The sequence below is a fragment of the Plectropomus leopardus genome, chromosome 12 (genome assembly GCF_008729295.1).
Source record: "Plectropomus leopardus isolate mb chromosome 12, YSFRI_Pleo_2.0, whole genome shotgun sequence".
Classification (NCBI taxonomy): domain Eukaryota; kingdom Metazoa; phylum Chordata; class Actinopteri; order Perciformes; family Serranidae; genus Plectropomus; species Plectropomus leopardus.
In genome coordinates, this window is record NC_056474.1 from 13,663,706 (window position 1) to 13,800,104 (window position 136,399).

Here is a 136,399-nt window from a genome sequence, read left to right on the forward strand (position 1 = left end):
CTTCCGTACCTCAGTCACAGCCTCGTGCACTCACATTTATGTGAAACAAATAGATACTGACAGATATATGTCTATAAAGGGATAGAATATATATAAAGGAATATATTCTGTGCCTCATTTAAACGTGTTTCAAATAATACGTTACTGTAACAAATAGCACAAAATTTTAAAAAAAAGTATGCATACTATCACTGCTCTGAAATATAACCTCTCAATGGAGTTATTTTATTCTACCTACCATTCTAACTACCACCAAGCCTGAAATAAAACTGCCCCCTCAGCATTAAAAAAAACGTCAACTTAACATGAAATAAAATCGTAAGCGATTTGACTGCCTCCAGCTAATCCCCCCTTACGCAGTCAGTGACGCAGACATCCAAATCACAGAACCAGGATTAATAATACACGATGAGATCCACACGATGAGGCATGATGAAGTGTTCCCTTGTGTGATGCCTCAAAGTAAAAGTGTGAGAGTGACGCAAATCAGCTCAGCACAGCAGTCCTAGTTGTTATCCAGGCCTATCTGAAAACAAGGGCATCCCCGCTATGAGGGGGTGGAGAGAGACAGCTACCATATATGAGCATAAGTATCACTACTAGTATTGCTCATACAACATGCTGAAGGCAACAAACAGCGAGCCAAATATGATAATCTTGCAAGTCGGTAGCAGTGAATACTGACACGATCATGCGGTTAAATAATGATACACAAAACTGATTTAAAGGTGTTCAAGTCTGGAGAACAAGGTTACACACTGACCCAGCATGGTTGGTGTCTAGAGAGACCCAGGCTCTACAGATAATGCTCTGTAGCTGAGCGTGTGGTAGGCAGTGAACCCAAGAGTCATGTGGTACTCCCAACAGTTAAGCAATTAGTACATTGGGATTAAAGGGACAGTTCGGCTCTTTTGAAGTGGGTTTGCATGAGGCACTCAGCGACAGTCAGACAGTAGTTTCCAATGGGGAACTGAAGCCGCTATGTTGCTCCCTTCAAAGCCAGACTCTATTAAGAAGAACAGTAATTTAACATCGCTAAACACAAGAGCTGCTGGTCTACTGCTGCCTTGACTTGTCAATTTGTGTTACTGTGTGAGTTTGGCATTTAAAAGAGTTAGTTCAAATTCAACAAATTCATTGATTGAGGCAGTTGTTCGCTTTTCTGTCTCAACCGCCTGTCTCTACCAATATATAATATATTGTACATCTAAACTGTTTCTGATTTTTTAGAGTGGGACTTTTTTAAGGAGTCCAAACTACGTTTTGCTGCTGCTGCCGTCCAGAGGAGTACATTGCTTAGACTCTGTGGTGGTAACTCTGCCTTCTTTTCCAAACAGTGGGCAACCTATTGGAGATAATAAACTAACTGTGAATAAGTACCTCATATTTGAATAAAAGAACAAATTACACAGGAAGCACTCAGAACCGGTCAATATACAACCAACCTGGCTGTCAGTCTTAATATTGACCTTTTGGCCTGCATGCTACTACTGTTCAAAAATGATCATAAAGTCACTTCCTTCTTGCGTCCTTGAACTAACCCTCTTGCAACTTTTACTGAAATCTTTTGATTTTAAGGTGACATTTTTGAGGTGACATTACTTTTGAAACATCCTCAATTTCCTCTTTTATCCAAAAGTTTAGACAATAGTAAGTATGTTTTTCTGAAAAGTGACACCCAGGGCCTCTGTGTGCTGAAACACAGTAAGAGGACACAAACTAAAGCATGTTTTTCTTTACATACAGAATACCACAGAACTGGCATCCCAGTTCACAACAATATAAATCATATTCTGGGCACTAACATCTTGAAAAAAAGTGATACAAAGTATATGGTTAGTGGTAGAATCCCTGTTATCATAAGTCCACCAATAACATAATACTATATTGCATATGGAGGTTGTGCGTGCTCTCCCACAGGATAAACACGACTGCAGTCTTCCTCCCACTCGCACATGAAGTGGTGCTATTTCCACAGTAACAACAGTTTGAACTACGTCACTAGTGGAGATGAAGGGACGGCTGCCAGATGATGTGGGATACTTTCACATCAGGCTACAGATATTAAGATGCATGATGAGATGGACTGCTGCCAGCTCCCACTCTTTCTATTTTGCATATCAGTGGTTCTCATTTGGGAGAAAATGCTGCGGACAGTTTTTTTTAGAAACTTTAGATGTCTCTTTGAAAACTTTGGAAAAACTGATGGATTAGGAATTGGAATCTCTTTAAAAGAGAGCTCAAGATCACGTGGCTACATTGCCTGCCTTCAGTATGTGGGTGGACAGTACGCTAACCCCTTTCCTGACAAGAAAGTTACAGTAATGTGACACATATTCCACAAGCACTTTTTGATTTCAAAGTTTTGTCAGATTGACAGATATTTTCTCTCAACTGAGCAAATTTAATCTGAGCCACATCCTGCTGTTCAGAGAAAGAAAAAGCACAGTGGTACATGACTTTGTGACTCAAACACGCCAAACTGTCTCTCCCCTTGCATCCTACAGAAAGGCACTGTGTTCATTATTAGAGTGCTAGGAGGACGTTATCCCCTCCTTTACTTTCAGTCATTAATTAGATGGAACACATAATACGCCTACAGTACATCACTTGTGGCTGTGAGAGCAGCACAGAAAGCTTTTGAATGTAATAAACTCTGCAAATTAAGCCAACAGGGAGATGAGCGGAGAGATCGAGAAAGATTCTGAAAACAGATTTTAGGACAGAAAATGTTAACTTCACTTTTCACAGCAGCATATATATTCCAGCAGCATTGATTCACATATAAACATTTAGCTCACCATTTAGTTTCCATAAGGGTCAACATTTTTATGATGAGTCATCATACCAGTACTGAGGGACTTCTATTTTTTTTCCCAAGCAACACAGACACTGGTCATTAGCGTTCTTGCTCTCTTATTTACATGTTTTCTTTGACTCATGACAGGGACAGTGTAGAGGACAATAACTTAAGTTTTATCTGTTAGTCAACTGAAAAGAGTTCTGATGCTTTAGTGATGTAAAATGTTTTATTTTGGTTTTATTTTTTATAAGGCAGATGATGCATGTTTGATGGTGTTGGCCTGAAAATCACAAAAGCACAATAAAAGCATTTTCCACCTCCTACTCTTGAATCAGAAATGGGTGAGAGCAGATTTGTATGGTTAAGAACGTTTGGTGCATCTGGAGTTAACTTCTCTTATTTTTTCCCTTCATAGAAAAATATGAGGAAGTATAAGAGAAATTTAAGGGAATGTTGCTGCATGAGGCCCATTGTCTATTTAATAAACTCCAGCAAAGTTGCTGATGTGTACTAATAGTTTCATTTGGTTAAGAATTTTCATATACACATTGGCCATTTTCTTGAAGGTAAGACATGTGCATCACTGCCCAGTTAGTGTCGAGTGGGTATTAATGCATCCCACTTTTAACAAAAAATAACTGTCAATACTGTTTTTTACTACTAAACATGAATGCCAGCCAAATACAGATCCACGGACAGTTCTTTACGCTTATTAGCAACTCTCCATCCCACAGCCAATTGGTCGGAAGTGATTCAGATCCTTCATCTCGTGGGCACCCTCAAACTGGCACCCATGGCTGTTTTGAAAAAATTGATTTTATTGTGACTGAAACGAAAATGGTGCTTTGTGTATTAAGTGTGTTGGATTGCTTTGTGGGAAACTATATTAAGTCTTTTATATTTTAGCAAGCAGGTGACTTGCATGCCTGTTAACGTGGTATCCCTTTATAGCACTTGGAACCCAGAATGCCTCTGTCTGTGAACACATTCCTTCCCACATGCAGTTTTTCAGTGATATGTAGGCGGGTGTCAGTAGTCCTATATGAAAACTCATGGAAATCTGCTGCTAACATGACTTGGCACAGATGGCGTTGTCTCATCGTCAGAAGGTACACTATAGCTGTTGCCCACCGCCACCAAACCCAACTGCCAATGATCAATAGCTGTAGCCAGGTTATTTTTCATGCCAAACTAAACCAGCTGACAGCTGATACAACGTGTCACACAAGGAGCCAGAAAATCCTGTTGAACAATTTTCCCGAATACTTACATTTTAAGCCTTAATATCTTAAAATTAGAACAGTAATTTTCAGCATCAACACTTACATACATTAGGCAGTGATAAATTAACTGCCAAGACGCTGCCATTTTATGGGAAAGTGTTCACTGACTAAATCTAATGGTGGTTTAAGAAGCTTTGTCTTAAAAATATACTTTACCTATTTTCACATTATCGTAACAATGTTGATCGCATGTGTTACTGAACTGAGGTAAATTTTCCATCTTACCAGCGCTCAGATCTCTCTGCTCATCTTTCGGCTCAAATCCATCGGATATCACATATTGCATCCTTTGTGTCATCCGGAGGATTTTTGCTGGCTGTAGCACTGTTGCTCGAACTACAGATTGTACTTTGCATTTTCGTATGCCCATCGGAAACAGTTCAAAAGAGAGAGGGGGCCACCCCTCCGACTAGCTCTATCTCAAACTCAGACCAAACTCTGATCAAATGGTAGTGCAGGTCAAATATAAACCAAGATTCTGTTAATGTATTGCCTGTTTCTCTACCTAAAATGTTTTAAGAAACAGAAAAAACACTGAGATTAAATGTTAAAACTAAGCAGCAACAAGATTCTGTTACTGCGCTGCCTATTTCTCACCTTAATTGTTTTTTAGATACATATATTAGCTCACTGTTAACTGTAATATGAGATTGTTTGTTACCAGTAGGCTGTTGTGGCTTGTGTCAAAACTGAGAAACTTGCATTACATCAACCACCATCGAGAGTGTTTATTAATCTGGAGCAACACAGTGTATTCGTATAGTTGTAAGTGTTCTACCTCTTGAGCAAAGGGGAATGCCACAGCCCTTTTGCTCTGTTTCTCCAGTCAGGTAGCACAGGATTTAAAAATTATTTGTGCCATTCTACTGCATTTGAAGGGCTAAGTACAGAAATCCTGGGGCCAAATTAAGTGATTTTATCTGCTACTTGAGGTACTCTATAATCCAAAACTCATGAGTACAAAGCAGAGTGATACTGTAATAGTAGGCTTTGGCCATGTTAGTTCCTTAGGCACAAGGATACAGAACAGCTCCAAATTTCTTGTGCAACCCCATTTCACCCACGGTTGCAAGAGGGGCAGATGACAGGATTTTTGTTTTCCTTTTTATGGCCCGATTCCTCCTATCGATCAGTGGATGTGTTTTGATAAAATGCAGAACAGAATGATTTCCATATCTAAAGTCTGAAAGGATCCCACTCCCAACATGGTAGTCGGAAATTAAAGCTATTAGTCAGCAGGCTACAAGCACCACTTCACACCTAAAACTGCACTCTTGTTCAGCTTCTCTTTCATTGATGACGATGAGGCACGTACACTGTTTCAATGCACTTTTAAAGGAAACGGGTGAATTAATGTATTCCCTCTCGTGAAACAAAAGCAAGGGTGGTTTTGAATGAAGTGCTTTTAGTCCTGAACAGTTCATTGATAAAAAAAGACATGAACAGACTATGATTTTCAAATGTATTAGTAACAGACAACAGCATCCTGTCAGAATTGTTACTTAATTTTAAACAGAAACACTTGTCGCTCTTTTCTAAAGAGGTTCTAACAAGCCCTGCATTGACAAGTACCTGACGCCTCTCTCACAGAATACAAGACTAACAGAAGGCCACTGTGATGCATTTCGTACTTCGGTAGCTCCCCCTCTCTGAGCCAATCCACCGGTAGGAAGTGATTCAGTCGCTCCATCTTTCCACTTGTTGGCTTAGGCGGAAGAGACAGATAACCCTCAAGCCAACACCAAAAACGGCTCTGACAATTTGGATGGATCTACAGGTGCACTATTGATTCTTTGTGATTTCTAAATAAAATCTGACCTTAAAAATCTACCCATGATAGAAAAGATCCAGCCTGTTACTTTGGACTTGGAGCCAAATCTTCCTCCATCAGTGAACAAACTCCCTCCCACATGCAGGTTGTCAGTGGCGTGTAGGCGGGTCTATACTTCTATGCGCGAATCACAGAATTTTCTCTAACTGAACTTGACATATGGCACAGATGGTGGCTGCTCTCCACCAGCAGGTAAAGTTTCGCCATCACCCACCACACACTTCCTATTCCAAACTGACATGCTCTGTCATTCAGGTAGTTTTCAATGAATTATAATGCCTATAATGATGAAATGTTGCTTCATTTGTCAAACCAGATTATGTGGATACCATAACTATAAGTATAAATAACAAGGCATTATTCTTGACAGGAGTGAAAGATGGAAATATTAGGGATGCAACTCAAAACATCCCGTCTATGATAATGCTTAATACCTGTTTGGAGTGGCCATGTGCACACCACAAACTGGCCTTCTCCAAATGTCCACTCAAATCTCTTAGTGTTGGACCCTTGGAAATTTGAATTTCTGTGTGCTCAGTACTAATGTCAGGGGTGCTTTGGCTAAAAATTAATTATACAGAACAGGAAAGCACTCTTTAACGGTTTTATATATGAAACATACGCTTGACACTTTTACTGAATCTTGGTCTTACCAGCAGTGGGGCTGGACATTTTATCAATGTTATATTGATATCACTAGATATCTTTTTTAATTTAGTTTTCAAGGCTAAAGAAAAGCAATGTAATATTCTGAATTTACCATACTGCTCTTGTTGTTCTATTATTTGCCTTTATCCATTTAGTAATTAAATCCAAATAACTAATGATTATTTCTAAAAAAAAAAAACTCAGTGTAAGTATCATGCAAAAACAGCCATAGTCCACTTCACAAAATCATCGCAATATCAAGGTCTAAGGTCTAACATATGGTGACATGTGTTACTCCGTACCCCATGGTCCTAACCTGCAGGTTTGCTCCACTTTTGTCTCCATGTGATATACACACCAAATTTCTGAATTAAGCATGAGAGCCAGTCAGCAACAGGTCAACCACTACCAGTCTGGTCAAAGTCACAGACAGTGAGCCTGATAGAAAACCTGTGAAACATCAGATTAGCGCCTACATGTGCTGAGAGTCAGGATTCATATTTATTAACTGGCAATGGCAGCATCACTACACTACACTAAAAGCCTGGTAAAAGCAAACTTGGTACAGCGCATCAGTAGAGCCTCAATACTGAGCCTCTATTGCCCTCTGCTGGCATTGAACAGCAAAGACACTATTACATCTTTATGGTGCTCTACAAGACCAAATTTGATGAATTGATTTTGTAAATGTTTTGTAACGTGACTAATGAAGTTATTTACTTGCATCAAATTTCTTCTCAATTGTAAATAAATTTGTCAGACAGAAATCTGAAGTAATACAATCATTCATTTAATTAATTTTTCTATTAACTTGTACAAAAATCAACAATGTTCAAGAGCCATCCCCATATGGTCACAGTATTTCATCAAAGGCATGGGCCTAATACTCTGATTTTCACAATGAGTAGACAGCGAGGGACTGTCCTCCTATCATCCCACAAAATATGCAAATTATACATCATTGTGCCAATACAGGCACATCTCCAAGTGATGACTCAATAGCCTAAAACCAACAGCCTACAATTTCCAATATCTAACAAGTAAACTTGAGTTCATCAAATCCATTTCCCCCAAGTGTTTTAATAGTATAAAGGGGAAAAAAAGAATCGTTTAACTGCTTAATGTGTGTATGACTAGTAAAAAACTGGTTTGTTGTGGTGTCAGTGCCAGGTCTGATGTTGTGGTTGACAGCTCAAATATCAGGTGAATAAACTGGTAGCAACTGCCCCATACCAATAAGACCAAATCAAGGATGCTGATGAAGCTGAAAATTTTAGAGGTCAGTAGTGACCACAGGAGTGACCCCGTGAACGAGCAATGTTGGACCCAGGTCTCGACTCAACACATCCACCTGGTGCAGATAGGCACAGTAACGGCCTGTGTCTGCCGGTGGCCGCGGCAAATACAGGAAGCGCACAGCAGGCTGTGGGGCGCCATGTCTGCGAATCAGATTGTTGACAGCACAGATATAATCATCTGTTAGATGAGCAGCATTATTGGGAAACATTTGGATACCATCTTCCTTCTCAGCTATCTCCGCCTCTAGTTTCTCCCCCCTGTCCTCATTCTGTGCAGACTCTACCAGATCTCTCTCTCTTCTGCCTCGTCTCTGCCAGTGCAGCGCCACCACCTGGTCCCAAGCCACCATCTCCACCTGAGCTGAAATCCTGAGCTCCTTTAACATCACCCGCAGCTTCTTCTCCTCCGCTTCCTTCAGAGTGCAACCAGCCTCAACACACAGGAACAGGCGAAGTCTTGCCTGGCTCCAGGCACGGGTCTCTTGAAGCACGCAGGCCAACTGCAGTAGGAACAGTGAGCAGATGTCAACGTAACCCCGGCTGTCTGGTCGAAGCAGATTTAGAGGCCACACGTCAACGAATGGCCCCATCGTGCTTCTGTGGCCCCCAATCTTTCTTCCTGAACCCAAGACCTGCTCTCGGTTAAACTGGTTGAAGTAACGAGCCAGTGTCACATTCTTCCCCATTTTTACAGCGTCAGCAATCACAGACACATATTCTTCTTCCTGAAGGTCTTTGAGTTCCTCAGCACCCCGCACATTTGGGAAGAAGGGTGACCTCTGCTCTCGGGGGTCTATGGATGGAGAACCTGCATCCATGCCAAAGCCTGTAGACAGGAGAATTTTACCTTGGAGGTCATCTTGAGGGGTGCAATCATCATAGAAACCCAAGACAAGGGTGTTTGGCCTCATTCCACCTAGATGCAAACAGATGGATCAAATGTGTGTTTGAGAGTATAACCGTGAGGTTTGTGAGTAACAAATAATCATATTTTAATCATGAGAACAACCAACATTATCATACAGCAGCAAATTAAACTGGCCTACCAAAGCCTGTGATGAAAAGAAGGTTCTGAACTCCATGTCGGACAGAGTCTGCCAGGGTCAGGTTGACAAATGCCTTGATGTTTAGATGATCCACCAGAGACAGCCATGAGTCATACCGGCTCTGCAGAGGATCAGAGGGCAACCCATCTGCAGTATCACACACAAAAACACACACAGAGTCAATGTGTTGGAAAGAGCAAGGGCAGGATGTGTTTGTTGCAAGTTATCAAAAAAAGCAGCTCCTTGTGTAAACAACAAAAGGCTGCCACGAATCAGATTGCATGGTGATGAGAGTATGACTGACTGAAAACGGCCAAATAACAACAGCAGGTGACGCACTGTGTAACTTCAGCAGGGATACATAAAGTTTTAAGTGCCTACTACTGACAAAAACACATTCCACGTGTTGATAATCTTAATTTATCATTCATGGGAGAGGACAAAAAGCAAACAGGATGGTGCTTTCTGCTGCCACCTTAAAAAAGCGCTATAAAGGTGTCCGTGCATAGCTGTCCTCCTATGAAAAGTCATTAGCACTCTGGTTGAAGCCATGCTTTGGCCAGGTGCAGCCTTGAGCAGCTTACTACTTGGATGTACCGAAGCACATTTTGCAAATTGCATTTCTGAAATTGATTGCATCAATAAATCACCCCAGCCCTAATAAAAACTTTGGGGTTTAGTATATCCATTTAAAAATATACATGTACATTGGTCTCCTACCTACACAATTCTTACCCAGTAAACCCAGCTTTACATGTCCCAGTACATAGAGGCCACTCTTCTTCAGGTCATTAATGAAAGTCATAAGACCTGTACAGCTGCGAGGGTTTGCCACCATCAGCAGCAGCTGGGGCCTCCAGAACTTCACGTGGTCCTTGCGAACATCCAATCTCAACAGGTACTTGCGCACCTGAGTGAATAAAGATGTGATGATGTAGTGATTCATGCAATCTTTCACCATATTATAGCTTCAGTGATATGGCTTGTTTGTGTGACCTGGTGGAAGATGAGAGCCTGGCTGATGTAGCCCCAGTTGCTCATGGGACTGAGGTAGTGGATAAGCATCAAGAGCAGCAGCATAAAGGCAATGCTGGCAAATGCATAAATAGCACTGATCAGGAACATCATGATCAGGCAGCCAAGCATGCCCAGAATGCAGGTATGCCATGTAAAACAGCGGAATGCGGGTCTAAAATAAAAAAAACAAAGACAATGATAGCTTAAGGAATGAAAGTGACCATTTCACCCTGATTGTGCAAATAAGATCCAAAACAGTAAGCCTGTCAATATCCTGAACTGTACCTGAAGTTTGGTGCAGAAGCCCATTCAAGAGCCAAACAGGCCAGGTTCACAGCAGCATAGACCAACAAGAAGAAAATGGTTACAATACCCGCAATGGTGTTCAATTTACCAGCAAACAGCACCACCTAGTGGAAAAATAAAGATTATCTTGTCTCACATAAATATATTTTTATCTTGTTCTGCAGAGATCTCACGTAGGTTGCAGGTACAAGTTTTAAACATTGATAATTAAAAAAAAGCAAACTTTTTAACTTAAAGTCTGGATGCTTTGGCCCACGTATTTAGTGGTACGGAGAACAATGTATGCAAACAATATAACTTCTAATATCTGGACTACCTGATTTGCCTTACACTTCTGGATGTCTCTTTAGCACATTATGAACTACCTTAATAAATAGCTTAAATTACAGTTATACTATACATGCCCATGACTTTGTAATAATAATTTAACAAACCTTGCTATCTAGCTAATAAGCTGATGCTAAGTACCATGGTAGTGAAATGAGGAGTCACTTACTAGTGCAACAGGACAGTGCCCTGCTCTGTCTCCCTGGCAAAACCTTTCAAGCCTTTCTCTTCACAAATGGACAAAAGTGAGGATAAAATGTATTGCACTGCAGAGTGGTAGGCGAAGGACGAGTAGATCAAAATGTGACAGTAGTCCATTAGATGGTCAGCTGTTAATTTAGCTGCTCTTTCCTTGCTACTACCTTCCCCTAAGATGGGCAGCACTGCATTTTTCACCAACAAATTTAAATAAACAAAAGGCAGTGGCTATACACAGTATAATGTTAATGGTGATGTAATTTCAGCAATTATTGATAATACATTAGGGAAAAAACATTCAAACTTTGTCCACTTCATCTTTCACGTTACTGGAACCCTTTTTTTTACTTACTTTTACGTTACTTTTAAACATTAGAAGCAGAAAGCAAAATGGAAACCACAGTTTAAAACAAAGATTTAGGGTACATGACTCACTCACGCACTCACGCACACAAGCGCATATTTCTTTAATAAAAGTTTATGGCCAGCTAGCCATCAGTGTAATGGTAAAAATGTATCCATTTGGAGGGTGGCTAAAAAGTCATTTCATAGGGTCAAATTGTAAAAGAGGCCACTAACCTGACATGCAATAGAGCAATATGAACAGGAAGAAGTTGAGGGCAAGATAAGTGACTTTGAGTCACCGTCACCACTCCTTGTATACGGTATACTCGCCTACCTGTACAAGCAACCAGGAGATGAGCACCGAGGCCCAGGGGTTCCCACTCTGAGAAGTTTTCCTCGCCGGAGCCAGGACACCACCTGTAGAGATTTAAAACATTAACAAAAGCAATAGTCATGCTGTTATTGCTCATGATCCTACATCAGATAAACAACTGAGTCATCTTGCTCTCGACCTTAAGCCTAACACACAATGAGAGGATTTTTTTCCCTGAGAAAGTCAACACTGCAAGCCATCTGTTGTCAAACGATGCCTTCCAAATTAACATGCCTCCACTTGGAAAACGAGACATGATGAAATTAATAACAAGTGTCAATTTCTCACATCTGAGATGGCAGGCCTCTTTCAACAGATGGCAGATTATTAAAATGTTGAGTCAGCTTTATAGAAAACCAGCTGGAGTTGGATATGCTTTAATATACTCTGGATCAACCACTTAGCCCTGATCATAACCCACACAAGCAAGATTAGTAATTAAATCCTTCTCACTACAATAAAATGGTCAGAGGTAACATCAGCTAATACCCTATTCTGCAAAAAAGAAACAATAATATGCTGCTCTTTGGTATCTAGTTCTTAATGTTGGGGACAACTGGCAACACAAATTGCAAACACTTGGCAGCAGGACACATGTTGAAGAATCTCACCAAACAGGCTGTCTTTGGAGAGGGCATACAGGACCCTGGAGGCTCCAATCAGGTTACTCATGGCAGCAGAAATGGTGGAGGAGTAAATCCCGATTGTCACCAGTGGCGGCCATACACTGATGTCTCCCAGGAAACTGTAGTCTTTTTGGAGGAGGTGACTAAGGATAATGGATAAAACTCCAAATATGAAATGAGTCAACCATTAGCAGAGTAAATGTATTAATAAAACCAAATTAATTTATATCATTTGACAAGTGCACAAACAAAACAATTCCAAGAACAATCTCAAACTATAGAAGTGATATTCCATCTTTGAAAAAGATGGCAATACACAACACACAAAAGATTTAGTGTCCCACAGACTCAACTGAACAGGTTGAGGCACTCATTTGTTTTACAGACTGTCAACCTATTAAATCAAAGTATGGCTTCTATGTAGCCTCAGGGTGCCTGGGTCAATCCCTACTAATGTGATAGGGAATGAGTAATATGATGCACTGCATCCACTTTTCGTAATGTATGATGCTATTTGTAGCATTTATTGTATGATTTTGTTGTTTGGCTTAATGTTGTTTTGTATTTATGTGTACTTATGTGACACAGTTGATGCTCTGGGCAACAAGACAGGAAAATAAAGTGAAATCAAATAAAAAAGTATGCAAAAAAGAGAGTGTTTATATGCAAAAATCTCTTTTGAAAAATCCCCTATTAAATATTTCAGCAAACATTGTGTCATGGGTAATTTAATAGTATGATATAAATATATATGGTATATATTGGTGGATTTCTGCTATTACTAACCGGTCACAGGTCCACGCAGCCAGCAGACTAAGTAGATTGTATGTGATGAAAGTTGTAACAACAGCTGCGAGCGTTCCTCTTGGGATGGAATAGCTGGGGTTTTTCAGATCACCTGGAAAACACATGACAAAAGTTTCAACAAATCTTACTTCAGTTTTGTCACAGTTTGGCTTTTCCCAAATATGTAAACATAAACTGTGTTGTATCTTAAATGAGGGCCTGGATTCACCAAAGTTTTCCTTAATTGGTTTTTAAAAAAGCTTCTCTCCAAATGTACCCCCCAACCCCTTGAAGTGACACGTTGGAAGAAACAATAAACTTTTGTTTGCCCTTAAAGAATTTATTTATTGAAGTAATTTTTCACTATCTTACCTGACATGTTGGAGCCTGCCATGATCCCAGTGCAGCCATTGAACATGACAGCAAACACTGTGGCAAAATTCATCATGGCACCAGTTGTGTAGTCTACTGTGTATCTGGCTGGAAGGAGTGACAGGAGGCTCATCATATATAAATATCAGGGACCACTACTACAGACATGGATTTCCAGCATGTTAGGTCATTTATTTTATATTTAAGCAGAGAAAACAAATCTCTGAATTAAAAAATCAGAACTCAATATTATAAAGGCTGTATTTATTCCATTTCAGTACATTGTTAAATTAGGTTTAGGATTATTATTAAAGCACAAAAATGTCCAAAGTCCAACACTTACGCAATAGGTTCCCCTCCAAGGTATGCAGCTGGAAGCCAGTATAATTGGCAGTGCTCAGATCAGTACTGTTCAGACCAGAATTATCTGGCAGAATCACCACAAATGGCCCCACAATGAAGAAATTGATGAAGATAGTAGACAAAACCACTGTGACTATGATGACAATAATAAAGGTGGCTTTGGCATAGATGTGGGCTCCCACCTGTAATGACAAGCAAACCAGTTAAATTTAGAAACTGCTGGCTTATATATCTTTATTCCCCTGGCACCACTGCAGAGTCTACTTTTCTCTTGACTTTCAATGGGGCCAAAGGCAAAGTATACTGACAACAAACAGCTATAGAGTAGATATTCACTGTCCTTAGTAGATCACTTGTTAAATGTATAATGACCTCCTTACCATTCCTTTAGCACCACCATCAGGCCTGATTTTAAACTTTTAAACAAGATAAACAATAAGTTATGGCATATAGAGTACTTTATTTATCCTAAGAGAAATTGTTGGAATAGACAGAAATAGCTACATAGGACTTTCTTCTTTTAGCACCATGTAGCAAAAAAAAGCAACTATGCACTCAAAATCTCTCTGTAACTCTGCAGATTCCCATGAAAGTTTTGAGCACAATCATAACATGAAGACAATTAACCTTTTAATTCTTAATTATTCGTGGCTTTTGCTTTAGGTTGCAGTATGGAAGAACTTCACATTTGTAGTAAGAGGTTACTTTTATTAAAATATTGTATATATTGTAGTTTTTTTATTCTGGGATGCCTGTTAACAGCAGACAAAGGGACTGTTGATGAAAACTAGTTTTTCAGCTAACTCGGATGCATTTAAATTTGTTTGTATGTGGGTAAATGCACACTATCTCTTCTCAAGTAAAACATAAATCAAATTAAATTCAACCAACAGCACAGTATTTTTTGCATTTAAGTGTTGAATTCCACATTGAATATTTTTAAATTGTAATATCCAACAACAAAGCCTTTGCAGCCTGCCAGCATGGATTTGAACTTAAGAAACTTTATTTTAAATAGTTATTTAATTAGCAAAACATAGTTCTCAGAAAAATAAATCAGAAAACTCCCTGTATTTGCATAAGCCAAAGATGAGCTGCCTGACAGTAAAAAAAAGAAGAGCAAAATGAAAGCAATAAAATCTCACCAAGCAGACAATGAAGCACAGGAAGAGCAGAACAGTACCATACAGCAAAGACCACCAGTATCCTGAGGGCAACACCTGATGGGCACCAGCAGCACCCTCTGAGGGACAGTAAAACAGGGTTAGTATATTAAAACACTCACATGTCTAGATGTCCCACAAAGTCCTAATGTACCTTACCTTCTGATATGCCAAAGGTAGACATGATGGCTTCAACCAAACCCAAAACATAGAGAGCACTGCCGCAGACATTGGCAAAGAAAAACATGATCCCAATGCTGCCCCCAAACTCTGGACCCAGGGCTCGACTTATCATGTCTGAGGATCCAAGTTGAGAGAATTCTGACTCCAGATTTACAAATGAAATAGAAGGGATTCAATATCTTACCCTTAGAAAGACAGTTATAGATCAACCACTGGTCAAGAGAGGGAACCTGTGCTATTTGTGGAAAAGGCAAATCATGGGGGGACATTAAAAGCAAGGACATTTTTTCTCAAACCATTAGTCAGGCTTAATCACTGACATCCAGGTGAGGCTTTTCGGCTCTGTCTCAGCAATAAAGGATACAGTAGGCACCTCCAGCGTCTAAAGCCCCATTGGTGGATATGGCACAGACAGAGAGCACAGTCATTGTGATGATAAAGTAGGCCACTATGAACATAGCAATGGACTGGTACAGCCCTGCTTGACCCACAACAAATCCTGCAAGAGGTAGGAAGAAATCTTATTTACAATGTAGCCTGATGTTCACCCCTTCAGCCCAGGACTGTTGCAAAGCAACATGCAGGATAATTATCCTACTTCGACTATGAGTTACAGAGATGCAACCATTAGTCAATTAACTGATCAAAAGAAAATCAGTCACCAAGAATTCTGATAACCAATTAATTATTTCAGTAATTTTTCAAGCAAAAATGTCAAACACTTGCTGTTTTTAGCTTCTAAAATGTGAAAATGTTCTGCTTTTCTTTGGTTTAGTAAATGAAGAGTATTTGGGATTTGGCCTGTCGTTTGGACAAAAAAGATGAACTGAAGATGCCACTTTATGACTTAAGGTTCTAAGAAATTGTGACAAGCTTTTTAAATTTTTTTTATTTCTTTAATTAGTCAATTTGTAGACAACTGATATACACGTTTACAGACTACAGTTAACACTCACTGTATCCCAGACATGTACTGGTTTTGACTCACAATATCCCAAACAGCAGGCCTTTCTAATGCTGTAAAAGCTATTTTAAAAGTTATTTTTGTGTATCCAATATTACTGGATATAGTTTGTTGTTTGAAAACACTTACAGGTAGTTATTCTCCATACTTGACAATAATCGGTCATCTCTGGCAGAGTAACATTACTTACACTTGTAAAGTTCATAATATCAGGTGGAATAACATGATTAAAGGCAAATCCTAAAACACTGTATGACTATTTAGGATTTTTTTTTCTCCATTTATAGAGTTTTAGCGTGATTCAAAATCACACAAAAAATAGTATTTCACCAATACAGGCTATCACTTTTCCAAAGCCTCTGGTACTGCAGGTGTACTTTGGAAACTAACACTGATTTCTCTCGAATGAATGATGCTTCTTGGGTGATCAAAAGATAAAAAGGGAGGAAAAAATGATTTGATTTGTTACCTGGAGGTATTTAATTAAATAACTTGCACCAAAAGGTCAAGTACTGAAACACTGTGTCCGAATCACAGTGAGTCTAAATTAAAATATAAACTGATTAATTGTGTAAATAATCAGTCGATTGGTCATTAATGACAGTGTTAAATGCAGAATTTATCAATTCTAATATGGATAAAACACATGGTATTAAGTGGGCTAGTGACTTTCTTTGATAATTTCACTATTTTCTCAAGAAAATCTTTAATTCGAAAATATGCTGCTTTTCTCTTATACTTAATTTAAACCTAATACCTTGGATTGTGGACAGTTTGCTTGACCAAACAAGCTAACTGAAGATGTCCCCATGGGCTCTGGGAAACTGTGATAGGCACTTAATTGGTTAGCAAAACATTTAATTGATTAATCATAAAAGATTGTCACATTAATCTCTAGGAAAATGTTAGCTAAAGCCCTGAAAAATCATGTCAGACAATAATGAGTTAATCACTGACGCATTTTCATCAAAGTTAGCTTCTTTCACTTGTTAGCCTCAACCCCTAACCGCCAAAGGGTTCAAAAGGAACCGGAAGGACCTTTTTTTTTTTTTTTAAACTTAACGTCGCTTGTGTTTAAGTTCAGTCCAAAAATATGCTGGTTTTGGGACAACATTTTTACAACATCGACGTTTTTTTGCTCTCCTTTACTGTCACTCACCAATTCGCAGGAACACGACGACGCTAAACATGGACAGTAAAGTGGGTATGACCACTCCGAACATTACTCCGAGCTTTCGGGTGGTCTTGTCCTTGGTCCGTCGACCGTCTCTGCCCTCCTTGGCCCCGACGTGTTTGGACCCATCTTTCGGCCCGGGACTGGCGCTGGCGGTGAGTCTGTAATGTAGAAGAGGAGCCTTTTCTGACATGGCGCAGATGTTAACGGTTATTAGCGGTTAACGCGGCACGGTGGCATCAACGGAAAAGCACAGTTTCAACTGCACGCGCTCTTTTAAAGCCTTCTAACGTGTTTTCCGTTACGTAGCTGCGGTGATATTTGATATATTTCGCGTTAGCGGTTAGCTAGTCCAGTGGCCGCCATTAGCCTCCGCGCCTCTCCTCCACGAGCCTGGTTCACCTTCCGCAGGTAGTGCCAGCTTGCTAATTAAAAAGTGACGTCGCCCCCTTCAATGGGCTCATCCAATAAGGTACACCTTCTCCGTGATTATTACTCTGTTTACGTAGTTTAGGCCAATAGCTTGTATTTAGCAAATAGCTAATGCCTTACCGTAAAGTCTGCCTTATCCAAGGTACCTAACTGAAGAGCCAAATACACAAATGAGTAATTAAACAAATGGCTGTATGAAATCAGGTTTATTGCTTATCATATTGCCAAGGTTTTGTATTATAAACAGCATTATATTTCAATACATAGTGTAGCAAAAATGTCCTCTTAAATGCGAACTCTGGTTATTTATTTACATGAAGAAATTCACCAATACATCTAAAGTGGATTTCCTGAAATGGAAAAACAATGCATAGACACAAGCACACATCTACAGCAAATCTTTGTAATGTACAGTGTAAACAAAGAAAATATCTAAAAGTGCATTGAGAATAAACTATATTTGGTTACTAAATTCATACCAAAATGTTTCACCATGATTTCCAGCCTACAGTATTCTTTACTAAGGGACTGCTTGTTATTTATCAGAGCGAGGGAGGTGGTACAAAATGGGCCGCGCACTTTAATTATAAGCACTGGGGAGGGAGTTGTGTTTTTTGATTTGGCTCAGAGGAGGGGAATTTGACTTTAAATGGTTGTATTATGTTTTTAATTTAAAGAACTCAGAACCTACAAATCCACACGTGGATTTTAAAAGCATGTCTCTTTTCAAAATCTTTTAAAAAAAAATCACACCATTTATTATAGCCACAAATGGTGAAATGTGGGTATTTTATGGTGGAGGGGGAGTGATATATTTTCCCCCAGACACTCAGGGAGGCTCAAGGAAAAATATTTGTAGCTCTAAGGAGGGTCATGATATACAACCCTGAAGTCACACCCCATACACCTCTGTACTCTGATAAATTAATTACAGTCCCTAAGTGTCTTTTTTAAAATTCAGCTAATGCGCAAGGACTGTATAGCAGTATTTATACAAAAACAAGAATGAAAATAAAACCGTTTTTGCACTGGGATGTAAATTCCTATCCACTTTGCAAGACCTTTGCACCACTGAGTAAGGAGCAAAAAAGTTGCATAAAAACATGAATTGTTTTTGTTGGCTTGTATTGATTCTATGGGCCTACAATGACATTTCAATTTAAGGCGATTTATGTAACATAAAACAAAAAAACTGCAATCCTGTCATACATTCATTCGTCTTTGATGCTCATCATCTTCCACATGTTGCTGTCCTTCATTTCCCTTTCCTCCTGCTGTACTTCCTCTTAATGACCAAAAGAGAAGAGTGTGTGTCTTCCTTTTACTATTAAAAAGTCACACTATACGAAAGCAAACTTTTCACAAATTTGAAACTTGAAAAGGCAACAAGGTGAGGAGAATATCCAAATCTCTCCAGCTGTTGTGCTCCAGTGGATTGTTATTCTCCATCTGAACTCATTCCTCAGTTTGTGAAGAAACTTAAGTCCACTGAAGTTGTTCTTGTGTCACTGGGAAATACATCTGTCTTCCAGGTTCACCACAAACCGCTCCAGTTTGCCTGAGATCAGCTGGTTGTAGTTCAACAGGACCATGCTCAGACTCAAGGTGCTTTGGGGAACACAAGATAGTGCTGGACTCACTGCTGGTCCCTGCTGGTCAAAACAGAGAACACAAGTGAGAGAGTTAAAAAGTGAAAACCGAAAGGACATGAACAAAATGAAAAAAGAGGCTGGAAATTTAATTTAAAAAAAAGACGAGTAACATAAACGTCAACACATATTTTTAAAATGGTACTATTTACCAATAGGAACATATAGAAAAGTGATGGTTGTCAACAGAAATCCACCAATTAAACCCAAAATTTTATTATGTAAAACAAAGATCACAGGACATCTATCTTTCACTGTGTCTCACTGGGAAAGTATGCACCGCTATCTTCTTCCTGTCCCGAGGAAGGAAGGCTTGGGGTCGCACAACATAACATCATCACAACCCAAAGCCACAGATTTATGAGAAACCAGGATATTTCCACACCAGAGGAAACTGATAATGCCTCTGAATCAGATGCAAACCAGTGAGAGAGAAGCCCATCAACACATTTTCACTCACTTTGTGTGAATGTGCATCAACACCCTGATGAATTTCACTTGGCTTTGTTTGTGTGTGAGTGACGAAGACAGACTGAGCCTGGAAAGCATTGATTTGGTGATTTACAGGTCAAAAAGGCATCCAGATGACAAAACCAAAGTGAAAGTTTGTTAGAAGCCAATGCTGTTTTGAGAGCATTTTGTTGTTTACTGTATATTGATGTGCATTTGGGAGCTTCTCAAATTTTAATATAGATATTTAAACAATTATATATATTCAAGACATCCTGAAACTTTGCAGCTAAATTTATAATTGGACCTGTACACTACTGTAGACCAACAAATAACCAAAATCATTGCTTGTTTTCATGCAGTCTGTCTCTGTGATCATGTCTTACACTTAGCTGAAGGTGTGTGAGAATGAGCAGGTAGTTGTTGATGTTGTTCTCCAATCTCTGCAGTAGCGAAGTTGCACATGCTGGCTGGCCTGGGGCCCTCACAACCTTCACACCTTCAATAAGAAGCCTCAAGGATGCAACTATGTCTCCTCTCTTCTCCTGGTGCTACGGTAATACACAAACATACAGAAAAAATGAATGCAATGGCATGTTTTTAGATGATACAATTAAAGACAAGCCAAAACCAATAGTAAAAAAGTACAGGACTGTTTGTTATTTACGAGAGGGGAGGAGGTGGTGCAAAAAGGGGGAGGCATGTCAAATAATTTTTTAAGCACTGGAGACGGAGTTACGTTTTGTTTTTCAGCTTAGGGGAGGGGTATACAAGTTTAAATGAAATAAAAATAAAATCTAGCATCAATGGAGAGATGGTCATGCATTTTTGCAAGTCACTTGAGGACGCTCAAAGAAAAATATTACTATTGTACTAGAGGATTTTGGATTCATACATGTGCCAACATACTGATTTGTTTCCCCAGGATGCTACATGAAGTTCGGTACAAGGGAGCTGAACCAGTGTGGAGAGGGTCGTCAAGCCATCACAGTCATTCTGCAAGGGAGGAGACAGATGACAGAAACGGGACAAATAGATGGACAACAGAGAGACAGACTGATGGGAGACTACAGGTAAGAACAGACAGGCAGGAGGATTAGATACATCACCAGCAGGAGGAAGACAGCCAGAGAAATGTTGGGAAAATGTATCTGTAACAGTCGTATCCTCACCAGTGCACTCTGCAGCTCTGCCACAATATTCATAGCCCTCCTGGCACTTTTATCACACACAAATTCTATGGGTTTGGTCTCAGCATCCCACAACTTAGAGGCTACCATACAGAGCAGCAGGAGTCCTGGACGAACACATGAACACACACTGAAGCCGAGGTGCCACAAGCCAGCTTGTTCAATGTACAACAAGTGCATTCAAATCCTCACAAGTTAAACTTTTAGGACTCACTGCTTAAAGCCATGCCCTGCTCGGCCGCTCCCGATGAATCCTCATTTGTTCCATTAAGAAATGTGCCAGGTGAAAATCGCCCTGCGTCCACTGTGGAGGAGCTGTGTGTCCTTTTTGTCTTCTCACCACTTGATTTCCCACCTTCTCATTCAGCAGTGGGAAGTGCGAATGTTATCTAGCCCGAGAGCAGGATGCACTCCAACTTCCCTGCCGCGCAGCTCATCAAAATGTTATAGGCTGTAAAAGGCATTTCATTGATATTAGCGGTACTATTTTGCTTCTGATTTGGCAGGAGTTCACTTTCGGTGCGTTGAGGGGACAGCATGCTTGCTGACTAAAAGGTTAATGATTTATTATTGTGAAAGACTCCATTTACACAGCTGACACCGAATCCAGGCTTGACTGCTGGAGGCTATTTACTTTTTTCTCAAGGTTTGCTCCAGCCAATAACGGTAGTAATGTGGGTTCATATAATTCACAAAATTGGTGTCAGAGGGAGGAACACAGCCCACAGACAGCACGTGGGTGTGTGTAAGCTACATGTGGGTGTGTAGCCTCTTTGTGGTGACTATATTACATACAGTATATGTCAGGTGGCATGTCCCCAGTTTGGAGAAGCAGACTAGAGTTCAACACGGAGGCTAAGCAATCTTATGCTATGGAGGGGTCAGCAACAAAATAGGTTCTACCCACCTAAAAATATCAATACCAGTTTAGTATACACTAAACTGAGTGTTTCCACTGCTTTACCTTACTGTCTGATAGTGATTTCCAACTGAAAAATGAGGCTGTTAAATCGCTCTCTTCAAAGCCAGACTCCATTGAGGAAAACGTTGATTTAACATGAGGAGCTGGGGGACTACTGCTGCCTCAAACAGTTATTTTGTTTGTGTTATAGTGGAGCTTTGGCATTTAAAAGGGTTAATTTGGATTCACCAAAGTCACACAATAAGACAAACTAACTAACTGATCAAAGCAACTCTAGACTAGCAGCTTCAGTCAGCGGGCTAAAATGACTGTTTTTGTCAATGAAGTCTGGTGTGGTGGGTTTGACGACAGCATAGATGGGGAACTGAAGCTGTTAACAGCTTTCTTTATCGAGACAAGCTGTCTAACAGAAAGGTAAAGCACTAAAAATACTGTCAATATAGTGAACACTTAAACTGATATTAATTCATTTTAATTGGGACTCTTTAGATGGTTAAAGTATGTGTTGTTGCTAACCCTCATCCACATTGCTTAAATTCTGTCTGACTCCAGCCTGCTCCTCCAAACTGAGGGCATGCTGACTGATATCTACTGTATGTAATACACTGATATTGGATAAGTACAACATGCAACCTTACCTTAAAAAATCCAAACCCTCTCTTTAACTGCAAATAACAAATGACTTGGAAAAAAGTGTTTTTTTTATTTTAGAAACTCACAGTCCCAAGTAAAAGGCTAATGTATCAGCAAGACAGACTTTTCACATTTAGGTTCACAGAAGCTTACAAAAGGTGAAAACTGCAGAGATTTTTATTTTATAACTTGTCTTGTATTATAAACACTAAGATATTGACTAAGCTGCTTCCTGTAGTCTTACAAGCCTGAGGTCCATGCAGGCAGGACAAGGTGAAATAACTACCAACGTGATTATCCCTCCAAGGATCGTTTAACAGCCTTACCAGCTGTATCTATCACCCAGGAGCTAAATTGAACAAGCGGTCTTCACCCGGACACATGCAATCGTCCATCGGGTTGTAATGCCTGGGGGGCGCAGCTGGAAGACGCGGTGACGCTCCAATTCAATTGCCATGTGGGGGGGCTTGAGGAATAGCTGTCAGAAGCACGGGTAAGAGAAAATGGGGGAATGCACCATCTATCCTCATTTCAGACCACACGTGCTCAACCCCATCACCTCAGCCTGGACATTGACTGAGCCCCTGCCCTGTTCTATTTGCGCCCAAGCTGTTTATTAAGACGCATGGATGGCGTCTAATATTAGATCCCAGGAGTGTGTGTGCACATAGGCTACAAAGGGGGGGGGGGGGAGAGCAGAGAGAGAGAGGGAGAGCATGAACACTTAACACATGCTTTCTTTTTCTCCCCTCAAGCCACTTGGTATCTCTGCAGACAATCCCGACCGCCGTTAATTAAGACGAATGTGCGCCACGGCTCCGCAGATAATGACCGGAGCGCCTGGATTTCAGCACACGAGGAGAAAACTGCGGGCCATGGCACTGACGGTACCCGCATTGCATCACGGACACGACACCCGGTACCCCGCTGTCTCCCTCCCACCTCAACTGGAGCCGATGAGGAGATTGTAGCATCTTATCACAGAGTTTCTTTGCCTCTCAATCCCATGCAGCCGCGCACTCACGCGGCCGGCTGTTTGTCGCTCCTGGTCTCCAAAGCCAGCCAACAGCTGCCTGCTCTGCTGTGCGCAAAACCGGTAATTACGCGCCGTGTTGACAACTTTGGCGCGGTGCTGTATGGATTGCGCATCAGCAACGGGCCGGTTTCTTGGATCTGCCTTGATTTCCCTCTGGTGGAGTGAAGTGTGATTCCCCGGGAGTCATCCTCTGCCCCGATCACATCATCGATTAAGCGTGCGTTGCAACCTGTAGCTGTGTGCCCCTTTATTTCAGTCATTGTTCCGCCAAGGCGTAATGGAGGGACACAGCTGACGGTTTTGAATTCGTAGCCCGAGGAGGAGAGAAGAAAACAAGAGGAGGAAAGCAGGCTCAGGGGAAACCGTAAGTATGCTGCGTCCTGACAAGATGGATTACAGTCTCTTTTTTTTCTTTAAACTGTCTTATCCATGAGAGTGTCCTGAACTTTGTCCATATCTGGCTCAAGGGCAAATGGTAATTGAAGGTCTGATTGGGTTGTGTTGTATTTGCGGGTGTTCTGGTGACCTTTTGTGGTTATTTCTGATAGTTTCGAGTATTATCTGGCAGCTGAAGCCAACGGGAATCACTGACAATTGAGAAACTTGCCATGCAAAAGGGGCACAGGTGGTTGTACATCATAATGTTGCGCACCAAGGGCTCAAGGTCCTTGTACTATGCTGTAGATGAATTGCAGTAAAGTATATGTGTGAGAAAATGTCCACATCCCTGCCACATATATAAGATTAAATTATATTTTTACTGTTATTTTCAGTCCCATGATAATAATGATGATGATGAAAGGTAAGAAATTGAGATTGTTCCTCTGAAGTCTGTAAATTTAAGACAAAGCTTTGCCTATAGTGAGGAAACATGAATTTAGAATTAGAGCAAACTAAATCAAGCCTTCACTTAATTTTAATTACAACCTTATTGTTTTAAACCAGTTTCTAATGAGGTGAGCTGTGACCATTTTCTTTTCTCATCATGTGGTCGTTGAGCTCTTGTAATACAGGGCAGCCACTGATCTTTGTTTTCACTGTCACACCGGACAGGATACATGCAACTCTTGTATTTTGGTACCAAACCTCCACACAGAGGTGGGTGGTTTACATTTCTAAAGCATCCTGCAGAGATGGAGAGATGTGGGTCAGTGTGCTGGTGCTCGGGGCTGCAGAGCACCCAGTTCCTCCGCTGCCGGGCCACAGCACCCCTGCCTGTCTGTGGCTGCCAGCTCCCTGATAAAATGAAGTCAGTGACCCTCAGCTACAACGGGAGAGAGATGATGTGAGGACAAGTTGTAGGCGCAAGGTGCGTGTAAACCTGAAGTGCATGAATAATGAGATTTGTGAATGACGTGTGTGTGTGTGTGTGTTTGGGTGAAATCCCTCCCATCACTCAGTGGTCCCATAGGCCGTGGTTCATTCTGGTGGTCCAACGCTTTGAACTGGTTGCCTTGCCAACAGCCAATCAGCTGCAGTGTTGTGCAGGACTGTTTTATGTGTCAGCCAGTCAAAGGCACTGACTCCCAGAGGAGTTAAGTCTTTTAACCTGTAAAGGATCACAGAGTCTGAAATTCAAATGCACGCTGGCCTGTGACAAGTGAAATTGTTTAAAGTAATGCCATCTATTTAGAGCTTGAATTCCTTAGGGACCTTGCTGTTTGGATGGTGGAATTTTAAAACAATGCTGGGAATGGTTGAGGAAAGCTTATTTGTTTTGGCCTGAGAAAGTTCTGAACTCCTTAAAAAGTGAACTTCCTGAATTTCCCATCCAACTAAAGGGCATGTTGGCAAGCATGACGGATGTCTGGCTGCCGACAAAGCAGCAGTGAATCTTTGGAACAGTGGTTATCTTTCAGGTGCGAGTCTCACTTGGCTCCACATCTTTCAGTGCAATAGATTGTGCTGCCAGTGAGTAGCACCTCCGAAAAGCCTTTGGTGAGAGCCCAGACCAATGAGCTCACGGCATAGTAATACATGTGTCATCTGAGGAGAGGAAGTGATCTGAGAGCGTAACAATCCTTCATGTGTGAGCGTTCAGTGTTGAATACAGTATCTCCTGAGAAGTGCTTCTGCAAGCACACACACACACACACTAACACACAAGGCAGTTTTATGGCATATGAGAATCAGCAGTGACTGTTGTGGTGCCCATGAGCACAGCACTTCACTGTTAAATGCTCCTTGTGGGGCTGTTTGGCAGCCAGTAGTCGAAGGCTGCGGTTCTCCTGTGTGAAATACATGTGGATATCAGACAATCCATTAATCCCAACATAATTTGTCTTAAGTAAGTTGTTGGATCACTATGAGAACAGCTTCAATGCTGCTTTGCATTGATTCAGGTCTCTGGACTCTGTCAGAAAACCATTTTCCTAAATGATGTTCCCTCATTTGGGTGTTTTGATGATGATGATGGTGCCGTCTGACCAAAATCTCCCATAGTTGTTCACCCTTCAAAACCTGTAGAGACATCACTTTTCTTGTGCTGCTTTCAGATGCCTGTCTCAGGTATTTAAACCTTTAAAAACCTGAACAAGCTTGTGCCATTTCTTTCACACATGGGAAAAGGCAATGAGTAACTTGATAAGAGATGTGCTACAAACTGCAAGAAATTTGTAGATTTAGAAAAATATGTTTTTAAATCTAGGAAAAAAATGTATAATTGTCATAATTACAAATTTTATTTTATTGTTGTTGTTTTTTAAGATTTTTTCTAAATTTGTGTTTTTGTTTTATTTATTTATTTATTTATTTACAAATTTTCTTAAAAGTTTCTTTTAGTTTTTACTCATTTCTTGCAAAGTTTGGGGTAATTTCTTCTTTTGTTGCTCATTGCCTTCTTCCCACATGGTTAAGTTGGTTTAAAATGTAAACTATTGCTAGCAAAGGGAAGACTTGTCTCATTTTGCTTCTAATTTTCTTGTTAAAAGTTTGATAAAAGTTTTAGTATAAAAAAGGCCAGCCCTTAAATATGCGTAACTTTGGGCCTTATTAAAATGTTAACAGGTGAGTTATTAACACGATTAAAAAGATAAAACATTCAATTAAATTATTTTAACTTGATTTTATTTTAAGATATTTATAATCCATCCTCTGCATGTGCCAGACAAAATAGACAAATTACCACCTGTATTTTGCAGGACTTTATTGGGGAGGACCCTGTGCATTGAGGGTAAAATTATTTATTCATGTGACACTTTTAGTCTTACGTTATCAGCCCGAGGGGATCAAATCCAGAAAGTGGAGGTTGTGATGCTCAAAAACATTTATCTACTTACTTTACAGATGTCTCTTTCACAATGTAAGTCTGTGGGGCCAAAGTTTTTTTGAGCCCCATGGCATCACGTGACAGAACTGGGCATTGTAATTCTACATTTGGCCACATAGTAAAATTGGCTTCAAAGCTTGGTGTTGTTCCTGGGGGCTTAAGCTTGGCCCATACCAAGGCTGTGCAAAGGAGGCTGGGACATACTCTGACCCCATGGGAGCTGTGATGTTAGAGGGTTACCATAGACATTGCTAGAAATAAAGGGACGGTGTCGGCTGAGGTGCTCTTTGGGTGCACTCAGCCTGACAGAACCTTTGGTTACACTCAAATGTATGGCTGCCAGTATACAAGCATGTTTGCATGTAGAAAACATTTTTTATGGTCTTTTATTACAGATTGTTTTAATAGTTACAGACTGGTAATTCTTTTTTTTGTGCAAAACAATTTCAATCTTGATCGCCACCTGGTGTCTCTCTGCAGAATAGGTCATATAGCCCGCTCCCGGGGCACCTGGTGGCTCAGTGGATAGAGCTGGCCCCCCATGTATAGAGGCTGTGTCCTCGCCACAGGGGGTTTGATTCCGGCCTCGGCCCTTTGCTACCTGTCACCCCCCCCACCCCCACCCCCCTTTCACCCTTTCACATTTGTGCTGTCCTATCAATTAAACACAAAAATGTCCCAAAAAATATCTTTAAAATTTGAATGAATGAAGCTGCTTGTGATTAGTTGGATGGGTGTTTTGGCAGGAACTCCTCCACTGCAGAGCTACTGCGCAGAATCAGGCTCTCAATGACAACATCGCAAGATGGCATCGCCTCTGTCTCGGATATTTTAACAGCACTTATGCGTAGCAAGGGTAAGGGGGGAGGGGCAGTGTCATCCATCTTTATGTACAGTCTGTGTTTGTACCCCAAGTGTCCTTGACCCAAACTTGGAACTCAGAAGTCCAGACTTGCTGTTATTGACTGTATCGACCATTCTTTATTTAATTTACTGTTTTTGGGACCTCAGTCTTTATGAAAGTGAGGGCCCCTTTAAGTTGATCTCAAACGGGGTTTTTGTTTTTTTTTAAACAGAGAATGTTAATGGAAAAGCATCTAAAATTTTATCTGAAATGATATCCAGAGATTCTAAACTGTACAAAATAGTCGAGCCAAACTGCTGAAACTACTTATACTACATGACAGAGAGGTACAAAGATGAGGTAAAAGGGCATGGCTACTATAATGAGTGCTAAGCCACCCTTCTTTAGTCACTTAACGAAAGGGACGGCCCATTATAAGGCTGTCGTAAAGATGTCATTCTGACATTGACAGAGCCATACATCCGCCCAACACGAGCCTCACCCTTGTGTATTACTCATCACACTTGATTAATCCAGTGATGACTCAAATCGGGAGCAAAGGACAGCGCAGAAATACCACGCACATACCATGCACATCATCATTTATCCAAACAGTCTTTTATTACACCTGCACCTGCACACGCCTCCACACAAAAGCACAAAAACATCATCAAATCCAGCAACTCCGGAGAGAGACAGTAGCACAGTGGAGTGGAGGAGGGAGGCGGTGTTTTGCAGTCAAACCGCACCAGCGCTGCTGCGAGGCGACAGCCAGCTATACTCTCATCTGGCTCACACGCGCACACACAAACACACGCGCGCATCTCGGTGGCGGCGGCGTCGGTGCTTTGCATCATGCGGGAGGGCTCATGATGAGAAACCTGTTACACGCTGCACATGTGATGGCACGCAGTCCTCCAACGCAGATTAATTAGCGCGCGGACTTGCAACTCCTGAGAGTGTCTCGGATTTGGGGGTCTTAATGAGGATATTGCGGCAATGGTGAAGGACAAGGCCGAAAACCGGACGCTTCAGTATCAGCAAACTTTGGTGAGTTTCGGATGAGGTCATAGATGATGTTTGCAATCGTGTCAGGCATGTGGGGGTGTCATGGATGCCGGTTTTGCCCGGAGGATAGAGACACAGCTGCCGGTTGCTCAACTGTGTCCTGCACGAGTATGAGAGGAGAGTGTGTGCAGCCTCTTATGGAGTATTACTGTATAAAAATATAAAATAATAGTGCTTAATAGCTGGTTTCATTGCCTTCTAGTCTGCTTTTCCTCCCTTAGTTGCTGCTTTGCTGCTTTTCATTCATGTACCTTGATCCACAGGTGTTGCATCACTCTCACTCTCAGCCTGGCCCGCCTTAATAATTCATTCTTATCAATTTAGATTTCACTAAACCATGTCAGATTAATTTGTTCAGCCCGAAGAAATGCATGTAGGGCTATCTCTGATTGCTTTATGTGTGGCCTAATGGGTCATGATTAAGATGTTAATATCCTTGAAATATAAGATTAGAGCCTCACCCTGCTTATTGAGCTCTAATGTATTTTCCTCACGTCCCTCTGTCTTCCTTATCTCTCCTCTTTTCTCCTGCAGATCTTGTCCCCCCTCGTGCCCCCTTATGTATCCCTCTGTCAGCCCTTCCTGTTTGCTAGAGCGGCCCCTTCTACTTATGAACCAAAAAGTGGAGTGTTTCTGAATATTAATTGCCTCATGCACCAGTTTTCCCCACTCATGTCATTGCAGGACTGACAGTGATGCCCTGGAGCACTCCACACAGGGATATCTATATTCAGATAAAGGGACAGACAGATAGGCTGGCAGTCAGGCAAACCAGTGGATTAAAGTGTCCTTCCATCCTAATTTGTGAGTCTGTGGCTGCAGTTATCTCCCATCTTCCCTTCCTCTCTTCTTTCTTGTGTTTTCACATGTGCACAGTGTGTCGGTCAGTCTGTCTTCGTGCAGCAGTATTGGGCCCAAGTGGTACAGAGGTGTTCTTTTCTGCTCTTTGTTGGTTTGAAGATCGATGTCGTGCTGTGTATCTCAGTGCAAAGATCAATAGTAATGTAAAATGGCAGTCGGAGTCTCTGAGGATTGGAACGTGCCGTCTGGCCCCCTCGCTCTCCTCTGACCATCACACTCAGATCAATGGCTTTATCATTCACTCCCTGCATACCAGTCCATTACCCCCAAAATGACGCATGTGTGTGATTTTGCACATGTGAGTGATTGTGCAGCTTGTGTGCCAATACTTTAAAGTGTAGAGTGGCAGCACTATTCATCATATATCTCCCCTCTGGTAAAACAAAGCACGTGTGTTTTCCCTCTTAGAAAAAGGAATGATACGCAGAGATAGATATTAAACACAAATTCAAATCAGATAAGTGATGGCTCACAGAGTTTATTGCCTGTGTTGCTGCAGCCTAAAATTGGATTCAGATGTTGACAAAAGGATCCTCTGTGTTTTATTGTTTGCCATCAGCAAGATTCAGAGGATTTTCAGTCATGCGGTTGCTTGAGTTTTTGGCAGCGCAGAAGCGCTGGTGCTGTATAGCAGGGCTGAGCGGATGACATGAAGCAGATAGAGAGCATAGAGATCTGTCTGATAAACTTCTCCACAAGGAAGCAGCACAGAAATGTCATCTCATTCACAGCTACTGTACTAAACAATTCCATTCCCCTCCAGTATTTAGACATTTCTTGCTTATAATCTTTTTTTAGAATCAGCAGCTGATTGACTGTAGCGTCTACAAAGGCACTGGAACAAAAATAGCCCTTTAATTTATGGCTCCTGTTGGTTGAGTTGAGTTTTACAATCAATGGGCATTGCTGTGACAATCCATTAAGATAAAATGTGGTGACTATCATAAACTTCCCACATAAATGAGCTGAACAGCTGAATAATGGATATAAGTACATTTAAATTGGCCATGATTACATTTCCCTGTGTGAAAAAAAACAATTATTTGATATGTTAATGATATCCATTCATATATCGTGTTCAGCAGCACCGATGCTGTGTTTTCAGCCACTGCACCAAACAGATTTCTTGGAAATTTCCTAGAAAGCATCCCCACTAACCTCTGAACTCATTATCCAGAGGGAATAGTAAAACAGAGAATAAACAGGCTATTTATAGCTGTTAAGATATTCATGAAAAAAGCTGTGTGGAGCAGCTCTTTATTTTAAGCAGCAAGCTGTTATTTTTGTGGTCCTGTGCCGAGATGCAACAGAGATCCTTTGTGCAGCGGCTGACACTTGGAAAGCGACCAGGGTCTAGTGCATGGGTCACTGGGTTCTACAACTGCCGTCAGGTGCAGTGCATGCTGGGACAGCCAGCAGTGGCTGTCTGCCGTCCCGGTGTCTCGTGGGATGGAGGGACGGAGAAGGTAAAATTGAAGAAGACGCAGGTCAGAATGAAAAGAAAAGAGACAGACAGTGTTGTGATGACTTTGTTTCGAAGTGTTGCAGCAGTCAATCTGGATTCTTCTCTTTTTACTTTTTTCAGAGGTGTGGGAGGTCTGGATGTGTCATTGGGTTCGCACGTGTGCATGTGTTTGCTCTTTTTTAGAGGCGTGGGCAAGTTTTGCTCCATAGGTTCTGCATGTGCATTTAGTTTGTGTGTGTGTGTGTGTGTGTGTGTGTGCGTGTGTGTGTGTGGAGGTGGACCTGCACTGTTTACCTGACCACACATACGTGCTTAAATGAGCGAGCGGTAAGTCTCAGTCAGAGCAGATGTTATAGACGGCATGTTCACGTCCTTCTAGCAGCAGGGGGGATTTGGCTGCTGCAAGTATCAAAGTCATGATCCACCTGAAGTGGAAAAGCCGGCACACCTCACCTCTCCCCCTGCTCCCTGCCACAGGGCACTGCAGCACCACAAAAACGATGCACAGCACACAATGCATGTGCATGTGTTTGTTTCTGAGCTTTAATGGCTGTCAAGACAAAGCTGAGAAGATCCAGTTCTCATCTTTTTCCATATGTCTGCGATTGATGAATATTTAAAGCTACTGCAACAAAGATTTATGCATACGCATATAGTGGTGCAGAAGAGGAGCACACTTCTGTCTCACTGGGACAAAGTGTTGGCAGCCAGTTGGCCCAAATGTATCTATTATTTTTTCTGCAGCTACAAAATATGGGATGGATACATTTGCATGCACAGTAAGACTCCACATACCTATATATTTGCATACTGTTCTATTGCACAGTGCAGCATGCGGACATGATTGTCTCCTGAACAGCAGTGAGCTAGCACTCTGTCCACAAAGAACTGGACTGTGAGATCTGTTGCCTCTCCTCTCTTTTGTATTGTTTGGTGTAAAGTGTCACAGACCAGTTGGGTTGGTAAATACAATCATGCTGTTTGCAGTTTACTTCCATCGCTTTTAAGGATTTCTGTGTTTTGTACAATTAAACAATGTTACTGTACATCTCATAACCATTTGGTGCAGCTAAAAGGAGAAGCTTTATGAAGAAAACGCAGATATTTTGAATTTGATTTTCTTGTCATGAACGGCTCTGTTGTATCTCAGCATCTCTCCCTCTGTCACTGTTGCACACACACACACACACACACATAAAAGCGCTGTCTCTTCAGGGGGGTCTAGTTCCTCATAGTCAGCATTCTGTACGTTCTCCCACACAGAAGCTGGCTTGAGTCCATTTCAGCTCCTGTCACTTCCGAATAGTGCTGTTACCTGCACGCCACTGAACGAGCCACTGCAGACACTGCAGACAGAACAAATCCATCTCAATTTATTTGACTGTTAAAATACACCCTGCTCATTGTACTGTTCAGGATGTACTTGCAAACCGAAAAGCAATCTGCCAAGATACAAGATACTTGTACACTCTGTCTTAAAACCCCTCAGAGAATTTAGGGCCAATAAGCATTTGTAAATTACCCAAAATGAATATGTAGTACGATGAATTATTGAGATCCTTTACTTAAAGGGAAAGTTCACCTTAAACTCAAAATACATATTTTCCTCGTACTTGTTTTCAGTCTAGATTATTTTGTGAGTTGCAGAGTGCAGGAGATATTGGACGTAGAGATATTTGCCTTCTCTTGCAGCATGATCTCAGTCCCAAGGTTGTTAAAATACACGGCTTGGGGCAGTGTTTCTTTAGTATCTGTGTGAGACACACTGGGCTTTCCACAAACTTCAATGTAAGCCCATTGTTGTTCTTGTTCGACAAAAAGCAACAGACGTAGTTTAAAGGGGGCAAAAGTTTGCTTAGTGTGAGTGGAAGGGGAGGGAGATGGGTCCAACAAGTTGTGCAGGTGTTTGACGCAGGTGAACTTTGTTCGAGACCAACGAATTACAGTATTGATTGTTGTGTTTGTGCCACTCAAAGCCAAGTGTTTTTAGTGACATCTGCAGTCTTTTCATGACAAAAAGAAAGTAGTTTTGTTACCCAGACCTTAACTTCTGATCCCTTCTGAGATACAATGCAAAAGGTTGACACCGGAGAAAATAAAAGTAATAGAGTAAAAAGTTCATAGTTTCTTCTTAAATTAGGAAAGTCTTAATATATGTGACTCAGCATGTAGAGCAGGTCCTCTATTAATCTCAGAGTTTGTGGTTCAATGTCTTCATGACCTTCAGCAATAAACTGTTGACCCAAATTCCACCTGATGGAAGATGCTGCCATCAGTGTCCGAGAGGCACTGTTAAAATAAAGCGCTGCATATTCAAATGTAATGGAGCATAGAAATAAATAGCAGTATTGAATGGAAATACTGACATACCTCCAAATTGTGCTCTAGTATTTAAGATTACAGTATTCAAAATCTAACTCCTTAAAATGTAGATTCCACCACAGGAAAGAAGGTGTGTGCATGGTTTGTGTTCACAACACCAACACCAGTCTTTGAATTACTTGCAACACTTTGTTTTTTATCTGTCCCAAAATATCTTTTTAATGCACCATTTGGTGTATTTTGCCTAATATCTAACATCCATTAGTGCCATATTGTCTTTCTTATGATAGTTCAAATATGAGTAGGAGTTCTTCATTTTATTTATACGAGTTTATTAATGAGGGCATTTTTATGTGTTAAATATCATTTGAACTAATTTTCCCTGAATAGTAATGTCCAATTAAAACCACTTCAGATTGTACATGGTCATAGTAACCAAACATGGAAACGTTTAACTATCATAGTTGGACTTACTAGATGTGCTGTGTAATAAATTGTTGCTGCAATGCGCGTCTTTCTTCACTCTTTTTATCAGTCTACGAATCTGTCCGTAACGGCAGGAATAGACGAGCTTTAAACTCCAATCAGTGGCTGGCTTGGCCAGATTTTACACAGTGCTGCTGTTGCATTGCTGTGTCCTCTTTTCATGTTGCGATCACAGATAAAATTAATTAATTATAAATTGCAAAGAAAGTGTCAGCATGGGAGGAAGTTTTACTTTGTAAAACATCAGGAATCTTATCCATTTTCCGTTTAAATTTTCACTTGACTTTATATTTCAAAAAAGTTGCTGTGAACTTGCTGTATATGATGTTTAAAGTTTCAGTTTTGATTAAATATTTGCTAAAAGCTCTTAAAGTTTTTTGTAAGAGTTTATTATATTTCAAATTGTAAATATTGAGAGATTGAAATTTTTATTGTAAATGCATATCGGTTCAAAATATCAGTTATCGGTCTCATTAACTACTAATTATCGATATCACTGTTGGTCCTGAAAAACCAATATTAGTCGACCCCTAATAAATATGTATTCACTGTGTAGAAAATAGACGTGTGGCATGAGAGTGTGTGAAAAGTGTCAGTTACATGAGCCTCACAGTCGGTGCATGACAGTTTGCAGCCGTACACAGTATAATTTCAGCACCAAGTTATGTGCACAGGTGCTTAGCTGAGAATTACGTGTGCTGCTGAAGTTGTACGTGCGCTACATTGCATATGCATGTGGTATTTTGAGCTCTGAGTAGACAGACCTTCAGTGCGTTTATGTCTCTGTTCTGACTCGCCGCAACACTCATTTTCAAAACCTGTTGCAAATGTAGTCTCTGTGGATGAGTGTCATGATGTACGCAAAGCCAACCAGACCCCCACCCCCCAAGTCTTTCTCTGACAAGATGTCACTCGCCCAGTTTGATCCTTCAGTCTCCCTGACATCACCCCCCAACCCTCCCCCATCTTTTGTGCTGCTTTCTACTAATATGATCAGAGTGTGTTGGTGTATTTTCACTTGTCTGGGTGTGCTAGGAGGGGCTGCTCAACAGCATCAAGGTTTTTCATGTTTACTTGTGTGTGTGTGTGTGTGTGTGTGTGTGTGTGTGTGTGTGTGTGTGTGTGTGTGTGTGTGTTTGTGTTTGCATGTGTGAGCTCTGACTCACAGGTAACTATTCTAAAAACAGCCTCCGCTACCTATATTAATGTAAATGTAGACTTCAGGATGAGTCAAATTTGTCACTTCCTCATCTAATTCAATTTTCACTTTCGTCCCTGGAGGCTTTGTGGCTCAGATTAGCCCGAGCGCTTTAGTCCTCCCGTTATTCCCCTGGCCTCATCAATACACACTCAGCTCGTGTTAAAGTAATCACACTGCCACGACAGTATGAAGGAGTTGAAGGGTCTGAAACATCCATCTTTCTCTCCGCAGTGATCGGTCCCGTCACTCTCACATACATTACAAAAAGAAAAGGAGATTAAAATGGTCTAATGAATATTTATTAATAAAAAGCAGCAAGGATGAGAGTTTTAGACGTTCAAGCCTTCATCATTAAAGTGTCAAATATTTGTCCTTGCTGTCTCCTCACAATGAATAAATTATCCTGCAGTGCCTTTGAAATAGCTGAATGATGAAGAACTTTTTATCTCATCTGTTGTGCTAGGCTCAAGGGTGGATTACCAAGCGGACCAAACAGGTCCAGACACAAGGGCCCAAGTACTCAAGGAACCCCTAAACCAGAGCTTCTGCTTGAAGTCGTTATCACTTTACATTAATCCCGTCATCAAAGGGCTTAATCGTTCATGTCAATAACAGAGCCCCAAAAGAACGTCTCTTTTTTTGGGGTTGAAAGAGGTGTTTTTTTGTTAATGTGCTGTTGGCTTTCACAGAGTTTTCATAAATCCTTAAAGTACTTAAAAGGCATTGAATTCATTTATATTAAAATAAGGCCTTAATTGGTATTAAAATGTTTTTAATCAATTTTTCAAAAGTCTTAAAAATGCAACATTTGAGGTAGGATTTTATGAATTCTTTTTCTGACATTTCACTGTAAAATCTCAAAATGATTGATAACATCTTTTCTTTCTTTCTTTTTTGAAAAAAAAAATCCCTCATCTTAAACTCTTAAACTCTGGTATTTAAGCAATAGAATAATCACACATACAGAGTGAGACACCAAATCAGTATTAAAAATCACCAATAAATGCTAGATATTTCCCAGTTCTAACCAGATCTAGCCTTTTCACCGGTCCAAAAATCTGGGCAAAATTTTTCTTAACTCTATGTAAAAAATGCAGGTTCATGGTTCATGTCTTCCTTTTTTAAGTTTTGGTTTTTGTAAAACTGGTCTTAGATGTCATCTCGAGTGGCATTAAAAAGTCTTAAAAAGTATAAAATTTGAATTTGCCCTAAGCTTTAGGAACCCTGTTTTCAATAAATGTACCTGTGCTGTAAATCCTTTGTCACTGAGCTACAGGTAATTTTAATTTTACTTATTGTATTGTTGGCTTTAAATGTTCCTGTGCTGTAAATCCTGTTGAGATGCAGGTAAATGTATGTCTTAGTTAAAGGGGACCAATATACAGTACCCCTTTTATAAGTTCATACTTGCATTGTGGGTTTCTACTAGAGTGATTCTGCTTTAATTTTTGAAAAGCATTTTATTTTCCACATACTGTCTGTGCTTAGCTTCGGTATTCACCCTCTCTCGCTCCATTTTAGTGCCCCGACACAAAAAAGCAGAGCATCTGATTGGCAACTTTTTGCGGCTCTTATGCATCCTGGCATCTCTGCAGCCAGGGAATGAGTGTCACAGAGTATTGTGACATTTTCTCCAATGAAGAATCACTAATTAAAGCTTCTAAACACAACTGGACTTGTTCCAGAAGGAATATAATAGAAATTGTTAAACATTTGTGTCCGGAGGACCATTGTTTCATTATCCCCCTACGGCTAGGCTTGCACATGGTCTGACTGAGAACGGTGGCAGATGAGTAATGTAGCAGTAAAGTGGGAGGTCTGATGCAGTACAAAATTGGTGGCCATGTGGGGCTCTTTATGTTATACTGACAAGTTTTCATCTAGTAGGCGAACTTGTGTATTTGGTGTAGATAGCTGGCAGTAATAAGGGTGCATTGTTCACTAGTTAAATATAATGGAAAAATTGAAAAACATTAAAGATGGAACCACACAGCCATGTGTCTGTTACTGCGAGTCAAAGGGCAGTAATCAAACACACTTTTAATGATAATTAAAATTTGAAACAATAATACAAACCATAAGGAATTTTAGAGGGATTTATTGTGGAGCCAGTAACCATTTAACTCCTAATCTACATACACACATCCTTATTTTAAATATCTCTAACACCTGTAATGTGGGGAATGTTTTTTGTGAGATATTTAAAGCGTTACTATAGACCGTATTCACAGTATCAATGCATATTTTTGACGGTCATCGCCCTGTATTCCCAGAATATCTGGACTGAACAAAAGCAGCTCCTCTGTGTGGTAAAGCTGCTGTGAAACAGTCTGAGGCTGCAGTTTCTCACCGGATGCAAAGTCAGTATATTTTTTTCCTACAAGCAGTTTTGGTCTTAATAGTTGTTTTTACCTCTCCTCATTTGTTTCTATGTAGCAACAAGAAGGATTGTTGTTTGATTAAGGAGATACCAGGGCAGAGAATTATGATGTGAGCCATGTTTGACTGGTTGATTGACAGATGTCTCAGCCTGTCACAGTCAGCCTTGATAGCTGCTGCTCCTCAACTCCACTCTAGCCTCTTCCCCTTTTTGGCTAAATTGGGATTTTTCTGGATTTTTGGTCCTTGATTGTCTGTATTAGTTGCATTGGATTAAGTTTTTACACCTATTTTTTTGTGGTGAATCGTTTTGCACCAAACTCTACTCTTGGTCAGCATTACGGTCGATAACAAACCAGTCAATAACAAGCTGTGGGAGGCAGGAGTTAAACTGGTGTAGAGTGTTGTGATGTGGGAGGTAAACTGACTAATGTAGATACAGAAGTTGGTCACGTGGGAGGTGAACTGGTTGCAGATAACAGCTCATTTAACCCACAGGGTCCCACCTGCTGCTCTCCCAGGGGGCCGTGCTCCAGATGGCCAGTGATTGCTTTCGCACAGGCCAAAGAAAGTATCACTAACAGGCCCCGTTTAAACTCCCAGTGGGTGTTTGTCTGGTGCTGGTGGTGGGTTTATGTCTATACTCTGTGTGTGGGCGCATGAAAATTTGTTCACACAAGATTCAATAAGAAAGTTGCCGTGAATAGATTTTAATTTCCCAGTATAGTGATGATAAAAATGTACACCAACCAGGAAAAGCAACAAGTATCAGTCACTTTTTCTCCATGCACTTTGTTGGTCAAGCTCTTTAGAAGTTGACAGATGTGGGTCATTTAATTTATGAAATACTAACAGCCATATGGATTCTCTTTTGATGAAGAATCAATATAGCCCTTCAAACAGTCATCATTTTAGGAGTTTTCAGATTCTGTGTGGATACTTTTTTCCACCTCGTCACCGACTGTTTTTTTTTGGTGTATCAAATATTTAAAGGGACAGTTCACCCCCAAATCAAAAATACATAGTTTTCTTCTTCCCTGTTGTGCCATTTATAAATCTAGATTGTTTTTGGTTTGAGCAAAGTGCCAAAAAAACCCAAACCAACACATATTTAAAAAACTCTACAGCAATATCTCTTTCCAGAAATCATGACCCGGTAATTCAAGATTATACATAGACCTTGTTGTGAGCAGTTTCATGTAGGAACAATTTCTTTCTACTAAACTACACCTGCCAATTATATCACTACGCAAAGGGAAACAAGCATGCATCTGCTACCTCACCTCGGACCACTGAACAATACAGCTCAGCCGAGGAGGACGCTAACAATGTTTAAATCTTACGTTGTCACAAGCCTGTCGTCCATGAGTAGATGCATACTTCCTTCTTCATGGTAATACAGTTGACAAGTGTAGTTTGGTGGGAAAGAACATAATTCCTGCATGAAACTGTTCACAACAAGGTCTCTGGTGTATGCTAATCAACTGTGTCATAATTTCTGAAAAGAGACATTGCTGTTAAGTTTTTCAAATGTATTTTTTTGCACTTTGAGCACCACAAGCCGAGTTCTATCTAGTTCCATTATATTGGAGAGAAGGCAGACATCTCTATGGCAGCTATCTCCAACACTCGGCAACTCACACCAAAACAACCTTGACTGAGGAACAGCACTAAAGGTAAGAGGAAAAATATGTATTTTTGATAATGACATGAACTGTTCCTTCTACTGCGACATCACCGCTCTGGTTCCCGCTGGGGACCTTTGTTGCTTTCTAGTAAAGGCAAAAAGCCAAAAATAATGTGAATATATAATAATCTTTAGAAATTACAAAATGATGATGTTGCACATCTGAATGCCTTTCTGAGTCTTAATTATGCTGACCATTGTGGTGTGAAGGTTGTGTTGTCTTTGCATTAAAAGCCTCGTAAAGCTGAATACTAAATACTTAATTTAATTTTTTTTTTTTTTTTTTTGTCAGTGCAGCTTTAAGAACAAACAGAATCCACTTTAATAAATAGCTCCAAAGACAGAAGACCTAAAAACAAAAATTTAAAATATAATTTTCCTATTATTTTCATTTAGGATTAAAAGTAGACGAGATCTGGAGTCTCTTACTCACAAGGGTGGTAATTTGTTCAAATACAATGAACAAAATAAAGAGCTGAAGGGTATTGGTTTCACTCTGTGACTCATTTGCTTAATTCCTCCATTATTTAGCATGCTACACGTGCATGCAAACTGCTCTGTATCCACCAGATTGCTTTAATTGACAGCATTTTTAACCAGTGCCAGTGTGTTTACATTGTGCTCAGCTGACATGTTTATGTATGTCCACACAACAGCAGTTAGTGTTTGTCAGCTGGCAGCTATTGGCAGATTCCTTTGGAATTTGCTAGCTTATACATGAGGCTGTGCAGCTGTCTGAATATGATGTATAGCTACGTTTTGCTTAAATGCTCCTCAGCAGGTTGGAGGTTAATGTGGATGGAGATGAGCATCCATGGCAGCACGGGCCTTCTCTCTGTTCGTCAGTCAGACCGAATGTATACGGCTGCTCTACTCTCCCTCTGCACCTCCTGAGCATGCGAGCAGAAAGAGCGAGTCTGGAGGAGTCGTGATGCCCATCTCAATGAGAGGAGGGGGTGGACGGGTTGGAGTGGGACAAAAAGGGAGGTGGTGCATAGAGCAGTGGAGGAGAGATGTTGCAAGTTGTAGCATACAGAGAAACCTAGAGGGACTGTTATCAAAAAATAAAGAGTGAGAGGGGGAGAACAGGAAGGAGACAAGCAGTGAGCCTGAAGGAATCGTGATGCTCATCTTAATGTGTCTGTGGCAGGCTAAAAAGCAGCCCAGTCACCAGCAAAAAAAAAAATGGCGCTGTTTTGCGATTCTGCAAACGATGTTGCATTTGTAGTTTATTTGTATGACACGAACGTTTTGTGATGTAGTTCTGACCGTCATCAGGAGGTGGGAGGGGACTTTGACTTGTACAGCACGGCTGCAAAGATGCAGATCACTTTGAGACCACCAGCTGTTTTTAGCGAGACATCGGCAGCAAAGACTGATGTTCTTAGTGTGTCTAGTTAATAGCAGTAAAACAAGTTGCAGTTAAGCATTCAAAACAAAAACAGCTTTGAGAATCTCATATTTTCTCTCTGATAGAGTGCCTGTGAGACCATTCAAGACCACTCCACCAAAACTAGATAAGCCGGGTATTTCTAGCCGTTTTCCCCCACCAGTTTTTAATTTGGCCATAGCTTTTCAGGTCACAGCAGGCCACACATTACTGCCACTTGGTGTGTTTTCAGTGTTACTCTATAAGGGTTGCAGAAAGATCAGTTTTGTGGTTCTGGTGGTATGCACAGCTAATCACTGTTTTTTTTCCCCTTGAGCAAACCTTCTGTAGGATTATAATCTCACCGTCAGCCACAATTTCATAGCTGAAACGAATTTCTCATTATTCATTTGTTAGATTTAGACTTGCAAAGTATTCAGTTGTAATGAAACCCTGTGATTTCTCAGCATAAATCAGGAGGAGGTGTTGCATTACGTGATGTGACTACACCGCTCTGCACAAAATCTACCTCAGCAGAAAAGTGTATAGTGAGTGACCTTCAAATTGCAATTCAAACAAGCCCCAGTTGCAAGCATGCGCTGTAACAAGCTTTTATTAAAAGTCATGACCAGTTCTGGCTGCCAGTGGACCATCATCTTTTCGATTTAGTGTTCGATGTTCTCTGATCAGTGAGGATCACTTCTCCACTTGAGACCAGAGCCCTCTGACTAGAGGAAACTTTCCTCACTGCAGCCAAAGCTCTTCCTGCGAAGAGAAAAGGTCAAAGTGCAGCCGTTACTTTAACATTTGTCAAGTTCAAGATGCAACTTTAACTCTCAGTATCAGTTGAGGGTGTCTGCAGATATGCAAGATTCCTCATCCTGTAATTGATTTTACAGCCCATGAAACTTTAAGGTCGGGGATTTGGTACAACAGCTTTTCAGCAGACTGCTGTGGCTTAATGAAGCTGATAGCAGAAACACTGAATTTCATGACATGGGTTAGTTATTCTGGATCGTCAGCCATTATATTAGACTGAAAACTGAAAGGATAAAAATTGTTAGTCACAACTATATTTAAAAGAGTCGAGCCACTCACGTTGCCGGTGGCATGGCTGATCACAGGAGTTTGTGCTGCTGGGATAGCACACTTCCGTAGCACAATGGATGAACACCTGAAAAAGTTTGCAAGTTGCATATTTAGTCAAGTAAAACTATGTTACATGCAGCTTAAGTTACATATATAATTGTGTCATGAATAACTGTACCGTGTCTTGCTGGGGAGAATAGGTGTTTTTATCCACAAACGTGAACATTTTAACGATGAAACGTTTGTAGTGCGTTGGGTACTGTAGCCCAGAGGAGCCATCCACAGGCGCCACTGTGGTTAGATAACGGTCATCATGGTAGGGACACCTGGAGCCAATAAGAGCTCATTTCAGAGTACAAAATTGCTTAAAGTTTAAACAGTTCTTACACAGCCATGTTACCCCCAAATCCAACAAATTCTCCTCTTACCTGTAGAGCTATTTATCAGACTGGATTGCTGCTGAGTGTTGGAGATACATCTGCCTTCTCTTAAATGTAATGGAACTAGATGGCACTCAAAGCACCAAAAGTACACATTTAAAAAAAACAACAGTGTCCGAAGAAATCATGACCCAGTTACTCAAAATAATCCACGGACATGGGAGTGAGCAGTTTTTTGTAGGAACTACAACTGCCAACAATATCACTTTGCAGTAGGAAGCACACAGCTACTACTAGCTCACCTACTACAACTGAGTTAGTGTTAAAGCCCAGCTTGAGGATGCCAGTAATGTTAACATCTGGCACTGTCACGAGCCTCTTGTCCATATGTAGTTGCACACTTCCTCTTCACTGCACAGTGATACAATAGGTTGGGGTAGCTCCATAGAAAGACAGTAGTTCCTACATGAAACTGCTCATACCAAGGTCTGGATTATCATAAGTAACCAGGTTGTGATTTCTGTAAAGAGACTTTGCTGTTGAATTTTTCAAATATAGTGTCATCTAGTTCAATTATATTGGAGAGAAGGCAGACATCTATACAGCTGTTACCTCTGACAGTCAGCAAACTAAAGCAACACCAAAAATAATTTAGACTAATTAAAAAAGCACTGCAAGTAAGAGGAAAAGTATTTTGATTTGAAGTTTTCTTTTAAAATGCTCTCTAACATACCCATCAACCAGGAGGTCCCACTGCGGCAGGCTGTCAGGATCGGGGGCAGAGGTGGCCCAGCAGTGCTCCAGGTTCAGGATGATGTTTGGGTCAGACCTCTCCAGGATGTGCACTTCAACATAGATTGGTTCCCTCAGCACTTTAGTGACGGGGTAGTCCGCTGGAGTGTAGAAGGAGCTGTACGCTACCTGCTCTGTAATGAAACAGTGTCAGTATGTGTCAAATTCTGCAGTAGCTGGCTTTGTTTTAAGGCTCTTGTGGGCCACTCACCCTCCACACATCCCTTTGAGTGACACTGCCCGTTGCCCAGTTTAAGCTCCACTCTGAGGGGTCCAGCAGCAGCCACCGGCACAGGAGGAGGAACAGCATTCACCTCCAAGACGAGAGCCTCCACAGCTGTGCCAGAATACCTGCACTGAAACAATAACCTATTGGGAGAGAGCAGATGGCTTTACATCTCAGGAAAGCTCAGCTGGGCCACAAAAACCAATAAGGGAGATCGATTTTACACAAACTCACTCAAAATGGCTGTCCCTGGTGATTGATCCTCTGGGTCCAACTCCCACTTCATATGAGGAGGACATGTGGTTCTCGTACACCACATAACCCTCTTCCTGCATGATGAACAGAGAGATTAAGAAAAATGTCTTTTCTGAAGGAAAAACAGACACTGTTTCAAGCTTAGCAAGTGTGAGCATTTGCAGATTTCTCTGGTTTACATCATTGCAACTGAATCTTTGATATTTTATAACATGGAAAATGTAGTTGCAGACTTTAACCATGTTTAACTTCTCACATTAGGGATGCATGATTTAGAATTTTGTTTTTGCCAATATCCAATATATAACAACTCTTTAACTGGTATATCCTCTTTTATCCCCACCTTATTGTAGTGACCATCAAGTCACTTCTGTTATATTATGCATACTCCTAACATGATGGTCCACCAGCAGATGGAGACATAAAATACAATGCATTTAGTGTTCATTAATTTTGCAAAATAATGCATCAATTTAGGATTGATGTTTTGTACATGTTCACTTCTGTAAAAATATCACTTTGTGATATCGGCAAAAATAAGCATGTTCCAATATTTCATTTTAAAACCAATCTCTCTTGATGCCGATGACATGCCGATATTCTCACATATCAGCTGAAGCAAAGACTGCACCGACCTCCTTGAGTGTAGTACCACATGCAGTCACAGGGAACTGAAAGATGGCAAAAGCAGAGGTGACAGCTGCAGGATCACAGGAGGGATCGTTTGTTTCCAGCAGGCTGACTGACTCCACATCGATGTTGGGCAAAGTGGTCTCTTTAGCCACAACCACCACAAACTGGCCATCCCTGGTACACTGCACAGTCACTGTGAGGAGGAGGAAAAAAAAAAAAAAAAGCATGGATGAGGCCCTCAGTTGCAGCAGATATGTTACACTCAACATGTAGCATTTGTTTGAGAGGCACTAGAAACCACTCTAGAGAGCTCAGGTACCCGCTTTCCCATAGTAGCACTGCCAGCCATCAAAGCAGCAGTTAATGTTTTCACACTGCTCAGCGGTGATATCTGCAGTCCCACACTGGATCTTGTTGCTCTGCTCCACCTGGCACTTATCAAAGGGAGCAGCAGGTGGAGAGACATGCGACTGTTGCTGAGGCTGCTGAAAAGGAGGAGACGGTTGGTGTTTCTGCAGAGGCAGCGTCCAGTGATGCTGGGCAGTAACATCACGAGCCAAAACAAAAACCACCACCACACCAAACAGATACTTAAAAAGCTCCATTATGGTATTAGTAACTGCACACTGGCCAAAATTGCAACAACCCCTATGGCTCCGACGCAGGCTTTATACATGATTGATTATGTGTCGTTCGCTGAGAACTCCACCTCTCATCGTTCGGAGTCAATTGTGTGGCAGCCCTGCAGAGTTAATCAGCTGGTAGCTGACAGGTGGAGCTTATTGTCTGCTCATCTGTCTGAAAAGAGGTCATTACTCGACTGTTGAGTCAAAGTGAAGTGGATTTTTTTTTCTGGAGAAAAGCTGTGAGCTGCAGGCGGCGAATCTTCCGACACCTGGCCCTGTTTACTCTGAGTTTGAACCTTCATGTGTTTACACAAACTGACTATCTTTACTGTGACCCAACACTATTATGACATTTCTTTCAGTGCCTCCCACACATACCACCTGTATAAAAGCTGTCTTTTTCTGTCTTTTCATGCACACAGATGTATGGGCGGTACACCCAGGAGCTGGGTGTGTATGCCAAGGAGGAAGCGGCCCGCCTACGGGATGGAGGAGTGCGGGATGGCGGAGGACTGCGGAGGAACACCAGTGTTCGCAGTCGTGCTGCAGATCTGCTGGAGTATGAGAAGGACCCCTGTGCAAAGTGCCACTGTAAGTGATGATAATGCAACAAGCCCTAAATCTTTTGCAGGGACAAAGTGTGCAGGTAGTTTAATGGTCATATCATGAAGGTCAGACCAAAGCAACGTTCAGTGCTCATAAACAAAGTGGATCTGAAGTGCGTGTGTGCGTGTGTGTGCGTGTGCGTGCGTGCGTGCGTGCGCGTGTGTGTGTGTGTGTGTGGCATGTGTGAAAGTTGTGTGAAAACACTGACGTCTTAAAGTACAGCAGAGCGGCTACCTGACACGAGGGAGCAGGGGAGGATGTGAACACGATTAAATGTGACTGATCTGAGCAATGACCTCCAGCCAACAAGAGCTGTCTCAATGTCAGACAAAGACAGCCCCCTCTGCTGGCTGCCAGTGGCCCACCATGCACACATTTGCGTGCGTGTGTTGAGAGATGTTAGCTTTCCTGTGTGTGTGTGTGTGTGTGTGTGTGTTTGTTTTTTTGTTTGTGTGAGCGTAACTCTGATCTGAACTGTCAGATTATTTTATGTCTAGTCTCCCCAGATGACTGCAGATAAGGGAGTGGCAGCAGAGAGAGCTCCTCTTCAGACTGATGTACTTCACAATAAAGGATTGATGGATCCTGACTGACTCTGTTCGGTGTGTGTGTGTGTGTGTGTGTGTGTGTGTTTATTTGTACTTTATTTAACCTTCATTTATGCAGGTTTGTAAAATTAAGAGGATTTTATTCTTTGTAAGTCAACGTAGCAGCAAAGCATTGCTTTAAGGGTCAATTCACCCAAATTGAAACATTAGAACTACTTTCTGCTGTAGAAGTGGTCCCTGTAAAAACTGTTCACACTGACATCTGGGGATAATCCACAGTAACAAGGACACTGTTCTTGAAAGACACTTATTTTCTCTGCACTGTGAGCTCCACAAATGACACTCTTCTCATCTGCATTGTATTGATGTGGTGGATGAGACTTAATTTTAATAAAACCCAAATTATCAGCCTGAAGAGATAGAAGAGAATGAGAAAATATGTTGGGTGTGTGATTTTGGTAAGAACTGAAAAGTGTTTTCAATTAGTCGATTAGTGGATAGACGCTAGTGATTTGTCTGTTATTATTTTAAAAAAGGCGTTTTTGTCTTTTTGTAGCAAAAAAGCCAAATTAAGCTTTTTGAATGTGAGAACTTTGTGGTTTTCTTCATCTTCTGTGATAGTACACTGAAGATCTTTGGGTTTAAACTGTAAAATCGCCTTAAAAGTAATTGAAAAGTGGCTCTTTATAACTCCAGAACTTGCTTGAGGATTATCACATTTTTAAGTTTTCTTCAGTATCAAAGTGAGCGAGTAATAGTTGTCTGTACATCCATTCATTCGTTGCAAAAAGAAACAGCTAATCCCATACTTTAAATTGCCAGTTAGCAAAATGAAAACAAAACAGACTCAAATGTAAGCCCAAAATCTAACTGTGAATCTCCAAATATGGGAAATGTAGTTAAAGCTGTCTCAATTCTGTTTTTTGGGATCCACAGTTTAAGACGTTAAAAACCTCTCTAATTGAGCAAATGATCAATCAATTTATTTGGCAATAAATGAATTAAATGATAATTAAAAAATGTTTAAATTATAAAATAAATATAAAATTTTAAACAAATATTTTATTATTTGTTTAAAAAAAAGTAAAAAAGCCCCTTTGTTTTCCTTCTTTTAAGGGACATAGTGAGTGTGTGTGTATATATATATATATATAGGCCTATAATGGATGGAAAGAAAGATGGATATAGCTCAGTAGAAGTGAGAAAAGGAAAGCACAGAGAACAGCAGTTTGTTTTCACACGTGTTTGCACAAGTGAGCCAACATGGCTGTTTTCTTGGCTCCATTTCTGCCTCTTTGCCCTTGTGACTAGTGATCTGATTAAAGCTTGATACATTGCACCATAGGTGAACGCTACACTATATCAGCCTTGCCTCGCTCACTCGCTGTAATAGACGCCATTTAAAACAATCACTCTCAGATCAGGAGCCAGCCTGAGTGATTTGTGTGCTCGCTGTCTGTGCGCCGTGTGCTCATAGATCAAGCTGTGTTTGTATTTTTAGACCTGTCTTTAGATAGACGCTCAGGCTGGACGTGTTCTGCTGTTGTCCCGTTAAATAATGTGTGAGGAGAGAACCTTCAGATTGGGTGAAAGTGGGAGTTTTAGTGTTTTCCGCCGCTCATGTATCTGTGTGGGAACATCATCTCTGTGGGTGATGGACTTACGAGTGTGTGTGTGCCTCGGTTGAGATCAGTAACTGGAGCCACAGCTTTTAAACAAGGCAGCCTACACATGCAGCCAAGGGCTCTGCTTGCGGTCGTGATGGCGAGCTAAAAACATGCACTGCCTCACTGCGCTTACATTGACTCATAGAGTGAATCTTTCTGGGGTGTTATAGCTGACGGTACTTAGATCTGCTCCCAGGATCAGCATCATGATATGTATTATGTCCCGTGTTATGCATTTAGTTTGAATAAACTCACTGTAGGTGAGAAATATCCCGTGTTTCTAGGTATTATTCCTGATTACAGCTTGTTGGCTTCAGGTGATGCAATGCAGAACTAGCAGAGGTGGAGAAAATGTCTGGCGTTGGGGGTGATTTTTATAACGGGATCAGGAGAAGACATCTGTGATCGCCGCTGAGCCTGCGGATGTGAGCGCGAGCCAAGTACGGAAGTATGTGCAGGTGCCAGTCGAGAAGTGTGTGAGAGACACAGGAACAAAGAAGGAGAAGCTGCAGCTTCGTTCACATGGGAATGTCCAATGAACTGTGAAATAAAAAATATAGATCCAGTGAAGAACATGGCAGTTTAATCTGAACAGATAGATTTATCTTGTATTGTTTCTCTGTGGTGTGAGTCGTCTGTGTAGTGGGTTTGCGTGTGTACGTTGTCTGTTGGCAGCTCACCATCCAGCAGGTGGCCTGGCTGCCGGGCAGCTCGTCCCGTCATGCACACACAGTTGCGCCCCACCTCCCTCGGGAGTCTCAGTATCCCCCCCGTGACCTGAATCCTGCAATAGAAAGTCTGTCGCAATGTCTGGCTTTTATTCTAGTTTATCGTTTATTATATCTGTTCAGGAGCAATGTCCTTCAAACAAGAAATGTTCGTGAACATAAAGCAGCACCTTTCTTTTTTTTAACTATAATTATAAACATTGTACAAGCAGCATAAAATTAGACTTTATTGTCCCTAAGGGGAGATTATTTTTCCAAGAACTGTACACGTACAGCAAATTCAGCAGCATACAATATCCACATGGGCGACATCATACAAACTGTAGAGTGACACACAGTAACAATATGGACAAACACAGTCGACACACAGACAGGGATGTACCCTCAGGCCTGTTCAGTGAGGCCTTTTATCAGACACACATCTGACAAATGTAAAGAAAAGTACAACTATGAGAGTTAAGTAAAGGATTAGGGGGATAACAATGTGTCTGAGTGATTTTTGTCACATGTTATATGTTTATTTGATTTTTAGAAACAATTTGGTGCCATTCATTTTAATTTTTAAAGCTTTTTTTAAACTTTTCTTGAGCAAAATGCTGAGATGCAGAAGTTTAAATTTGAAACTCATTTCAGCCTTAAAGGATAAGTTTCATCAGTATCAATATTATATTTTTTTGTGGCTGCAAAAATTAGGTTTTCCATTTGATTTTTGTGAACGTGATATCTCTGACCTGATTAGATTTTGAAGGTCAAAGGTCATTGTGATCTCGCATCCATCTCATTCTCATGAACGCGATATCTCGAGAATGTCTGGAGGGAGTTTCCTCAAAGTTGATACAAACATCAAATTGAGGTAAAAAAATGAACCGATTAGAATTTAGTAGTTGAAGGTCAAAGGTCAAGGTCATTGTGACCTCACAAAACTTTTTTTTTGCCATAAAATGTGAATTGTGAATTCATGTGCTAATTAGGAAAAATCTCTATATATCACAAGTCTCTAATGTGATATATTGATGAATAATGACATTTTATATCTGAAAGGTCAAAGGTCACCTTCACTGTGACATCATAATGTTCTGCAGAAACAACGTTTCTGGCCATTACTCATCATCATAGTTCAGGAACAGAACAAGAGACACTTGGTCAGATACTGAACTGGTGACCCTAACCTTGGGTGTCCACTTTGAATTAGCTGATTGTAAAGATCTTTGCTGCTGGATTAAAAATGTGTGTGAAGCATCTGTTTTTTACAGACATGAGTTCACCGGTGTGTGAAGACATACAACAGTGATGTGGTCTAGTTAATATTTTTGGAAGAATGATGTAATGAAGGACACAAATTAATAACCTCCAAGGTTAGGAAGACAATACTCATAGCGTCAAGTCATTGGTGTTTTTATTCTTTGTATGGACAGTAATACTGACTGATCACTGTCTTCTGTGTCTCTCTCTGTTTATTTATCTCTTTCCCCTCACCCTGTTTTACCGTCATCATCACATCTGTTGCTCTCGTTGTTTCTCCTAAAACCCGACAGTTTTCTATGTGCCAAATGTCACTATATAACTTCCAAGCAGGACAGTAAAAAAAAAAAACAATTTTTAAGAAATATAGATCTGGTAAATGTGTTAGTAGCACATTTTGTGCGTCTCTGGGGACGGGCACATCTATGAATGCTCTGGATGTTGAAGTGAATTCCAGGCTTTGGCAGTGTCCGCAGACAAGAGGGAAGAAATGAGTCCAGTGATGCTTCTTTTAGCTGACCCAGCTCGGAGTTATAGATTATAATGTAATGGCAGAATTTATAACCGTGACCCAGCTTTGTTTTGTCTGTATTCTTCATATTTGAGGCGGATGAAGATAAAGCGATGCCCTCACTCTCAGCATATTCACCACATAATAAGCTTCTTTAGTTTGTTATTATTTTGTCACTGCTCACTCTCGCCGGGTAAATAGATTATATCTGTCCGTCCACTGTACTCACTGTCTTTGTAATTCATCATTCATCTTTAGTTTTTCATTTGAAATTGGATCCTTTATTCACACAGCTTGAGAACAGTAGTTCATTTTTCTCCATTTCTTTATTTGTCAGAAGATTAATATTGATAAACCCCTGTTGACACTTGTGTTTCTACTAAATTAGACTAAAGTATTGTTTTTTCCTCAGGTATAGCCTCCCAAAATCTGTCACAATGATGTCACCAGAGTAGAACCGTAGACCGTAATTTGCTACATTTTGTCTTTAAATCTCTCAGTAGTTCAGAAACAAAATACATTTCTGACTGCATTTTACCACAAAAAAACTCTAATCTGGTTGTTGGTCTGTGAACTGAGTCCAAACTAAATGTAGCCCCAGGGTCCAATATGCAAAGGAAGGCAAGGCAAATTTATTTATATAGATTTCATACATAAAGGCAACCCAAAGTGCTTTACAGCTTACACAGGTGAGCACAAGAAACAACTGATAAAATCGATCTAAACAAGCAATCAAAGCACAGAGAATAGAAACAAAGGCAAACAGCCTAAAGCACATAGAGTAAAACAATAAAAAAAAAACAATAGAATAATCAAAATCACACAGAATGAAGAACAAGGAAACAAACAAATAAGAATTTATTTAATGCATTTAAGTACATAAAGCACTTTGAATTGCTTTTGTTGCTTTCCCTGGCCTGGATCCATCCATTCATCTCCTCTCCCGTCACGACATATTCGCTTCTTTCTTCTCACAGACACAGTTGGTTCTCTTCGGTCTCACACTAATAAAACTCTTTCTTCAGTCTCTTTTCACACCTTCAGGATTGATTTCAGAGATTTTACTTTTGCTTTTCCTCTTTGTCCTTCTGTCTCCGTTCCCTCAGTGTGTGCGTCTCGCTGCCAGAAGTTCCTGATCTCGCGGGTGGGGGAGGACTGGATCTTCCTCATTCTGCTGGGGCTGCTTATGGCTCTGGTCAGCTGGGTCATGGACTACGCCATCGCCTTCTGCCAAGAAGGTAGGAAAGAGACAGAGAGCCAGAAAGAGAGAGGGAAGAGCTAAGAAGACAGATGGATACATGGGCAATGAATGAAGGGATTTTCTTTGAAAGTATTAAATCCACAGGGAGCCAAGCTTTACAGCAAACAGCTAAAAGGCCTTGTCAGGTGTGAAGGTACATTTTAAAATATTAATACAAATTGACTGTCAATCTGCCGCAGAGTTATACATATCTGGAGATAGCTAACAAAGTGGCTTTCATTAATATTTAAAGGATCAATAAATATGATTTTTACTCGCACAAAGAATCCAATTCATCATCTTAACACTGACACTTGAATTAATTCTCCAGGCGTCCAAACTAATTTAACGACAAAGAAAATCCTGAGTTCAAAGACAAAACAGCACGCTCCTATACAGATAAGTAGTAGATTTAGTCCCTCTCTCTTGCATCAATAAAATATCTGTAAATAATGAAAATAACAACAGAGAATCATAGCTGTGTATTTTTTTTGAAGGTTGAATGTATATCCATGAGTATATGAGCAGGTATAACAGCTGACAGTTTACACTTGTACTCGAGGAAAATGTATTTTTTACACAGCTGCAGTTTTATTATATTTAGTTGGTAGAGATGACGTGGTTATTTTAGGAATATTCCCCTGATGGAGTCTAGACACTCTAGCAGTGGAGGTGGAGAGCGGCTGAAGGACGAGGATGGTGTGATGAGGAGCAGGACTGAGCATGGATGAGCTGCAGACTGGAGGTGAATGAGGAGGTCACGTCTGTTTGTCCTGCAAAGACAACTGACGGCAGCGGAGAAGAGATTGGTTGTAAAATTTGACAGCAGAGCTATGATTGGCTAAGGGAGATTGTGGCAAAATCTGGTTGGATTACTTTCGGGTCACATCTATGTCTGCCGATAGAGTGGGAGCCGGAGAGGAGCAGAGAAATTTGTGAATGAAATAAGCATAAAAAGAGTCTTGCTGACTGACCTTTCACTACGCTTCTTTTGGCAGCAACTGTTATTTTTTAAATTCTTATTCTTATTCTTATTTTTCATTTTAATATTTCTATTTATTATTTATTCATTGTACAAAAAACATTACAAGCTTATTAAAAACAATGTATTGTTACATATCAATTCATTTTAATAACAATTTGAAGTCCAAAAATAATCACACATAAAAAAAAATAACCCAAGGTTGTGTAGCAAAACTTTTTTTTTCATCTCTCCTACTCAATACATCATCTGACGACGCCTTAGATTTGTCTCATGACCCTTTGAAGAGGGGTTTTCTTTAGGTTGTGAACCACCAGCCTAAGCCAGAGGTGGAGCGAGGTGGAGCCTCTGAGGCTCCAGCCTCATATGTTTTCTCAAATCTTCTATTTACAAAAAAAAAACAAAACCTTCAACTTTGTATAATTCAGATAATAGTCAGGATAACCATTTTGTTTGACCTACTATGCTGCTTCCAATAAAAATGTAATATAATTTAGTAAATGTTCTTGATCGCCTAATAGTATTTAAGAGTAAATAAGAGTATTGAAGAACGTATTCATTGCTAGGATGTTTAAATTGCTTTTAGAGCAGCTTAATTGTTAAAACATAGATTCAATTGTTACAGATGTATCAGCTCAACATTCATTCTGTGAGATAAGATGTGCTTTATCGTCCCTGGGGGAAATTATGCTTGGGCAATAGTGCTACACCCAGCTGAAATCAGCATGAAGCAATTTATGTTGTTTTATGGTCTCAGACTAATGAATACAACTGGAAATCAATTACACACAAAACAGGATGTAAGCTCCACAGAGGCATCATGTTTTTTTCAAAATGATGTACAGATTTTTAGTTAATTTTATTTGTGTAGCACATTTCATACTTTATAGTAAAACATAGCAAATATTAAACTATGATTTAAAAAAAAACTTATGTTACTCCAAATAAATAAAATATTCTTCTCCTGGCATTCTTATCTCAAATAGCTTGTGAATAGCGTGTATACCTGCCAAAAATTGAGTGGCAGAAGCACGCCCCCGCTTTCCCACCCCTTGCAAAGTTTTGGAAAAATCACAGAATTTGTTTTGTGTTATAAAATCAATTGTTACGGTTATCTTCTGAGGATAACCTTTCATATTATGTAACTGGCATGCACAACCTGGAAAAAAAAGCAGACTCTCAAATGTGGATAAAATTTTAGGGTCTTAAATCAGGCTCAGGTCCCACAGTCAACAGTCACAGAAAAAAAAAGTCAAAAATGGTTACCAAAATAAAACAGAAAACACAGGGAGGAAAAACGAATGACTCAGGGAGCTTGACAGGTCCTAACAGTAACATTTTTTATCTAATGTCACATTTATTTTCTGTAGCAGCTGATGCAACAGGGCTCCAATATGCGCTGATGTGCAACATTTTTTTAACCATTTTGTACATTTCTTAACTTTCTCCCTGTGTTCTGTGTCTCCCTCCATGTATGCCAACAAGCTGGATTTATGTTTGAATTGAGTTTGAATCCAATGTATTCAAATAAGAGAAAAATAATGTGACAGTGTGATTTAACACGTTGGATGATGAAAGTTTTCATACCGTGCTATGCCCCATTACAACTATTTAACTGTGCTGCATTTTTGAGATGTGGGAACACTGCAAGCTGCTTTAGGTAAAGTAAAATTCATGAATGAGGCAGAGACGGGAGGTCAAAGGGCATCGAGGAGCAGAGGAATCGGATGAATAAATGCGGTTGATGAGAAACTGTTTTCTACTGCATTATACTGAGATGAAGTTGTGTGTGTGTGTGTGTGTGTGTGTGTGTGTGTGTGTGTGTGTGTGCAGCACAGAAGTGGATGTACGGTGGACTGGACAGTAACATGCTTCTGCAGTACATCGCCTGGGTCACCTACCCTGTAGTGCTCATCACTTTCTCAGCAGGATTCACACAGATACTGGCGCCTCAGGCTGTGGGTAAGACACACACACACGGTTATATGCATTTAAATAAGTCATGCATAAACATGTGTATTCGTATCTCTAAGTCTTGGACGTATTTCTGTATTTGGATAATGTTATTGGCTCTATGATGCAGCGTAAGTCTTCCAAGGACACACACTGTACTGTATGTGTCTTAGTGGTCACATCTGCAGGAGATCCGTACAGTAAACCTCTGATGAGATGTGCATACAGAAAACTATATGAATATCAATCAGCTCCCTCGCTCTTTTTTCTTCCCCTCATCCCTCTCTCTGTAATTGCTTTCTTTCAACTCATCTTTTCTCCCCACTTCATCATCCCACCTGACCTCTCTTTCGTGCCCCAGGTTCGGGTATTCCTGAGATGAAGACGATACTGAGGGGGGTGGTCCTGAAGGAGTACCTGACGTTCAAGACGTTTGTGGCCAAAGTCATCGGTCTGACCTGTGCTCTGGGAAGCGGGATGCCTCTGGGGAAGGAGGTTGAGGGTTTACTTTTTTCTTCACCTCTTCCCATTACTCTTCTCGGCTGCAGAAATTACACATGACAGATTGCTTGACAGTTTTTGAAGTTTCCTGTCGGGGAGGATATAATAATCTTGCTTCTTCTGGTCTCATTAAAGTCATGCCTGCGAAAATTAAAAAAGGGATTTACTGCTAATAATACTTGCATTCCCCATTTGGAGGGTTATAAATTTGAATCTGAGCAGGCTGTAATCGTGCGAGGTTTTTGAATATTGACCGTGAACCTGAATGCAGCATGCTCTGCTAAAATGTGCTTTCAGTCACATCCTGTCTACTAACATCCTTATCTCTCTCCATCCTCCCTTTCAGGGCCCCTTCGTTCACGTTGCCAGTCTGTGCGCTGCTCTCCTGAGCAAAGTCATGGCTACTCTATTCGGAGGGATTTACATGGTAAGGACAGTAACCATATTTAAGAAAGAAATGCAGATTTACAGGCTCACTGATGCATAAATGAGTTACTGAACCTTGAAGGACTTTTACAGATTTTATCTCTAACTGAAACATTTACCAACTAAATGTGCTCTCTTAGATATTAAAGTAAAAGAAATGTTTTTTTTTAAACAAGTATTTTTGTTTGACTTTTTACACTGCATGTAGTACAGCAAAAACAAAAACTGAAAACAAGTATGGTACAATACAGAACATTCATTGAAAGGTATCATCTTGATAAAAATGCTATGACAGAACATCACATTGAGTGATTTTAAGATCTAAAATAAATAATCAGGGTATGAAAATGCTACCTATACAATTATTGCTGGTCCAGAAGAAACAGCAAATGAAAATATATATAATTATGTTGTCATCAAAGCATTAAGACAAGTAGACTTCTGTAGCCTTCTCCCCTTCTAGTAATTTCATAAAACGCCTCCATATTTTAACTAAGGTGGAACATGTACCTTTAATTAAGTAAAAAAAAATCGTTAAATAAATAAATAGTCATTCTTAGCGTCCCGAGGCGACGTGACACTTTCTCTGTGTGTGTTGTAATCTAAGCTTCTCTGTTCTTTGTTGTGGTAGATTGTCCAGCCATGTGTCAACTAAGATTAATTTATTTCGCCTCTGCGCCAGCGATTGCCATGGCCAGAGGAATTAGGTGTTTGAAGGTCAAAAGTTAATGTCCGTGTGACCTTACAGAACATGTCTGTGGCCGTAACTCAAGAACAAATATGCTGATTATGACAAAATTTCTCACTAAGGAAGAATGGATGACATTATATATCCAACTTTACATCATAATGTACCCCAAAAACATTTTCTAGTCTTTAGTAAATGCCATAACTCAGGAACAGAAGGGGTGACATTTGGTCGCATACCGAATACCTGACACTGATCTTTGATGCCCACCTTTCTAAGATGTGTGAAGCATCCGCTATAAGAACAACTTGACTGGTGTGCGGAGGCATACAACTGTGAGGCAGAAATTCTAGTTTATACATATCAAAAGTTATTTCTGGATACCCTTCATACAGAGCAGGTATAGACCATTGTCTTTAATTTACAGAAACGCAGCTATTAACCTAATGACCAAGCACTCTGCGACAGAGACATGGAAAAACTTTCTTTTAAGAGGCAGAAACGTTGAATAGAACCATGGTCGCCCATCAAGAGCCACATGCATTTCCTACTGATTAGCTAATTCCTGCTGATAACACCGTCCCAACCCATGGTGGTTGAATGATGTCGTTGTGTAAGCATGGCGCCCTCCTTCAGGTGTACCCCCAGATAATACTGTTGACTCTGTCAGCACTGTTTGCATTGTTAGCACAGTTAACTAATAATCGGCAGCTTAGCCGCCTCCATGTTGAGAGCCGTGTGCACACAATCCCGGCTCGACCCTTAAATGATCGATATGCTTTTAACACTGATGATTTAAGTAGTTGAAAACATTTTTTTTCAGTCAGAATGATGACTTTGGAGTGGAAACATTTCAACATGACATCTCTTTTATGTAGAGCCAGTTACTGTGATTTTTAAAAACAGATTTAAAGTATTGCAGGATGGGTTCTTCCTTTAATCCTTTCACTTTTTGTAGCTAAATAGTCGCTTTGAAGAAATGAGGATGAGCAACATTTACCCACATGGGAGGATTTTTCTTGATCTTTGTGTCTTTCCCTTTGGTCTTCAATAGTTTGAAGCGGCAAGAAAAGCACACACACACACACACACACACACAGTCCTGGTTATTCTTTAAAAAGTCTTTGATGTTTCCTTGACTTTCTGCCAATCCTCAGGACATACTCTCACCTTCACTCATGTGAGGCCGCACCCTGGACTTCAGTGTGCTGTGCTCCTCCTTCATGTTCCAGCAGCACCAACATCACTCTCCATCAGTACGGAGCAAGATAGACTGCAGTGATGAGGAGGAAGAAAACCTCAAGTCAGCACAGTTAGAAAGCCTGAAATAGTCCAGGGGGTCGACTGTGCAGCCATTAAACGTAATCAGTCTGGGAAAATGTTAATTCAGTTCGCTGCTGAATCAAGACTGTGTTTGCTGAAGCTCATTCGCCGCTTGTTTGATTTTGTGTGGTTTGGATAATAAGTTGGACGTCCTCCAGGAGCAGAAATGAAAGGTAACCTCTAACACTCGCACCGATCGCTCTCACACATATTTCTGTCTTTCTTTTCCCACTTTCACTGCTAAAGGAAGAACCCTTTGAGGGGAGCAAGGTATGAAATGCACGAGCCAGATAGTTTCTTTATTGGCAATTTCATCAACATTAATAATCCATGCTGTCCATTTCAGAAGCTGAAATAGATTGATGCTTTTCCATTTGTCTGCGCTGTTTGATGCTGTTCAGTGAACCGTCGCAGCGAGGCATCGATCTGTGCCGTCTTTGCTTCTATACAAACATCTCATTCCCACGATTCCAACACTCAATCCTGGGTTTTCAATTATGGCCTCCCATTTCCCATCATCCGTTTGTGTAATCTCTTCGAATGTGAAAAGATACAGCGGCAGCTTCACAGTAAAACTGTTGCATTTGTGAACAGTTGGTGACTTTGATTTTTCACGAGAAATGCATTTGTTGTGTGTTTGTGGCACGCACGCGTACACCTGTTGGAATTTGAATGTGTGTGTGTGTATTTGCTTGAATGCATGGCTGTGTGTGTGTGTCTACCTGTGTGTATATCTGACTCTTGTCGGACAGAACGAGCTGAGGAACACGGAGATGCTGTCGGCTGCCTGTGCGGTGGGTGTGGGCTGCTGCTTCGCTGCCCCTATTGGAGGTAAGACAACATGGCTGCAGCCTCTGATTGAATGGTATCTAATTATGGTAGATAATTACAGCAGCTAATAAGATAAAGAGAATATGTGTCCCACTAGCAGGAGAGTGGTTGCCAATCTTGGTCAGTCCATACGTCTAACATGTTTTGATTCAGCGACTGTTCTCAAAGACGATGTTTCACATTGTTCTCAGGGGCTTTCCTTTAGAGTCACTGTCATGTCAAAATGTGCCCTCTGATCCAATTTTGTGTTTCAAATCAAAAACTACCGTCAGTACACAGTGTTGTGTTGTCCCAAACTGAACATGGCTTTCTTGCACTTAACAGAAATGACAATCACAACATTAGATATCTTCTTCTTGTGATTCTTGTTCTTCCTCTTTCTTGGATTTTTTTTCTTGTTCTTCTCATTCTGGTTCTCGCCCTTCTTTTCCTCCTCGTTTTTTTCATGTTCTCCTTCTTCTTTGTCTTATTTCTCTCCTTATTGTTTTTCTTCTTCCTGTTCTTCCTATTCTATTTGTTCCTCTCCTTGTCTTTCTTGTTTTTCTTCTTCTTTTTTTGTTCTCATTTTTTCTTCTTGCTCTTATTCTTGTTCTTCTTGTTCTTGGTCTTGTTCCTCTTGTTGTTGTTCTTAATAGAGTGCTTCAGTAATGAGTCCTAAAACCCCGTAATGAGTTAGCATTTTTGCTCTTTTGGTTCCCTCGTCCTGAGGTCATTGGGATTTCTGAATTAGTTTTTGGTTAGATGCCCGAAATAAGGTCTGTGGTTAACAGAGCTTGTTCTACAACAGAAAATACAGCAGTAAAAACCACAGGCTGTATAAATAATGGGCATAGCTACCATGATGTCACCCACTGTTAGGTGGACTACCATTTGAGTCTTGAGTTTGGCTTCTTGGCTGTCACTATCTTGGTTTTTTTGGAGGTGGAAGGGACATTGTTTGGATGAGAAGTTGGAGCTGTGGAAGAGCAAGGGGTGGATCTGAGCGTGTCTGAGTGCAGTGACACCTTGCTGACCTCCCCTACAGTTGTTAGTTAGCTGTAGAGACCAAACCAGGCTGTAAACATGCTTATTTCTGCTCTAAAGTTGGGCATTTTAACAAAGGGGTCTACTGGGATTTACTCTGTTTTGGATCCAGCCTCAAGTGGCCACTCAAACAACTGCAGTTTTTGGCACCAACGCATTGGCCTAATTTGTCAGCCTCGGAGGCAGCGTGTGAACACACTTATGCACTCAAAAAAGCAGGTATAAGTAAGCAACAACTGGAGTTGAGACACAGTTTCAGATCCCTGTATGTGTTATCCCGTTTTTTTAAAATGATGAATCCTAACGGATAAAAAAAACAAAAGTTGCACTCAGTAGCCATTCTGCAGCTTTCAAATTGTATCATATGATCTACATCTGCATGTTAAGTACAAAACCTTAATTTAACCAAATACAGATTAAATTTCTTTTGCAAGAGTGACCTGAGAGGGCAGCACAAACATCACAATACAAGTAGACCAATATAACTGTCTGTTACACACTACAAATGAGTGAATAAAAAATGTGCGTAATATGCAATACAAAAGGAAAAGATTGAGATGCAAACTTGTCATGGAAATGTGGATGTTCAAATTTCTATTTTGGCCATTTTCTATATTGGCTGTTTGAACCATTTTATTGAATTTTATTGAATTTTATTTTATTTTATTGAAGTGTCTGTTTATGTTTGTTTGTACATTGCAGGGGTGCTGTTCAGTATTGAGGTCACTTCAACATTTTTTGCGGTGAGGAACTACTGGAGGGGCTTCTTTGCTGCCACCTTCAGTGCCTTCATATTCAGAGTGCTGGCAGTGTGGAACCAGGAGGAAGGTAAGGGACAAACAATTTGTTTATGACCTTATTGCTCATTTTTAATAACTGTTTTTTGTATTTGTGTATCTGTTTGTCTTTGTGGTTTTGCTCTGGTGTGCGTTTTTTCCCTAGCTGTCTGTATTGAAAATAAACAATGTCTCAAAATGATCTCCTGAAAAAAGTTAGGGAATGTCATTTGAGTTATATTATGCTTTACATTACTAATCACTTTAATGGGGCAATGGTCAATATTACAGGGTTCCCGTGGATCTTTAAAAAGTCTTAAAAGGCACTGAGTCCATCAGTCTCAAATTCAAGCCTGAATTGGCATTAAAATGTCTTAAATCAATCTTTTAATTGTCCTAAAAATGCGTATACATTGGAGGTGGGATTTTTATTAACCTTTTTTTCTGATATTGTATTCAAAAAGCTCAAAATATTAGGTAACTTAAAAATAATAATTTACTGAATACCTCTTGCATTAGCATCTGTAACAAATGGACATATTGCTGTGCAGTGTACACAGAGTGACAACAATCCCTTTTCTCCCCAGAGACCATCACTGCTCTCTTTAAGACCCGTTTCCGTCTTGACTTCCCGTTTGACCTTCAGGAGCTCCCAGCGTTCGCCATCCTCGGGTGAGTGTGTTTCTCTGTACTGACGCCACATTAAACCCCTGATCCCAGAGCAGTTTGGCACCTAAGAGATCAGAGTCTCTATGTAATCTTGTCCTGGTCACATTCCTACTGAGAGTCTGAAGGTTGATTTGTATCCGAAGAATCGGGCATGAAATTAACTTTTTACTCTTTTCATTGAAAATAGAAGCTGTATCGACATGGTCACATTACAAATTTGATTTGTTTGATGCCAGATTGTTTTAATGGTGAAAAATGAAAACAGAAGTTGGTTTCTTGTCAAAGAACCCAAGAGAAGTGACCTAACCAGGCGCAGTTAAATTGTTTTTTAGCAGCAGTGAGATTGCTTTGTTTTGTCCTGAGATGTTCTACCAAACCGGTGTGTCTTTGTGTGTCCGTAGGATTGCCTGTGGTTTTGGTGGTGCTCTGTTTGTGTACCTGAACCGCCTGATTGTGGAGTGCATGAGGAAACAGAAGATGATCAACAAGTTCTTGCTGAGGAAGTGAGTATCTGATTTCTGATGTTACACAGCTTAAACACTTTTGTTGATCAAACTGAAGGAAACATTGCATCAGCACACTCAATTCAGTATAAAAATCCTATTTAATTAGCGAGCTTTCAGCCAGACCAACTTTCGGGGATCAACATTTTGAGGAAGGCCTTTATTCACTTATTTGAGGAGAGTAAAATAAGAGGATGGATATCACTTTCTGTCTGTACATTAAGTGGGAGGCCACTTCCAACAGAGTGTTAGCTTAGCTTAGCATAAAGATGAGAAATAGGGGGAGACCGCTAGCTTGGCTCAACTTGTCATTGTTACACTTTGTTTTTTGTGAAAATAGCCAGTACAAGATAAACAAATACCTTTGAGCTTTAGAGGTTCTGGTAGGTGACTTTTGTCACTTTGGGAGAGAAAATGGCTCGCTGTTATCCCCTGTATCCTGTCTTTGTGCTAAGCTAACTGGCTAACGGACAAATATGAGAGTATCAGTCTTCTTATCTAACACTTTGCTAGAAAACAAATAAACATATTTCCTAAATATTGTATTACTCCTTTAAAGGAGCTCTCTATGATGTTCAGAGCGTAGTCAGAGGTTGTCTGCGCACAGTTCTCAACATGGAGATGGCTTAACCAGCAGCAAGAATGCCATAGACTGTATAAAGTAATGGACATAATAGCAGCTATGATGTCTCCCACTGGTTTGTGGACTTGTGTTTTGAAGCCTTGAGTTCTGCATTTTGGCTGTTGACATCTTTTGTTTTTGGAGCCGGAAGTGACGATATTTGGACAAGATCTTATTTGAAGATAACCCTATGCTAACCTAATGCTAGGTGGTAGCTTGGCTAGCACCATGCATTTACTGCTATGGCTAACAGTGATGATGCTGTTAAGAAACAGGCTTAAAACTGTTAAAATGAAATGTACTTACAGACAAAACTGCTTCTGCGACACCGTCATCCCAATATTAGTTGTAATCATCGTATGAGCACAGTGCATAGCGGTGGTGGTTAGCTAGCCAGTGGCCGGAAATCTACCACAACAAAAGACAGAGAAGCTCGGATTACGGCACACACAGAAGCAGCATGACTGTATTCTTTGCTCACGAGGCGATTACGTCACCATATCTTTACATAGCGAATAGTTGTTTGCTGCTATGTTAATGCTCTGAATATCATAGAGAGCTCTTAAAATAAATATCGAGACACATCTAGAAAAGCCACTAAACTGTAAATAAATCCAAGAAGAATCAAAGTCCTGCTCACATCCCCCTAAACTTGTGTTTAAAATTGGCTTTGGAGTCTCAGGCCTCAGTGTTAATGTAATATAGGGGAATGTAGGTAAAGTCCTTGTATGAATTGGGTCAGTTTCACACATCACAGGGAGCTATTTATAGTTTCTCACCACCCAGAAATCAAGTATGCACACACAGTGTGACAAGCACACCCATTAATGACCCCGCAGTCCATCTCTTCCTGTCAGGCGCCTGGTGTATCCCGCACTTGTCACCCTGCTGGTCTCCACTCTCACGTTCCCTCCGGGCTTCGGGCAGTTCATGGCCGGACAGGTGAGAAAATACTTTCACACTCCTCTGACAGCATGAAAGCCTCGACTGTTGTTGGGTGATTGATGTTAATTTTAAATGAAGTGAGAGTTGGTGTCAGGTTGAGGGTCATTTTGTGCTCCTTTTAACATGATATCATAAAGTGTTCAATAGCTCCCATGTTTCCTGTTATAAAGACAAAGAGAAATTAAATACCTTTTTTAATAATTGCAACTGAAAATTGACACTTATTAACACAGTCTTATCATTTTCTATTCTTTTCAACTCAGTTGATGAATATTTAAAGTTGCGAAATACAAAAATTGGCTGATGCAACACTGCAGTATTTGTGCAAAAATAAAACAAAGAAAGAAGCCTCTGGTTCAGATTAGGCAGATACTCCAGACACATTGTTCTGCCACTGCAAACATTTGACAATAGACACAATAAAGTGAAATGTAGTTCAAGCTTTTTTTAGAGATGCAGAGCACATGCTTTTTGTGCTGGTGTTGCCTGTGCACCTGTCGCAATGCACAATGATCCAAGCCATTTAGATTCATTGTGTGACTTTCAGACTGTCAAAACATGTTCAAAACATCTGTCTGTCTGAGTTTAGAGAATAACTTTTATTTGCCCTGTGCAGTTTTCAGACAGTGGCGCTCATTTATTGAAAGAATACTGACACGAAACAGAATAAGACAAGCGGCTGCACTGGCATTAAGAAAGTTTCACTTGTTTCTAGACAATATTTGAAACAAGTGAAATTGTATTATAAAGCAGGTAATCTCTATCAACAGATATCTGCATATGTACGCAGAATTTTTAGGCTACAGGACAAGATTTTCTGTATCGGAAGTAGGTATGGACGATATGTCTGTAAAATAAGATCACAATATTTCAGGGTATTTTTGCGATAGATATTCTCGACGATGTGACAGAAATACTGAAATTATTTTGTTGTTAACTTTAAGACCATACAATGTATATGTATAAAACAAGTGTTATAAGTTTATATTTGTCAACATAAATAGAGTTCGCCCTCAAATATTCAGTAAAAACTGCGGAAAATAATCTCTCAGTTCATTAGTTTGTAAAAAACAACAGTTACTCATAGTGAGATTCAGATTCTGTATAAAATATAAATATTACAACAAAATAAAATCTATCAAAAATTACACATCTACTTTAACAAATACAAAACATTGTCTTATATCCATAAGTGTGTGTGTGTGTGTGTGTGTGTGTGTGTGTATAACTGAGTTGTTTTCTCTTTACCTGGGCCTGTATGCGCTGCTATTATTCCTCCAACATATTGTTGCTTTTGTCACAGTATGAATTGTTCTTATCACATTAAAAATAATACCAATATTATTGTGGATGCTATGATTTGACACGCCACTGTTTGGAAGTTTTCTGGTTTCTGTTTGTAGTCCATTTGTGATCTGAGGTTGTGATATTGTAAAGCATGAGATTCTATTAAGACTCTATTAAGGAGCAGGATACTCAGAATTATCTTACTCTTATTTTATTATTATTTTTGTCATCATTTAAAATTCAATAACTCTCAAAATGGAACTTAAAATTGAGTTTGCAGTGCGCATATTACAAAAAAAAAACTTTCATTCCATTCAGTACACTTTCAGTACACTTTATTTACCAGGATGATTGAAGTGGATCATTATTGTTATCATTAGGGGAGTCATGGGATGTTCTGAAAACAAACTATTCAACAATAAAACAATTAAAATACCAGTTGTATAAAATGCAGCAGCGATCTCCAGGTACGTACTGTATATGTCAACACGGCCTTTACTGCTAACGTCTCTGGCCTCTTACACACGTCTGTCAAGTCTGGTGGAATAACAAACAAACATTCAGCTAACCTTTCTCTCATATCACCCCGCCAGCTGACGCAGCATGAGTCTCTGGTCGCACTTTTCGACAACCGCACGTGGTGCCGCCAGGGCGTGGCGGAGGAATTTGACTACATCAGCCACCACCACGCCTGGAAACATCCACAGGTCAACGTCTTCATCACACTCATCCTCTTCATCATCATGAAGGTAGGCCTGCGACATGTGTCGAGACAAAGTTGTAAAATTTGATGACTTGACGATTCGTCTCACATTTGTCTCTCTGTCTCAGTTCTGGATGTCCGCCGTGGCCACCACCATGCCTGTTCCCTGCGGAGCCTTCATGCCAGTTTTTCTTATCGGTGAATCAAATCTTTTGTGTTTTCTGACGTTTCTGCTGCAGTGGTAATAAAGAACCTCTTTAAATAACTTCCTCTATCTGTGTGTGACGGACAGGTGCAGCATTTGGCAGACTTGTTGGAGAGATCATGGCAGCCATGTTTCCTGATGGCATACATGCTGACGGCAGCGTGTATCCCATAGTTCCCGGCGGTTATGCTGTGGTTGGTGAGTTCTGTTTTTTATACCTTTGCGCCTGTGATAGCAAGTAGGAGGCATTATGTTTTCAGGTTCTCCGTTCATCCGGTTCTTGTGAACACGAAACCTCGAAAACGCCTTGAGGGAATTTGTCCACATTTGGCTCAGACGTCCATTTGGACTTTAAGAAGTATTTCACTGATATATAGAAAGCCTGCACATAAAACTAGGCCATCTCTGCAGTAGGAAGACACAAATACTTTTGGAATTGCTACATGACGAGAGAAAACTGAAAAAAAAGGTGTATTCTTGCTCAAAAGGTAGAAAACTTACATCAGCCAGAGTGCAGCACGTCTGACGTCACGTGGAATCGTCCGTGTGAAACAATGGCGGCCGGCCAGATCACGTTACAATTAAATGGTAATATTAAACATGTTTCTGAAAACATTTGAGGCAAGAAATAAGCAATACAGTTACAGAATCTCGATGTACTGTATATATGATGAGCGCTGCCTAGTTTGGCACAAACGTTCACTTGGACTCAACGATGGATTGATTAGATTTTAGAGGTCAAAGGTCAAAGTCACTGTGACCTAGCATCTGTCTCATTTACGTTAAGTGCAGTATCTCAAGGCCTTGTGGGAGTTTCTTCAAATTTGGCACAAACGTCCAATTGGATTTAAGAACAAGAATTTGATGGTATACGGTCAAGGTCAGTGAGGTCATTGTGACCTCACAAACATGTTTTTGGTCATAAATTAATAATTTTTTTAATAATTATGAATTATAAAAATTTCACACGTGTCTAACAGGATATAATGATAAAGTGATTATATTTTATATCTAATAATATATTATATTTAAGGTCAATTTCAAAGTGACATCATAATGTTTCGCAAAAACACTTTTTTGGCTGTTACTCAACGTTATATCTCATGAACAGAAAGGGAGACATCTGGCCAGATACTGAGATCTCCTGTGTTGCTGTGGGAAAATGTGTGTGAAGCGCCCACATTTTCATACTCAGATGAAAACTAACTGCAACTTGAGTGGTTTGGGGAGGCAAAAAATTCAGAGGCGGTTATTCTCGTTTTGCACTAAATTCACCATTTTGTATCTAATCTGCCTTGATAACTAATTTCCAGGCCACTTTTCACTTTTCCTCTCTGCTTTGTTATTGAAGTCATCCCCGCTGCACAGCTGCAGCCGTTTCTGTCACTTCTTACCGGTTATAGAATATGACTGATGAAAACTGATTCCACTTAAATTGAATCACATTTTGGACCAAAGTAAAATAGAAAATCGTTCCATACAAAATTGCCGTGGTCGTGGCTCACTGGTTAGCGTGACAGGATGGAGCTAAATGTTATGAATTAGCATGACATCCTGCAGAAAATCTGATTTGGATTTGCTGTCTTGCTAGAAAATCTTCTCTGATTGATAACACACAGATAGCTCACACATTCAACATCACATCTTACACAGTCTAATGTTTAATCCTGATTAAAAAAAGAGATGCCTGATCTCCTCTATTAAATTGTATGAATGGATTTTAAAGAGACAAGACAGAAAAAGATTTTTCTTTAATTCCCTCCTACACAGGTGCTGCAGCGTTGTCTGGAGCAGTCACCCACACTGTATCCACAGCAGTCATAGTGTTTGAGCTGACTGGTCAGATCTCCCACATCCTGCCTGTGATGATCGCTGTGATCCTGGCCAATGCCGTGGCCCAGTCGCTCCAACCATCACTGTACGACTCCATCATACGCATCAAGAAACTCCCTTATCTGCCTGAGCTGGGCATGGGGCATCACGAGTGAGTCTTCAGGATGGAGCTGTCCCTTACATTTTTACTCTTTATTCCAAGTGATTCTGTGCCTTCTTTTGTTTCGTATCTCCCCTCCCCTTACCTTTCATTTCCTTCCCTTTGTTGTATCCACATCTCTCTGCTCCACCTTCTCATCACTTCCTCTGCTCTTCCATGTTTCAGGAAGTATAATATCCGTGTGGAGGACATCATGGTCAGGGACGTGCGCTTCATCACTCTTAACTCTTGCTATCGGGATCTGCAGGAGATGCTGCTGACTGGTCATCTCAAAACACTGGCCCTGGTTGAGTCCAGCGGTAAGAATTTGGAAAAAAATAAAATAAATCTTGTGTTTTCCAGCTAATAAGTCCCAGTTCTAGTCACCTGTAGCACCATTTCAAGAACATATTCAGGCAGAGACAAAAAAAGTATTGCAGTGAGTTGAAACTTAATTAGAGAAACACTATCACTGATTCTGATTCAGTTAACTTAAGCTTCGGATAGGTGTTTTAGGGGAATTTACAACCTTCATGAAGTCAGGATATATTGCTGTGCTGTTGCGTTAGACTACATAAGTTTTGTCTGAACAGCTCACTGAGGCCGTGATGGAGGGGTCGTGCAGGCATACAACAAATCCCCGTTACGTCTGTGAGCTTCGTCTGCCACATTTCAGTCTCAATGTTACAATCACAACAATTCATGCAAATTCAGCCAAACCCCATGAATTCTGCGAGACCTTGCAATTTTGTCCAATCATTGCAATTTTACCACAAATTTGAATATTTAAAACAGGTAAAATATCTCTTCAGTAGAGCTGCCTGCAGTGTATTGATCCGCTCCCCTCTCTATGTGTGTTTAAGTTTAGTTTATTTGAAAAGGGACAGTGTAAATTTATGAATACACAATTTATAGGCTATTTTTTTATCTATAGTCCCTTGGCCAAGGTTTTACGGAAGGTTTCCCAAAACACAACAAAGCAAAATAACAAAGAAAGAGGGCATACTACTACTATGAAATCAGGCATTTTATTCCACAAAAATCACAAAAGCAGCGTACAAAATTGTGGAGGGACTGACATTTATATCATTCTCCTTCTTAAAATTCCCTGTCACCTTTTTCTTCTTCGTCCTTCAGACTCCATGATCCTGCTGGGCTCCATAGAGCGCCTGCAGCTTCAGTCGCTGCTCTCCCTTCAGCTGGGCCACCAGCGGAGGCTCGAGTACCTCCGCCAGCTGGCACAGGACAACGGCACCCACGATCACCTGCCCAGCCTGACCACCGACAGCACTCCCAGCTCCCCATGCTCCCACACCCACATCAACGCCTCGACCAACACCAGCGCTCGCCAAGCGGTCCGCTTCCTGGTGAGCACCCAACAGGTGTGAGGCGTCCGGGGGCGCCAGGGCTGGGCTGGGGCCAAGTCTGGCTTGGGTTGGGTTGTAGCGGTAGAGTAAAAGTGGATCAGCATGTGTGAAGCATGTAGCAGTAGGTAAAGGCACAGATGGAGTTTGTGGACAGCTGTCGTGGTAAGTGTTTACTGTTAACTGTATGAATGTCCTTTATTTCTACATTCACATTAACATGTGTCTTCTGTGTCTCTGTCGTCTGTGCCCTTACCTGTGCCGTTTGTTTGTTTATGTGCATGTGCTCGTATATGTCTTTTCTGTGGCTGTGTGTGTGTGTGTGTGTGTGTGTGTGTGTGTGTGTGTGTGTGTGTTTGTGTGTGCGTGCATGCATGCTTGTGTCTGGCTTCCTCTGTTAATATATTTTCCATGTAGATCTCCACAGAGGAGTCTTCCTCCTTCAGCCCGGTGGTTTCCAATGTTCAACTTCCTCTGAAGTCTGCCTTGAAAACTGTGTCCGCCATCAGCGACACAGAGACGCCAAATAGTATGTACTTTACATCGCTGCAAACATACATATTAAGACACATAGGAACACTGACATGCGATACTGAGAATTGAAACTAATCAGATTGAAAATAATCATTTATCAAATTGGCATTTGGGAAAATTGGCTTGATTTCTTTGAAAAACATGGGAGGAAGACAATGATTAACAAGAAATTGCCTCAAATTAGCAAGAAATTACTTAAAAAGTTACAAGAAAATTACCTGAAAATAAGCAAAAATACAATGGTTAAATAAATAAATGAAAACAAGAAAATGACCTAAAAAGGTGCTATAAATGTTAATATAAATAATAGCAAATATATATTTATAGTTAGTTTCCTTCACATTTTTCCTTTAAAATTTTTTTTCTTATAAGGTTTTCTCTTTCTTTTACCGTTACTGTATTTTTTTATTATTTTCAGTTCATTTTCTGTCAGCTTTTCCTAATTTCTTGCAATTTGTAGGACATCTTTTATTGCTCGTTTCCTTTATGCCCACATTTTCAAGAGAAATCAAACCAGTTTGTTCAGGTTTTCAAGGTTAAAATGCTTGTGAAAACGTAGCCAAAAAAACTGATGGCAATCCAGGTTTCAAAGGGTTAAAAACAGATTATTTTTTTCCTCTCTCTGAGGCTCTCAGACCCTCTCCTGTGCCGACCAAGACCAGGAGCTGCTAGAGGTGAGAAAGAAAGACAGATACAATGTATCCGTGGGTGCAAGTGAACTGTATGAATGTGACATCGTATACGTGGGTGTGTGTGCTCTCTCTGAGTCCACGCGTATGCCGTCCTCCTCCTCCTCCTCCTCCTCCTCCTCCTCCTCCTCCTGCTGACGGGCAGGATCCACCCACAGGCAGCAGGGTTTTCCTGTGTGATCTCATGCTGTGGCGTTTTGTTTTAAAACTTCTGTGAGTCACTACACACATTCACTGCCAGTCAAACGTCTTTGAACATCCTACGTGTTAGCATCTTGGAGAAGACCGGACAGCACTCCAGTTTGACTTTTTGATGTTGCCCCACAGACGTTTCTTAACTTAAAACATCTATTACATTTTATCAAATAGTGCAGTGGCCATTAAAAATGTGCCTGTTTGCTTGGCCTTATATCTAAAAACCTCACACTTGACATTGCTCTTCCTTGAGTCATCAGCAATAATCGCCACAACATAGTTGCGTCCGTTAATAATGCTACATTGTACGTGTCATTTGCTAACAGATAGCTATTTGGCACGGCGCTGTTTTTGTGAAAAAAAACCTAAAAGTTACATTTCCGATGCTTGAAATTTTTGAGTTTACTACAATGCATCATCTTCGCTCTCTTATTCTTCGTCTGTTCTTGAAAGAACTGTAGCCATGGATGTATAAAGAAAACTGGATACAGTGTTAGAGGCCAGTCATTCCTATCAAAGTTGCTCAGTGGTGCATGAAACAAAAAAAGTTCAACTTGCAGGTAAACAATTACTGGATCTTCCATAATCTTTAACTTTCTTTAACAACTTTATCCTACCAGGGACAATTAGTTAAGAGCAGCATGTTCAAACTACAAAAAAAATACACACAAAAAACACACATAGCAGCATTCACAATACACAAGCAGGAAAAGCAAAATGACACAAAGTGCTAGAAAAAAAAATGTTAAAATGTACGCTGTTCAAATACCTTTTTTTCTGGCAGTGTATCCAATGTTGCATTAACATTGGGGTTTCATGTACAGATTTTGTGCCCTCGCCTTCATCTTTGGTGTAGTAATTATACCCTTTCAGCAACATTGTGCTCACATCTCGGGACCTCTCCCAGTAGAAGTCAGACTGGGATCCAGTGTTGCGGGTAAAACTGTCCAGTTTCGCTGATGCTGTGTTAATGTTGTGTTGATGCCTTCTCTCCCCGGCTGGAAGAGCCCGGCTGGGCCGGCTCCTCCTGAAAAAAGAAAGCCCAAGCCCAAACGAGTGAGGATCTCCATGGCGGTAAGATTGTCTGCCGCCTAGAGACTGTTGCTTAGTAACCGTTGCCTTGCGACACACACGTAGTGAGTGCTGGACCAAAATATTTATGGTGCACCAGTCAAAGCATTAGAGTGGCTTTGCAGAGAGAGCAAGAGAAAGTGTGTGTGAAAGAGATGGGGCATTTTTTTATTTTATTTATTTTAAGAAGTAACAATTTCATCATGTTTTCAACATCAGCGTTAAAATGTTTCATCAGCTCTCACTCTGTTAGTGCTCGTTCTGCGTGTGGTGTTGTCATCGTGTGTTTTGGAGGATTTGTTTTGTGTTTCATTTGTCACAGTTAATGGTGTTATTGGTGTTGTCAGTATAGTTTTTTGGGTGCTGGGTTCACTGTTTCACCCATAAACCAAATGTTTCTCTCACCTTTACCTCTGAAACTCTCCCTGTAAGTTATTATTGGGTTACACCTCTGCATTTCACACACTACACTGACACCAACAAACAAATCACCCATCAGATTGCTGTGTTACGTGTATGTGTTTGTACACTATTTAGTGTACACAACTGTGTGAATCTTACTTTGTGTGTGTACAAACAGCGACAATGTAGATCTGACTCCATTTTGACTTTTAGGACTCTACTGAAGTGGAGGACTGCATGACCCCATCAGATGTGAGACCCACACTATCAAAAAAAGCACAAAAATGAGTTTTACAGCTCAAAAGTTGAGAGGTTTCAGTGTGTTGTCACCCGTCTCGTTGCAGATAGCAGAGTGGGAGGAGCAGCAGCTCGACGAGCCGGTGGATTTCAAGAACTGCAAGATTGATCCCGCTCCCTTCCAGCTGGTGGAGCAAACATCTCTGCATAAGGTTTAAACAAAATCCCCGATATAACATCGACCTTTATACCACAGTAGCCTGTTTTCTTCATCATTTGATATGAATATTAAAAAATAAATGTCCTGAAAGCTTTTATTTCACCACTGTTTTTTTTATTTCATAAAGTGTATTTAGCAGTTACCTCATTTAGTCCTGTTACAAGTGGATCATTTAAACATTTTAATTTTTCCAACAGGCAAAACTATGTTGTCTGTTCCATATAATCATTTCTATAACCTTGATCTAAAATGCAAATGATGCCCCCCTCTGAGTCCGTATCCAGGCCATGACCCATCTCTCGTCCTCCACAGACTCACACTATCTTCTCTCTGCTGGGTCTGGATCACGCCTATGTGACCAGCATGGGACGTCTGGTTGGAGTGGTTTCTCTCAAAGAGGTGTGCATGTGTTTCCTTCAACTGTTCGTATCCTGTGTATCAGCGTTTTCCAAACCTCTCCTCAGGTCCCACTGGATCTATAAAAAGTCTTAAATGGCATTTAGGTCAGAAGTCTTCAATTTGATTCAAAAAAATAGAATTTTATCTTGTTTTTTTAATGACATTGCGTTGTTAAATCGAAATCATGTAGCAGGTTTTCAGTTTTGTTTTCAGCACTTAAAAAAAAAATCGTCCAACTTTTGAACTTAAAAAAAAAAATTATTTTGTCCAAATGTTGATCTTACAACAAGGAACAATGTTGTCAAAATGTTTATTGAATAAACATTTTGACAAAATTGTTCCTAACCCTAAGTGATTGATGTGGGTTTATGTTTTGTTTTTTTCTTAAATCTTCATTATTGTAAAATTGGTTTTAAATTTATTTGAGTGTCATTCAAAAGTCTTAAATTTAACTTGTCTTAAGCTGCAGGAACTCTGACCATTTGTGCTGCATATTTTAGATCGCTCTCTGCTGTAACAGCTGAATTCAATGATCAGCTCGTTATCAAGCAGCTGCAGGAGTTCATAACGAGCTGATCATTTGAATCAGCTGTGTTGGAGCAGGGAGACGTCTACACCATGCCGAGTGGTACTTTGTGTGGTACTTAATTTTTTTGTCATCAAATTTTTATTGTTTAACATGGAAACAACCAACAAACACACTAATACAGAAAATAGATTATTGGGGTGAAAAGTGAGACATAGAAAAAAAATTGCATTCAGTTTTATATAAAAAATATATATATTATATATATATAAAATATATATATATATATATATATATATATATATATAATAATTAAAAAAATGTATATAATATTTAGATATAATAAATAAAAAAGGGAAAAGAAAAATATCAAACTCGTGAAAAGCCAAAATAACAATAAAACATTTGAAAAATAAGATAACAACAGACGTATAAGGTCTATGACCCAGTGGTTGTGCACATAAGATCTTTCACTTTGTCAATAAGGGAGGCTCAGGCACAGATGGTTGACTGTTCAGCATTACGTATTTTTGCTGCTGACATCCTCATATATGTTTTATCCAAAAAAGACTGAAGCCAAAGATTCCGAAAGAGAGCATGAGGAGGCTGCTAACCGAGAGCTGACATTTTTGTTGCTGCTGTCAGGCCCACAGAAAGTGCACGCTTCACGTGAAATAAAAGATCTAGAGAGGAGGTATCATTCAGGACAAGTGGTACTTGAAGAGAGGTTTAGGAAACGCCTTTGTATTTGATCATTAATGCATTAATCACACAATGATTACCTTTTTTTACTTTTTACCTTCTGTTTTCTTCACCTCTTTCACTCTTGTTGTCGTGCCGGCTGTGGCTCTGTGTCTCCAGCTGCGTAAGGCCATTGAGGGCTCCGTGACAGTGACTGGAGTGAAAGTGCGCCCTCCTTTGGCCAGTTTCCGAGACAGTGGGAACAGCACAACCGTATCCGAAGTAACAGAGCTACACAAGCTGTGCATCCGCCACAGGGGGCTCTCGTTGCCACGGGAACCCAACCCTCCAGATGTGGAGGAACAGCCAGATCTCCCGTACAAAGAGATCCCCGTCAACTTCTCGGACCAAACAAATTTACAGTTTGAAACATGCCCCGGGGACGTCTCGAGTCAGTCGTCGGAGTTGGTGCTCCAGGAGAGCCCGTCGTTCACCGAGGACCAATCAGAGTTTACCTTTGACTGCAGCCCCTCCCACACTGAGGAATCAGAGCTGGCCTGTGACTATGACCCCCCCAGCCACACTCCCGAGCCGGACGCCTCGGAGCAAGAACAGGGGAGTCCGTGTCTGAACAAGGACCAATCAGAACCTGAGGGAGAGGGTGGCCCCGCCCACACTGAGGATCAATCAGAATGATCAGAGGGGATCCATACCGTCGCCTCGTGAATGTTGACGTTTCTTACATTTGTAGAGGTCACTCTCACCTCCGAGTCCAGCCTAGATACCCGTGTTTCTAACGTTGTTGTGGCGTGAGTGAGCGAGTGAGAGTGAATGAGTCGGTTCATTTTTGTGTTTCAAACTCTGTAAATGCCTGTTTTAAAAGATAAAGCTGGTTTGATTTGATATTTTGTTTTACTGTCAACAAACTCCATGAAAAGGCCAAACCAACAACGGGTTTGTGTCTTTCTTTGTTCCCGATGGTTTCACACACTGAAGTCTTTTTAAAGGGAGCATAACTACACATATATGTATATATATATATATATATATATATATATATATATATATATATATATATATATATATTATGTTAAAATGCTCAACTTTACTGCAGAAATAAACACGTTCATATGTTTAGGTTTCAGTTTCAGTTCAATATTAAATTGTAAGGTTTTGGTGAAAAGACATTTCAGTTACCATTTCAATAAATATCACGTACCCAAAGAGAAAGACTTAGTTTGGATTGTTGACAGTAAGAAAATATAGAAAATTACCAGCTGTATCTTTCAAGTTTGTGTGTGTGTGGTGTGTGTGTGTGTGTGTGTGTGTGTGTGTGTGTGTGTGTGTGTGTGTGTATTTGAGAGAGAGAGACTTTTTGAAACTTTCCTTGCTATGCTCATATCTGGTCCAGACTCTTAAACATAATTTGGGACTTTGTGCCAAAATAACATCCAGTAAACATTATTTCAGTTTCATTACAAGTAGAGAAAAAAAAAGTCACCTACAAATAACGGAGAGAGGGCAATAAAGGAGCATATGATGTCGACGAAAGCACAGAAGAACAAAGAAAATTATTCTCATGAGCACATGATGGTATGAATTCAAACTACTACCTATTATTAGCACGGGTCTAATACTTCAGAGGGCCAGAGTTAATGGCTAAAAATATTAAAGGTGTACCATGCAGGAATAGCTGGTTACTATTTGTGAATAGTATTGTCAGCAAGGGTTAGGTTTAGTGCTACAGGAGCAAATAAGTGAAGTAAATATTTAAACCTCAACAGTCACTGAATATTTAACACCGAGATGTAAACACCACTGAATTCATAGCACTGAAATGTTTTAATTTGAAAACCATGCATCTGAATTTACTTATTCTGAATCCATTCAATTCTTTGATACATTATCTGTGTCCTGTTCAGGGTCCACAGGGGACTGGAGCCCGTCCCAGCTGACTTTGGACGAGGCGGGTTACAACATGGACGCGTCGCCTATTTCAGGGCTGACACATAAGCTGTGTTCAAAACCGTTCCCTATCACGGAAATCGTGCACCATAAAGTGTTTTTGTCATTTTGTAAAAGTGTTTGGATTCTCAACAGTTTATTTCATTCACTATACAGTAAAGTGCACTGTGAAATACCCACAATGCAACAAATAGTGTTCATATGATGTACCCTACATTTTACTCCCATATACCACAATGCAACACGGTCATGTATTTCCAAATGAGTGAGTGAGCGGTTTCAAACACAGCTATAGAGCCCTCACATCCACACCTACAGGTAATTTAGAGTCGTCATTTAAACCGGCCACCGGAGAAGCCGGAGAACCTGGACAAAACCCACACTGACGCGGAGAGATCATCTAACAGTGCTGCCCACTGTGCCGCCCCTCTTTGAAATATATTTAGGTTGCTCAAAATTTGATTGGTCAGAGATTTCAAATAGTAACACGTGGGCTATCCAGGACAGGATTAGGCATTAGGACCAATCAAATGTGACTGATTTTCTGTTTGAATTTCTTTATTTCTTCAAAATTATTATTCTCATATTGGATCTCAATTCTTGAAAAATAGCAACAAAACAACAATGATAATGTTCAAATTCACATTTTGAGATTGCCATTCAAGAAATTTCACATTCAAATTTCAAAAAGGTAAATTCAGAAAAAAAAAAAATACATTTGGATACATGGTTTTCAAAATAAAATATTTTCATACTCTGAATTCAGTGGTGTTTAAATTTAAAATACATGTGTCTCTTATTTGCTTCCATCAAGTTAAGGCCAACCCCAGATTCACTACCCTTGCTGTTTCGCCTTGCTTTATTTATTTTTTACTTTTTATGTATTTTTTGTGCGGTCTCGTAATTTTCGTACCTTCCTCTTGGATGCCTGCTGCTCATAGTCTGGCGCCTGGTTGCTATCTTTTTAAAAAGTCCCAGCCAGGGCAGAGTCTCGCGCTGAGAAGGCGAAAAAATACTCTTGTAGTGGGTCATAAGTTTGAATAAGTCTTTTTTTTTTCTTTAAGGAAAGTCCTGCATAGTACACCTTTAAGATACAATGTTGTTGGGCATATGTTGGCTGATATGCAATAAATTTACAGTAATAATGGAGTAAAAGGTGGTTTAACAGCAACCGCGCCATTAGTTTGTCCAGACTTCATCGTTAACAAGGCATTATTGTTTCTTTGTTTTGTTTTTTTCTTTTTACTACCAATCATTGGTGTCCACATCAGCCCCCGAAATCTCTAAATCCTCTGAGATCTACTGTTCGAAGGCAGCTTCAGTTCCAAAGGTCCACAGAGCTTAGCACAGGGCTCCGAATAATGGTGAAGCACATTGTAATTACCATGAGTATAATTTACTGCACATGTAGCCTTGTTTGGCTTTTAAGGGGCTGATTCAATAAGGGCAACTGTCAGTCTTGAACTGCCTCGACATTCTGTGCTACGTGACTTTTATTGCGTATTTAACGTGTTTCTAGCATGATAAAGGAACAACACTTGAGCTCTGAGTGAGAGGAAGAAACCGCTGCTGTTGTACAGAGCGCACAAACACACACACACACACACACACACACATACACACACACTTATACGCACATGTGTATGCGGCCTGTAGATATTAACACCGTGATATGTTCCACGTATCTTTATGAAAGTACATTTAATCCAGCCTGGCCTCCAATGCAATGTTGAGAAATGTAACTAAGCACAGTGATAACCCACAAACTGTTGTAGAGCAAAAGTGTGTGTGTGAGTCCTTGTTACGAACATCACATGGATGTAAGTATTTTTAGCTTCATGCAGCAATTTTTGAGCCATGTTTCAATCTTATGTGACGTCATCGCAGCACACCAGCTCATTTTTTGTCTGCGTAAACATTTGTGCAACGATTTATTAACGTCTTGACTTTTAGTTTGCATATAGAATGTGAAGTAGTGCTCGCCATATAAGATAAGGAGTTTAATGTAGAGAGTGTCTAAGCTAATTTGCAGCGTATCTAGTTAAGCAATAAGTCTGTAGTATCTCCCTTTATATGGCAACTGGCCTGTATATGCTTTGTACATATGAACATACACGGAGAGATCTACGTACATGCTTTTGTACATAGGAGAATTATGCATTTGAAATCCAACAGCCATCGTTATTTTTCAGAGGACATGAAATTGTTTTTTGTACATGAGTGAATGATTAAATTATAAAACACCTTTAAAAGAGAAGTTGTGTTTCTTCCTCGTGTGTTCAGTTTGTGTTTTTTATGCCTTTTAATGTTTTCATTATGTGTTTTTTTTATGTTGTCAGTCCCATTCTTGTGAACGTGATATTTCAAGATCGCCTTAGGGAAATTTCTTCAAATTTGGTACAAACCTTCACTTGGACTCAGCGTTGAACTGATTCAGTCTTCGTCTCATTCATTTGAATGCAATATCTCAAGACCTTGAGGGAGTTTCCTTAAATCCTGGATTTACATCAGTTTTCTTGTGCTGCGTTCAGATGAATTTCACAAGCTGTTTCAGCCTCTGAAACCTGAGCAAACTGGTTTGATTTCTTTCAGAAACATGGGGGAAATGTCACACAAATTGGAAGAGATTAGTTAACAGTGACATGGAAATTCCCTAAAGTTTAGGATTGTTAGAATATCATGCAAAAATAAATTAATAGGAAAAAATTGTCCAGAAAACTATATTTGTAACTATAATAATTTAAAAACCCCCAAAAAACCTCTTTTGGAGTGGTTTTCTTGTTCGTTTTTGGGTTGTTTTTTTTTTTTTACCCCCCCCCCCTCCCCCCCCCCCCCCCCCCCCCACCCCCCCCCCCCCCCCCCCCCCCCCCCCCCCCCCCAGCCCGTCATAAGAATGAACTGATTAAGATTTGGTGATCAAAGGTCAAGGTCACTGTGACCTTGTGTCTATCTCATTTCTTGTGAATGTGATATCTAAAAAACATCTTGAGGGAAATTCAAATTTTAGCATCAGCATCCACTTAGACCGAACAATGAACTGATTAGAAATTTGGTGGTCAAAGGTCAAGGTCACTGTGACCTCACAAAACATAACTCAAGAATTCATTCACAAATTGTGACAGCATTTCACATAAATGTCATATCGAATATAATGATGAAGGTTTGACATTTTATATTCAAAAGGTCAAAGGTCAACTATACTGTGACACAACAATGTTCTAAAAAAAAAACATTTTCTGGCAATTACTCAACATTATAACTTATAAGGGAGACATTTGTTCAGACAGTGAATTGGTGACACTGATCTTGAAACTGTGCTGACTGTATAGAGGGGAAAAAAGACAAAAATCTTCTTTCAAAAAAAGTCATATTTATATATATGCAGGACATTCAGACATTCAGTATCAAACATAGCCCGACCCACATGACACTGCATGACCCAGAGAAAACAACACTACAAAATATCCATAGAAAACCAATGCAACACATGACTCTTCACAGAAATGTACAAAACTGAGTTTGAACAACAGCTTTACATTCTGGTTGAACTCTTCAATCAATATATATATATATACTGTTTACAGCAGCGATAAACGGTGGAGCGAGATCAGTACATGGAAGGCCTGGAGGATGAGAGACAGAAGGCAGCGAGTGGAGATGATCGGAGGGTGAGGTGAAGAGAGGTTAAAGGGACACTTCACCCCAAAATCAAATTGTTTTCCTCTTGCCTGTAGAGGCAAAAAAAAAATGATTTATCAATCTAGATACGATTGGTGGGCGTAGTTCGATTGAAAGAAAATAAATCCTACATGAAACTGCTAATGGCAAGCCCTGTGGGTTATCTTGAGTAAGTGAATCATGGTTTCTAGAACGAGACATTGCTGTTTAGTTTCCCCTTTTTTTTCCTTGTTCCATCATCGAGATCGCGAAATCTCCTCGGCTGATATCTCCAACACTCTTCAGCTTGCACTAAAACCATCTAGATTGATAAATAGAGCTACAGGGAAGACGAAAAATGGTTTTATTTTAAGGTGAACTGTCCCTTTAAGAGTGAAAGCAGAATAGATGATGTCATATCCAGAATCAACACGGACCCAAAGAGACATAAAGATGGACAACACATCACATCAAATACTCTTTCTTCTCCTCTACTTCATCCCTCTCCTCCTCTTCATCGAAGGACGCCACTCCAGAAGAAGCCCTGTCGGAGAAGAAGCTTCTCCGGCTGGAATGCCACATTCGAAAATCGTGAAACACGCTGCCTTCCTCCTCCTCGTCCTCCTCGTCCTCCTCTCCAGGCGACTCAGAGTGAGAGGTGGAGTAGCAGGAGTCAAACCTGCTGCTCCTGGCCCGAGGCCTCCACTCAGGCTTGTGGTGGACGCAGACCTCACTGCGCTGCTCCTGCAATAGAGGCGGCTGCTCCTCGTGACCATCCAGCCTCTCTTCTTCCTCCTCCTCCTCCTCCTCCTCCTCCTCCAGGAAGGGACTCAAGCAGTCGCTGGGTAAAGTAGGTGAATTGGTCTGGGATGAATGTGGGTCACTGTGAGATGAAGGCCTTCCACAGAGCAGGCTGCTGCTGCTGGAGCCAAGGTGACTGTCGGAGGGCGGGGCCTCGCCGGCTTCAACCTCAGGCTGGCACGGCGCTTCGGTGATAGGACTGGATGTGGCGGCGTCTGAGGGAGGAGCAAAAAATCAGAACACCTGGAGATGGATGGATAATCAGGGAGGGGGATGGGGAAGATGAGGCGCTCTGTAAGCGAGGATGCAGAAATGGAGACGATGGGTGATGAAATGGACAAAAAGGAGGCGGCGGTGGATACCTGAGCCCTGACTGGAGAAGATTTGAGTCTGTCCGTTGACGTTTGAGTCCTCATCGTTGGAGTCTTCCTCCTCATCGTCATCTATAGACGCCCAGGCACGCAGCTTAGCCTCAGCGATGGCAAACTGTTCAGCCACTCCTATAGAGAGACGAGTCCAATCAATGAATGCAGTGGTTTCACAACTTTGTGAATTTGATTGTCTTTCCAAAAGGTTTATTTTTTTCTCCTCTTAAAGGTCCCAACACAAAATCTGGCTTATTGCTCGACTGAACTTGCCAGTATCTAAAACCTTTGTGGTAGGGTAATTCATGACTTTTTCCTTTCTTCTAATTTGTTTCTACTTTTTCCATGCATTTTTCTAGATTGTATGTTTTTGTTATAAGTTTTTTTTTTAATAATTTGTGATATGAATTTGATATAACTTTTTATGTGGTGTTCAGTTTTTCCTTGTATCGTATTGCTTTTGTTGTTTATGGTTTCTGATCATGGAGACTGACAATCAAGCTGATGACGAACACCTGAGAGATGAATGTGTTTGTGTCTTTTCATTGTTCTGCTTTGCGATGATGATTTGAAAATGCCTGACGAAGATCTCTGTTAGATCAAAATGTTGTAAAGTTAGCATTTAATGGGTGAATCTTTTGTTTGATTCTTTTGTTCCAGTTAAACCAAAGAGTGATTTTTAAAAATATATACTGGTATGTACCATTTTTTCCTTCCTGATACAGATTCTGATACCTGAACTTGCATATCAATCGATATCTAGTACTGATACAATAGCATTGGGTAAATAAATAAATAAATAAATAAATAAATAAATAACAGCTGTGTACTACTAACCTATTTCAGAAACAATAAGCTAATTTAAAAAAAAAAAACAAAGATGGAGGCCATTTAAACTAGTTTCTAAACCACAGTGTGCTGGGGGTCTTTAAAGAAAATGAACAGAGTACTTTGATCTTGTATATGACATTATTGACTTTGGTGGATATTAAAGTTCATTAATAAATTATATTGTACTAATATTTGATCCAGCATTATAGGCAGGATTGGAGGTATTTTCCGATTCTAATATTGGAGCAACCCTATTGTTTTATTAGAACTTAAAGATTTAAACATTTCTAATAATAACAAAAACAAATCTACAGGAAAGAAAAAACAATAACTGCTAAATGTGTTTTTTCTTCTGCTTTGACATTTTGCTAATAATCTCCTGATAGCTTATATTTATTTGTTGTGTGACTCATTAAAGCAGAGATGAATCACTCATTTAATGTATTTGACAGAGTGAAACCAGAGAAATGTGATTGCTCAGGTGTTTTTGTCAGAACGTCAACCCTATCTTCTATCTCTCTTTTGGGAGTTCATTTGTTTCCATTAAGCCGGGTTGTGTTTGTTTTGTTTTGTTTTGTTTTGTTTTGTTTTGTTTTGTTTTGTTTTGTTTTTTTTTTGTTTTGTTTTGTTTTGTTTTGTTTTGTTTTGTTTTGTTTTGTTTTGTTTTGTTTTGTTTTGTTTTTTGTTTTTTTTTTTGTTTTCCTTTGTTTTGTTTGTTTTGTTTTGTTTTGTTTTGTTTTGTTTTTGTTCTTTTTACATTTTTGTTTGTAAAATGTGTTTTTTTATTATTTCAATCTGTTTTAGGAACAGGCTACATTCATTCCCCCAATAAAAAAAACATGTACATAGCAGGGGACCTTTTACTTTAAAATAATTTTTAAAAAATTATTTTATTTCAATCAGTTATTTATTAACTTTGGAGTACTTTTACATTTTTTTTTATTTTTATTATTTAATTTTATTTATTGATTTATTTTTACTTTGACAGATTGAGAGACATTTACACCATAAATTGATGCAAACTGAAGCATAAAAAGTCACCAGAATATTGGTAATTAAGTGTTTGGTGCTCAATATTTTGCTGGTGGAGGACCCCGAAACATGTGTCCCCACCATTATTGAAATAAAACCTGCGCCACTGATTGTCAATCAAGTATCAGAAAATTGTGGAAAAACACCTAACACAGTTTCCTGTAGCCCAATGTTACATCTTGCTCGTTTGTCTGACCACCAGTCCAAAATGCAAAAATATTCAGTTTGCAATCATAGAGAGCAAAGAAGACCCCCCCAAATAATAATATTTGATATTAGGAAAATGTTTTGCAAAAGTTACTAGAACAATAAATTGATTTTTTTCAGCTAAGTGTCAAAAAGTGTCCTTTTTTCAGAACGTTTATCAGAGCGTGCAGATAAAAAAGACTTTATGATGTACAGTCACTGTGTGCCCCCCTCTCTCTCTCGATCAAACCACGTCGATGTCACCGATGCCAGAGAGGATGAGTCACAGCTGAACAACAGGAGCTGCTGTACCATTGGTGGGCAGTGAAGTGTTGTGGGAGAGTGTCTAATAGGCCACCATCTGCTGCCAAGTCAAGCCGTCACCCAAGAGACAGCGCAGTGGGCGGAGCGGACCACTGACATACAGGAGTTTTAGGGGATTAGGTGCATGACAGAAGGTGGGAGCCTGCCAGGAGGTGACGCTGCAGTTAAACCGAGCTAAGTAAGAGGACGCACGTGCACACTCAAACAGATACCAGCTAGTTAGTCAGTAAAAGCTGGCCGCAAAACTCATCTAAAGTTCACAGATCTGAATACCTGCAGCTATAGGCATGGGGCGACATGAAAACCTCATGTCACAGTTATCCTGGCCAAAATAATAGCGATATTATCCTGCTGATCATCAATATATGTTAAAATGGCACTAAACACACTGCAATGACTTGACCCTTTTTGAAAAGATACAAATATTTTTTTAGCCTGGTGGACGTCACAAGAATCCCAGCAAGCTTTGTGCATCGAATCAGGCGTATAGTGGGCATACATCATAAGAAGTAACTCTAAACACAAAGCTTTTTACCTATGTTTATTTTGAAAAGAGACTGCATTTATTCAACAAGCTGAAACTGTACAATTCTTGTGAAAATTGCCGTAATTTTGAAAAAACACAAAGCATGTAACAATGGTAAAGTAATATGCCGTCCCTTAATGTTTGCGTTTTTTGAGGTTGGTGTGTATGGAGCCCCTTTTGGCATTTATTGTTGGTGGTCCAGCAAGAAACGATATTCACGATTATCCCGATTATCCCGATTATGGAAATTTCTGTTGTGTTTTTCAATGCAACTCATGATAAAATCATATATTGTTTATCTCTACCTGCAGCAAACCGGGCCTCCTTCTCCCCCTCCGTCAGACGGCAGTAGGAGCTGAAGTGTGCGGCTGGCGGGGGGTCTGTAGGTTTGGGCCAACCTTTCCACTCAATGAGGTGAGCGACCCGACCCTGAGCCAGGGAGGTGGGCTTCGTCACATGATCCCTCACTGCCTGAGAGATACCTGCACACAGAGAGGTCAAAGGTCAGACTCTGAAGATGTAACTCAAGACATTTAATCTTTTTCTTTAAAAAAAAATATATTTATATATATTTATTACACTTTTTTAAATATACAACACAGAACAAAACAGCTTGGATATGACATGACAAAATAAAATGAGCAGCTCATATTAAAAAAAAAAAGGGAATTATATCTACAACATAGAGGCAGCAAATAAATAAACAGATAGCAAGGTCGCATGAAAACTGATTTGCAGGACACTTACAGAGGCTGCCTAAGCTGATTTAATATGGATGAATATAAGATGACAGCGTAGTCCCAATGTTCTTTAACCCTTTGAAACCTGAGCAAATTGTCTCGATTTCTTTCAAAAACACAGAAAGAAGGCAATGAGCAAATTCACAAGAAATGGCCCAAATAATGAGCAAGAAATTAGTAAAAAATGAGAAAAATCAAAATCATCTGGAAATAAGCAAAAACAGTAATATTAAAAAAAGGACAAGGAAATTACCTTAAGAAAGTTAAAAAAAAAAAAAAAAACCCAACACACACACACACACACACACACACACACACACACACACACATTCTCTACAATAATATGAAACATATTATTATAAGAATTATAAGCATTTTTTATAAGCATTTTCTCAACATTTTTCCTCTTTCTTTTTGACATCATCATAACATAAATTCCATCCTCACAGCTAATTTTCATGTCACTTTCTTGTCACCTTTACATATATTTTTTTTCAATTTTCCTGACATTACTTGCCAAGTTGCATATTGCCTTTTTGCCGTGTTTTCAACTCAAACCATTTTGAGGTTTCAGTGCTTTTGAAAGGCGTCTTAACATAGCACAACAAAGCTGGTGTCCATCCGGATTGTAAAGGGTTAAGAAAGGGTCCGAAACTTTGTAAAAAGCATGCAGCGATATAATTATCCATGACTTTTTTGTTGGATCAGCATCCTTGATCCAAAAGAGTAAAATATTTTTTTCCTGCCAGCAAAGGTCAATAGATTGAAGGGCCTCTTGTGTTTGATGTTTAATCATTGAAAAAAAAAAGACTTTTAAAAAAAGCAAAGTTATTACCATTCAAGGAGGATCTGGCAAGCGCTGCAAACTCCTGGATGCCAACACCTTTCCTCGAGTCTGCCGGAGATTTTCCTGACTTTGGAATCATTTCACTCTCCTCGAATTTCACCTGCAAGACAGATTACATTTTTGTGTTGCACCAAATGAATGAAAGCAGCGAAAGCTCTGTTTTTTCCACATCTGTGTGTCACATCCAGCACTTGTCAGCTTATCTCCACAAAAAAGGAAATGTTTACTTTGTCAATATTTACACTGTGAAAAACATTCTAATAGCATCTCAATGAAAAGCTCAAAATCAAATATGAATCACAGGATAAACACACGGCTGCGGCTTCCTCGCCAAAATAAATGCGTCCTCCCAAACAGAGATCTAAAGTGCTTTTAAAAAAACCTACCTCTTCCTCTCTTTGTCTCTCCCTTCTCTCTCTGCTCCTGGATCTCACCCTCATCGTGAACATGCAGAGATGGTGTCACAGTGCAGAGAACCAGCACAAATAAAAGTCACAGCTTGGGTTTACTGGTTTAAACCACCGGGCAGACAAGCAAACAGCTATGCCCTACATTTACTGCACAGATGCTAAAGCCACAGTAAGCCGGTGAAACCGGTTAGAATGGTTGGGATTGAGGGAGGTGAGACAGCTGAGGGCAGCGGTGACCACGCGTCGGGGGCAAACATATGGCGTGTGACCAGCTCCAGTAAGCAGCTCCAGCCAGGCCTGCTCACCCCAAAGCTGCTGATCCCTATTAAAAGTGATATTGCTACCTAACTTTACTACACGTCTAAAACAAACACACATATGTCCAGTAGATGTAGTGGGTCACCTACATCTAGTAGGAATGTGATGTTTTTCAGGGCAGGTGAGTGTCTGAAGGAGCAGCAAACACAGCTCTGAGCACATGTGTGAGTTGACAGATATCTTTAAGCAGATTGGCTCCCAAAGCAGCTAAGAAAGAAGAAGTGGTTAGAGGCTTACGTTAAAGTCAGAAATGACAGTAAATGTGTGTCAGAGGCACAAAGACGGGCAGGGAACTGGAAGGCAGCGATATGTTGGTGCAAACAGCTCTTACAGCTCTGCAACTCTCCTCTGAGGCGAGCTTCTGCTGCAAAAAAACACACCTGAGAGCGCTGCGGACGTCATTCATGCTCAATACTGATAAACACGCCACATGTTGGACATGTGGCACTCTGCTCAGCTCCCCTCCTGAGTCTCACGCACATGGATTTCGGCACCTCTTAAATCATGTTGACAAAATAGACACACCTTATGGAAATCAGCTTTTACTCTGAGGTGCTGTGGGTTACATGGGGGTCATATGCCAGTTAGCAGCGTTTGTCATCACCTTACACACTGTATAAAAGCTTCCCTCCCCAACCTCTTACGTTCGTGTCCTCTGGGACAGTGGTTTCCAACTGGTCCAGTCACTCAGTCATTATTTCAAGGTCCACACATTCGATAAATTACCGGCTATTAAATTTTATTTTACAAGATGTAAACAACATGTCGGCTAAGAACACAAAGACATAAAAGGTTTTGCAAGAATCAACAGACACTGCACTTCAAAATAAAAGCTCTGTGATGGAAATTCACTATACTTCAAAATTAAGTTTTTTTTTTACGAACTTGACACATTCACAAGTCACTTGCAGCCCATTCAGAATGGACCTGTGACCCACTTTAGGACCCTGACCCACCAGTTGAGAACCGTTACTCTATTCACTGATGATAGAGGGGGTGAACAAAAACGGGTGAGGCATTTTTTTAAGCACTGCTGATTTTGTTTTTTATTTGGCTTATGGGAGAGACATTTATAATTTCAGAGCCCCAAAAGTGGGTTTTAAATATATGATTTCTAAAAAAAAAAAAAAAACACCTCCAAAATAACACCATTTATCATAGCCAGAAACTGTGAAATATGGTTATTTATGGTCGTGGGAGGGTCGTGCATTTTCTCCAGCCACTCATGAAGGCTCAAGGAAAAATATTTTTAGCACTGGGGAGGGTCTTGATATTAAAAAAAACCTATTGTCTTAGTCTTAAAAAAACGAAATAAAAATACAGTTCCTAAAAACAAAGTCATGTTTGATTTACTCTTAGATAAAGGTTTGGGGAAGAAACTAGGAAAAATTTGAGAAAAGTAAAAAAAATGTGTACAAAGATGTGTAATGTAACAATGTTTTCCTCTTTCCTTTCCTGGTTACCCAATGCAGAGGTCGCGAACCTCCGCTATAAAAAGTATGTAGGTCACATCCCCGTCATCTGGTTTAATGGTCTTCATTGAGCTGCTGATGCAGTAATCTGTTTTAGTCAACAGACAAACATTTAATCAACAACTATTTTAATAACTGGTTTGAGTCGTTTAAGGTCCGGTCTGTAAGATGTAGCAGGATATATTGGTAAAAAGTGAAATATAGTATAATTTCTTTAGTGTTTAATCACCTAAAAATAAGAATTGTTGTGATTTCGTTACTTTACAGTGAGACGTGTATATCTAAATAGGCGGCGGGTCCTCGTCTGCGGATATTATCATGTTGCACCGCCATCTTTCTGCAGTAGCCCAGAAAGGACAAACCAAACACTGGCTCTGGATAGGGCCATTTGCATTTTTGCATCGGCCACTGCCGTTAACAGCCCTGCTGCAACAAGCAATGACGGAAAACCAGGAGATGTTTTAGCAAAAAGTGCAATTTCTCTGTATTTGTTTATTTTTCTATATATTTTCTTTTTAATGAAGCCACATTAATGAAGTATTGATTTGTTGCTTGTCCCTCATGTTCTTGGGGTTATAGCGGAGGATGGGGTTAGATTTAAGTTGTATTTGTACACTGAATTGGTGTATTATTTCTGTTAATTAATATAAACATTTCAAGTCATACAGAAAGAAAAAGTAAAATTTCCAGTGTCACAAATATGAGAATTTTCTGGTTTCTTCATTCGTCTATGACAGTAAACCAAATATCTTTGATTTGTGGACAAAACAAGACATTTGAGAACGTCATGGTGGATTTTGGGAAACACTGATCAACATTTTTTCACAACTAAATGATTAACCCTTTGAAACCTGGCTCAACAGTTTCTTGTGCTGCATCTAGATGCCTTTAACAGGCTATTCAACCCTTTGAAACATGAGCAAATTGGTTTGGTTTCTTTCAAAAACATGGGGGAAAGGTAATGATCAATGTCCCGTAAATTGCAAGAAATTGGTGAAAGGTGATGAAGAAAATGACCTAAAAATTAGTTTAAAAAAAGGGGGGAGAATTGTGACAAAGTCATCAAAAAAACTATGGAAAGATGGCCAAAAAACTATACTTATAATCACTATAACTATTTGTTTAAAATCATGTAACAGAAAAACTGAACATATATATTTAAATTTTTAAAAACTTTTTAAGACCAATTTTTTGTTTTAATTTTTTACTATTCTTTTTTGCTTATTTTCTGGTAATTTTTAACTTTTTATTTATTTTTGTGTGTTCTTAAGTCGCTCGAGAAAAATAATTATATTATACTTACATACTCTTATTTAAGTAGCATTTCAAAATAGAGCATTTACTTGTATTAGTATATGTTAACAATGTGGTAGTAGTACTTTGACTTAAATAAAGGATACTTCACCACTGGTGCAGAGTGTAAAAAAACAGAACACTAAATATGAAACTGGTACTAAACTTGATTTTAGAGCTCCATCAGGAGACATTGTGCTGCAGCACTCAGCTTCAGGAATGCCTTCACATATCATCTGTGGTATTTTTAATTAAATAAGCTCTGTTGAGGATTATACTGTCAATTGCTGCATCCAAACTGATTAATGCACTGGTTTCAGCTGCAGAGATTTTTGTGGTATCTATCATTTTATATTGAATATTTTTGTGTTTTTCACTGTTGATTGAACAAAGACATTTGCAGACATCACAAAAAATCAGTATTTCCTAACCTTTATAGACTAAATTATTTATAGAAGAATAATTGTTTCCCTGATATTTGCCCCTTTTTCTTTTTCTTTTTTTAAACCAGTACACCTGCACATGATTTGGCCTCCCTGGAGCAGTTAATTGTATAATGTTTTGCTTTTAAAAACGTCAACATGCTGATTGCCAGCTGACAAATGCTGCTATTGGCATTCACCCTAATAACAACATGTGCAGCAGCAGCGTTTGCAAGTGTGATCGAGTTGCTTGATAAAGTCCCCTTTTTCATTAATTGTTTGGATTATTTTGTCCACCCCCTGCAGAGGCAGACAGATGTGTGCCTTTTTGACACGAACACGTCCAGCAGGATGATCGTCTGACATGCACACAGCCGCTGAGGTGACTTATAGGACCAACAAGTGGGATCGAGTTCAGCCAGTTTAACTGCAGCCAAACATCTTGGATCTGGATGGAGGGAGCTGCAGTGCTCGTGTGATGACTTGTTTTTTTCTCTAGAAATTCAAGCAACAGAAGCGACACGCTGACGGCTGAATAACACATCACCCCGCCATTGATGGGTGCAGGCCTGTAGCCTGCAATTATGGGGAAAATAACGCACGAGAGGCGCGGATGCAGCAGCGGGTCTCCTGGCAACCTCTGAAGTCTCCATCTGCATACCAATAGCTCCGTACCTGCATCGGATAAACATGCCAAGAGCTGCGTGCCCTTTCTTTGCACCTTCACGGCTCTAACGATGCTCATGCGCCTGTAATGATCCTCTCTCTCGCGGTACCTACCTGTAAGTCGGACCGCGGCGGCTCATGATAATGCGCTTAATTGTCTCCAATCCGATCAACAGATGATAGCGCGCGGTTTGTGCCCGTGCAGCAGCCTCTGCAGTGGATCATTAATGCCACTCAGCCGGCGGAAACATCTTCCTAACTCCAGCATCAGGTCTTCGGCACACACGCACCATTTGTTGCTCGGTATATGGGTTACATAGGCTGTCCAAATGTCTCCCGATGGCAAGCGTCATCAACGCAAGGCGGTGTCACATCCCATCTCCCCCTCCTCCTCCTCCTAATAAACCAAGATCAAGATACAGTAACCTGCAGCTTTGGCCCCCAAAAACACTGCAGCTCATTTTTACTTAGTTGTCTCGCATTTATTTGGTAAACAGACTCAATATGACGCATGCAGGGTGCACGTGTGGTTTATGTGTGGAAATTTACTGCAGTGTGATATCAAGAAAACACTGTAAGGATCCAAAAATAATTTAAAACAGACTGCCATCATGCTTATATGAGTCTATGTGTCCAGTTATATAGTCAGCAATAGACTTAGAGATAAAAACATGCATAAAAATAAAGTCTTGATAAACTGGGTTAAAGGGGAGACAACTCCAGAAAGACCCACACTCAGTCTGTGTTGGTTTAATTAAACACCAGTTTTGGGAGTAGGTTACAGTAATGAAATTACAAATAAATGTAATTGTTATTAGTTACAGTTACTGAGAAAAAAAAATGTAATTAAATGACACTTATGAATCTAAATGTTGGTGATTAAAATGGGTTACATATGAAAACAAATATTTTTAGTACACAGTTTATATGTTAAATAAAACATCCATTCTGTTGCTTTACATCTTTTTGTCGTACAGGAATGCCCTCCTCCTCCAAAATTAATCAAATGTAATATGTTTCATTACTTTAATGAAGTAATTAAAATAGCTATGTAACTTATTAAATTAACAGGGTAAGTAGTAATCAGTAAACTATTACATTTCAAAGACAATTAATTGTTTCAACACACAATGATGCTGTTATAGACAGAGATTAGGACATCTTATTATTGTAAAGTATTACAACTTATACTGACATATTCTAACTGATCCCAACTGTTTTGCCAGTGCCCCTAATAGGTAACACTGTTATTTTTGCTCCCAATTTTCACATTGAAAGATCTATTTTTATGCACTCACTAGATGTATTTCTCTCAATTTTTTGTCACAAATTGTTAAAATCCATTCTATTTGACAGGTTTGGCATATAAACTGCTGATTAAACAATTTCAACTAAATAGTTTGATTGGCCGAGAGGCATTCAGCGAGTGCAGATATACAATACAGCAGCACTGGGACTTTTAACTGGGCCTATGTGTGCTTTACTCCGCTCAACACTGCTACATCTTTAAGTGTAAAATCATGAGTGATGTTAAAGTTATTAAAAACATGAAAACTTAAATTAGACCAAAAATTCATTATTATTTTACACTGAAAAATAAATGGATTAAAGTTCTATCAGCCTGCCTGCAGAAGGAACAGGAGTTTTCAACCTCTGCATACCTGGAAATTTTAGAATTTACTGGATAGATTTTATTTTTATTATTTATTTTATTAGATTGTATCAATTATGTTTATGTGAGGGAAACATCTCCATTGGTTGTGAATTGTGTTTTTTATTTTTTTTAGAACTCCCATTTGGAAGTGATTAAGTGGAAAAGAACATGGCTTTTACCTTACAAATGTCATATTCCTAACAAAGTCAAAGAAGTTAATTTCAAAATTTTACACAGCTTTTTATTTTGTTTTGTTTTATTTTATTTTTGCTTCTTTATGTTTAAATTTCAAGTGTGAAATATAAATCAGTGTCCTCTGTTATTATAACACAGCTTTTTTCCCCAGCTTTATTTAACAAAAAATATGTACAAAACAAGTCAGACAATCAAGAACACAAACATACATGAGATCACTAAAAAAATAACATTCTACACAGAAGAAATAATAAATAAACATAATGTCAATACATAAACCAATACAAATATTTAAAGTATTATTTAAAAGCAAAAAAGGACATGTAACAGTAACAGGACAGGACAGTAACAACATAATACATTTTCACATTCACCAGATAAGTTTTTGTAATAATCTAAAAAAAAAAAACTGCAAAGTGTTGAATTAAATCCAATCAAGAAAAGACTGAAAGACGGGTGTAAACCTTAAATTTTTTGCTTGTGGATATATAATTTCCCCATTTAAAAAGATATATATATATTTGTTACTTGTATACTAATAATAGCCAACTATATATTTGTGGATATAATCAAAAGTGATGTTACAATTATTAAAACTATGACAGCTCATCAGTGTCAGTACGTTTCACAGCGCGTGTTTTCAGCAGGGCTCAGTGTGTGACATCAGCGCCCCCTCGTGCCTGACCGCGGTATGACGTCTCTGCTCCTGATTGGCTGAGCGGTTGTCAGGACTGTTTACAGGAAACATGGCCTCCCGGTCTGTTGGAGAGCTTCAGGAGATGGAAGGTGAGCCGAAATGCAAAGATATAGCCGTGTCATGGTTGTATAATCTTTGTGAACCGGCATTTATTTAGACAAATGTGTCAAATTTTATCGGGGAACATCCGCCGGTTTGTTTTCCTCGTTTCTAACCACACCTTCATTCTTGGCTTGCTAGCTAACGGGCTAACAACAATCCTGGTTAGCAAGCGTTATTCAGCTAACGTTAACTCACATTGTCCTGCTAGTCAGCGTCTTGTTTTAGTTTATATAGCTGCGTTGTCTACTTCAACAGCCTAAAAGTGGATTTTATGTTTAACATGTGTCCAGTTTCAGCTCGTTAGCCTGTCTGCTGTGGTTCAATCAGCTACCCGGCCAGCTAACATGGCTAGTACTGATGGCCCTAATATGAGTAAGCTAACCTTAGCATGTTAGTTGTTTCTGATCTGTTAAGACTGGAAATACAAGTGATCAAAATCACAGCAACCCAAGTTAACCGATGTATTTAAGTAGTAGGTGATTGCTACACTTGTTTATTGTATGCTGAAACATGATCTGGTTAAAAGTCATGGTTTCTGGTGGTCAAACAGAAGCTGGATGCTCCTCATGACAGTTCCTGACTCCTTCAGTGGGTGGAGGTGGAGCAGGGCCGAGCCTTTGCATCACATTACATGTGCATCAGTTAAATATGTCACTGATACACAATCAGATAACAGCTCTGTGTGGTGAAACTAAGCTGCTCCTCTTCTGCTGACTGTAGTGGACCGAAGGGGTGAGTCTGAGGAGTCTGGTGATGATGAGACCAGAAGGAGGAGTATCAATGGAGACGTGGACCCCAATCAGCCTGCTGCCACAAGTAAATCATCACATCTCCAGCACAGTCACATAGAAGGGGACATGAGTCAGGCTGTCAGCTGTAATGCAGTGTCATCATGAATAATTAAGAGTGCGACACAGAGTGATGCAGTGGCCATAGTGGTTTATCTGATTAATTCTTGCTCTTGTTAAAGGTAAAGAAGAGTCTCCTGTTGACATGGACACCATAACCTTGGATCCAGAGGAAGAGGTGAAAGGATGGTCTAAAAACACTGCTGCCGTCTGGCTGTGGCAACTGTGACAAATTTGATCTGTTAATGGTTTTTAATAAATTGTCTATCTCTAATGACAATTTTGTTGGATGATTAAAAAAACAAAGCCTTTAGCTGTCTTTGAGGAAGACACTCAGAGCATTAATGAAGTCACAAACAGCAGTTTGTTAGGTTAAGATTAGCGTTGCAGCAGTATATAATTAATGGTTATCATACTGTGGCATCTGTAGTAGTAAAAAAAAAAATGCAAGTGGATGAAAAATCTTAACTTTGTTTTAGCTGTTTTTAAAAGGGAGAATATTTACACATAACAACATTTAAAAAATGATTCCACGTTTCAGTTAAAGTGATAAAACATTTTTTCAACTAAATGAAAAACCCTGTTTTCCTTTCTCATACCGTTGCAAACCTAGTTAAGTTATAGTAGAAGAGTATGTTATATCATATTGTGTTTACTTGTGATTTAAACCTCTACCTGGGAGTGGAGACAAAGTTCTTTATTGCAACGTAATGTTATATGTGAAAAAATATGTTCTAACTATACATTTAGAAAGGATGTCTTCCTAATCTCTCTGTTGTCTTTCTAGGATGTTGATCTTGTTCATTGTCGTATTGGAAAAATTGAAGGATTGGAGGTGCTACAGAAGGCTAAAGTAAGTAACCTCAGTGTTTAGTGTCACCATCAGTGAATTGTGAAGTAATGGTAGCAGCACATTTTGCAAAATCTTGAGTAATTCCTTTATTTTTCCTTGCAAGAGAAACCAGACAGAATTTTTGTAGCAACGTTGTGTTGTTTTTTCTTTGTTAATAATTTCTAAAAGAGAAAAGAAGATGTGTTTAAAGTTTAAAATAAAAATACAGCTTTTGATTGTTTCCATTAATTGCTGTCTTTTGTGTATCTCTTTATATAGACACTCTCCTTACGACAGAATCTCATCAAAAAGATAGAAAACCTCGACAGTTTGAGCTCACTGCGGGAACTAGATCTTTATGACAATCAGATCCGCAAGCTGGAGAACCTGCACTGCCTCACAGAGATGGAGTAAGTCAAAACAAAAACGGGCAAAAGTCAAGTTATTTATGGAAAATCCAGTTTCTACACACTTGTATCAAGTGATTGTTGGGGCATTATCTCAAAAATAACTGATTACAGTGAGCATGCTTGTTTGACTGATCAACAGGCAGCTCGACGTGTCCTTCAATCTGCTGCGGAAGGTGGAGGGTTTGGAGCAGATGACTCGGCTGAAGAAACTTTTTCTGCTTCACAACAAAATTAGCAGCATTGCCAACCTGGAACACCTCACGAACCTGGACATGTTGGAGCTGGGCTCCAATCGCATCCGGGTACGACATAAAGGGTGTCTAAGGCAGCGAGAAATGATGTTCAAATTTATTTCAGTGCTACACTTAGAAAAACACAATTTATTAAAATGATGGTGTAAATGTTTTAAATTGTTGGACATTAGTGAAATATTTCTGAAATCATTGCATTGTGTTTATTTGTGTCTCATTTTGTTGTTTTCACAGGTCATGGAGAACCTGGATACACTGTCAACTTTGCAAAGTTTGTTTCTTGGCACCAATAAAATAACTAAGCTTCAGAATCTGGAGGGTTTACACAATCTGACTGTTTTAAGCATTCAGGTAATTCACAAGTCTTTGTCAACGCACTGTGTGAAGGGAGTCAAATTGAGGTGCATTTATGGAAATATTGGTAAATAATTTTGTGTACTTTTAATTGCAGAGTAACCGCATCACTAAAATTGAGGGTCTACAGAATCTTGTCAACCTGAAAGAGCTCTATCTGAGCCACAATGGCATTGAGGTCATTGAGGGCTTGGAAAACAACGTGAGTTACAGAAATTCGACAAACTTTTTCTGAAAGGGCTGAATGTGCCGAACTGTCCATCATGTATATTTGGGCAAACTAAAACCGAAGTTAGTTCAGTACATTCAAACTCTTATTTGTTTTCCCTCGCAGAAAAAGCTCACAACCCTGGACATCGCAGCCAATCGAGTAAAGAAAATTGAAAACATCAGCCATCTGACGGACCTGCAGGAGTTCTGGGTATGAATAGTTTGTGTAGTTAAACTACAATATAATTTGATGGTGTTTTTTATTTTGTATTATGCAAATTGTTTAGGGCCACTATAGCCTAACCAATACAGCAGACGTTTTAAATTGACAAAGCAGAAAAAATAATAATAACAATGAACTAAATATAACTAATAACACAAACAATGTCTCTGTTTCATGAAGTGTCAGTCATGCCAAAGTGAGCAGGAAATAGAGTCCTGGACTGTCAGCTATCATCAGTTAAATAATTAGACCTGTATGTATCCTGCTATGACATATAAAAATGCAAATAATACCTTGAGATATATATGTATGTATATATATATAAAGTGGTTACTAAAAAGTATTTAAGACTTAAAAATGGATGAACAACTACACCATAGTTCAAGTTTATTTTTAGCTTTAAAAAATCAATTGATAGATTTCTATTAGATTTTGAAAGTAACGCAAGATTGATTGAAGAACGTGTCTATATGACAGTGCAGGTCCTCAAAACAACAATTATTTAGTCTGAAAAGGGAAAATTTGCATGTTAATTCATCAGTTTCCTGTTTGCCGACTGACTCTTTTGCTGTTATACAGCACTCTACTTTCCGGTTTCAGCAAAAGTAAAGTTTTCTGACTTTTTAAAAGCTTCAAGGTTTCTTTCCCATTTGAAAAACTACGTTGTTTAGTTGAAATACAAATTCAACAGAAACACTTTACCTTGAATCCCCCTATTTGTGCTAAGAAGCGTTACCCTTCCCAGGTGTTTTATCTGTGCAGCCTTGGGATTTAAAATCTGATCGTAGATCTGTTTTTTCTTATTTTTTTTAATATCCTTGGTACTTAACATACTGTTGAATGTATTATTAATGAAGATTGTACTGTTTTAAACACGTATCAAAAATGTAATGAAGTATTGATATCTTAAACAACCTTAGCACAGTCTAAAACTACATTTTAGTGTACAAACCTTAAGTAGTTTGTAAAGTCTTGTTAATTCTTTTTTATTTGTCTCTACAATCTCCAAGTTTGTGACTGAACTATCTGAGCAAAACGAAGTCTGTCATCTTATTGGCTTATTTGTCTTTCAATCTCTCTGCAGATGAATGATAACCAGATAGATAACTGGTCAGATCTCGATGAGTTGAAGAATGCCAAGTCTCTGGAGACGGTCTACCTTGAAAGAAACCCTCTACAGAAGGATCCACAGTACCGGCGAAAGATCATGCTGGCGCTGCCCAGCGTACGCCAGATCGACGCTACCTTCATCCGCTTCTAAACTGCAGTTTAAAAATTCACCTGCCGACTTCACAGTGTTCTCCCTCACCGCCCTGCCGGCCCAACTCACAGAACAAACTTCATTTTGAAACACATTGGCGCCACTGGATCATATAGTCACTCCGTACACAGAGACACATTCCAACATAAACTCTCACCCATCTCTCACTCAACATACATGTATGCATGTATGCACTCATTCACACCTTGATCTATGCTACTGTGTGGAAGCTTATGTATTTATTAAGCTGGATATGAACTGTGAAGGATTTTAAAAAAGTACCCTGCACCCATTTCCTCATTTTTCTTCTGCACTTATTTTTCTTTTATTGTTTTGCATGTTGGATACAGAATGGAGGCTCTTTCCTCAATCATTCAGTGCCAGTCAGGAAAATAAGATATCAGTCTTATTTATCACGTTGTTGAAGTTGCACTGCTATCATATGAGTGGAGAGGGTGGCATTCTTACTATTTGAAGCATTTTTATTATTCCTTATGGTTGGATAGGATGAGACTGTTCTCACGGGGTACACAGAGGGTAAAAGAATAACCGAACATCAAATATGAAGGGAAAGTCCGTAATAAAAAACAATTTACGTATCTTAATCTTCAGAATAGCTTCTCATTTGGTTTTCCCACATTTAAAAACTGTCCTGAATAAGATGCCAAACTTAACAGCCACAGAAACGTCTTAACACGAAGATGTGCACATTGTTGCGACAGACCAATATTCTGAAGCCCTGTTGGTCCAAAAAAGGTCCCAGTTTACCAAAAGCCCATTTTTCCGACAGCCTGTTATCCCCTAAACAAACACTCATTGCTCTGGAGTCCCTCCAGGCTTCTTCAAAAATACCTTCTGCAGTGAGAAAACTCACAGCCAGAAAAAATGTTTGCATTGTACATTTCTGTAAAACCACAGATGCATTATTGTGGTGATTGTGTGGCTAGATTTAGGCACAAAAACCACTTAATTATGGTTAGGAAAAGATCATCCTTTGGTTAAACACCCACCCTTGGTGGCATAAAAGCTTGGTGAAAAACACCTGGGTTTGGGGGCTGAAACGCCACTGAGAAACCTCGCAAGGGGTCTGTCAAAACACTTGTGATCAGTGTGGCTCACATGCTGCTGGGAACTGGAACTAGCTGCAGGGAGTGTGTATTTTCAGAAAAAACAGGACTTCAGAGCGAAAGGTGTTTGTTTTTAGGATAATGGGCTGTTGGAGAAATGGGCTTTCAGTACAATGGGACATTTTTCGCACTAACGGGGCTTTGTAATTTTTGGCTGTCATAATAATGGCAGGCACCACAGTGACACCATGCAGATTACAGTCAGTTCAGTGAACCTGCTCACTTCTGTCTTTTTAAGGAAAACAGCAGAAACTGCTGAATAATTTTAATAAACTGGTATCATTACTGATGAGGGGCAAATCCTGATGTCCAGCAGCCTTGTCTATGCCTTGTCTAGATATTTTACAGCTTATTTTCTGATTAATAGGAGTGACATCTGCAGTTAAAAAAAAAAAAAGCTCACGAGAATGTGGAAATAATTTAATGTGTCCATAAAGATGGTTTTGTAATCAGTGGTACGTCACTGATTACAGCTTTAGTTCTCTTTTTACTTTGGTAAAAACTGTCGATACATCATTACATTATTTGATCTAATTACAGTTAAATGTGGATTTTTTTTAAAATGAATTTACTTAATAATGGCAGGACTGGTCTCATGTAAGTGTTGTTAACTAATGTAAGATAACGTAATTAATGCTGTTAACAATTTTTAAACATATTTTGAGGTTTAAAATTTTCAGATGTGTAAAGACACTCCAGTGACACATTCTGTAATATTTTTATTTGGCCTTCAGTGTCGCTTAAAAATAGATAATCCTGTGTATTTATGTTTGCCATAGGATTTCTTATATCAAGCACTAATATGAACAAACACCGAGGGACCGATTCTTATGCTCCTCTGTATATAATGCTTGAATGCACTTGATTTACTCCCGGGTTACAATTTAAAAAGTGATGCATCTTTTATATGAGGGTAATTTCCTTCCACCTCAGGACTAAAAGGTCACATTTGGATGCAGCACAGGCGCATCAGATTACAATGCACTGCTGAGTTTACATGGAGAGCGCTAAACTAAGTGCTCTCGGTGCAACATAAGATACTGACCATTATCACCTAATTCCTTTTATCTGGGTCCAAAGTACGCCCTCAAACTGTTAAAGAGGCCTGAGTTAATACTTTATCTCCCTTTTGTAGGCAAGAAAATAACAGCATCATATGCTGGTTTCTATTGTAGGTGTCTTTAGATGACAATTTGCTCTCTTTGAGAGGAACTGAGTCATCATAAATCAGATTATTTGTAGTGATTTTGACCATAAGTCGACTGTAGAGCATTTCTGAGCCCATTATCAGACTATCAGCAAAACTGAAGGACATTATACATTATTGAAATGAATGTTATTTTCTATTAGCTTTAACTATAATTACTTTAAAATTGGCCAGTGGGATTGCAAGTGTCACTTTGTGTATTTGTAAATACAGTTTGGACATCTCATGATGTAGAAAGTCAGTGCCATCACACCTTCCCTTTGTAAAGTTTTTTTTGTTTTGTTAATGCCAGGCAGCACAGCAGATTTGTGTGAGATACCGTAATTAAGATTACTTGACCTTGATTGGTCTCTGAATGAGAAATTGTTCAGATTACTCGTAGCCGATTGTTGTTAGAACTGAGTCTTCAGGTTCGGGACTTGGTTGATGCTGTTTTCAAACTGAATGTATTATGCAAACAATAAAATTACACTACTTAAGGAAAAACTGTATGTAGTTTTAATTTAAATATTTGTCATGACTAAAATATTTCAATTTTGTAACTTCATGTCACCCCCTCTCTCTCCCATCCACAATTGTCATTTCAGATATTCACTGCGTCATTGTTCCTTGGACAAATTCTGTCACTTTTGCCATTCATGTGTATTGGGCTTTTAATTTTAGATATCCACAACATCATTTTAGATATTCAGAATGTTCATTCTGGATATCTGCAATTTAATTCTTACTGGGAAAAATGCCTATTTTAAATATCTACAATAGTTATTACCTTGTCTATATCTGAAATGTTCATTTTGACCAGGAAGAATTTAATTGCGGATATCTGCAATACATATCCAGTCTACCTATCAAATGTTAGAATGGCCACTTATACTTTTTAACGATTAATGATTAAGTTTTAGATTTCTTGAAACACAATTTCTACATGTAAGAGTGAATTACTGATATCTATAATTAACTTTCTGACTAGTGACAATGCAGTTTTGACCAGGAGAAATGTTATTATGGTTTTATGGATATCTAAAATGTAATTAGCCTACAGATAAAATGGCCATTTAAAAATTCGAACAATTTGGTTTGATTTCTTTTAGTAAACGGGAAGTAGTTAATTAACAACTACAGAAGAAATGACCCCAAAATTAGCATGAAATTAGTAATCAGTAGTGATTGATTGATTGAAACAGTACAAGAAGATTTCCAGAAAATTAGGGGGGGTAAAGATTTTTTTTTTAAGGACAATTTTAATAAAACAAAGAAAGGAACTTTGAAAAAGTTCATGAAAATATAATAACTCTGCAACATAATTTTATATATGTAATTATGATAAATGCAAATATAGTTTTCCTAGCTTTTCCATTTGCAATTTGTGGAGCATTTCTTACCATGTTGCTATTTGCCTCTTTCCTATGTTTTTGAAAGAAATTGCACTAATATGCTCAAAATTCAAAGGTTTAAGTTCCTGTAAAAGACATCTGAAAGCCGCACAAGATGTTGCTCCAGATTTTAAAGGGTCAAGCCAATATGTGCATTCAAAACCCTCCTTTGGTAAAAGTAAGAAGTATTATCGGTACGTTGTAGTTAAATTATCAAAGGTAAATTAACTCGTTTTGCAGTAAAATGCCCCCTGTGACTGCTGTAGTAGTATACACTCTGGTCCCAGTCTTAGTACAGTAATCTGTTAGCTGCTGGCTCATCGACCTCCATGTTGAGAGCCGTGTGCAGACAATCCCCGAACCACAAATGCTCTGAAAGTCATGTCGAGCTCCTTTGAAAACTGAAGGAGGCATGCGGGAACTGCGTACAAATACATGAAAAACCCACAACTTTAAAAAAATAACTCACAAATATGCCACTAACGCCCCATTCATGTTTACTGAACTACATAACCCAGAATGCAGCACAATCCCTTGGTGACGTAGGGGGCCCGCGCCGCGCCAGGCGGAGGGAAAAGGACGGCGTAGCGCATGCGCCACATTTATGTTGTTGTTTGTGGCGGTAAGATGGCGGCGCTCGGAGACACCTCAGCTCCGGGGGTGAATGGGTTAATACAACAATTCACAGCAATAACAGGTAAAAATAACATTTTATTTTACGTTTAATCTATTAAGTAGGTTCTGGTCATCCAACAGGAATGGCTACCTTGTCAAACAAACCACGAAATTAGCGCGTGGACAAGAAAACGGACGTTAAGTCTTCCCCTGGCCCCTACGCTGTCAATGCTTTGCAGAGGGAAAAAGCACAGCCAGATATCTGCTTAACTCATGTGAAAGACACAGAAAAGGGACCATTTAACCATCCGATTTGAATATTATCCGCCACGGCCACTTCAAAACATCACATAGTATTTGTGGTGCTCGTTACAGACACTATCCCGCTAGCCCGGAGCTGATTTTCTGCTCGTTTTTTCCCATCGCATGTTGTTTGATAGTGGGGAATGGACGTCGGCTGAGCAACATTTCCCTTCTTCATCACCAGCCAGGCTTCATGTTGTGTTACTGCACGTTAGTCTTCACTCTGACGCCAAACCACACTCCGATAAGCTCGCTGTTTGTCTCCGACCACTCGTTCAGAGTTCCTCAATAGTTTATGTGTGCTTTAACACGATGGACAGTGTTTCAGTTTTAAGTTATTTAACGGAAAAGAGAGGAGACCCAGGGCTGCTGTTGGACTTGGAAAGTGAAACAGACATGCGCAGTACACGCAGAGAGATCAGTGCAGCCAAACGGTGCTGTTCACTTAGTAAGATAAAGTTAACCCTCCCATCTAATGTTATCTCACATGCAGAGCATTTTCATAGTTTTACTTATTGTGTCGGTTCATGATCTTTGGACATTTAAAGTAGATTCTGGCGTATTTGCAGACTGTTTGTAGCCTGCAAAATCACGTAGCGTAGTTGAGCAACATATGTGCTTACTATTTCCCAAAGCCTTTGTTTAAACCGGATGCATTTTTTTTCTGTCTTCAGACAGTTGGCTTTCATTCATTTCAGTACAGTGTTGCAGTCAACTTGCAAAGACTTGTTAGTAATGCAGCACAGGGAACAGCAACTCTGCCTTTATGAAGTTACACTGTTGTTGTAGGATGTTCACATTGAAATTGGAAAGCCTGTTTAAATTGTAAGTATGCATTGTCACAAGAAATTAACATGAATGAAAAATACTAGAGGCCCCCCAACAAGAAAGTAATCACACTTCCAAAAACTTGTTAGCAGTTTGTTTTACGTAATATGTAGAAAACAGGTTAAAAAATGCGTATGGTACTCTAAATGTTGTTAGAGATAAAGTTCATGAAGTAATTGCTGAGTAGTGGAAAATTTATTCTTCTCTTACTCTTTTTCAGATTTTTAAGATTTCAGTTTGTTCTTTATGAGAATCGGTTCATTAAGTTTGTTATATAGGTTATCATTCATTTCAATTACTGTTATTTTGTTTTGTTTGTTTTACATGTTTAGAAAAGATATCAACCAAATCAATTAGATTAGTTTCAATATACGACTGAAGCTGCGGACATCAAATGATGACTGATGTTTTGTATGTAGTATGTCAACAGTATTACCTTGCGGCACACTTAAATGTTACTATATGTTTTGCAGGCTACAGATTTACAGATGCATTGTAGCTGTAGACATATGCCGATAAGTACCAAGAAATTGCAGCACAAAAATGACAAATATATAAATATACTTAAGTGTATGAATAATATATAGCTTGGTCACAATTCTTTAATAACCAAATTTCAGGATCTGTATAAAATATTTTTGAATAATGTTAAAAATTATTTGCGTCAGCACTTAAAAAAACCTTTCAAATATTGATATTATTTTGAAAATATGAAATATATTTGATCGTACTGTAGTCACAACACAGTAATACATATTGTCACAATACTGACATTTCTAATTTTGGCACAATATTTAGGAAACATTGACACTGAGGGCATTAAATGTTTTTTTTTAATTAAAAGATACATTTAACAAGGCTAAAACATGACAACAGTGAGATCAGCAGAATGAATGACTGTAATAAACATAAGCAATGAGAGAATGCGAGAAAGCGTGCTGGTAAAACAGGTATTTAAATGCCTTCAAATATTCAGAATCAATAGGTATTAATAAATGGATAATTTTAAAAACACAGTGAGATGACATGAAGTCCCCCTTTTAAATGCAAGTTAAAAAAAAAAAGATGATGCTTTGTAAAAGTAAAGTGTGCAGTAACCAACCTACAACATGCAAAAATCTATATATTTCCTTTAATATGTTATTAAAATTCAAAACAGATATTTTACTGATGATAAACTATTTCAGGACTAACACTGATAGTGTGAGTTTTCACATGTATGTAGCTGTGTATCACAGTTTTATCCATAATGTTCTCTAAACATCACTATGCCTTTGTCGGATACTGTTTTAGGAGCCACAGAGAGTGTAGGAAAACATATGTTGGAAGCATGCAACAACAACCTGGAGATGGCAGTGACCATGTTTCTGGACGGAGGCGGGATTGCAGAGGAGCCCAGCACCAGCTCCAGTTCAGCAGCTTCAAGCAGCAGAGCTCCCCCTTCAGAGTAAACTCCTACTTTTACTTGTGTCAAATAAAAGTAAAATAAGGTCTTTACACTTTGCTATCTTAAAGATGCACTCTCTGATTTTTTTTTTATAGTGCTCCATAATTTCTCTCCTAGTTTGAGTTGTTGTTGGCAGTAAGCTGGAGCGAGAGTTTAGGGGCTCAGATTGATGCTGCTGCTGTGATTTGTGTTGCATCTTGGTTGTACAGCAAAATAAGAGAGTGTATCTTTAAAATTTGTATGATACCAGATTGCTTTGCTTCTTAGAATAATACTGTTTATATTTCCTTGTGTCTCAGTGAAGTACGAGCACCCATTCCCCAGAAACAGGACATATTGGTGGAACCTGAACCGTTGTTTGGAGGTATTACACTCTTCTTATTCGACTTCAGACAAACTCAAATCTTTTTACTGGCTGTGTTGTTGCAGTCATCTGCTAAATGTGACATGTGATGTGTATGTTACACATGCAGTGCCAAAGCGAAGAAGACCTGCTCGATCAATATTTGATGGTTTCCGAGACTTCCAAACAGAAACAAGTGAGTACATTCAAGTTGTGCGAGCTTTAAAGAATCTGGTTGGTAGTGAATGTGGTAAAGCAGCCTGTCACTTTTCTCTCTGTCCCGACCTTTTTACTTTCTCTAATGACTAAGAATGTTTTTTCTTTTCCTAGTTCGTCAGGAACAGGAGCTGCGTAACGGTGGAACAGTGGATAAGAAACTGAGCACCCTGGCAGACCTTTTCCGTCCCCCCATTGAGCTCATGCACAAAGGCAGCTTTGAGACGGTGAGGAGTCTATCACTGGACATTTTAAACCGCACGTCTTTATTCACTGTGTGAACTTTCAGCAAAGTTTCAGATGGTGACTGTGTGGGTCACAGGTGGGAAACCTGGTGTGCCATGTACGGAAGGGCAGGTTGTCATTTTTAAAGCATGCATTCTTCCTCTCTGGATGAATATGCACTAACAGTATTCATGAAATCAGCCGGTATAGTGGTCAAATGCATGTGAAGGCATACTCTTGAAACAAGTGGTTATTTGAAAAGAAAAGAGCTGAAAATATTCAGTGCACAGCCGTACTTCTCCTCTGGGTGCCAGCTGGTGCCGGGTATATCCACGTGAAACAAAAGGATGTCAGAGCACTAGGATACTAGCATTGACACTATTTTATTGACAGCTTACATTAAAAAACGGAGAGTGGATCTGTTGAAGCAACATGCAGAACATTTAGTTTGCTTCTTTTTGTTTTTAATCTAAGCTGTCATTAAAACACTGTGTTTACTTAGTGTATTTAGTTTTTTGTCTCCCATCAAGCTGCAGCTTAACCCTCTGTGGTACACATTATGATGCCAGCTGGTGATAAAGTGTTTGTAATGGTTTTTTTTTGTTTTCATAAAATAGAATAAGTAAACATAATTTAAAGACAGTCCAAAAATATATATTTTTTTGGTGTACACTTTTGGTTGCATTATCCTAAACCAACATTGTACCATAATGGTAAGAAATGAAAAAAAAGGGGGTAATGTTGAAATCTTAATACAATTTTATACCATACTGTATGGAAAATATTCAAAATGATTAAACATGTGGGTTAATTTGTAGAGATAAAGAGGAAATTATGATGAGAGTTATGCTATAAACCGAATACACAAAACTGTAATGGTGGAATTCCACAATGGTACAATGTCTCAAGGCAACATATGCATTTTAGAAAATTTCTGTCAATTAATTTTGAAATTTACTACATTAAACAGTTAAAACGTAAACTTTACTCACCTATTATTGTTAATATATTTTTTTCTCCCTTGTTTTTAAAATGACAGAACAAGATACCATTTTTGTCGAGAGTTAATGGGGCTGAAAAAGGGACTCAAAATGACCACCAGGGAGTCATATTACATTAGATATAGTGCTGCTTGCTTCCTCGGGGCCCTGACCTTTTTTTAAAGTGTTGCAGTGTAATTGATAATATGTTGTATGAGTGTAAACAGAGCAAAAAATGGTATGTTACCTACAGTCACCCAAGGTACCATAGAGGGTTAAAGGTATACTATGCAGGATTGTTAGTTTTTGTAAATCCACTCGCCAGCAATGCTGCCAGTGCCTGAACAGGGATGTTTGGAGTAACGATGCAGTGAAGACCATCATCAGAGACTGTGTCTCTTGGATACATGTGGCTTAAGGTCTGGAATTTGCTTTATAGTATATCCTTAACCACATATGCCTCTTTGGTCCTCACCCAAACTAAGTCCATCTCTTGTGCTTCCAGGCAAAAGACTGCGGACAACTAGAGAACAAGTGGCTGATGATCAACATTCAAAATGTTCAGGACTTTGCCTGCCAGTGCCTGAACAGGGATGTTTGGAGTAACGATGCAGTGAAGACCATCATCAGGTACTGTGTCTCTTGGATACATGTGGCTTAAGGTCTGGAATTTGCTTTATAGTATATCCTTAACCACATATGCCTCTTTGGTCCTCACCCAAACTAAGTCCATCTCTTGTGCTTCCAGGCAAAAGACTGCGGACAACTAGAGAACAAGTGGCTGATGATCAACATTCAAAATGTTCAGGACTTTGCCTGCCAGTGCCTGAACAGGGATGTTTGGAGTAACGATGCAGTGAAGACCATCATCAGAGAGCACTTCATATTCTGGCAGGTATGTCGTTTCAAATCCCAGGGTCATCAGTGGTCTGTGATGTTTTCGTGTTTGTGCAAACTCTGCATTGACGTCTTTGCAAGAGTACAGCTGCTTAACTCTTTTGATGGAAAGGTCGAGTTGAACGCTGTTATTCCTGTGAGAAATTCATTTTGTCAGTGATGCAAAAACAAAGACCACTGGCAGTATTGATAGGTGAAGTTGTGAATAATTGTGTATGGCCAAAGTGTTTCAAGCACACAGTAGGTGGGTTTCCATTAACCCTCAAATTGTGCAAATTATGAATATAAAAAATGACTCTTGGAAATGTGTCAATTTTGAAAGTACTCCCAGTTATTCTAAAATAGCTTTTATAGGCAGCTCTTGTCAGTAGTAACTGGATCCCTGATGCAGCAGGCGCTACAAGAGGTGCTATTGCATCACATAACTCTTCAAAAGTTAAGCAGATCATGCAGAAGTTTTGAATCCACAATTCCTCTGTGAAATCGTGAACTATCACCTTCCAGAAATCCCTCATACGTGTCCGCTCCCACGTTGAAGAGGCTTGCCTTTCCATTATCACTCGCATAACACGCCTGCATCGCCTTGGATTGGAAATAATGATGGCTAGTGCGGTGGCTACAATAGAAATAAACCTGCTAATGTTTTGAGCCACCATCGCCATGCTTTGTGGAGTGTTATCGCAAGAGGAGAAGTCGCACAACATCACTCAATGGAGACGTAGTCATCTTGCAGTTTGAAAATTTGAAAATATCACTTAAGTTTTGCACAAATCTGTAATGGAAGCCCGCCTACAGATGCTGTTGTACTCACTTTTTGTTCTGCTGTAAAAAAAAAAAAAAAGTCCCTTAATCAGCACATGAAATCTCACTTTGTCCTAAAGCCCAACACTCATAGTCTTAACATTTGCATTCATGATACTCAGTTGAGGTTAATATGCTGTGAACTTCATGTCTGTGTTGTGCATTTTCTCTCTTTACAGGTGTATCATGACAGTGAAGAGGGACAAAGATACATCCAGTTCTATAAGCTGAACAAGTTTCCCTATATTTCCATCCTTGATCCCCGCACAGGTGAGTGTTCATGGGAAGTTAGTCGCAGCATTATCTGCCGTAATCATTCCGATGCTTGATCTATGCTGATCGTTAATCCTCAATTTGAATGAGGGGATTTATTATATTAAATTTGTTAAAAAAACAAAAGACTGTATTCAGTTAATATAACTAGTCTGTTTTGTCAGCATACATACCTATAGGCAGCAAGTTAATACAATAACAGTATAAAATAATGATGGAATAATAATCGCATCCTTAGGCTTATCGCAACTTTATGCTATGACAGAAATGGAAAATTTCAAAATTAAATTGTTTACTTTTGTTGGGGGGCGGTTTAACACAAAATCCGAACAATTAGGTTCAGATGTTCAGTCTGGAAAACACTCACTTATTCTGCAAAGCACAAGGCTGTAACGTGGGAAACAAAATTTGAAATGTTTGTATCGCACAAGTCAGTTGCCACTGGAATCTAATTCTACAAATAGAATAATATAGAAATGCAAAATCAGAAAATAGCTGCATAGCAACTGAATGTTGATTTAGATTTATTCATCAATGTCATGGATGAAGATTCAAACTGTTAGATTAAGCACTATCTTTATTGACGCTGTTGGGGGTCTCTCCTTCATACATACCATTTAGGGGACAACACAACAGCATTGGAAGTAATTTAAAAGCATAATGGTGCATGGCTGAGCTCAAGATGCTTGTATGATTAAGTGATCAATGCACTGGATATACTTAGCCATGACGTTAACTGAACTGCATTGTCCATTGTGTAGCCATTTAAACAGCATATTACATTACAGTGAGCAGATGTCTCTTCCTCGCTGTTTAGAGTAGCTCTAACTCAGAGCATCTGAACACATCTGTTTTTGCTTCTGAAATGTTTAATTTATTTCCTTACTGACCTGTGCTGTTTAAAACATGATCACTTCAGGTCAAAAAATGGTGGAGTGGAATCAGCTGGACGTGACATCGTTTCTGGAGCAGACGACTGGATTCCTGGCAGAGCATGGGCAGCTCGATGGGCCATCCTGTCACGCACCCCCTGCCAAACGAGCTCGCTCTGTGGGTCCCTCATCTCATGTGTCACCTCTAATTCTAACTCTTTTTAGCGCTCTAATAAGAGCTTTCCTCTACTTCTCTCTCCGTTGGACTTCATTGTTTTCTTCCTTGCCCTCAAGGCTGCATTACATGTAAAAGATAACATTTTTGGGAACTTATTATACCATAGTTTCTGCATGAAATGTGAATATTTCCATCTGCTTGGTAGTTTGGACATTTTGCAAAATTTGAATGCATCTTATCCTTAAAAGCATCTTTAGTCACCCCTAAAGATTGTTACTTTATTGCCAATTTTGACTAATACACAGCCACTGCTAGTGTACAAAGATTTACCGATGTCTGTCTCTGCCCAGCTCTTTGATGTGTTTTTTTTACAGCTGCACACTTTGTTTTCTTTTCTAGGAGAGTCTTATTGATGCCAGTGAAGACAGTCAGCTGGAGGCAGCGATCCGAGCCTCCCTACAGGAGACCCACTACGAGTCCTCAAATGCTCCAGAAGCCCCCGATTCTCCTCGATCAGATGACGAATCAGACGCAGAGCCTTTCTCTGACAGCGAAGGTCCCATCTCTGTCGATGGCTCAGACAGCGAAACGCCAGCACCCCACGAAGAGAAAAGTTCTACCAGCAAACACACCCAGCTCCCTCCGGCCACTGCGGCCCAGCAACGTCTGCATCCTGATAGCTCTACTGCTTCTTATAGAAAGTCTCCATACAAAGAAAACAACCACAGTCACAAGAAAGAGGAGAGCAAAAAGAATCATTTGGAGCCCTCGGCTGCTCGTCATCCTCAGCCTGACGCTGATTCTGGAGGTAACCACTGTCCTCCAGCGGCCGAAAGTGCTGGACCCTCTAAGACTAGCTCCACCAAAACCTGTCACCTGGACTGTCCTGATGACAACGGTACATAAATGTGTCATTGGGAACCGTTATGATTATGGTTAAGGTATGGGGAGATATTTACCAGCATGTTTTTTGTTTTTTTCCACATAGGTCCTAAAGCCAGGTTGATGCTCCGTTACCCAGATGGACAGAGAGAGCAAATTTCCTTGTCTTCTCAAGCAAAACTTTTGGTGAGAACACAACACACTAACAATATTTAAAAAAAACAAACATTTTTGGTAATATGCTTCTTTGCTTTGTTGCCGAGTCAGATTTAAAGATTGATTTTGGACAGAGCAAGGTGAGCTCTTTCCTCATTTATCCAGTTTTTATGCAAAATTAAGCTAACTGGCTGCTGACTCCAGCTTCACATTCACTCAAATGTATCTATCCTGAAAGTGAATCAGGAATTGCAGTGGATTAATCAGTGAAGTGAGGGCGGCTATGAAGATTATGAAGAGTGGAAAGGCCGTTGGCCCAGATAACATACCTGGGGAGGCATGGAGATGTTTAGGAGAGATGGCAGTGCAATTTTTAACTAGATTTTTTAACACATGCAAGAAAGTGAGGGGGAGACCTGAAGAGAGGAAAAGAAGCATACTGGTACCGATTTTAAGGAACAAGGGTGATTAAAAAACATATGACAGAGTGCCCAGAGACAAGATCTGGTATTGGAAGTCAGGAGTAGCAGAGAGGTAGGGATGGGCGATGCAATATACTCAATGTATCATGGCTTTTCACAGAATAAATGACTATCGCGATCATTGATTATAAATTGTCACTTTTTTTTTTAAGCCACCTGCATTTTGGTTATCTTGCTCTCTCCTGCAACTCTCTGCCTCTCATACAAACACATGCAGACATAGAGCAGGGTTTCTGCAGGGCTCCACTCACATTTTGGAGCAACTACTATTTATGTATTATCTGGAGAACTGTTAGTTTGTTTCCAGCTTACAGTGAACTTAATGAGTAGTTGTGACGATAGTGTATGCAGGTGAGGCATGTGTATTTGCAGCACTCCGAACGCCACTATTTAGTAACATTTTGCGACCACAGAGCACCAGTGTGGCGCAGCATCTGTTTAAGTTTCAGGTAACACTAACATCCAATTGTTGACTAGAAGCTTCAAGTGCACAGAATAAGAGATGAGCCAGGTCCTTCAAAATGAAATCACTATAGGTCCTTATTTAATTATAACAAGACATTTTAAATGTCATGATAAAAGAATTTTATTGTCTTACTCTCTTATAGCCTTATTTAAGAAATATTACAATAGTATTGTATTCAACTTTATTATATTATTATTATTATATATGACAGTAGCTACTTTATTTAACTTTATCGTAACTGCAGTTCATTCAATATTATTTTAGTAGTTAACATTATTTTAAAGGACATTTAAAATACCGCAATATATATTGTGTATCGCAATATAGCCTTAAAATATTGCAATATTATTTTAAAGTGATATCGTCCAGCCCTACAGAGACATGTGCAAACAATAGTGCAGGATGTGTATGAGGGTAGTGTGACAATGGTGAGGTGTGTGGTAGGAGTGACAGATGGGTTTAAGGTGGAGGTGGGATAATGTGAAGGATCTGCTCCGAGCCCCCTCTTGTTTCCATTGGTAATGGATAAGATCAGGCAGGAGTCTCAGTGGATTCTGATTTGTGCAGAGGATATTGTGATCGTCAAAGTAGGGAGCAGGTTGAGGAGAGCTGGAGAGAGAGGGGTGGGATTGAGGTGGTTCGGACAATAAGGAGACATGCTGGATATCGCAGAGGAAGGATGCTGAGTCATTGAGGCTGACTCAGCAACAGGAAATCATAAACTGCTCTGCACACGTCTTCAGAGGGACATGGTCAACCCCTGACATCCTGGATCAAGCTATTTCACTCGATGGGCAGACCTTGTTCAGAACCAACAGGACACATAGGACTCATTGTAGCTGGTGATTTTAATCAAACAAACACAAATCTGTCTTACCAAAATTCCACCAGCGTGTCCAGATCCCCAACCGAGGAAGAAATATCCTGGATCATGTGTACACAAATATTCCTGCCGGCTACAAAGCCCTCCAACATCCTCACTTTGACCTGTCAGATCATATTTCTCTGCTCCTTCTGCCGACATATTGCCAGCTGATAAAAAGCATCAAACCATCAGGTAAAACTGTTGAAGTGTGGACAGATGAAGCTACATCAGCACTATGGGATCGTTTTGAGTGCACAGACTGGCAAATGTTCAGAGATACTGCCACTCAGGTTAAAAACATCAGTCTTGAATAATATGCATCTTCAGTGACATCATATACCAACAAATGTGTGGATGATGTGGTGATCACAAAGACAATAAGAATATTCCCCAACCAGAGGGCCTGGATGAATGAGGTGAGGGCTCTTTTCAGAGCCAAAAAAGCTTGCTTTCCGTCAGGTGCGAAGGAGGCCTACATCACCGCCAGAGCAAGACTGAGAGCTGGCATCAAGGAGGCAAAGAGGAGACATTAGCTGAGACTGGGGAGAGACCTTAACAGCAGCAGCACTAAAGATATGTGGTAGACAAAATGTCACAGGCTACAAAAGCAGGAGCCCCCGCCATCATGTGAGAGGCCACGCTGCCGGACGAGCTGAGCACATTGTATGCTCACTTTGATGTCCTCAACAAAGACTCAGCTGTAAGGACTACTCCGCCTTCAGAGGACAGGCCACTCTCAGTGACCACAGCAGATGTAAGAAAAATCCTGCTGAGAGTGAACATAAATAAGGCTGCTCGTTCAGATAATATACCTGGCCGTGTACTAAAAACGTGCTGATCATATGGCTGGGCAGTTAATTGAAAAATAATCAAAACCGACATTCAGAACCTCTAACCGACGTAATCTTCCTTATGTCGGTTATTTTGTTTTGTTTTTTTAAATTCTGTTAATCGTTACCTCACTGGGGTTGCCAACCCTCACGCATCTGCGGTGTGTGTCTCACACTATGTTGGACTCTGTTGGGCTCTGTCTCACGGTTTCACGGCAGAGAGGCAAATCTCACGCTAAAACAGAAGTGTTTAACAATCATGTAATGCAGTGAATGACTTGGACTCTAGATTACAGTTGAGTATTTGACAACCGAGTCAAATACTCATGTGCTTCCACGGCGTTTCATTATCACTGATCAAACAGTTGATGGTCTGACCGCAGTGCAGCGAGAGACAGACAAACATGATGGAGCTTCTCCTCACAGCATCAAAGTGTCTGAATGAACAAACAGACAAATATTCAGCGGTGGAAAGTGACTTCTTTAGACTTCTACAGACTACTTTGTTTTAGCTCCAGGTTCTGTCAGACTTTGGATTATTTGGACTATTTAGAAACACCAGGACGCATCACTCCGTGTCTCATCCAGTTGCTTGTGCTGAGCTCTCATTATTACTACCAGGGGCAGCAGATGTAGTGTTTTGGGGGCCTGCCTTATTTTCAACCTTTCTCTAACTGGGAATGTTTGCAGGCTGTTGGCAGCTATAGAAGAAGTAGGTCTACTAAAAAAAAATGCCACAAGTAAAGCGATGAATAGCAAAAGTTTGTTTAAGATGGAGCTTTTAATTCTTATATAATGCTGGATAGTTTGTTTAATAAATAATAATGCATCGTATGTTTATTACACTCCAACACTATGGTCAAATGAAACTATGTGAGTGAACTATGAGAGCAAAAAACCAACCCATCAGCTGATCAGTTAGTTGATGTTATAACTGACATTTTTATTTTCTCACTCTCAAAAGATTCTGTTCTTTCCTGCCTCAAGACAGCCATCATCATCGCTGTACCTAAAAAGTCTGCTGTATCTAGTCTTAATAACTACCGCCCTGTGGCTCTTACCTCCATCCTGATGAAGTGCTTTGAGAAACTGGTTCTCCAGCACATCAAAGACAACATCCCTGCCAGCCTGGACTCTCATTAGTATGCTTTCAGAACCAACAGATCCACAGAGGACGCCATATCTTCTGCTCTTCACTCAGTCTTCACTCACCTGGAGAATAAGAACAGCTACATCAGGATGCTGTTTGTTGACTTCAGCTCAGCATTCAACACAGTCTCTCCCATGAACCTGATTGGAAAACTTAACACTCTGGGCTTCAGTACAACACTTTGCAACTAGATACTGGACTCCCTCACATGCAGACCCCAGAGACTTTGTATTGGCAGTCACACCTCCTCTACATTAGTGCTCAACACCGGAGCCCCCCAGGGCTGTGTGCTCAGCCCCCTCAAATTACACCCATGACTGTCTTCCAGACATCAGGAGAACTCTATTGTGAAGTATGCGGACGACACCACCATCATCGGCCGTATTATAAACAACGATGAGAGTTCATACCGGGAGGAAATCAGCAATCTTGCAGAGTGCTCAACCTACTGCTCAACGCCAGTAAAGCCAGGGAGCTGATTGTTGGTTTTAGAAAGAAGGAGGGGAAGACACACACCCCTGTCTACATCAGTGGAGCAGGTGAATTACCTTAGATTTACCATCACTGAGAACCTATCTTGGTCATCACACAACACCAGTCAGGTTGAAAAAGCACGGAAAAGGCTAATGGCAACAAAGGGGATAAGCACATTTCCCAAAATGTCAAACTAATGCTTTAAGTAAAATAATCACATAAATTTTGATTGTTAAGTAAAATGTCTCACCTCTGGTATCATCTTTCTCTCTCTCTCGTCAAGGCCCTGGTAAGACACGTCCAGTCGAAAGGTTACCCGAACGAACGCTTCGAACTTGTCACCAACTTTCCCAGAAGGAAGCTGGCCCACTTGGACTATGACATCACGCTGCAGGAGGCAGGCCTTTGTCCACAGGAGACTGTATTTGTGCAGGAGAGGAACTAGCCTTGTCAGAAACACTCACTTTTTGCTTGTGTATCTCTCTGGTAGACCTCACCCTTTCACCAATGATCTGGGACGGCCTCGATCCCATAACCTTCTGTCTTCTTGGAATTAGGCCCTGTTTTTGCCAAGACAACTCTTAGTGGATGGACATCTTTCACCGCCACTCCATTAGTCTGAATACTGACGTCTCTACTGACAGCCTAATCCCTTTGTAGTGCTCTACAATTGGCCAGTAAGGTGTTACAGATGTTGGCACTCTTTAATTTTATAATGCAATTTATTCTTTTCTGATGCAGGCTTCATTTTTTTTTCTGAGGCTCATCAGGATAGAATATATATATATATATATATATATATATATATATATATATATATATATATATATATATATATATATATATTCTAATTCTATCATAAACAGATTAAAAAAAAAGCCCAAATAATGGATCAGGCACGAGGCACCAGGGACTTGTACAAAAAAGACTTTTACCTCCCAGAAAGGATTGTTAAATGTCAGAGTTTATTTTCTTGCTCTTCTTGTTATTTTCCGTACCTGGGGACAGGTAAAAGGAGGTTCATTCTTGTTTATTTTGACCCAGATTTGGTCTCTCACGCGGTCATTGTTTGAACAATTGTAATTATATGGAAGGCACTAAGAGAAAAGGTCCGGAAATTGCAAGTCAAGAAAAATGTGTCGGACATCTGTGACGCACGTGTGTAGATCTGAGAGGATTTGGGTTGAGCCGCACATTTTTACTCCAGTTTCTATTGGTTAAATTAGAGACTAGTAGATTGTTTTTGGATTTCAACTTTTGATACAGAAGGGAATGAATGAAGGGTGGTACATCTCATCAGTCGGACCGACACTGTACAGAGATGGCTTAGAGAGACTGATATTTAGCTGTAGTCATTGTTTCCTTTCTTTTTTATATGCTGCCAAGAAAATATGCTGATGTTGAAATATAATCACCAAAACCAAGAGATTCTGCTTGGTCTCTTTTGTCACATTTGAAATGAGGGCATGATGTGATAAATGTCAAAGGTTATACCCCCCACCCACCCCCCAAAAAATCAAAACAAATATAGAAGAAGCATCATAAAAAGGGAAAAGCAGCAGCTCTTGAGAATCAACTCCAAAAACTTAGAAAGTAAATGTGTCTTAATATTTAGAGATCGGCGGTGAAGCCCTAAAATAGTATCACAATATTTCAGAGTTATTTCTTCTTGACAGTATTCTTGATGATATGATAAAATACTGAAAAAAATATTATTAATTTCAAGAGCATACAATTGCAACAAAATAAGTGTTATATGTGCCGCCACAAATGTAACAATTTGCCTTTAAATACTCAGTTAAAATTTAACAAAAATGATCTCTCAACTCTTTTGTTTTTAAACAACAGTAACAAACTGATGCTAAATACAAAAAGCACCCTTGAATCCATAACTGAAACTCTAAATTTACATGTAGAGTCAAAATATTGCCAATATCATAAGATTTTTTCTTATCATATTAAAAATTATTCTGGTATTATTGTGACAAATATGATATGGAACACCCCTTGTAATGATAATAATAAATATTAGTTAGTAGTAAACCTTTCAAAACACAGTCACAAATTGTTATACAAAAAAAAAAACCAAAGACATTTAAAACAATGATAATTAATCGAAAAACCTTAACACAATAAAACAGTAAAATAAACTAAAATTCAGGGGGAAAATTAGATAAAATATCAAGAGTCAATGATAAAAATAACGAGGAACAAGAAATGAAAATCAAAAAGATACTTACAGAATAAACAGCAGCTCCGACAGAATGAGGATGTGCTTTTTGATAAAGGTGTGTTTTCAGAGGAGACTGAAAAGATGCTCACTTTTAATTGGCCTCTTTAATCTTAATGAAGAATCAAATTGTTTTAGTAAGGCATTTTTAGCAACATTTTTTTTATTTTCTTGTTAGTTATGAGCCAGAGCATCATAAAAATGAGAGAAACACTTCATAGTTGAAGCCAACAGGATCTGGAGTGACGATGGCAGGAGCTCACGGCTGTATTACAGGGAGGACAGGTGGTGGCAGTAATGTGCCCTGAATAGGAGCATTTCTACAACAAATATGGTGAAGAAGAAGGCCGCTGTCCAGTGTAAATAATGAAGGTTTAAAAATATTAAAATGAGCCTTTGCAAATGTTTTATCAAGAAGTACATGAATCAGCAGGCTTGCTCTTCCTTAAGGATGTTCTCAGTGACAACCTTTGAATATAAGCAAAAATGTTTGTTGCAGTTGGTCCTGGAGAACAGCTGTTTTCCTTTTTTTTAATTCAAATTTTCTGTGTATAATTTTTTTGTTTTCAACCAAGCACTCCAGGCCTTAAAGAGGAGATGATGTGTGCTGTCTTGTCAGTTTACTAATATCAGAACCAGCTACTGTATGTGGTAAAATATCAGCGTGAACCTGTTCAAATACATTTTTGATAACAGAAGTTCACAGGCCATTTAAACATTTTCAACTGTTTATTTAGATATGATGAATATAAGCTGAGATGTGACTATTAATAGTGATGCTAATAATTTAGATATAGCAGTAAGCCGCATCCTCGGGTTCAAGCCAACACAGTCTGGACCTCCATGGACCTTGAGGCTTTTTTTGTAGAGCGCGTTGAGCTGCAATGTGTATGGTGCTCCGATTGTAAAGTCGTGCACTCTAAAAGTAACATTTCTCCACATTAAGCTCTAAAACATCATTAAAAAGAGGTGTAAATTTTAAATTTAAAAGGTAAAACTTAAATTTTTCAAAGAAACTTCTAATCACATTTAGAGCAATACTTTCAAACTTTCAGATTTACTCTTTTGTGAAAAATATGTTAAAGATAATGTCACTGTCAAAAAAACCCGTTAACATTTAGATTTAATTTTAAACATTTTTATTTGACAGTGACATTATCTTGGGAAAGAATAAATCTGACAAAGTTTGTAAATATTGCTCAAAATGTGATTAAAAAGTCATATAAAAAATTCACACCTCTTTTTTATTATGTTTTAGAGCTAAATTTGGCGAAATCTTGCTGTTACTTTCAGAGTGCACGACTTTACAGTCAGCGCTCCACACACTTGTATGTCCAATTCCAAGACAGTCCGCCCTATTGTGGGTGAAGCGTGACCTTGCCAAAATTGCATTTTTGGGCCTTAATTATAGTGGCACAATCAGGTCAAATTGCATTTTTATGGAAATATATATATATATATATATTATATATATATATATATATATATAATTTTTTTTTTTTTAAAGCAGCATTTCTACACAACTTCCAATTTCCCATGTTTCTGCGATCGACTATCTCATTGGAATTTGCAAAAGCATCTCTGAAATGAAACAATAATAACTGATCAACACCAAAACATTAGTGTTTCAGCGCTTCTGACTTAAACCCCTAATTACAGGATAAATATTGAAAATCCACATTGAAAAAATAGGAAGATGTAAATTGTGCTAAATTATTTAGAAACAAATTCAGTTCCCTATCTCTAGTTTTCACAGTATATCACTGTGATTCATACTGTATATCACATTTAGTCTTGATAAGACTGTATAAAAAATAAACAACTCATTGGTTAGCATCCTAAAATCATTTTTTTTCTGTCATATTCCCCTTTGAATGAGGGCCCCAGCTGATAATGCAAACAGTGTCTGTATGGGGCAACGGTCAGAGGTGAAAGAAAAGGATTCGCAGCTGCACAAACAGATGAGGACACTGACTCTGTGTCACTCTCCTCACTGTGTGGATACTACAGTGTGTGAAGGGCATGCCTTTACCTCATTTTTTGGACAAAAGGAGGGTGAGGGGATATGTGCTGGCTAAGGGCACTGCTGAACCCTGTTTCACTTTATCTTTTAAAGCAGAAATGCTGCGTTTGCCCTGATCAGCCGCCTCAGATACAGAGATATTTAGGTTGGTTTTTTATTTTTACATGATTCCATCTCCTAAGTCAAAATGTCATCTTTAAATCAGTGAACTATCAACATTACTTTGGAAAGTGAAACCTGTTTTGATGTTTTGCTGATTTTGGAGCTCTCAGGTCATAAAAACATTTCAAAATACAGCCAGAGAAATACCAACAAGCTAAAAAAATTAATTTTCCTGTAAAATTTGGATGTTGATGTTGACCCTTTGAAACCTGGAGTGACATCACTTTTCTTGTGCTGCTTTCAGCTGCCTTTCACAAGTATTTAGACCTTCGAACTCTGAACAAATTGGTGCAGTTTCTTTCAGAAACAAAGGGATAAAAGGCAATGAGCAACTTCATTAGAATTGTTCCACAAATTGTAAGAAATTAGTAGATTTAGAAAAATTTTACTAAGATAGGGAAACATCCAGGGGAAAACTATTTCATGTTTAAAATTATGCTACAGAATTTTAGAATTTTGAAACACTTTTTCCCCAGGTGATTTCCTTTTTTATTTATTTGTTTCTTTGTTTGACTGTTTATTAAACTTTTTTTTTTGCTAATTTTTGGATCATTTCTTCTTCAGTTGCTTATTGTCTTTTTCTGATGATTTTGAAAGAAATCAAGCCAGTTTGCTCAGATTTCAAAGGTTAAATGTCACATTTTTCTAGCAATAAACTGCATTATTATCACGTAAAACCTAAATTCACCCATCAGTCCTTCCAGGTGAATGAGGTAACTTGGATGGCAGACCTGATGACCGCCTTGTTTGAAGTTTTGTCTGTTACATCAGAGGGATGTTGACCCCAGTCATCCAAAGATCAGTCAGCTAGTTCTCAGAAGGAAATCAATGGAAGTTAATGTGTGATCGGTGAACCATGTGTGGGCCCAGTTTAAAGGGGCACTCCACTGATTTTACATACAAAGTCCAGTTGACTCGTCATAAGGAGTCATAGAGTTGTGTCATGTCTTCTGTGGCTCTGGAGGAGCTTTCTAATGTTTTATTATTTATTTTATTTAATTTTTTTTACAGAAATCTGCATCACAAACTGGAGGTATATAGTTTGAAAAAAGAGGGCATTTAAGAGGAGAGGGTCTAATAAAAGACACAAAAGCATCACAGAAAATATGGGATCCAGTGTTTCTGATCAGGATATTTCGGCCTCTGCCACATCAATTTTGATCCATCTTTTTCTTGTTAGTCCTCCCTTTATGTGCAAGACTGCATCACCGGAGTACCTCTGATAATGCAAAGACTGGAGCTGGCACTTTATAAAGCATCTGTAGATAGAAGATTTGAATCACAAGAACAGAAAGGATGAAGGATGAAGGACACAAGAAAGAAGGATGCAACGTCAAATAAAATATGATCAAACTCAAAATCAAACTCGAACTTCATAAAATGGTCAAAATTGGTTAATTATTTTGAGTGGCTGTGTTTACACAATGCCAGAGGAACTTTAAACTGTGGGTGCGTTGTTTTTTTCCACGAGAAAATAATTTTTGAAGCCTGAGTTGACTGCTTTGCGTGAGATTTGATCTTTTGCAGGTGAACTGTGGTGTTGTGGTGAACTAAATAGGCTATTTTGGCAAATGCACCTGAAGCTCTGATAATGAGCCAAAGCGATTGAGAAAACTAAATACAGCGTTTCCCAAACCTCTCCTCGAGTACTGCATGTCCTGCAAGTTCTAGATGTCTCTCTGCTGCAACAGCTGCATTAAATGATCAGCTCCTTATCAAGCAGCTTGAAGATTTGGATCAGCTGTGTTGGAGCAGAGAGGTCTAAAACATGCAGGAGGAGTACTTGAGCAGAAGTTTGGGAAACACTGCACTGATACAAAATGTTGAGAATACAGCAACATGACAAACCTGCCAAGCAAGGGCTGCCCACCAAAGACAACCCTGAGGACTGGAGTGTCTGTCCATAGGACCACTTTACTCTGAACTGCCCACCGAGCCGGGCTTTATGAAAGAATGACCAGAAAGGTACATTTTAGCCTTAAATGACAAGAGTACCTAATTTACCAGCTTTGGTGAGTGTCCCACACACCTTTTGACAAACTCCAAATGTGCTCTTGTTTATTTCTTTAAGTTTCCATTAGTCACAAAAACATGGAAAAAAAAGCTCCAGGTTGAAAAATGCTGATTTTTACTTTATCCCTTTGAAACCTGAGAAAATTGTTTTGAGTTCTTTGAGAAGCAACATGACCAAAACATGACCTAAAAGTTAACTAAAAAAAGGGAAAAAATACAAGATTTACAAGAATTACCTAAATATAAACTAAAAAAATGAAGAAAATAAAAACCTAGAAAATGAGCCCTGCTGAAAAATTATGATTTTTGGACATTCTTTTTCATTGATTTTTTTGGGATCATCTTCTAAAAATCCTCCCCTATTTTTAAAAACTATTGCTTACGTAAATTTTGTCACCTTTAATTGCTTGATCATTGCCTTTATTTCCCCAATTTTTTGAAGGACCTCAAACCAATTTGGGTCAAATAGCTTGTGAAAGGTGTATAAACGCAGCACAAGACAAGTGATGTCAATCCAGGTTTTAAAGGGTTAACTTTCGGACAGTATCTGAGTACTTTTTCCACAACTGCAAAAGCTCACAATTCCTGTCACTGTCAATAACATCCTAACATCACCAACATCTGGGACCAGTCGTGTCTGTATTTTGCGATTAACCAGCCAGATGTGTTTTTCTCAAAAAGTCCTTTCAAAGATGCAGATCAAGTGTGTCATCTTCATGTGTGGGCATGAAGATGAATCATCAGCAGCTCAGCATTATGTCACAACTCACTCCTGCACTTAGAATTGACTTTTACATCTTAGGGAAGCGCTAAATACAGCCTTCTCCTTCCTCTCAAATGTAGCAGCACATTTGCAGGCATTTGCTTATACGATGTACCAGAGCTGTAAACGCAAAGCTCACCATGAAAAAAAACAACATTGCATAACTTTTTATTTATGCTCTCGAGGCTCACACAGTCTATGTTGCAATGTCCAACCTATACCGCTTGTTAACCCCTTGCTCTGCAGGTTTCCAGGGAATAATCATTGATAATAAGCTTATCCGCTCTGATTTAGCACAGTCAGGGTGGCCTTGTGGACTGTAATCACTGGCAAACGCGCAGTCAGTCACAAGAGTCCCAGAGGTATGTCAGGAAGCCTGGTTTACTAAATTCTTCAGATAATATTGATCTTAAAGAAATATTAGTGGTTACTGATTAGTAGCAAATATTAATGTTTACTGTTACTGACGTATCTCAAGCACAAATCCTGCTCATGTAATCAGGAACAATACATAGAATAACAACACTGATTTTTTAAACCCTTTGCAATTTTAGCAAATTGGTTTGATTTCTTTCAGAAACATGGGAAGAAGCGACTAAACAAGAAATTACCCCCCAAAAAATACTGAAAAATTAGCAATTAAAGAAAACCACAACAACAAAGGAAATGATCTGAAAAAAATACAAAAAAATAATATCATACATATATTTTAACAGTTTAACAATTTCATATAGATAATGATGAATAATCATAAATAGAGGTTTGATAATAATCATACATGCAGCATTCTTTCCTCATTTAAAAAAAACCTCTCTTCTAATCCCTCTTTTTAAAGACAAATTTTCAGGTCCTTTTGACATTTTACCCATTTCTTGCTTGTTGCCTTTTCTTCATGTTTTCAAAAGAAAGCAAACCCATCTGCTCAGATTTTAAAGGTTTAAATGCTTGTGAAAAGCATCTGAACGCAGCACAGGAAAGCAGATGTCGACCCAGATCTTTCAGTTATTATTATTCACTTCTTTCAAAACAGGTAATTTGCCAGCAGGCCTAATCTCCTCAGGCAAAGAATTCCAAAGGAGGCCGTGATGGCAAAAGCCCGGTCACCTGTAGTTATCCGCCCTGACCTCGGCAGTACTAGTGAGGGTAGACCGGAGGATCATGACCCACAGTGTAGCGAGTCAGAAGCTCAGTTATGTAACTTGGGGCTAAACAATGTTGAGTCTTAAAAGTTAATGAAGAGCATCTTAAAATCAATTCTGAGGTTGACAGGCAGCCAATGGAGTGAGACGAGTGGTGATATGCAACCTATAGTAAAAACAAAAGCAGTGGTGGCAGTGTAAATTTGATAATTATTGCATTTGAATGATAATTTTGCTCTCTGTACGATCTATGATCAAATATTCCCCAATTGCCGTAATATACAATAATTTAACCACTGTGACACTTAAAATAAGTTTAGTTTAGTTTACACGTCTCATTTTAACTAATTTGCTGGCCCCTACATCTGTGTTTAGGCATCACTTCTCACATGATCTCCTAACAGCGTTTGGAGTCAGACATGATGACATGAACATGACCTGAACGTGATGACTCGTCACATTCTTCGAGCACTCAATGCTGTCATTTGTTTTGGTAAACACTCAGCTGACAGCGCCATTTTGTGCTTGTGTGGTCGCGCTAGTGTTAAAAAGTCGATTACTTGTTTACTTAAGTTATAAATTTAATCTATTCGTTCTCATGATTGTGAGTAGTGTACAATAATTTTGAGCCTCTGGTACGATAGTCTAACATTGCCAATCTGGCAACACTGAGTGGTGGACAAAGTACACAACTCTATTACTTGAGTCAAAGTATAAATACTCTGCATGAAATATTACTCTAATATGAGTGAAAGTTGCTGAGTCAAATTATTACTTGAATTACAGTACTGGATTAATTACTAATAAACATACTTTAGTATTCAAAGTACTTTTTAAAATCTCTTCTGAATGCACTGACTGACTCGTAGAACCTGTAGAATGATAAACTTGTTGAATATGACTGGTGATTTTTGTGGGTCATAAAGAAGTTTGTGCACGGTAAACCAAGCAGTTTAAGGACTTTTGTATTTTAGAAAGGATCATCTCCTGGAAAAACACAGCACACCCTGTATTTGGACTTAGGTGAGTTGCTTGAGCTGAATCATTATCAACAGTGAAAAAAAAAACACATCTGCACACTCAAATCCATGCAAAAATCATGTTTATGATGAAAGCTAGCATCATAACATGATTTTTGCATGAGTGTGCGGATGTTCTTTTTTCACTGTATTTTAGAAAAGAAAAAAAAATCATCTACTGACTTCAAATCAAATGTAACAAGTAACGAGAGCCAAAATTTAGTGGAGTGAAGGTAATTTCACCAGCAAGGATCACACCAAGATTGGATTGGTTGACCAGGTTTTAAGTATGTAGACAGGTAATTAGAGGTGTGCTCCTGCACCCAAACCTAAATTAATAACTTAACTTCATTTCCAAAAAATAATACTCAACTAAAGTACAGATACACAAAAACTGTACTTAAGTACAGTACTCAAGTAAATCTTGTCCCCACTCCTCACATGGCAAACACTGCAAAAGATCCCAAACACACCGGAAGGTAGGTTGAAAACTGGGGCAGAAATTAAATGCACAGATAATCTGGTGAAAAGGTAAATGCTGGCTGAGGGGCAGTAAAGACTGACGACTGTAAACAGAAACAGGTGTAATAGCAGGAGAGCGGTCACGTGATGAGCTACGGGAAAACACAGTACAACCAGTGCAATCAGTTTCACCCACTTTTGTTCCTCATCACTCCCAGCAGTGAATGAAATGAAGTATTGTTTTCAGCCTCTAACATGAAATGAGATACTTGTTTATCACTAAAGTCAACACATGCAGAATCTAGACTATGCAGGAAACTCAGTCAAAGGTTTACTGTCAGCAACATTTTGAACAAAGTTTCCTTGATCATTGTGTGTCATTTCATGAACACCTGATGGTTTGTACACTGAGCCTTTGGCAATAAAATGACTTAGGTCATACAAAAATGTGGCAAAATGTTTCCGTAAACTCTGTCAGGTTCATCTAAGGGGACAGGAAAAATGGTGATTTAGTCACTGTAGGTGGAGACTGAGGTCAGGGTTACGCAGTCTGCAATGATTCAGCATAAAGGGCATCTTGTGGAACATCATCTTCATGGGCACCTGATCAACATTCAACTGTCCAAATAAAATGTTGTGTAATATGCCGATTTCCCGCTTTTCAAACAATTTGATTTGGCTGGTGAAGGATTTTTCTGCCTTTAAATCAGATATTTCTTCTGTTTCTAGCCGCACCTGAGGACATCTTGAATTATTACAACTATAATGTTTATTGTGCAGTTAACAACAGCTTGATAAGGCATATCCATCAACATATGCTTTTTACCAGCTTCACTGTAAAAAAAAATGGGGGAAAAAGGCATCTGTGGTTGCCAGAATAATTATGTAAAAAACAATGAAGATATAAACAACTTTACAGGACAACCTGTAAATTTTGCAGTTTTAAGCTGTTGTAATTCAACTGTAAACCCGTTGTAATTGCAGCATTTTTACACCGTCCATCTGGAAGGCAAACATAAAATCTCTGCAATTCCATAGTCACCTTATGTTTAAAATCCCTCAAATTCTATTAAATTAATAATTAAAATCAGAATTATTTTTCTTTTAATTTCAAATAGCTGTTATGGACAGGCAAAATAACTTTTTTTATCAATGTCCTAATATTTATGCCCAAAAAATTTTGTTTGTTTCATTTTTTAAATGAACATCAACAGGAAAGTTCAAGTTTTAAGGAACATTCAAATGTAACTCAGTAAATTGAAATTTTTATCCTGCAACCGTGTATTTAATTAGGTGGAGGTGATAGAGCCCCTGAACTATTTCTTAGAGTGCTGACCAGTAATCTTACAAAAACCTGAATAGTTTTCCCTTTAGAAAATATCTCTTTTGAAATCTAACTCATTAAAGGTGTTGACTTAAAGGGACAGTTCACTCCAAACATCCAAAATTAATATTTTTCATCTTACCTTTAGAGCTATTTATCATTGTTTTAATACTACTTGCTGTCTTCTCTCCAATGTAATGGAATTACATTGGAGAGAACAGCAATGTCTCTTTCCAAAAATCATGATGCGATTTTTCTAAATAATCTACAGACTTTGTTGTGAGCAGTTACATGTAGGGACTATTTTCTTTCTAGACTATATGGGAATCTGTCTGTCTGTCTATCTGTCTATCTGTCTATCTATCTATCTATCTATCTATCTGTCTGTCTGTCTGTCTGTCTGTCTGTCTATACTATATTTGTAAGAAATTATGCCTCCACTTCCACAGAAGGGTGAATGACCCGCTTACATTTGTTTCCATCAGAAGAAAAAGACAAAAGCTTGTGGAAAATTGCAATTATTAAAACATTTTACTCAGAAAAGCTGCCTTGCGACCTACAAACTCGTCTTGTTGACAGAGTCAGTGTTGCCCAACACAAGAGCAAAGGTTCCTGTTGATTTCTAAATTAAACCAATATCACCTCCTTCTTTGTTCCCATCTACCATCACAAGGGGTCTTTGGTGTCCCAACTCTGGAAGATCCAAAATATATTGTAAAGATGTTAGCCTCTTTCTTTTCCTTCCCTCCTTTTTTCTTTCTTTTACTTAAGATAAGAAGCCTTTTAAGGAGCCAGTTTGAAATTTCTGGAATAAAGAGTCAAACTATAAATTGGAGAGTACACCCACTTCCTGCTCGATAACCCACCAATTTACCTACTAAAACACCTAATCAGTTACAGCATTGGTAATATTATGTAATAATAATAATATACTTATTATATATACTATAATAACACTTTCGCTGACATACTTAATTTTTGGTTCTTGCCATACATTTTGCATAAAATACTGCATTTACCAAAATACCAAGTATTTTCTTCAAATTGTTGCTACTTTCACTAATCAGAATACTTCTTCCATAATGCTGCTCGGAGCAACAGAGTGGATCTGCATTGAAAAGTAACACGTATTTCACAGTTTTCAGAGCAGAAATTCAATATAATGCCATCTCCTGATGAACTCTGAGTGCTTCAATCAATTCATCTTCAAACAATCAGTCACTTTTTTGTCCACAGTGGGCAAAATGAATTACAGTGGTGGAATGTAATGGTGTGCATTTACTCAAGTATTGCACTTACATACAAATTTGAGGTACTTGTACTTTACTTAAGTATTTTCTTTTCATGCCTCTTTGTACTTTTACTCCATTATAATTCAGAGGGACATATATATTTTCCTTTACTGCAGCTATCTGACAGCTTTAGTTACTTCACTAATTAAGATTTTTGCATTAAAAAACGTGATAGAAAATGATGTTTTGTTAGAAATGAATCTACCCAACAGTTTATACAAGAACAGCTGAAACAATTTGTTGATTAATCAATTATGATTGATTGACAGAAATATTGGCAAGTATTTTGATGAGCATTTAATAAATAATAATAATAATAATATTTTTTGTATTTACTTGATACCATTTTGAGTTCTTTTTCTGCATTGTCTTTTCATACTTTAAGTGCATTTTCCTGATTATAGTCACTTACTTTTCCTGAAGTAACATTTTTAATGCATGACTTTTACTTTTAATAAAGTATTTTCACAGTGTGGCATTAATACTTAAATATTCTAATATTGATTAAATACCACTAATAAAATAAGTTAAACTTCGAGTACAAATTGGCCTATAAAAGCAGGCATATTTACGTTTAGACTGAGTAAATGTTGATCTCTCTGGTCCTCTGAATGATTTCACACAGTTCAAACAATGGTTGAATAGTTTCAGAGTCTGTGACATTCCAGTATGTGGAAATGTCGGGTGTGCAATCTGTTTTCTTGCCATCCCGTGTACCAGCACACTAATGCACACGCGCGCCCACGCACGCACACATTAGGAAACCTGGGCAAACTTTTTTTCCGTGCTCACTCAGAGGTTTGCTATAAAAGCTCGAGCTGCCTGCAGGACTCTCTACTCTGCTGACCTGGACAACCCGCCGGCCAACATGCAGACTCTCCTCCTTGTGGCGCTGCTCGGGAGCTTCGGTAAAGACATCTGTTATTTTTTTTGCACAGACATTTTCAATCACCAAATGCTCAACATTATTATTAATCTATGTGCGTTTGCAGCCATCGTGTTCGCGACCCCCGCTACCAGGGTGAGGTGGTGCGTCAAGTCGGACAAAGAACATGACAAATGTGTGGCCCTCGCAGCCAAAGCTCCCGCTTTCTCCTGCGTGAAGAAAGCGAACACCATCGACTGCATCACTGCAATTAAGGTGAGGAGAGCAATGTTATCCACACATTCATTTGAGATGTGCTCCGTAAATAAAAACATAAAAACATATTTTTCATATCTACAGTTTGATTTATCCTATAGCAATGACTAATAAATGTGCGTTGCAATATTCTACTATTTTTAGTTATGATTTAATTAATGTTATTAGGCCTGTTATTGATGAAATGATGTTTGAACAGCACTAACTACTTAACACACTTTCATCATTAACAGTGCAACATATTCATGCTTTATACAGTATAAGTCTTATTCTGCAAAGTCAGTAATTATAGCTTTCAGGAAAAAGTAGCAAAGTGAAAATATTTTTCTTGCAAATTTAATGCAGATAAATGTTTAGTCCCTCAAAAATGTGCAGTACTTGAGTAAATGTTACTTAAACTGCCACAATGTGAAAATACTCTGAAGCAAATCTTGCAAGTAGGAGAGACCAGGGAAAATTTTATCTTTTTTAAGGTTTCGATGTCATCTCTCAAAAACCTTGTGAACTATTTAGATAAAATTTTGATGTAGGCAACTTGTATCTGTGTCATCAAATGTATTTACAACATATGTCAGAGTCACGATATTGTTTGAAACACTAGAAGTCATCAGTACTGTAGTACTTGTAACAACACATGTAATACCTTCATATAAATACCAAGAACCACAATTAACTTCTAAACATATAAATATAATTAAAACAATTTAACATCCATTGAACAATTAATTTCAGTTCCGGCATGATAAGTTATATACTTAAACCAAAATAAAAGCAAAACTCCAGAATGAGACAACAGTTTGTCCACTGGGAAGCTAAGACGGATCGCCAATGAGCACGTACAGAGTTTCATGGATTTGTTTAAAATGTGTAAAATTGAATGGCTCCAACCAGATCTGAGTTTTAGTACTCGGCTACTATTACAAAGCAAAAATAAAAGTTTGAAAAATATTTTAAAGCCAATATAACATTATTATTTTGTAAAATATTGTAGAGCCAAAAGTATAATATTTACCCCTGAAATGTAGCTGAGTAGAGGTATAAAATGGCATTAAATTTATGCATTCATTAATAGTACACCCTTAATAAAAAAAGAAAAAGAAAGAAAGTAGCAGAGGACTTATATTTTTACAGAGTGTAAGACATTTACACCATTAGTTAATGTAGTAAAGGCAACTGGTGCAAAATTGCAAAATTCACCAGACTGCAGGAAATTAAGTGTTTCATACAAAACAAACAAAAAAAAGTTCAAATGAAATGTACACTCTTGTGCACTTAAAGAGAGAAATATGCAACTTTCCATCACTGCATTTAATTCCAACAGATTATGCATAAAAACATATATATTTGAGCTGCTGGAGAGATCAAACTCTACATTGCTCATTGGTAACAATTTATGTGTTTTTTTTTTCTTTAGGGTGGTGAGGCAGATGCCATCACTTTGGACGGAGGGGACATCTACACTGCTGGACTGAACAATTACAACCTGCAGCCCATCATTGCTGAGGACTACGGCCCCTGTAAGTTTACCATCATCTGCTGTCTTTACTGATTAAATTAGCTCAAGAAAGCATTTTCTAAGAGCCACATGTTTTAACATCTTGCTCTCGGATGTTCTGCATGCATCCAGCTTCAGACACCTGCTACTACGCTGTTGCTGTGGTGAAGAAGGGCACAAACTTTAAATTCAATGAGCTCAACGGGAAGAAAACCTGCCACACCGGTTTGGGGAAATCTGCAGGTTGGAACATCCCTGTAGGAACTCTGGTGTCGATGGGTTTGATCCAGTGGTCAGGCATTGAGGATAAACCTGTGGAGGAGGGTGAGTAAGAGCACAGTCATCAAATAAAAGATTGGTCACAGTGTCCAAGGTGTGCATCAGTTGTGTAAAATGTTGGAAAATCAAATATTATATTTCTGCTTTGGTCAGAGCTGCAGCTACTACTGAGGACACTCCTCTTGGTGGGAATTTTATTTTCTTTATAGAATTTTAGACATCAGTAATGTGATATCTGTCATTTAGATAAGAAGCCACAGCCAGTTAGTGTAGCTTAACATAAAGTCTGGAAACAGTGAGCTAGGGTTCCCATGAATTCTTAAAAAGTCTTTAAAGGCATTGAATTAATTTATTCAAAAATAAGGCCTTAATTAGTATTAAAATGTCTTAAATAAATCTAAAAGTCCTAAAAATGCTTAGACATGGGAAATGGGACTTTATGATTTTTCTTCTGAAGTTGCATTGTTCAAATGAAAAATCTTTTATTTATTTATTTATTATTACATTACATTATTGTTATTATCATTTATGCATTAACTGAGCCATTCATTAGCCGTAACCGCTTATCCTGTCATGGTTTGTAGGGGGTGCTGGAGCCTATTGCAGCTGTCATTGGGCAAGATAATATCACTATTATTATTATTTATTAAATGTAAAATTTGCTAAATTCCCCTCACCCAAAAAATCTGTTTAGTGTTACAAAAAATATTTAGGAAAAATTGTGATTGCTGTTAAACTGGTCATACATTTAATTCCATGTGGCATACGAAAAGTCTTAAAAAGTCTTAAATCTAATGTGCCTTAAGCTGTAGGAATCCCGGTGAGCTTAGTTCTAACCAAAGGTGACAAAATTAACCCGCCTGCACATCTAAAGCTCACTACTTAAGATAAACTGAAGTGGAAAAACGTATAATTTCATAAAAAAAACAGGAATTTTAACGCCCAGCCAAGAAACAGTCTGGCACAAAACCTCTTGAACATAACCTTTTAAACCACAAATGTGATGTTTTTAAACCACGAAGCTTGAAGCTATACTCGGCAACTTAAATGCAAATAACTTTTTATCATATTTACTGAAACTATCACTGTATTCTAAAAGAAATACATAAGACAAATAATTCTGGAAAGAAATTTGTGTTCCTCCTCCTCCTCCTACTGCCTCTAAAATGTACTGCATGAGTCAAAAATCAGAGCCGAGGAGTCTCTAACGCAGCTGTCAATCATGTCACTACTCCTGAACTGCAGTCAAAGTAGGCAGGGCTAATCAAATATGAATCCAGATTCAAATGTCATCAGAAACATTTTTTTAATGTGCTGTTTAGCTGTAAAATAAGAACACAGTCCCAAAATCCTAAAATGTCAATCTCTTCCTTTGAATTAGTTGGTTGATTTACAGGCTGATTTCAGCATTTTTATACTAAATAAGTTTAAATTTCCCAACTTAAACTCTTTACATTACTTGAAGCATCATATTGGCAAAGAACTGTTGACTAAATAAAGTATTAAAAATGCTGAGACTTTCTTTATGGAGTTTGGACAAACTGTGTTAACAGTGTGTGTGGGAGAAACTGCAGGGACTGTGACACAGAACTTCAGTATTTCAAAATCTCTGCAACGGCACTGCTTTTTGTTTTGCAGCGGTGAGTGAATACTTCCAGGCCAGCTGTGCCCCGGGGGCAACAAGGACCAGCAAACTGTGTCAGCTGTGCAAGGGAGACTGCTCCAGGTCCCACAATGAGCCTTACTATGACTACGGTGGAGCCTTCGAGTCAGTCTCAGTCTTTCTCTGATCTTTTTCAGCATTACTATGACTTTAACTACCATCCTCTATCTACCTCTGCACATTTATCTTCCAAATACAATAAGCTGTCATTGCTCAGTCTGTACTTTTATACTATTTTGATGAAATAGGCTCTACTGCTAGTGACAAACAAACCCCTGATGTTGATGCACCTGTGGATTTGTGTGTTTCTCAGTTGTCTGAAGGAGGATGCCGGAGAAGTAGCGTTTGTGAAGCATCTCACTGTACCTGGTCAGTATCACTGCATTATCTGTTCTAGTATGTATTGAATTATGGACATAAGGACATGTTTCAGTCTTAATCACATACTCAGACCCTCACCCTTGCTTTTACATGCCATTACTGATATATTTGTGGAATTTGCCCAATATGTTTCTGTGAACACAATACTCCTTTGTTAAGTCATAAGCATTGACTTAAGAAAAGAAAAAGACTTAAATCATTGTTATGAAACACTTTCAGATTCTGAAAAGGCCAACTATGAGCTGCTGTGCAAGGATAACACCAGACAGCCTGTTGACAACTATAAAAACTGCCACCTGGCCAGAGTGCCAGCTCATGCTGTTGTCACCCGCAAGGACGCACAGCTGGCCGAATTAATCTGGACTAGCCTCAATGCAGTGCAGGTATGATGATACAAAACATTTGTACTGAACTGAGAGTGAGCAGTAAGACTGACTGCCTGATGAGAGAGAAGAGGGAGAAATACAGTGAATCATGAAAGGATTCATTTTAATAAGAAACTTGTGTTACAAAATACTTCAGTGCTTGCATAATAAGTTTCCTACTTCTTTCTTTTCAGGGCTTCGACCTCTTCTCCTCAGCTGCCTATGCACCTGCCAAAAACCTGATGTTCAAGGACTCGACAGTGAAGCTGGTGCGCCTGCCCGAAAACACAGATTCCTTCCTGTATTTGGGTGCTGAGTACATGAGCATCGTCCGTTCCCTTAAGAAAGGTACAGTAAACATGAGAAGATAAAACACACACATTAACGTACAAACAGCAGACACTGGCTCATGATTGTGCTTCACTTCCCAGAGCCGACAGGCACCGCATCCACTGCCATTAAATGGTGCGCTGTGAGCAAAGCTGAGACGGATAAGTGTGATGTCTGGAGCATCAACAGTATCGCTGACGGCACCACTGCCATTGAATGCCAGAATGCCGCCACAGTTGAAGAGTGCTTGAAAAAGATTATGGTAAAACAACCCTGCATGAAAACTTTGAATCCGTCACAAGCTTGATATTTCTGCTCCCTTTTTGTGGGGTTTGTCTTAAAAAATCTCTGATGTCGATTATCCTGCAGCGTAAAGAGGCAGATGCAATGGCAGTGGATGGAGGACAGGTGTACACAGCTGGGAAGTGTGGTCTGGTTCCCGCTTTGGTGGAGCAGTATCAGGAAGGTATGAAACTTAAAAAGCACAGAGGCTGTCCGTTATGAGCCTGTCATTTATTACACCTTTTCGGCATGAATAACATTTGAATCTCTGTCTCTCTCCACAGATCTGTGCAGCGCCTCTGGAGGTAGTATATGCAAAATTAAATGTTAAAATATTGATCACCACATTTAAAAACAAAACATATACACACCTAGTAATTTTCACTCATCTAGAACCATGACTTCAAGGAAGAAAAGTGTGTGATTTAGCTGTAATGCAAATTAGAGGACAACACACTTTGTTTATGTGTTCATTTCCTAATAATTGTTGGAGAGTATTCCTGGGAAGAGATATACAAATTGGTGCTAAATATAAAGAAACACTTAATTTTCTTGAAAGAGAATCTAATTAAATACTCTTTCATTAATCATTTATTGTTAGAAAATTAATTCTCTGTCTAAGTTGAGTTGTATGCTATGACAAACGTCCCTCAAGGTCATGCTAACAGGAATTGATAAATTGGAAGTATACCAAGTGAACACTGTCTATTTCCTGAAGTAACAAACTACATAGTTCTCTCCAGGAGACTTCGTGGAGATTATTTTTTAAATTACAGAGCTGTATATATGTGTATCCTACAGTTTGAAGATGAACTTTTAAATCAACTATGAATAATAATAATAATCTGGAGGATAGTTTTGATTCATCGACTGTACTTCCGCTCCTTGTAGCCCAAGCCTCCTCATACTATGCTGTCGCTGTGGTGAAGAAGGACTCAGGGGTGACCTGGGAAAACCTGCAGGGCAAAAGGTCTTGCCACACGGGCGTCGGCAGAACTGCTGGCTGGAACGTCCCCATGGGTCGAATCCACGCACAGACTGGTGACTGTGACTTCAGTAAGTGACTGTGGGCCTCGTTTCCTAAAATTAATGTTAAAAAAAAAACAACTACTAATTTGAAATTGCAGATAGCTTACGTTAAGACAGAACTGAAAGGCCGCCAGATTTTTTCGTATCAATATTATGAGGCAAATTTCTATTGAATGAACAGTATCTGCAAATTTGTGAAATGCTTGAGGATGGTAGGCTGTGAAAGGTGTTAGTGCATATGTGCAGATTTTCACTGCATTAGTGCACATTTTCGATTCACATGTTCAGGTTTTTTTGTGTGCTTTTCCTCATTTTTAGTGCTAGCTTGCATATTTTCATTGTGTATTTGCATGGTTTCAGTGTGAATGTGCAGATTTCCACTTCGAATGTGCACGTTTTCAATGTGTATGTGTATGTTTCAATACGTATGCAAACATTGTCAGCGAATATGTGCACATTTTCAATTTGTATGTGCATGATGTGTATGTGAAAATTTTTGGTGTATATGTGCAGGTACTTTACACTCCCCTGAGTGTAACACTAAGACACTTTATCTACTCTTCTCTTCAGCTAAGTTCTTCAGTAGCGGCTGTGCCCCCGGATCAAACCCCGATTCTCCATTCTGTACACAGTGTGCCGGCAGTGGCAAAGCTGTGGGAGATGATTCCAAGTGCAAAGCCAGTGCTGACGAGCAGTACTACGGCTACGCTGGAGCCTTCAGGTACGGGGCCACAGCGCAGTTACTCGCTACATACAATTTTACATTCATTTATGTTTAAAGAACAGTTTGACATTTTGGGAAATACATCCATTTGCGTTCTCTCTGATAATTAGAAAAGATTGATATCTTCACAAGTTATGTTTTGCATGTCATTATAGATGTCTCGTTGAGAATGCCGGCGATGTTGCTTTCATCAAACACACAACTGTTGATGAAAACACTGGTGGTAAGCAACTGACACTGACCCATCTTCATCTCAACTACGAATGTGTTGTTTGTATAAAACTATGACATACTTTCTCTTCTCCTTGTCAAAGGCAAGAATGCAGCAGCGTGGGCTAGTGCTTTGAACGCTGAAGACTACCAGCTGATCTGCCCTGGGAAGGGTCCAGTGCCCATCTCTGATTACGCCTCTTGTCACCTGGCTCTCGTGCCTGCCCATGCTGTGGTGACTCGTCCTGAGACTCGTAGTGAGGTTGTTCGCGTTCTCCTGCAACAACAGGTCAGTAATGATTTTTAGGGACATTTTTACTAAATTCTTTTGTAATTTTACATGCATTTAACTCACTTTCAACATATTTTTTTATCCTTTACCCCTGTTCATTACTGACCTTAATGCAGATGATTAACTTATATAATCATCTCACATCTTAAAAAAGGAATAAGTCTGTAAATCTCCATTTTATTTTTATTTACAGGTCAAGTTTGGACCCAGTGGCAGTGACACCTCATTCAGGATGTTCCAGTCAGATTCAGGAAAGAACCTCCTCTTCAAGGACTCCACTAAGTGCCTCCAGGAGGTTCCAGTTGGGCAAAACTATGAAGGGTTTTTGGGACCTGAGTACATGACTGCCATTAATTCACTCAGACAGTGCAGTGACACTACTCCAGGTTTGTACAACTGGTGGTCAAGTCAAGACTAATGGCAAAGACACATCAAACAGACATCAAAGATAAAGTGGCGACAAAATGAAAGTGTGCGTCGCCTCACGTCACCTGTGTCTTAGGCAAAAAAGTCGCATATAAACCCATCGGAAAAACTACATCAATGGCCGCCCAAAATGTGAATTCAGCACCTGCGAAAGGAATTAACTGCCCATACCAGAAGATGGCATTTATCTGTAACCGCCTTTCAAAAAGGAAAACCTCATTGGCTAAAAAAAATAATCTTACCAAAAGGTTTACAAAAGCACGGTGCTGGCTCATGCCCATAAATATTTAATTCAATTACCACTGAGGTGACGTTTCGAGCTACAGTCTGATAAAGAGCATGCAGCTCAAAACGGCAGCTTTGTGGTAATTGAATTAAATATTTATGAAAGCATAATCAAGTGAGCAGACTTTTTCTTCTCTAAAAAAATAATCATACCATATATAACAAGTTTGTTTAGACCTCACTCCCTCGAGATTTTAAATATTTGTTTATTTTCCCTTATTTGAGTTTCTCTTCTTGTGCACTGAGCTGAACTACCAATCTGAGTGATTTAATTCACCAACGGGGTCCGCCATCTCAGATTTAACATGCTGAATCAGTGAAAAAAAGCTGATAAGGGCCAATGAGGGCCAACAATGCGGTACACGCGGCAGCGACTACAACATTGATCAACGGCTGACTGTCAACTTGGTGTGTCAGGGCCTTTACAATACTAATTTATCAGATTAACTTTAAATTTGTATCTTTGTAGTCTAGAAACACCATAAAAATATGTCTGCTCTGCTTTCTCAAGTCTTATTTTTTTTCTTTTCCCAACAGATCTGGAGAAATCTTGCACTTTCCATTCCTGCCAGCAAAAAAACTAGTGGCAACGATGGACCATGTGGAGCCTCCTTCAGCCCTCAGTGATTCAAGCACCTTACCCACACTCAACCGCAAAATTGCTTTGTGTATTTTACTGCTGATCTTGTTGTAGACCTGTTTTGAGAAGTACAACAAACAAGCACATACATTCCACAGCTTACAAATCAACTATTCTGGGACCAATCATGTCCACATGTAGCTATTTCCATGCTGTTGAAAGATAATGTTACTTTGCCTGTTATTGGATCAACCATGTTTTGTTAACACGTGCCTGACTTTTCACAAATAAAGCCTTGTTAATGCTCTTTTCTGGTGATAGTATGGTTTCTTTTTAAAATAGTGTAATGTTTAGACATCAATCTGGAATATCACTAAAAGCACATAGAATGATAAGTAAAAGGTTTTACAAAAATGCCAGTCTTATTGAATTTGCTTCCAGTGCTAAAAACAGTTTGCGATGGTTTATTGACTGTAACTTTATCACGGTCTTGATAAACATTAACTGTGTCGGTTTGAGTGAGCCACAAATAATGTGGAACATTGTGCTTTTGGGGTATTCTGAAAAGTGTCCAAAAAGCTCCACATAATTAAAAATCTGCACAAAATCCTGAAGTGGAAATCTGGTTATTACAGACAAAAAATGCTTTATCACAAGGGGAGAGTTTACACAGTACATGGGCCCCATTTGACCATTTCTGTCAAAACTTAAGCAATAGACAAACACATTCTGGTTGACTGAAGCTGTTGGCATGGCCTAAAAACACTGCCAGGAGGCCTACAAAGTAAAAATGAACTTTGGGCTCTTGTCGACCTCCTGTTTGTGTTTCAACACAGATTTATTTAGAAATCATGTCAATTTTGAGACAGAGCCCCACCACAAAGTGTGCAGTCAGTGCAGGTAATAATGCAGGACACACCAGAAGACCTTTAACATTTCAGTTCTCTTTTTTCATATTCTCAAACAAAATTTTATATATTAACTTTTGCTAATTGATTAATCTTTTACGTCAGTTTCCAAGTAAAAATCAGTAACCTTTGATTGTTCCAGCTTGTTCTTGGATTTGAGGAGTCGCTGCTAGTCATAGTTAACTTAATATCTGTGTTAGTTACTGTTTATAGGAACTTCAAGTATATAGAATATGTAACCTTGGACCCAGAGAAACTAAAATGTTAAGCAGTTCATAAGGAGAATAATTATTACTATTTTGTGTCTTTATGTCTTTATGTGATTTGTGTTTGATTCTGTCTTTAAATAAACCATAAACTATATGGTAAACAAAAACATAAAGATGTCATGGGGCAGTTTACATGAACAAAGCCAGAGGACAATATTTATTCATACAAATACATCAAAGAGGGTGCGCAAATTAATTGTCGTAATAACCCCCTTGTTTTCTTGGGAGAAGATGGTAAATTCCAGATATTTTTCAAATTAAGGTCTTACGTAAAGGCTGTTCAATTAAGTAACCACATAGAGAACAGAGACAAAATCTAATATTTCTTTTATATTTCAGACTTTTATGATTTTATATTTTGTCCACCTCTGACCTTGCTTAAAACTTATTTCCAGGGTTATGGTATCCATATATGTATATATTTACACATATATATAGCACACTCACATGTAAAGCGCATTTTATTTATGAGAGGTGCTAAATAATAATAATAATAATAATAAACTTTATTACAGACTCAAGGTCCAGATAAGAGCAAGACAATACATACAAAAGATATAAAAGACATATAGAAGTACCATACACAACATATTCACAATGCAATAAGATCACTTAAAAAAAAAAAAAAAAAAAAAAATCCCCAACACAATATGTACAGATCACTTAAAAAACAATGAAAAAAGTCAATGACCACAGAGGAGATTACTATACCAATGCTTCCATATCCTGGACATATAGCGTGTAGTGCTCAATTTTGATGCTTGTCAAAGCCATGATTATACAGTTCTCAGAG

The 136,399-nt window shown here is 39.3% G+C and overlaps 8 protein-coding genes across 10 annotated transcripts; 4 read left to right on the plus strand and 4 right to left on the minus strand.

The window, feature by feature from the left end:
* Nucleotides 1-7,332: 7,332 nt before the first annotated feature.
* Nucleotides 7,333-17,538, minus strand: LOC121951439 (solute carrier family 12 member 9-like). The gene is made up of 14 exons (XM_042497762.1): nt 17,092-17,538; nt 15,333-15,467; nt 14,945-15,082; nt 14,768-14,865; nt 13,603-13,804; nt 13,260-13,367; nt 12,888-12,999; nt 12,087-12,244; nt 11,437-11,519; nt 10,212-10,336; nt 9,906-10,098; nt 9,645-9,819; nt 8,910-9,056; nt 7,333-8,779 (listed from the first exon to the last, which is right to left on the minus strand). The coding sequence occupies exons 1-14, from the start codon at nt 17,297-17,299 to the stop codon at nt 7,839-7,841; spliced, it is 2,823 nt and encodes a 940-aa protein (XP_042353696.1). The 5' UTR covers nt 17,300-17,538; the 3' UTR covers nt 7,333-7,838.
* A 191-nt stretch (nt 17,539-17,729) lies between these two features.
* thpo (thrombopoietin) lies at nt 17,730-21,446 on the minus strand. Of its 3 annotated transcripts, none has more exons than XM_042498208.1 (5): nt 21,042-21,443; nt 20,810-20,934; nt 20,547-20,633; nt 20,024-20,188; nt 17,730-19,190 (listed from the first exon to the last, which is right to left on the minus strand). In XM_042498208.1, the coding sequence occupies exons 1-5, from the start codon at nt 21,052-21,054 to the stop codon at nt 19,044-19,046; spliced, it is 537 nt and encodes a 178-aa protein (XP_042354142.1). In that variant the 5' UTR covers nt 21,055-21,443; the 3' UTR covers nt 17,730-19,043. The 3 variants fall into 3 exon arrangements, with proteins under 3 accessions (XP_042354142.1, XP_042354143.1, XP_042354144.1); XM_042498209.1 differs by having other exon boundaries at nt 17,730-19,187; nt 21,042-21,442; XM_042498210.1 differs by lacking the exon at nt 20,547-20,633 and having other exon boundaries at nt 21,042-21,446.
* Nucleotides 21,447-28,425: 6,979 nt separating this feature from the next.
* clcn2a (chloride channel, voltage-sensitive 2a) lies at nt 28,426-73,609 on the plus strand. Its single transcript, XM_042496982.1, has 25 exons — nt 28,426-28,580; nt 44,792-44,960; nt 50,778-50,909; nt 53,727-53,855; nt 54,208-54,341; nt 54,694-54,774; nt 57,031-57,054; nt 57,537-57,615; nt 59,341-59,466; nt 60,002-60,086; nt 60,485-60,586; nt 62,048-62,150; nt 64,034-64,189; nt 64,272-64,341; nt 64,436-64,546; nt 66,119-66,332; nt 66,507-66,640; nt 67,458-67,702; nt 68,102-68,213; nt 68,846-68,892; nt 70,108-70,176; nt 70,789-70,827; nt 70,920-71,024; nt 71,345-71,431; nt 72,819-73,609. The coding sequence occupies exons 1-25, from the start codon at nt 28,530-28,532 to the stop codon at nt 73,332-73,334; spliced, it is 3,120 nt and encodes a 1,039-aa protein (XP_042352916.1). The 5' UTR covers nt 28,426-28,529; the 3' UTR covers nt 73,335-73,609.
* LOC121950891 (zona pellucida sperm-binding protein 4-like) lies at nt 40,966-44,408 on the minus strand. The gene is made up of 8 exons (XM_042496980.1): nt 44,063-44,408; nt 43,746-43,936; nt 43,090-43,184; nt 42,841-42,998; nt 42,571-42,763; nt 41,636-41,783; nt 41,467-41,542; nt 40,966-41,133 (listed from the first exon to the last, which is right to left on the minus strand). The coding sequence occupies exons 1-8, from the start codon at nt 44,346-44,348 to the stop codon at nt 41,021-41,023; spliced, it is 1,260 nt and encodes a 419-aa protein (XP_042352914.1). The 5' UTR covers nt 44,349-44,408; the 3' UTR covers nt 40,966-41,020.
* A 5,116-nt stretch (nt 73,610-78,725) lies between the features above and the next one.
* Nucleotides 78,726-88,820, minus strand: fam131a (family with sequence similarity 131 member A). Its single transcript, XM_042496981.1, has 5 exons — nt 88,608-88,820; nt 83,901-84,012; nt 82,631-82,807; nt 79,424-79,561; nt 78,726-79,276 (listed from the first exon to the last, which is right to left on the minus strand). Exons 2-5 carry the CDS (start codon nt 83,989-83,991, stop codon nt 78,726-78,728), a joined length of 957 nt encoding a protein of 318 aa, XP_042352915.1. The 5' UTR covers nt 83,992-84,012; nt 88,608-88,820.
* A 2,252-nt stretch (nt 88,821-91,072) lies between these two features.
* ppp1r7 (protein phosphatase 1, regulatory (inhibitor) subunit 7) lies at nt 91,073-98,189 on the plus strand. Its single transcript, XM_042498284.1, has 10 exons — nt 91,073-91,128; nt 91,862-91,957; nt 92,112-92,167; nt 92,777-92,842; nt 93,101-93,231; nt 93,371-93,533; nt 93,717-93,833; nt 93,934-94,038; nt 94,171-94,257; nt 95,354-98,189. The coding sequence occupies exons 1-10, from the start codon at nt 91,089-91,091 to the stop codon at nt 95,528-95,530; spliced, it is 1,038 nt and encodes a 345-aa protein (XP_042354218.1). The 5' UTR covers nt 91,073-91,088; the 3' UTR covers nt 95,531-98,189.
* Nucleotides 98,190-99,828: 1,639 nt separating this feature from the next.
* On the plus strand, nt 99,829-113,304 carry ubxn7 (UBX domain protein 7). The gene is made up of 12 exons (XM_042497696.1): nt 99,829-99,934; nt 102,277-102,430; nt 102,730-102,794; nt 102,904-102,969; nt 103,104-103,216; nt 104,700-104,824; nt 105,068-105,089; nt 106,072-106,162; nt 107,085-107,215; nt 107,615-108,113; nt 108,204-108,283; nt 112,804-113,304. The coding sequence occupies exons 1-12, from the start codon at nt 99,829-99,831 to the stop codon at nt 112,963-112,965; spliced, it is 1,614 nt and encodes a 537-aa protein (XP_042353630.1). The 3' UTR covers nt 112,966-113,304.
* A 5,569-nt stretch (nt 113,305-118,873) lies between these two features.
* tfa (transferrin-a) lies at nt 118,874-134,736 on the plus strand. Its single transcript, XM_042497003.1, has 18 exons — nt 118,874-118,900; nt 125,744-125,855; nt 125,940-126,088; nt 127,503-127,605; nt 127,716-127,907; nt 129,501-129,630; nt 129,839-129,894; nt 130,126-130,289; nt 130,466-130,619; nt 130,703-130,863; nt 130,971-131,067; nt 131,168-131,188; nt 131,775-131,939; nt 132,483-132,633; nt 132,792-132,859; nt 132,951-133,135; nt 133,332-133,524; nt 134,387-134,736. The coding sequence occupies exons 1-18, from the start codon at nt 118,889-118,891 to the stop codon at nt 134,431-134,433; spliced, it is 2,160 nt and encodes a 719-aa protein (XP_042352937.1). The 5' UTR covers nt 118,874-118,888; the 3' UTR covers nt 134,434-134,736.
* Nucleotides 134,737-136,399: the final 1,663 nt, after the last annotated feature.

What these genes read in the sequence shown, in the direction of transcription:
- LOC121951439 (XM_042497762.1), bottom strand. Translation starts at nt 17,299, where the DNA reads ATGTCAGAAAAGGCTCCTCTTCTACATTACAGACTCACCGCCAGCGCC. An exon ending in TCTCCTGGTTGCTTGTACAG is followed by an intron (nt 10,337 to 11,436) that starts GTAGGCGAGTAT and finishes TTTTTCCACTAG; the next exon opens with GTGGTGCTGTTTGCTGGTAA. An exon ending in GCTTCTGCACCAAACTTCAG is followed by an intron (nt 10,099 to 10,211) that starts GTACAGTTCAGG and finishes TTTTTATTTTAG; the next exon opens with ACCCGCATTCCGCTGTTTTA.
- thpo (XM_042498208.1), bottom strand. An exon ending in CATCCTGGGGAAACAAATCA is followed by an intron (nt 20,189 to 20,546) that starts GTATGTTGGCAC and finishes GTATTACCGTAG; the next exon opens with CACCAGGAGAAGAGAGGAGA. An exon ending in TCACACACCTTCAGCTAAGT is followed by an intron (nt 19,191 to 20,023) that starts GTAAGACATGAT and finishes TGTTTTGACCAG; the next exon opens with CAGGGACCAGCAGTGAGTCC.
- clcn2a (XM_042496982.1), top strand. Translation starts at nt 28,530, where the DNA reads ATGGTGAAGGACAAGGCCGAAAACCGGACGCTTCAGTATCAGCAAACT. An exon ending in AACCCTTTGAGGGGAGCAAG is followed by an intron (nt 57,055 to 57,536) that starts GTATGAAATGCA and finishes CTTGTCGGACAG; the next exon opens with AACGAGCTGAGGAACACGGA. An exon ending in CGACACAGAGACGCCAAATA is followed by an intron (nt 68,214 to 68,845) that starts GTATGTACTTTA and finishes CCTCTCTCTGAG; the next exon opens with GCTCTCAGACCCTCTCCTGT.
- LOC121950891 (XM_042496980.1), bottom strand. Translation starts at nt 44,348, where the DNA reads ATGGAGCTTTTTAAGTATCTGTTTGGTGTGGTGGTGGTTTTTGTTTTG. An exon ending in GTGCTACTATGGGAAAGCGG is followed by an intron (nt 43,937 to 44,062) that starts GTACCTGAGCTC and finishes TCCTCCTCACAG; the next exon opens with TGACTGTGCAGTGTACCAGG. An exon ending in GTGGTACTACACTCAAGGAG is followed by an intron (nt 43,185 to 43,745) that starts GTCGGTGCAGTC and finishes TTCATCATGCAG; the next exon opens with GAAGAGGGTTATGTGGTGTA.
- fam131a (XM_042496981.1), bottom strand. Translation starts at nt 83,991, where the DNA reads ATGATTCCAAAGTCAGGAAAATCTCCGGCAGACTCGAGGAAAGGTGTT. An exon ending in TGCCAGATCCTCCTTGAATG is followed by an intron (nt 82,808 to 83,900) that starts GTAATAACTTTG and finishes CTCTGTGTGCAG; the next exon opens with GTATCTCTCAGGCAGTGAGG. An exon ending in CTTCTCCAGTCAGGGCTCAG is followed by an intron (nt 79,277 to 79,423) that starts GTATCCACCGCC and finishes CTCCTCCCTCAG; the next exon opens with ACGCCGCCACATCCAGTCCT.
- ppp1r7 (XM_042498284.1), top strand. Translation starts at nt 91,089, where the DNA reads ATGGCCTCCCGGTCTGTTGGAGAGCTTCAGGAGATGGAAG. An exon ending in CACTGCCTCACAGAGATGGA is followed by an intron (nt 93,232 to 93,370) that starts GTAAGTCAAAAC and finishes ACTGATCAACAG; the next exon opens with GCAGCTCGACGTGTCCTTCA. An exon ending in CGGACCTGCAGGAGTTCTGG is followed by an intron (nt 94,258 to 95,353) that starts GTATGAATAGTT and finishes ATCTCTCTGCAG; the next exon opens with ATGAATGATAACCAGATAGA.
- ubxn7 (XM_042497696.1), top strand. Translation starts at nt 99,829, where the DNA reads ATGCGCCACATTTATGTTGTTGTTTGTGGCGGTAAGATGGCGGCGCTC. An exon ending in GCAGTGAAGACCATCATCAG is followed by an intron (nt 104,825 to 105,067) that starts GTACTGTGTCTC and finishes GACCATCATCAG; the next exon opens with AGAGCACTTCATATTCTGGC. An exon ending in CTTCTCAAGCAAAACTTTTG is followed by an intron (nt 108,284 to 112,803) that starts GTGAGAACACAA and finishes TCTCTCGTCAAG; the next exon opens with GCCCTGGTAAGACACGTCCA.
- tfa (XM_042497003.1), top strand. An exon ending in CGTCCGTTCCCTTAAGAAAG is followed by an intron (nt 130,620 to 130,702) that starts GTACAGTAAACA and finishes TTCACTTCCCAG; the next exon opens with AGCCGACAGGCACCGCATCC. An exon ending in TGTTGATGAAAACACTGGTG is followed by an intron (nt 132,860 to 132,950) that starts GTAAGCAACTGA and finishes TCCTTGTCAAAG; the next exon opens with GCAAGAATGCAGCAGCGTGG.